This window comes from Triticum aestivum, chromosome 6D (assembly GCF_018294505.1).
Source record: "Triticum aestivum cultivar Chinese Spring chromosome 6D, IWGSC CS RefSeq v2.1, whole genome shotgun sequence".
In the NCBI taxonomy this organism is placed as follows: Eukaryota; Viridiplantae; Streptophyta; class Magnoliopsida; order Poales; family Poaceae; genus Triticum; species Triticum aestivum.
Genome location: NC_057811.1, coordinates 42,295,251 through 42,439,429, shown reverse-complemented (window position 1 = coordinate 42,439,429; position 144,179 = coordinate 42,295,251). Strand labels below are relative to the sequence as shown.

Below are 144,179 nucleotides of genomic sequence, written 5' to 3'. Positions count from 1 at the left end.
GGTATTCGAGGCGAATACGCGACAAGACTGCAGTTGAAACCGGGAATAGCTACATCACCGAGCTTATCAATAGGAGTATGGTCCGACCATTACAAGGAGATGGGATTGCAAGTGGGAGGAAAGGTTTCTTGGACGTCCATGATCTCATCCGTGACATTGCAATCTCAAAGGCAACAGAGGAAAGTCTTGTTTTTACACTGGATGAAGGATGTGACTTAAACACCCAAGGCAAAATCCGTCACCTTGCTGTAAGCAGCAGGTGGAAAAGAGATAAAGATGCATTTGAGCGTGCACTGGACTTGTCTCACTTAAGATCATTAACAGTCTTTGGAAGGTTGGAGGCATTTTTCATTTCTGATAAGATGAGATTACTCCGAGTACTGGACTTGGAAGACACAAAGGGTCTGACAGATCAACACCTCCATCAGATTGGGAAGCTTGTTCACCTAACCTACCTTTCTCTGCGAGGATGTGACGGACACTTGCGCCTGCCAGATTCAATGGGCAATCTGAGGCACCTACAGACACTGGATGTAAGAGATGTATGCATAATAAATCTGCCAACAACAATTATCAAGCTTGACAAGTTACGTTATCTCCATGTGGGCGTTGTACCATTGAATGATGACAAGTGGGGAAAAGCCCATAATACGGATTATCCGCAAGTGTAAAATCTTCTTTTCGCTGAGAAAATGCATCCCGTGCAAGTGCTGCTTCTGGCTGGCGTATTTACTACGTTTCCTCTGCATATTAGTACTTGCCTTACTATTTTACCTCTGGTACTTGTTGTTTCTACCTGTGCGTTTCTTACGCGTGCTAACAAGAGATGGTTGTGCCGGGGTGCCTGCTTACTTTATGGGGATAGATCCATCTGGTGTCAAATTCCCGAGAGGAACCAGGAAGCTCAAGTCCCTGCACACAGTGGGTATTGTCAATATCGATGGGGAAAATGCCATTCTTAAAGAGCTCCAAGATCTTACCGGGTTGCATAAGTTAAGAGTGACTGGTCTGAACAAGAAAAATCGCAAAAGCTTCTGTTCGGCCATTGCAAATCTCAAATTCCTGGAATCCTTGTTTGTGCGGTCAGAGAGGAAGCCTGGTCTATCTGGCTGCTTGGATGACCTGTCCGAACCTTCAAAGCCTCAAGTTGTACGGCAACTTGGTCAAACTGCCGGCATGGGTCGAAAAGCTCACAAATCTCGTGAAGATGGAGCTACGGAGCAGCTGCTTATCTGAGGAGGAGGTTGGTACCACGCTACAAGTCCTTGGCAAGCTACCAAACCTAGCAATCTTACGTCTGCTGAGCGGGTCGTTCGAGGGTCAAGAGCTGTGTTTCAGCTTCAAAGAGAATGCATTTCCAAGCCTCAAGGTGTTGTCGCTGGATGTCCCCAAGGACATCCAATTGGTCAAGTTTGAAGACGCGGCAGCGACCAGTAAGATTGAGCTGCTGCATATGGAATTTGGCTGGTACGCTGAGAACGAAGCTTCGATGTTTTCTGGGCTACCATCTCTGCCAAGCCTCAAGGAAGTCGTACTCAGCGGTGCCACGAAAGATTTTATGGATGGCTTGCGAGCCCAGTTTGCTGGGAAGACAAACCAACCCATTCTGAAGGTCAAGAGTCGACATGCCAGTATCCCGCACCTCGCACCTCGCCGACGGCCGCTCCGGCCCCGGCGACCACAGCCTCCCGTCGCTCGCCGATCCGGCGTTCGGCGGCCACCCTCCTGTCCCCTCCCCTCTCCCCCGCTCCCATGGACTCCCCGGCTGCCCCTGGTCGCGGGCGTGACCGGCGCTGGCTCGAGTCCAGCCCGTCCTCCGGCGACTCCGCGAGGCCCTCCTACCGTCAGGCGCTCTGTGGGTCGTCGACCGCCGCCACTTCACCGGCCTCGCCCCCGCCGCCTCCGCGTGTCATCCGCTCCGAGATCCACCGGCTCTCCGAGGAGGAGCCTGTCGAGGAGCGCGAGTGGCTCGTGGCTGGTCGTAAGCGAAGGCGGCCCCCGCAGCGGCGTCGCCCGCGGCGGCGTGCTCCCGCCGCGCGCTCGCCCGCACCCCCCGTCGCCCCGCTTGCTGGGCCTGGCCGGCGCCGGGCCTCGGAGGAGTTCTGCTCGCGCTGCCGCTACCACGGCCACCCCAGATCCGAGTGCCGCCGCGACATCCGCTACGCGCGCTGCGGTTTCTACGGCCATGTGGCGCGCATGTGCACCAACCCGCGCTCGCCGTCGTCCCCCTCGCGCTCCAGCCCGTCGCCCAAGCGTCTCCGAGGGCCTTCCCCGCCGCGGCCTTCGCCTTCGGCTTCGTCCCCGTCCGTCCAGGGGTCCTGGCAGCCTGCGTCCTCCGGGCTCGCCGTCCCCTCCCCCCGCGCCTCCCACGCTGCGCGGTACGTCCACCTCCCCCTCCGTCCCCCTCACCGGCCACCCCTCGCTGCGTCCGGCCGCTGCGCCCGCGTGTTTCCTACCTCTTTCCGCGGAGATCGACGACGCCGAGGAGGAGCTCCGGCGCGCGTTGCTTGCCACGGTCGCGGGGTGCAGGACCGGGGTCTCGTGTCAGAAGGTCTCCGACGTGATCTGCTCGCGTTTTGGCATCCCAGAGGCGCGCTTCTCGGTTCACCGCCACTTGCCGGAGGATTTCCTCATCCGCTTCCAGCGTGCGGAGGATCGGGCCCTGGTGGCCAATGATGATGGCGCTGGCCCAGGCCAGGGCTCTCCACCCTGCCCTGAGCCCTGGCCGCGCCGCTATGATCACCCTCCTGCGCCGCCACGACGTGATGCTGCCGGCCCCTCGCGCCAGTCCGGGCGCTCCAATCGCCGCCGTGGAGGTCGCGCCGCAACCGCCCGCTCGCCGTTTCGCGCATCTGGCATGGGGTTCTCGGGCCGTACCCGCCGGTCGTGGCTGGCGTCACGCGGGGCCCGGCAAAGCTGCGCCTGGGGGACAAGGCGGCTTTCCAGAAAGCCGCGGTGACAGCTGGTCATCCCACCCCGTCTGAGCCCGTTGGCGCGGCAAATTTGACAATTTTGACCTATAATCGAAATCAAAGCACAGAATGAACTGGTTGCGAAACTATTTCACTTTAGCGCCCGCCACGCCGGCGCCACACCCTACTGTGCAACACCTCCCAGATATGCGCTACACGGCCAGCGTCGCACCCATATGTGCCCAAGTCAGCGTGCAGCGCCTGAGAGCTAGGCGCCACACTACACAGTGCAGCGCCTAGCTCCTGGGCGTTGCACTAGTACAGCGCCTGAGAGTTAGGCGCCAAGGGTCAGCCGCGTGAAATAGTTTCACGGACAGTTCATTCTGTGATTTGATTTCGATTATAGGTTAAATTTATCAAATTTGCCCGTTGGCGCGGCCAGTTCAAATTCGGATTCTGTTGACCGGGTCACCGCTCCCGCGCTCACCACCCCGCTGCTTGCCAACGCGACATCGCCTGGCTCGCCCGAGCACCTTCTGAAGATCGGTGCACGCCCCCAGGTTGATCCCGCCCCCGTGGTCGCCCCAGGCCTGCTGTTGCTTTGCGCGGCCCCACCAGGATCCGCGACCATCCTGCCAGCCAATCCCAAGGAAGGCGACAACGGGCCATCCACCCCTCCCCCTGCTGGGCAGTTGGTTTTGTCCAGCCAGGGGCGGACCCACCAGGCCCCTCGCGCTGCCCCGCCATTGGGCCGCTCGCCATCCCCGCCTCGGATCCCGCCGCGCAGGATTCGCACGCTCTGATCCCGAGTGATCCCGCACCCTCGGTGACTGATCTTTCTCATGCAGCCGCTCCGGACTCACCACGTTGCGGGCATGCCGACGTGGAACCTGTGGACGCGTTTTTAGGCTCCATCCAAAGGCCGATCGCGCAGATTCTTCCTGCGCCCCCCTCCCGCTCCCGTAGGAAGGAGTTACCGCCGAACTTCACGCCCCGTCGGAGTGGCAGGATTGCCAAGGCAGATTGCGGCCTCAACTCTGAGCTCAAGGCCAAGAAGCTGCTCCTTCGTCGCCTCGGACTTGTCTCGGACGACGCCCCCATCTCCGCTGCAACTCTGGCGAAGTACGAGCGCCTCTTCCAGAGGCCGCTGGCGCATGACGTGCTGCAAGCATTCGCCGACCTCTTCGGCTGGCGCATACCCGAGCTTCTCGATCCGCCTGTCAACTCGCCTTCCCCCTGCCTCGCGCTGTCGAGGCCTAGTGGCTGCCTAGGCCACCGCGGGACTCCACCTTTCTCCATGGATCACAACCTTCGCATTGTATTCTGGAACGTGCGTGACCTTAATGCCCCGGCCAAGCGCACCGCCGTTCGCAGCGTGATCACCGCTGCCTCGCCTTGTATTGTTTGCATCCAAGAGACTAAGATGGTTTCTCTCTCGTCCTCGCTTGTCACTGAGACGCTCGGCTCGTCCTTCTCTGAGTTTTTCTTCCTTCCCGCGGATGGGACCTGTGGGGGTATCCTGCTTGCTTGGCGCCCGGACATGATCGCGCTTTCCGATCCATGCCGCGGCGAGCACCACATCACTGCGCTGGCCTCCTCTCTCGATGGTGCCCATTGTTAGACTTATAATATAAGTCATGTATACCCCTTTGTATTTATCCCGTTGTATAAGGGGTTTCCTGCATATGTACCACACCTGTACATGTATATATATCGGCCTATGGCCTCATGGGAATACAAGTTGCATATTTTCCTAACATGGTATTAGAGCTAGGTCAATTTTTTGCACGCTGCAACTCGTGCTAATTGATCCGCCCCGCGACGCCATTGTCCCTGTGGCCGCCGCTCTGTTTCCCCGTCGCCGCTGTCTCTCCTCCCCGATCGACTGGGCTGCCTCTTCTCGATCGAGTGCTGCGGCCGGCTCTTCCGGATCGCCAGCTCCTCCCCTCAAGATCGACTGGGCCGCCTCTTCCCGATCGCGTGCTGCGGCCGCCGTGTGATCGCCAGCTCCTCTCCTCAAGCTCGTCTGGGCCGTGTGCCGCTCCTCCCGCTTGGTCGCTGCCAGGCTCCTCTGGCCGATCGACTGGGCCGTGTGGCTTGTCCTCCTGCTGTGTGGATCGCCAGGTCCCTCTCCTCCCGATCGTCTACTGCTGTCGTCTGAGGTCTGCTGCGCCGGATCTCGCTCCCAGCCGCCGTCCTCGTCCGGCCTCTGCTATTTTCGGATCTTTGCCCCAAAAAAAATGTCTGCTGCATCAGGCTATGTTGCTGTCCCTCGCTGTCCGGTGATCTTCGATGGTACCAACTACACCGAGTTCGCTGGCTTCATGCGCATTCACATGCGTGGCATTCGTCTCTGGGGTGTTCTTTCTGGCGAGGTCTGCTGTCCGCCACGTCCGGTCCCTCCGGTGGCCCCTACTCCGCCGACTCCACTGGTTCTTCCTCCGGACGCTACTCAGGCCGCCAAGGATGCGGCTAAGATTGCTGATGAGGCTGCTGATCGTGCCTATGATGAGAGGGCTTTGGCTTATGAGGAGGCTCTTCAGACGTATCATGGTGCTTTGTCTGTTTACACCCAGTGGCTTGATGATGATGCTCTTGCTGCAGCTGTTCTCACTGCTAGTGTTCTGCCTCAGTTTGCTTCTGAGTTTCTGGGTCTTCCTACTGTCTTCCAGATGTGGACCTGTCTTCGTCAGCGCTATGAGCCCTCTGGTGATGCCTTATACCTTTCTATGGTTCGTCAGGAGCATGCTCTTCAGCAGGGTGACTCTACTGTTGATGACTTTTATGCACAGAGTTCTGCTATCTGGCGCCAGCTTGATTCTCTCCGCAGTGCTGGTTGTCGTACTTGCCCCTGCTGCCAGGCTGTCCAGGCCGATTTGGAGTTTCATCGCGTCTACGAGTTCCTGTCTCGGCTCCGTAAGGAGTTTGAGCCCCGGCGTGCTCAGTTGCTTGCTCGTGGCCGTATTTCTCTCATGGAGGCGCTTTCAGAGATTCGTGCTGAGGAGACTCGCCTACGTGGTGCTGGTTTGCTGGAGGTTCCCTCTGTGCTCGCTACTCGGGTTTCTTCCACTCCGCCGGCTGCACCGCCCCATTCTCGCTCGAGTGCTCCGCCGCTCTTGCCCACTCCTTCTGGAGGCTCAGGTCGCCCCCGTTCACATTGTGACTACTGCAACAATGATGGTCATATTGAGTCCCAGTGCTACACAAAGCGGAAACACCTGCGCAAGGCGCGATCATCCTCCTCAGGGACTTCGTCATCTCCCTCGCTAGCTTCAGCCATTGCTTTGACTGAACAGGATATTCTGAGACTTAAGCGTCTGCTCGTGGCTTCAGGTTCTTCCTCGACGGGTACTGCTGGTTCTGTGACTGATGCTTCCCGCACTGAGCACCCGCCCTCTACACAGTCAGGTACATTCCCATGGGTTCTGGACTCTGGAGTTTCTTTTCATATGTCTTCTCATTCTTCCGCTTTGTCCTCTCTTCGCTCGCTGGATTCTCCTGTTCATGTCTTCACTGCTGATGGTACTCCACTTTCTGTTGCTAGTAGAGGCCATCTTTCCACTCCTTATTCTGTTCCTGATGTTGCTCATGTTCCTCGACTTACCATGAATCTGTTTTCTGCCGGTCAACTTACTGATTCTGGTTATCGTGTCATCCTTGATGTTGATTCTTGTTCTGTCCAGGATCGTCGCACGCACACTCTGGTTGGGGCTGGCCCTCGCCGCCGTGATTCTCAGGGTCTTTGGGAGTTGGACTAGCTTCATGTTCCTTCCGCTGCCACCACCATCGCCAGTCCCTCCGCTGCTGTCGCCTCTGTACTGGTTCCTTCAAGCAGTGGCATCATCGACTTGGTCATCTGGGTGGTTCTCGATTATCGTCTTTAGTTCGTCGAGGTCTTCTGGGGTCTGTCTCAGGAGATGTCTCTTTAGAGTGTCAGGGTTGTCGTCTTGGCAAGCAGATTCAGTTACCATATTCCCATAGTGAGTCAGTGTCTAAGCGTCCTTTCGATTTAGTCCATTCTGATGTATGGGGTCCGGCTCCTTTCGCTTCGAAAGGTGGTCATAAATACTATATTATTTTCATCGATGATTTTTCTCGTTACACATGGCTTTATTTCATGACTTCACGTAGTGAGGTGTTGTCTATTTATAAGCGTTTTGCTGCCATGGTTCATACTCAGTTCTCTTCACCCATTCGTGTTTTTCGTGCTGACTCCGCTGGTGAGTATATCTCTAAGATGTTGCGTGGTGTCCTTGCTGAGCAGGGTACTCTTGCCCAGTTCTCTTGTCCTGGTGCTCATGCTCAGAATGGCGTGTCTGAGCGCAAGCATCGTCACCTTCTTGAGACGGCTCGTGCCATGATGATCGCCGCCTCTCTTCCGCCTCATTTTTGGGCCGAGGCTATCTCCACTTCCGTCTATCTCATCAACCTTCAGCCATCTGCTGCTTTGCAGGGTGGTGTTCCTTTTGAGCGTCTGTTTGATCGTTCTCCCGATTATTCGATGCTTCGCTTGTTTGGTTGTGTTTGCTATGTTCTTCTTGCCCCTCGCGAACGCACCAAACTGACCGCTCAGTCTGTTGAGTGTGTCTTCTTAGGCTACAGTGATGAGCATAAGGGCTATCGTTGTTGGGATCTCGTCGGATGCGTATCTCTCGACGTGACTTTTGATGAGTCTCGTCCTTTTTACCCACGCCCATCTTCCTCGTTTTTTTCAGTGGAGGATATCTCTTTCCTCACTTTTCCTGACTCCCCTATCACTCCCGTCGCGCCTGTGCCTATTCGTTCCACTCCCTCTGCTTCTCCACCCCTCGTCGATTCGCCGCCACCATCTTCCCCGGTCTCCTCACCTAGCATGCCACCGGATTCTACACCTTCATCTCCGGTGACTTCTTCGTCGCCACCCCCTGATTCTACCTTGGTGATTCCTCCTTCTCTTGTTCCATCTCTTCCTAAGCATTACACTCGTCGTTCACGACATGTGGATGCTTCCTTGGATGAGTCGTCCTCTTCCTCTCAGCCTACTTATGGCTTGCGTTCTCGTCCTCGTCCGCCTATTGATCGCTTTGGATTTCCCACCGCTGGTGCTGCTGTTCTTGAGCCGACTTCTTACCATCAGGCTGTTGTTCATCCTGAATGGCAGTTTGCGATGGCAGAGGAGATTGCTGCTCTTGAACGCACTGGTACCTGGGATCTTGTTTCTCTTCCTCCTGGAGTCCGTCCCATCACTTGTAAGTGGGTCTACAAGGTTAAGACTCGCTCCGATGGTTCTCTTGAGCGTCACAAAGCTCGTCTCGTGGCTCGTGGTTTTCAGCAGGAGCATGGTCGTGATTATGACGAGACTTTTGCTCCTGTGGCCCATATGACCACTATTCGTACACTTCTTGCCGTTGCCTCTGCACACCACTGGTCTATATCTCAGCTTGATGTTAAGAATGCCTTTCTTAATGGTGAGCTGCGTGAGGAGGTGTACATGCAGCCACCACCTGGGTATTCTGTTCCTGATGGCATGGTGTGTCGTCTTCGTCGCTCTCTCTATGGCCTTAAGCAAGCCCCTCGCGCCTGGTTTGAGCGTTTTGCTTCTGTGGTCACTACTGCTGGTTTTTCAGCAAGTGCTCATGATCCCGCATTGTTTATTCACCTTTCTCCTCGTGGCCGGACTCTTCTTCTTCTCTATGTTGATGATATGGTCATCACTGGGGATGACCCCGAGTATATTGCCTTTGTAAAGGCTCGTCTTAGTGAGCAGTTTCTTATGTCTGATCTTGGACCTCTTCGCTACTTTCTTGGGATTGAAGTCTCTTCTACCTCTGATGGCTTTTTTATATCCCAGGAAAAGTATATCCAGGATCTTCTTGCTCGTGCTGCTCTCTCCGACGAGCGCACTGTTGAGACTCCTATGGAGCTCAATGTTCACCTCCGTGCTACTGATGGTGATCCTCTCCCTGACCCGACGCGTTATCGTCATCTCGTTGGCAGTCTAGTCTATCTAGCTGTCACTCGTCCGGACATCTCTTATCCGGTTCATATTCTGAGTCAGTTTGTCTCTGCTCCCACATCGGTTCATTATAGTCATCTCCTTCGTGTTCTCCGATATCTTCGGGGCACGATCTCTCACCGTCTCTTCTTTCCTAGCTCCAGTTCTTTACAGCTTCAGGCCTATGCGGATGCTACGTGGGCTAGTGATCCTTCTGATCGCCGTTCGCTTTCTGCTTACTGTGTTTTTCTTGGCGGTTCTCTCATTGCCTGGAAGACGAAGAAACAGATTGCAGTTTCCCGTTCGAGTGCTGAGGCTGAGTTGCGAGCTATGGCTCTTTTGACGGCAGAGGTGACTTGGTTACGGTGGTTACTTCAGGATTTTGGTGTTTCTGTCACTACCCCGACTATGCTCTTATCTGACAGTACAGGTGCTATTAGCATTGCGCGCGATCCTGTGAAGCATGAGCTCACCAAGCATATTGGTGTTGATGCTTTCTATGTGCGCGCTGCTGTGCAGGATCAGGTCATTGCTCTTCTGTATGTGCCTTCCGAGTTACAGTTGGCGGATTTCCTGACGAAGGCCCAGACTAGAGCTCAACATGGCTTTTGTCTCTCCAAACTCAGTGTTGTTCCTCCACCATGAGTTTGAGGGGGGGTGTTAGAGTTATAATATAAGTCATGTATACCCCTTTGTATTTATCCCGTTGTATAAGGGGTTTCCTGCATATGTACCACACCTGTACATGTATATATATCGGCCTATGGCCTCATGGGAATACAAGTTGCATATTTTCCTAACACCCATCACTGGTGGCTCACTGGCGTTTATGGCCCGCAAGGAGATGATGACAAGATTGCTTTCCTCGGTGACCTTAGTGAGGTCCGATCGTTGCGTGCTGGCCCTTGGATCCTCGGGGGCGACTTTAACATGATCTCAGGGGCGCTCAATCACCGGGTCATGTCGTGGTTCCGCCGCTTCCTCGCTGATGAGGAACTGCGCGATATTTACCTGCACGGGCGGCGATATACTTGGTCAAGCGAACGTGGCACCCCAACCCTCACGCGCATTGACCGGGTGATCTGTAATTCTGCATGGGAGGCGCTCCACCCGCATTGCATGCTACGCTGCCTCTCCCACGCAGCGTCCGATCATGCGCCTCTCCTTCTCGACTGCACCGCGCGCTCGCCTGGCACGCGGAGATTCCACTTCGAAAGATTCTGGCCGCGCACTGACGGCTACACGCAGGTCGTGCTCGAGGCCTGGGCTATTGCGGCTGATGAGCCGGACCCCTTCCGCAGGTTGGTGGCATGCCTCAAGAACACAGCGCGGCGTCTCCAAAGCTGGAGCGCGAAGAAGATTGGGGACGTGTCTCGACAGCTCCTTGTCGCTCGTGAGCTGATTGCGCGCCTTGATGCGGCGCAGGACTTTCAGCCCCTCTCCCCGGCCGAGGCCTGGCTGCGTAGGCGCCTCAAAGGGGCGTATCTGGGGCTGGCGTCGCTCGAGCGCTCGATCTCACGCCAGCGTGTCAGACTCTCCTGGTTGTGGGACGGCGACGCGGGTCAGAAGTTCTTCAGGGTGCATGCAGCGCACCGCAAGCAAAAGAACCGGATCTTCGAGTTGCAGGTCGGAGACACATCCATCTCCGACCCGGCCGCTCTTGCTGAAGCTGCTTACCGTCACTTCTCCGGCATCCTTGGATCGGCGAAGCCGCGGCCTTTCTCCTTAGACCTCTCCGCGCTCCACGTTGGGCCATTCGACCTCTCCAGCCTCGACGCACCTTTCTCCGAGGGCGAGATTTGGGCTGCGATTAAAAGCTTGCCGCTTGGGAAGGCGCCTGGCCCCGATGGTTTCACCGCCGAATTCCTCCGGAGTGCGTGGGACGTGATCAAGCATGACATTTGCGCCGTCTTTGATAAGCTTTACGCACTCAACGGGCGCGGTTTCCAGAGGCTCAATGAGGCGCTCCTCACCCTCCTTCCGAAGAAGCAAGATGCGGCATCTCTCTTCGACTATCGCCCCATTAGTCTTATCCATCTCATTGCAAAGCTGTTCGCGAAGGCGCTCTCTCTTCGGCTGGCACCTCACCTGGGCAAGCTGGTCTCTACCAATCAAAGCGCATTCATCGCCGGCCGAAGCATCCACGACAACTTCCTCCTTGTTCAACAGACGGCTAGACTTCTTCATAACCTCAAGATGCCGCGGATGCTCCTCAAGCTCGACATCGCGAGGGCTTTCGACTCGGTGGCATGGCCCTTTCTGCTGGACACGCTGAGGCTTTGGGAACCGATGGTGCGAATGGATCTCCATCCTGCTATCTACCGCATCGACGCGTGTGCTTGTCAATGGCATCCCCGGGCCACCAATTCTTCACGCGTGCGGGCTGCGGCAAGGGGACCCCATTTCCCCAATGCTCTTCGTCATCGTTATCGACGTGCTCAACTCGCTCCTTCAGCGAGCCGTCGAGCGCGGCCTCCTCCAGCAGCTGACCGCTCGGCACCTGCCATCGAGCGTCTCCCTCTACGCTGACGACGTCGTCATCTTCAGCCACCCCGACACCCACGACATTCGCGCCATTCGCCGCATGTTGGACGTCTTCGGCAAGGCGTCCGGGCTCTGCACAAACCTCGCCAAGTGCTCGGCCTCCCCCATACGTTGCGACGAGGGGCACATTGCCACGATCACGGCTGAGATGGCCTGCCCGATTGCTTACTTCCCGGTGAAGTACCTTGGCCTCCCGCTCTCCCTCCGCAAGCCCTCGACAATTGACCTCATGCCGCTCGTCGACAAGCTCGAGAGGAAGCTCTCTACTTGGCTTGGATCCATGCTCTCCTTAGGGGATCGCCTCGCACTCTGTCGGCATGTCCTCTGCGCCATGCCCATCCACATCCTCGTCGCCATTGCCGTCAACAAGTCCATCCTTGCTCGAGTCAACCGGATCATTCGAGGCTTCCTTTGGGTTGGCCGCAAGGACGGACGTGGAGGGCAATGCCGAGTGAACTGGGATCGGGTGTGTCGCCCCACCTTCCTCAGCGGCATGGGGATCCGCGACCTGCAGCGCGCTGGCGTCGCCCTGCACACCCGATGGCTCTGGCTCCAGCGTACCGATACTTCGCGCCCCTGGAGTCAACTGCACCTCCCCCATGATCCTGCGGCCTCGCAGATTTCCAGGGCCTCCACCACCTGGGAGGTGCGTGATGGTCGCACCTGCAAGTTCTGGACTGACCCTTGGATTGATGGCAAGGCCATCCCCGAGCTTGCCCCTCTCGTGTTCTCCCTGGTCTCCAGACGGCATCGCCGTGATCGAACGGTGGCCGAGGGCCTACCTGAGCGTGCCTGGGTGCGCGACATTGCCGGCGCGCTCGGCCCAGCCGCCCTGCTTCAATATGTCGACCTTTGGCGTATGCTGCAAAATGCTACCCTCTCGGCTGGGCCTGATGTGCTGCGCTGGAAGTGGACGGAGTCCGGCGTCTACTCTGCCAAATCCTGCTACCTTGCGCTCTTTCATGGATCTACGACCGATGCGTCTTGGAAGCTCACCTGGAAGACTTGGGCCCCCTTACGCATCAGGGTTTTCATCTGGCTTGCCTTGCAGGACCGATGCTGGACGGCCGACCGCCTTGCCCGGCGAGGACTGCCCCACAATGACAGTTGTGTGCTGTGCGACCAGACCACTGAGGACATGCACCACTTGTTCACCTCCTACCCCTTGTCCCGCCAAATCTGGCATGATGTCCTTTCTTGGTGCCGATCGACTGCCACGATCCCAAACCCCGACACACCCTTCGCGGATTGGTGGATAGATACTTGCACTTCATCACCCACAGCTCTGCAGAAGGGACTCAGCTCCATCATCACTCTCACCGCATGGGCCATCTGGAAGCACCGGAATGGATGCGTGTTCGATCAGCGACAACCCTCGGTCGCAACTCTACTACAATCCATTCGAGAAGACGCTCACCTGTGGGCTAGTGCCGGCGCCAACGGCTTGGCGAACTTGATACTTGAGATATAGGCTTAGCTTTGAGTAATGAGGGATGAGCAGCCCCTCTCCTAGCTGCTCTGGCCACTTGTGCCCGCGCCGGCTTGTGTACGCGTGGCCAATGTCGGCATATCTCTCTGTACTTTCACCCCCTCCTATCAATGCAATGATACGTAATCTTTGCGTATTCGCGAAAAAAAGAAGGTCAAGAGTCAATGGTATTGATTCAAGCTGCTGGCTTTCCCCTGCGTGTACCATTCTCCTCCCATTATTAGGACCTCTCATCGCCCAGTCTGTAACACCTCAACAGTTTCCCTTGTTTATTTATGTGTCAAAAATAATTAGCCTGCTCTGTCCAGCACCGCCAGATATAGTGCGGCACGGCCCTAGTGTTTCTGGGTGAATTGAATGAGCACCATTTATGTTTTCTTTTGTAAGCATACCGATGACATTACATGCTTCCTACTTTATGGGAATAGCTAATAAATATCCAAGTGCTTTTCACCTCGGATTTTCATACAAGTATCAGGCATATGCTTCCTTACCTGATTGGACTTCAGTAGTTCAGTTCAACTAAGGTCTGCACTTGCTGTCGAGCCTTTCAACTTATCCGGCAACTCTGTCTGTTCCCCGCGAAGCCAAGCCAGCCACGAGATGGCGCTTGCCGCAATCAAGACTGTGGACTTGTCCAGGGAATTATCAAGACCAGAAGACTTCCTGAATCCGTAGCTTCAGTCGAAGTGAACTGAAGTACACACCTAAGAGTCAACAAATAATTATCAGTAACCAAATGTGTATGCAGTCATGCAAGTACAGGCGCGTATTTCCCTACCGGTGCCAACTAAGAGATGCATAAATCTAGAAGCAGTTGCAGAAGCACATCTTGAAAAGAGATGTAATGCGAACCAACAAAGTGTGGGTACGCCTAAGACCCGCAATTTCGAGACAGCATGGGTGAGAGATCCAGCGGCCGAACTCGGCCGGGCAGCACGCGTCGCGGTTCGCTACAAACCTCCAACATCGAAATGTCATCTAGCTCAAATAGATAGATGGGATCGAGGAATTTCTGAACGCGGCGTACCCATCGCATGATGTCGGGGAAGGGGCCGGAATCTGCTGGCGCACCCACGTGCCCGACCGGCGACCCATCGGCGCCCCGCCTTCGCGCGCTTCAGTTCCACCTAGGCGCCGCCGCCGCCGCCGCCGCCGGGAGGGGAGAACAGCGTTGTGAGGAAGAGCGGGCAAGGTTCGTTTTGGGTGGCGTCCATGGACGAAGCTCGAGGCGACGTCTTGCTGTTGTTCTGATGTCCGGCCCACTAAGAAGCCTGCAAGTTACCTACGTGTGTTTCGGGTACCCAGGGCTCCCGCAAAGGTCTTCTTCTTCTTTCTTTTTTTTCTTTTTTTTTTCTTTTGCCTGAAGCGTGGCAAGTGGTGCGACTGGCCGCTGCCACATGTCGCATCGGGGCATTTCTTTGGGAATTTTTTTTCTACACGTGTTTTTGGTTTTTATTTGTTTTTTTAGGAATTTTGGTTTTCGATGGTTTTTCTTAGGATTTGATAAAAAAATTGAGTTTTATTCGGAGTTTTTCCGGGAAGCGGCGCTTTTTTCCGTGAGAACCATAACATGTGCTTTTGCGAGAAGCACGGTTGCGCTTCGCAAAATAACAAAAAAAAAATGCACAACCGCGATAGCATAGCCTTGCTCCGGTGAGAAGCACATCTTTACTTCCACACCAAGCATGGCCTGCGCTTCCAAAAAGGAAAAAAGCACAACATGTGCTTCTGCGTGAAGCATAGTTGTGCTTCTAAGAAAAGCACACATGCTTCTCTAAAAAGGGAAAAGCACAGCTTCTGCTTTCCAAAAAAGTGAAAAACGCAATTGTATTTTTGGGCTCCGACTTTTTCTTTTATTTTTCTTTTTGGTTTGCTAGCTTTTTTGGTTTACCTTTTTTCTGTTTTTTTTCTGTTTTCTGGTTTTCCTCTACTACTTAAAAAGAACGTAAGGTTCCCATTTCACCTTTGTTCCCACCATCCCTTCATCCAACCTTTCATGTATATGATAAGCAATCATCTTAATTTACTTATCTTCTGAACCAATTCCACTTTAATTTACTTACCAAACTTATAATCAAAATATAAGTTAATTCACGATCAGAATTTGATGACCATTTATTTACACAATTGCATTATATTGACATGTAAATCACAAGCTAACGTACAAGAATATTTATATCTCATTCAATGCACGGGCATTGTTCCAGTTTCTTGAAAAAAAAAACTTTGTAACCTATTAACATGGGACATAGTTTCGAACTCGAAAAATTTAATGATGAAAACGGTTCGGGATTTAGACGGGCGGTTTAAGAGATAAAGCATTTTGAGAAAAAGAATTGACAAAAAAAGGGAAAACTCTCAACTTGCGACAAAGGTGAGCACCTAAGAAGGTGCGGAGTGACCTTGCAAGGGGTGCCCTTAACTAGTGATTTCAAAGTGGCTCTCCTTCACCGCACACCTCTTTGGGAAGGGGCTTTGTCTCTGGGTGATGTATGCTCTTGGGTAGGAGAGAACAACACTTTTGGGTAGGTCTCACGACGTCGCCCACAGAGTGTGGTCACCACTGCTCACAGCCTCTTGCTAATGAGATATAAATATATACATGAAAGGTTGGATGAAGGGATGGTGGGAACAAAGGTGAAATGGGAACCTTACGTTCTTTTTAAGTAGTAGAGGAAAACCAGAAAACAGAAAAAAAAACAGAAAAAAGGTAAACCAAAAAAGCTAGCAAACCAAAAAGAAAAATAAAAGAAAAAGTCGGAGCCCAAAAATACAATTGCGTTTTTCACTTTTTTGGAAAGCAGAAGCTGTGCTTTTCCCTTTTTAGAGAAGCATGTGTGCTTTTCTTAGAAGCACAACTATGCTTCACGCAGAAGCACATGTTGTGCTTTTTTCCTTTTTGGAAGCGCAGGCCATGCTTGGTGTGGAAGTAAAGATGTGCTTCTCACCGGAGCAAGGCTATGCTATCGCGGTTGTGCATTTTTTTTTGTTATTCTACGAAGCGCAACCGTGCTTCTCGCAAAAGCACATGTTATGGTTCTCACGGAAAAAAGCGCCGCTTCCCGGAAAAACTCCGAATAAAACTCAATTTTTTTATCAAATCCTAAGAAAAACCATCGAAAACCAAAATTCCTAAAAAAACAAATAAAAACCAAAAACACGTGTAGAAAAAAAAATCCCAAAGAAATGCCCCGATGCGACATGTATAGGCCGAACTTGTGGGCTTCTTAGTGGGCCGCACATCAGAACACGTAGGTAACTTGCGGGCTTCTTAGTGGGCCGGACATCAGAACAAGAGCGAGAATCGTCGCCTCAAGCTTCGGCCATGGACGCGACGCAGAACGAACCTTGCCCGCTCTTCCTCCCAAAGTTGTTCTCCCCTCCCGGCGGCGGCGGCGCCAACTGAAGCGCGCGAAGGCGGGGCGCCGATGGCTCGCCGGTCGGGCTTGATTTTTTAGTGCTTGATTTTCTAACGATTTTCTATCTCGTGAAGTGGCACCGCAATATGCGCCGGCCCAAGTGAGCCACGGCCTGTGCGAAACGACGGCTCTTTGACGCAGCGAGCGTCACATAGGAGCTCCCATATAGGCCGAACTTGCGGGTTTTTTAGTGGGCCGCACATCAGAACACGTAGGTAACTTGCGGGCTTCTTAGTGGGCCGGACATCAGAACAAGAGCGAGAATCGTCGCCTCGAGCTTCGGCCATGGACGCGACCCAAAACGAACCTTGCCCGCTCTTCCTCCCAAAGCTGTTCTCCCCTCCTACACCTCAAAAAAAAGAAAAAAACTGTTCTCCCCTCCCGTCGGCGCCGGCGCCTAGATGGAACTGGAGCGCGCGAAGGCGGGGCTCCTATGTGACGCTCTCTGCGTCAAAGAGCCGTCGTTTCGCACAAGGCGCGGCTCACTTGGGCCGGCCCATATTGCGGTACCACTTCACGAGATAGAAAATCGTCAAAAAATTAAGCACTAGAAATGGGATTCGAACTCTAGCCGACGCAGCGATGCGCCTGATAACCTAGCCACTCCGCCAGACAAGGTTCAATGCTTGGTATACAATGGGGATCTTAAATAAACAAATCACAGCGGCAAGATGTAAATGTTCAGAATTGTGAACAAAATTTTTGAATTGTGAAAAAATTTAGAAACATGAATAAATTTCAAATTCGTGAACAAAATTATAAAACCGCGAACATTTTTCGAATCTGCGAACAAATTTTGAAACTGCAAACATTTTTTTAATTGTGAACAAATTTCGAAACGTGAACAAATTTCAATATCGTGAACAATATTATAAAATTTTGACATTTTTCGAATTCAGAACAAATTTTGAAACCCTAATTTTTTTCTAATTGTGAACAAATTTTGAAACATGAATAAATTTCAACTTCGTGAACAAAGTTAGAACATTGTGAACATTTTTCGAATCTAAGAACAAATTTTGAAAACCATGAACATTTTTAATTGTGACAAAATTTTGGAACATGAACAAATTTCAAATTCATGAAGAAAACTATAAAATTGTGAACATTTTTCATTAAACCGCGAACATTTTTCAAATTGTGAACAAATTTTCAACCACTATACTTTTTGAATTGTGAACAAATTTTAAAACCATGAACAGTTTTTGAATTATGCACAAACTTTGAAACCGTGATTTTTTTTTGAATTGTGCACAAATTTTAAATTAATAAAAAACGAAATAGAAACAAAAGAAAAAACAGGAAAAGGAAAATGAGAGAAAAGAAAAGAAAAAAGAAAAAACAGAATAAAGAAACAAAAGAAAAAATAGAAATAGGAAAATGTGAGAAAGGAAAAGAAAATAGAAAATAGAAAAACAGAAGAAAGAGAAAACCGATTCAAGGAACCTTCTAAAAGTTTCCCAAAACTAAAAAACCCAGCTGGGAACCTCTAGATGGTTCCCAGAACCAGGGACGTTGGAACGGTTAAACGGGCCGGCCCGTTGCGTCGTTGCTCGGTCGCTCGCCTATGCGAAGCGCCCGCAGTTTGATGCAGTGAGCGGCAAATAGCATTTTCCCTCCTATACGCCGCTTGCTGCGGCAAAGTATCGGCGCTTCGTACAGGAGCGGCTAGCTTGGGCCGGCCCATTTACAGTACACCCAGCGGCATGTTCCCGATATGAAAAATCGCAAAAAGACAATAGCTCTAGCGCTGTAACTCCAACTGGCGACCACGTGCTGATTGGCCAAGCGTGCAAACCACTGGGACTTAGACATCCTCATGTTCAATTAGCAGCACGACAGTTAAAGATACATACGAAAGCGACCAAACTTAAACATCAATTTGCAAAATAAAAAACCAAAAATTACAGTCCATGTATTAGGTCTAACCGAAGACCTCCTACAACTGATTTTTTTGAAATTACGAATATTTTCCTGAAAACAAAAACATTTTCCGAATTTCGAACAAATTTAGTAAAATTTGAGCATTTTGATGATGTGAACAAATTTGGAAAGAGGGAATATTTCCTGAATTTGTGAACAAAAACTAAAAAATGTTTACATTTTTCAAACTACCAGAACATTTTTTGAATTTGTGAACAGAAGTTAAGAAAACATGAACTATTATTGAATTTGTGAACAAATTGGAAAAGCTGGAACATTTTTTGCAATTCCCAAACATTTTTTGAATTTATAAACAAAACTTTAAAATTTGACCAACATTGAATTTGTGAAAAAGAATGCAAAATATTTTTGATTATTCGAAGACATTTTCAAACCACAAACATTTGTTAATTTGTGAACACAATTTAAAAACAAGAACAATTTTTTAAATGACGAACATATTTTGAATTTTCAGAACAAAATTTGGAAAATTGAACAATTTTTTAATACCAAGACAAAAATTTGATAATAAGAACATTTTTCGAGAAAAAATTATCAATTTTTTAAAACGGGAACATTTTTTGAATTTATGAACAAGTTTTTAAAACACTTCCATTTTCTGAGAAATTGAACATTTTATAAAAGCACGAAATTTTTTTGGAAATTCGGAACAATTTTGAGAAATAACATTTTGAAAGAGGAAAAAACATGAAAAGTAGAAAAGAAATTAAAAAATGAATAAAAAAGAAACAGAAAAGGAAAAAGAACAGAAAAAGAAAGAAAGAATAACATTTAACAGAAAAACGAAAAATAGGAAAAAATCGTTAAAAATAAAAAACAAACAATAAAAACTGTAAAAGAAAAAAACTGTTAAGGGAACCTTCTAGAAGATTCTCAAAACCAGAAAAAAAATGGCTGGAACCTCCCAAAACCAGGAACGCTTAAACGGGTCGGCCCAATCGGAGCGATCGCTCGAGCTCCTGTGCGAAGTAGCGACTTCTTGACGCAGAATGCGTGAAATAGGAATTTCCCTACCGCAAAGGTCTTTTTTTGTCCTGAAGCGTGCCAAGTGGTGCGATCGGCCGCCGCCACATGTCGCGTTCGGGCATTTCTTTGGAATTTATATGTTTATTTCTGCACGTGTTTTTCGGGGTTTTTAGGCATTTTGGTTTTCCGATGGTTTTTCTTAGGTTTTGATGTAAAAAATTGGGTTTTATTTGGAGTTTTTCCAGGAAGCAGCGCCTTTTCCCGTGAGAAGCATAACATGTGCTTTTGTGAGAAGATGATGTGCGCTTCCCAAAATAAGAAAAAAAATGCATAACCGTGATAGCATAGCCTTGCTCCGGTGAGAAGCACATCTTTACTTCAACACGAAGCATAGCCTGCGCTTTCTAAAAGGAAAAAAGCACAACATGTACTTCTGCGTGAATCATAGTTGTGCTTCCGAGAAAAGCACATGTGCTTCTCTGAAAAAGGGAAAAGCAAAGCTTCTGCTTTACAAAAAAGTGAAAAACACAACTATATTTTTGGGCTTTGACTTTTTCTTTCGTTTTTCTTTTTGGTTTGCTAGCTTTTTTGGTTTACCTTTTTTTAGACCCAAAGGGTAACATGCTACCCAATGGTTGGGTTACATTCAGCTAGTAGCATTTCTCTATGCTTCTCTGGGGCGTCCGAGATCATTGTTCTGTCGCCCTCTGTCCTTGCCAAATAGGCAAGCTCATGAGGCAATTTGTTCCGGCTCCTCCCAATCACACTCACCTGATGGTCTGCAAATAGCCTGAGCGTTTGTTTGATATCCATCAGGAGATAGCACTCCGAGAGACTTGTCAGATTGCTTTTTAATTCCCTACCGACTGTCATGTTGTCCGTTTCTACTATGACCTTCCCTCTGTATCTTTTTGCTAGTTCCTGGAGGCCACATAGGACAGCTTCTGCCTCTGCCTCTTCCACGGATTTACAAATTTTCAAATTTTGGCAAACAGAGATATAGGAGAGACCTTGTGAATTCCATGCAATCGCTCCAGCCCAGCTATCTCTTGTGTTCACTAGGAAAGCAACATCAGAGTTCAGTTTCGCCCAGCCGGCAGGAGGGGGTGACCAGGCCGCGCCCTGGATATTTTCAGCTCTTGGTCTGGTTCTGGTCGGCTGTAGATACCTCCCAGCGCCCCCGTCAGTCAGAGTCTGGGCTTCTCTGATTTCTGCTTCATACCTGACAAGGGACCGCACAGCTTCGGTTACAGTTTCTCTCCCAGCAGCATGGATGACATCATTTCGAAGGTTCCACGCTTGCCATCCCATCAGTAGGATTCTGCCCTTGGTTATCTCGTTCTGCGTGCTTAACAACATTTGAAACCACAGATTGCCTGTATCTCTGAATATTTCCTCCTTTGGCAAATCCCAGAATGTCCTTAGCTCAGTTCTCGTTGCTCTGCTCCTCATACAAGCAATGATGGCATGAAACTCATTCTCTACGATATTGCCGCAGATATCACTAATGTTATCTGTAGCTATCGTGCGTCGGAAAGCGTTGTGCTTTGTGGCTAGGGACTAGGTTGCTATTCGCCACCCAAATATCTTGACCTTCTCAGGGACCTTAGATTTCCAGATGATGTCCCAGATGCATCTATCCCCTACCTCATTTGAGGATGTAGAAGCTCCAACAGAGGTGTTTCTCTTGATCATATAAGCAAGGTTGTATGCGCTTTTGACCGTGAATATGCCTGTTTTATCAAAGTGCCATGCCACCACGTCTTCCACATCCTAGATGGGATTCTTATTCTCTCAATTTCCTCAGCATCAAAGTGGTGGAAATTTTGGTTTATTAGGTCCATATTCCAAGTTTTTGCGTCCGAATTCATCAATTGATTGACCCATCTAAGCCTTGAGCGTCTTATGAACCCTGCTGCTTTGCATCCCTCTTTCCTGGGGATCCACTTATCTCTCTGGATTTGAATGTTCTTATCATTGCCCACCCGCCAAATCAAACCCTTCTTTAGTAGTTCAAGGCCAAATTCAATTCCTGTCCAGGATGGCGAGGCGTCAGAAGCGAACACCATGTCCAGTAGATTTCCATAAGGGAAGTTTTTTATTTTAGCACTCTTGCACACAAACTGTCCGGGTATTGAAGAAGTCTCCTACTCTACCGGGCTAGGAGAGCTTGGTTAAAACAATGCATGTCCCGGAAGCCTATGCCACCGTCCCTCTTGTGCTTGGTCATATTCTCCCATGACATCCAGTGAACTTTTCGGCGGTCAACCTTGTCTCCCCACCAAAAATCCCTATTCAATTTTTCATACTTGTCACAAAATCCTGCATTGAGTTTGAAAACTCCCATGACAAAGGTTGGCAGCGATTGAACTACTGATTTGACATTGACCTCCTTGGCCGCTTGAGACATAAACATCTCATTCCAATTATTGCATTTCTTCCCAAACCGATCCATTATGGGCTGAAACTTTTCATTCTTCATTCTACCTTCCGGAGTAGGGAGACCCAGATACTTACTCTCAAACGTGTCTGACTCCACTCCTAAGATGTTTTTAATGTCTTCTCTGACATGTGGGGGGCACACCTCGCTTACCAAGAGGGAGCATTTACTCTGGCTAAGCAGTTGCCCCATACACTGTTGGAAGAGGGATAGGGTCTCCTTAATTTTCCTTGCTTGATCGGTTGAAGCCTTAAAGAATAAGAGACTGTCATCTGCGAAGAGGAGATTGGATATACCTGGGCTGTTGCGGACCACTTTAATGGGATTCAGGTGACCTCCTTCTACTTCTTTTTTCAGCAAGCTTGCAAGGCCATCCGCCACAAACAGAAAGAGGTATGGGCTCAGGGGGTCTCCCTGTCTTAGTCAACGAGAGGGAGTAAAAAGCTTGAGGATCTCACCATTGCATATGACTGTGTACTTGACAGAAGTTACGCATGTCATCACCCATCTTATCTATATTTGGGCAAAGCCGAGCTTTTTCAAGGGCCCTCTCTGGGAAATCCCAGTCCACCTGGTCGTAAGCTTTAGCTAGATCAAGCTTGTAATTAAGCACAGTAGGAGTCCTCGGGTTTTTGCTGTGTTGGATTTTATGGAAGAATTCAAACGCGATGAGCGTGTTATCCGTGATCATCCTTCCAGGTATGAACGCACTCTGAGTTTCCGAGATGAGCTCGTCCAGGAAGGGTGGTAGTCGGTTCACCAATACTTTTGAGATCACCTTGTATATTACATTGCATAGACTGATGGTTTTAGGGTCATTTCCTTTTGGTATTAGCACGATTACTGTCTCATTGACACCTTCCGGCATCACTCCATCATCAAAGAATTGTATCACTGCCTTTGTTATCTCTTCCTTCATTACCCCCCAATTCCTTTGGAAGAAGCGGGCCGGGAATCCGTCCGGGCCTGGGGCTTTGAGTGGGCCAATTTGGAAAAGAGCATCCCCGACTTTCCTTTGGAGTGATCGGTTTGGTTAATGCCGTATTCATTGTGTCATCTACTCTGGGGGTGAAGAGGTCCAGTATCTCCTGTGGTTCGACCCTATCATCCTTGCTATATAGATCCCTGAAAAAATCATTTATTTCTGCACGAATCTCTTCGACCTTTTCCACCCAAGATCCATCTATCCTCCGGGGGGTTTACCTTTTTTGTTTTTATTTTTCTCGGTTTCTGGTTTTTCCATTAAAAAAACTTTGAAACCTATTAACATGGGATATAGTTTCGAACTAAAAAAATGTAATGGTGAAAACGGTTCGGGATTTGGACGCACGGTATAAGAGATAAAACATTTTAAGAAAACGAATTGACAAAAAAAAGGAAACTCTCAACTTGCGACAAAGGTGAGCACCAGAGAAGGTGTGGGTTGACCTTGCAAGGGGCGCCCTTAACTAGTGATTTTAAAGTATTTCTCCTTCACCACGCACCTCTTTGGGAAGGGGCTTTGTCTCTTGGTGATGTATGCTCTTTGGAAGGAGAGAATAACACTTTTGGGTAGGTCTCACTACGTTGCCCACAGAGCGTGGTCACCGCTGCTCACAACCTCCCGCTAATGGGCCAGCCCAGGAGCATGGACTCTGTTTTACTTCTATTTTTTTCTTGGTCGGTTTTCTACCTAGGTTTTTTTCTAATCAATTTCTATCTAAAACAATCCTGCAAAATTCAACCAAAATGTTTGCAAATTAAAAAAATCATGCATTAAAAAATGATCACTATATGCAAAAAATAATCATGAAAGCACACAACATTCGCAAATTCCAAATAATTTAACGAATTCAAAAAACTCTGTGATTTAGAAAATTATTCGTGAATTTTAAAATAATTCATGGGTTTGAAAAATGTATGCAATTGAAAAAATGTTAATGAAAAATTTGATTGTAAATTCCAAGCATTTTATGAAAAACACACACGAACTTGTAAAATGTGAATTTTTATGTTTTATCAACAATTGTTGAAATTCCGACCATATTCTAGAAAAAGCGAGCATATTTTGAAACTATGAACTTTCTAAAACCTGAACAGTTTTTCAAAAAGCAAACAATTTCGAAAACTTCAAAAGTTATTTAAAGATTTTGAAACATGTGAATTTCAAAAAATATAAATATTAAAATGAAACAGGAAACAAAAGAAACATGAAAATTAAAAAGAATAAAAAAAGTTCTTGCTGCTTACCTGAGTCTTAGCCCACGTCAGTCAACGAGTGGGCGAGCGCTAGGCGCCCCTTACTGTGCATTTTACAAATGGGCGGCTGAAGACCTCCAACCTGGGCCGGCCCCTTTAGCTACTTTTTTGCTAGGCGCTCGTTAATGTGCATTTTGTAAACGGGCGGCTGAAGACCTCCAACCTGGCCCAGCCTATTTAGCTAATTTTTTCTGTTTAAAAAAGGAAATACAAACGCGTGTGTGGAGAGTCGAAACAGGGATCTTTTGTCCGCAATAAACTGTACTAACCGCCCAACCACAACGCTTTGTTATAATATCACTTCTCCCTTTTCTTCTTTTTCTTCTTTTTCTCTTTTTTTTTCTACTTCAATTTCATGAACTTTTTCCACAATCAGTGGAGGTTTTTAGAAAACGATGAACTTTTTCAAATATATGACCCTTTTACAGAATTTGATGGACCTTTTTCAAAATCCATGAATTTTAGAGAAAGTACTAGAAAATGGATGAACTTTTTTCAAAGTAAATGAAACTTCTTTCAAAAAACGTTGAAATTTTTTAAGTTTGATGAAATTTTCAAAATCGATAAAAAATTTACAACACTTGATGATTTTTTTCAAATTGATGAACTGTTTTCAGATACATTGATATTTTTTAGAAACTTTTTGATAAGGGGTGGATTTTATTGACTCAAAATGACGCATCAAGAGAATACAAACATAACGAGCACACACCCGGCCTCTGCATAGTTAAGATGCACACAGCCAACACCAACACACATAAAAACTCGCCGACGGATAGCAAAGTCTTATAAGACCAAAGCTATGCATGGGCAATGAAATAAAAGAAAAAGAACCCCAATGCGATCGGATCCGTGATTGACAAACTACAACAATGACCATATCCGCACCAATCATCTCATGACACCACACAAACAGCAAGATTCTTCAACAGCAACGCCTTCAGGAAGGAAGCGGTGCTCAATCGTCGCCCTCACCGGATACAACCATTAAAGGCCAGAATCTAGGTTTTCACCCTGAAGACTCAATCCGAGCAATGCCTTCAACAATATAACAACGTAAAAACCTCACCATTGCTAGGTATAACTGACGTAGGTCAGACATAGGCTTTCGCCCCAGAGCTCAAGACCGGATGCTCGAATAGCACCGCCATCGACGTCACTTTTGTGTTGTCGCCACCACTTTTTCACGATCCCAGCAGCTACATGCGAGTGCCACCGCCGCCGTTGCTCAACCATTCCACTGCGTCAAGTCGTTGCATGTAGTTTGCAACTCCCCGCCGAAGACAACCACCGGATCTACAGAGAGGACCCTCACAAAGACCTTTCGATGGCCGCCACAATCCCAAGAGAGTCCGTCGTCACATTCTGGAGTGGCGAGATGATGGAGCCACAAGATCTGCCATGGCGGCGCCACCATCACGTCGGAGCCCCACTTGAGCAGCACCCCGACGGCCCAACCGCCTCCTATCACAGCAGACACATAGCGACGACGGCCAGATCGAGCATACTGCAACGGATCAAAATCCAGCCACACCACACAACACGCAGCTCTGGCACCGCCTCCACCGCGCCTTCCATTCCCCTCGCACTCCAGCGGGCCTAGCCCACGGCTGCACGTGTCGCCGCTAGCCACCATAACAGCAACGGCGCCGCATGACCTTGACTTCGCCCTTTTGCATGACTCGATCTGAGCGGGGAGCACATCAGAGCTGACAACCACCGTGGATCTTGAGAGGACGTGCAGGCGGCTGAGAGCCGTGCAGATCAAGTCCATGGAGATCAGGTCGAGGACCTTCTTTTTCAACTTCGATGAACATCTTTTTCAAGTTCATGATGTTTTTTTTTTCAAAATCCATCAAATTTTTTGAATTAATGAATTTTTTCCTTTTTGCAATTTTCTCCTGCATTTTTTGGTTTTTGTTCTCAAAGGTGAACGTTTACATGGGGTGGCCCACCAGGCCAGCGCGTGAACAGCAGGCAGCTTCCCTGACGCCTGATGCGCCCAATAGAAGCTCGCCAACTCCTATTTAGCGCGAATAGCGCCGTTTAAAGGCCTATGCATACACGGCAAACACCCGCTCAAAATATTGTGCCGGCCCATGTAAATTACATAGCACCGGGTACTTTCCGGTTTCGGAAAGATTTTTGAAGCTTTTCGGTCGTTTCTTTGTGGGCTTTTTTTATTTCCTTTATTGTTTCTCTTTTGTAATTTATTTTTCTTTATTATTCGCACTCATATTTTAATACATTTTTTATATTATTAAAAAATCTCTAACTTTTTCAAAATGAGAAATGGTTTTCAAGATTCGTGAACATATTTTAAATTTATGAACATTCTGTATAAGTTCGAGAATCTTTTTAAGCGCACGGAGTTTTTCCATAATAAACCAACGTTTTTAAATTGCGTGAACTCTTAGTTCAACTCCGCGAACTTTCTAGAATAGTGAACAGTTTTTAAATGATGAAATTTTTCTAAAAACTGTGAACTTTTTTCAAATTCTTGAATGGTTTCCATATACACGAACATTTTATTCAAGTTCGTGAACTTTAATAAAAATTGCGAAAATTTTCAAATTCAGCATTTTTTCCCAATTCATGAAGGTTCTTCAAATGCGCGAACTTTTATTCAAGTTTGTAACCTTTTTTCTGTTGTGATTTTTTTTCAAATTCATGAAATATTTTCATATTTGAAAACATTTTGTTTAAATTCAAGAACTTTTTTTCTAATTCATGACCCATTTTCAACCCCAAAATATTTTAAATTTCAGCAAATTTTCAAATAGCAAAAAAGTCCCTCTTAACCATACACAGTGTTTGTGTTTGCGTTTGCGTAGCCCCCCCACCCCTCCCTTGTATATGAACGATCCATATCATTTGCGTTTACCATGTAGTCCGCTTGTGTTTCGGCTAGTATTAAGACAAAACAGCCCATCGACTCTGGCGCCCCATTGGACCTGCCCATCAAGGGATGGAGCGTTGAGTCAAGTGCACGTATTTCTATTATTATTTTTGTTTTTACTTTAATATCTACATTTTCGTAATGTAAATATTTTTTATTAAATTTTTAATGAGAATTAATGGCTCGTTTAAAAATGATTCATTTAGTGTAAAAAATATTTCTGCACAATTTTAAAGAAATGCCAACAACATTTTAAAAACTATTCGTGACATTTTGAAAAAAGTTTATAGAATATGAAAAAATGTTTTCATAATTCAAAACCAATGTTTGACATCATTCAAAGAAATGTTCATGTGTTCCAAACATATATATGTGACATTTAAAAAAATGTTTGTGTGGTATACAAAAATGTTTTATTCCATTGGAAAAACATTATGTGAAATTGAAAATAAATAAGTGTAGAAATACAAAATTCGTCATATTATAATTTTTAAGTAGTTTAAAAAATGCTTAGTTCTATTAAAAAGTGTTAAACATGTATTTGAAAAATGTTTACATGCATTTAAAAATGTTAGTAAAAAATGTATTTGAATGTATTGTGTGTCGTATACTTCAAAAAAGTGCAACGTATATGAAAACAATGATCAACATGTAGACTAATAATGTACAATGCCTATTGAAAAAAAAGAAAGTGTTGATAAAAAAGCAAAAGGGGGAAATGAAAAAGTAAAGTCGGTGAATAAACACAGGAAAACAAAAGAGAGCAATTGACAATGCGAATACAAATGAAAAAAAACTGAAGAAAACCTTCACAAACAGCAAAAGGAATAAAAAAAGGAAGAAGAAGAACAAAAAGCCTGCTCAGACGAGCTACAGTTGGGCCCAACCAGTTATCTGTTCGCGAGATGCAAGGCCAGGCTATATCTCGTAATAAGTGGGATATAGACCTGGCGGCCTTTTTACTTGAGCTCTTGAGAGTTGTATATTTTTTTTGCCTGTAATTAACCTGGCAAACTAGCCTATTGTGGTATACCGCAGTGAACCATACTGGGACTTGTTTTCGTTTTGGAAATTTTCTCAGGCCTTGTATGACGCAATTTGCGTCAAACAGACCACAAACGCACAACGCATGAGCTCAAAGTCTTTTTGGTTATTTAAACAATAGTTTTAAAAACACAAAGATTTTCATAATTTTGAACAATATTTTGAAAACATGGAAATTGTGAAAAATATTCTAAAAATAAAAAGTTCAACATTTTTCTGTAAAAGGTAAACATTTTTCCGGAATTGTGAACAGTGTTTGAAAATGCAAATATTTTTAAATTGCAACCATTTGTCAAAAAACAGTGATTTTTTAAAAAAATTAAGAATATTTTTTAAAATCAGGGATAATATTTGAAACACGAACTTATTAAAAAATCCAAATATATTTTTGTAATTCCAAATATTAAAAAAACTTGAAATATCCAAAAATGTTTGAAAAGAAAAGAAAAAATTGGAAGGAAAATAAAATAGAAAACCATATTAAAAGATTCTAGAAGGATCCCAAAACCGGTAAAAACTAGACAAGAACCTTCCCAAAACTGGTTTTACACCGGTTTTGGGAACATACCCTTGACCTTTTTTCCTTCTTGATTTTATTGGTTTTTTTCTGGGTACTTTTTCTTTTTCTTTTTCCTTTTTATTACATTTTAAAATTCATGATTTTTTTAAATTTGTGAACTTTTTTACAAAGTTTAACATATTTAATATTCATAAACTTTTACAAAATTGAAAACATTGACTCAGGATACAGTCGAACTGGAAACAGTGACTCAGTGAAACATTGTGTCTAGGGTTTCTTAGCTAAATATTTTTTATTCTTGGACAATGGATGATTTGTTAGTTGTGCAAATTTTTTGATGTGAAATGCAATCTTGGGTATGTCGATTTTTTGAACATGAAGAGGACCACCTTGTGTGGCATTATGACAAGAAGGGACAATTCTTGATAACGTAAGCATATGTAGTGTGCAACTTTTGTCAGTTTTTGATCGGCAAACTAGGTCACTCGGACGTGCGCTTGAGAGACAGAGAGGGGGGGGGGGGTGTGAAAGGAACTCCTAAAGATCGAATGCCAACAAATTTGCAACATTTATGTGACATTCGATGCAAGATGTGCAGTCTGCAACACATTGTTTGAAGATTGTGACCATTAGTTCCCAAGGGGAAACGAAGTGAAGAAGCTACGGTGTGCTTTTGCTAACTGATGATGTTCGGTGTGAGCTCCTGGGCCGACAATCAGAAGTTAGATGTGCTCCATTTGGTGCTCTCATTGGCGTATGATAAAATGGTGAACACTATGTTAGGGAACGTAGCATGCAGTTTCAAAAAATTTCCTACGAGCACGCAGGATCTATCTAGGAGATGCATAGCAACGAGAGGGGAGAGTGTGTCCACGTACCCTCGTAGACTGAAAGCAGAAGCGTTAGGTTAACACAGTTGATGTAGTCAAACGTCTTCACGATCCAACCGATCAAGTACCGAACGTACGACACCTCCGAGTTCAGCACACGTTCAGCTCGATGACGTCCCTCGAACTCTTGATCCAGTAGAGGGTCAAGGGAGAGTTTCGTCAGCACGACGGTGTTATGACAGTGACGGTGATGTGATCCGCGCAGGGCTTCGCCTAAGCACTACGTGAATATGACCGGAGGAGTAAACCGTGGAGAGAGACGCCGCACACGGCTTGGAACAGTTGGTGTGTCTCCAAGGGGTGCCCTGCCCACGTATATAAAGGAGGGAGAGGGAGGAGGCCGGCCCAAGGGGACGTGCCATAAGGGGTTAGTCCTACTAGGACTCCTTGTCCTAGTAGGATTCGACCCCCCTTCTTTTCCTTCTCATGGAGGTGGAAAGGGGGAAGGAGAGGGAGTAGGAGAAGGAAAGGGGGGTAGCGCCCCCTTCCCTAGTCCAATTCAGCCTCCTCCCAAGGGGCTGGTTAGCCACCCTCCTATGGCCCATATGGCCCATATCTTTCCCCGAGGGGTTTCGGTAACCCCTCCGGTACTCCGGTATGTACCCGATACACTCCGGAACCCTTACAGTGTCCGAATACTACCTTCCAATATATTAATATTTACCTCTCGACCATTTCGAGACTCCTCGTCATGTCTGTGATCTCATCCGGGACTCCGAACAAACTTCGGTCACCAAAACACATAACTCATAATACAAATCGTCATCGAACGTTAAGTGTGCGGACCCTACAGGTTCGAGAACTATGTAGACATGACCGAGACACATCTCCGGTCAATAACCAATAGGAACCTCGATGCTCATATTGGTTCCTACATATTCTACGAAGATCTTTATCGGTCAAACCGCAATGACAACATACGCCATTCCCTTTGTCATCGGTATGTTACTTGCCCGAGATTCGATCGTCGGTATCTTCATACCTAGTTCAATCTCGTTACCGGCAAGTCTCTTTACTCGTTCCGTAATGCATCATCCCGTAACTAACTCATTAGTCACATTGCTTGCAAGGATTATAGTGATGTGCATTACCGAGAGGGCCCAGAGATACTTCTCTGATACTCGGAGTGACAAATCCTAGTCTTGATCTGTGCCAACCCAACAAACACCTTCGGAGACACCTGTAGAGCATCTTTATAATCACCTAGTTACGTTGTGACGTTTGATATCACACAAAGTGTTCCTCCGGTATTCGGGAGTTGCATAATCTCATAGTCAGAGGAATATGTATAAGTCATGAAGAAAGTAATAGCAATAAAACTTAACGATCATTATGCTAAGCTAACGGATGGGTCTTGTCCATCACATCATTCTCCTAATGATGTGATCCCATTCATCAAATGACAACACATGTCTATGGTTAGGAAACTTAACCATCTTTGATTGACGAGCTAGTCAAGTAGAGGCATACTAGGGAAACTTTGTTTTGTCTATGTATTCACACATGTATCAAGTTTTCGGTTAATACAATTCTAGCATGAATAATAAACATTTATCATGATATAAGGAAATATAAATAACAACTTTATTATTGCCTCTAGGGCATATTTCCTTCAGTCTCCCACTTGCACTAGAGTCAATAATCTAGTTCACATCATCATGTGATTTACACCCATAGTTCACATCGCCATGTGACCAATACACAAAGGGTTTACTAGAGTCAATAATCTAGTTCACATCGCCATGTGATTAACACCAAAAGAGTACTAAGGTGTGATCATGTTTTGCTTGTGAGAGAAGCTTAGTCAACGGGTCTGCCACATTCAGATCCGTATGTATTTCGCAAATTTCTATGTCTACAATGCTCTGCATTGCTCCCACTTTCAATATGTATCCAAATTGAGATTCCGAGTCATCTGGATTAGTGTTAAAGCTTGCATCGACGTAACTCTTTACGATGAACTCTTTATCAACTCGATAACCGAGAAACATTTCCTTAGTCCTCTTAGGTAACTAAGGATAATTTTGACCGCTGTCCCGTGATCTACTCCTGGATCACTATCGTACCCCCTTGTCAAACTCATGGCAAGGTACGTAATAGGTCTGGTACACAGCATGGCATACTTTATAGAACCTATGACTGAGGCATAGGGAATGACTTTCATTGTCTTTCTATTTTCTACCATGGTCGGGTTTTGAGTCTTACTCAACTTCACTCCTTGCAACACAGGCAAGAACTCCTTCTTTGACTGTTTCATTTTGAACTACTTCAACATCTTGTCAAGGTATGTACTCATTGAAAAATCTTATCAAGCGTCTTGATCTATCTCTATAGATCTTGATGCTCAATATGTAAGCAGATTCACCGAGGTCTTTCTTTGAAAAACTCCTTTCAAACACTCCTTTATGCTTTCCGGAAAATTCTATATCATTTCCGATCAACAATATGTCGTACACATATACTTATCAGAAAGGCTATAGTGCTCCCACTCACTTTCTTGTAAATATAGGCTTCACCACACGTCTGTATAAAACTATATGCTTTGATCAACTCATCAAAGCGTATATTCCAACTCCGAGATGCTTGCACGAGTCCATGGATGGATCGCCGAAGCTTGCACATTTTGTTAGCACCTTTAGGATTGACAAAACCTGCTGGTTGCATCATATACACCTCTTCTTTAAGAAACCCATTAAGGAATGCAGTTTTGACATCCATTTGCCAGAATTCAAAAAATGTGGCAATTGCTAACATGATTCGTACAGACTTAAGCATCGCTATGAGTGAGAAAATCTCAGTGTAGTCAACACCTTGAACTTGTCGAAAACCTTTTGCGACAAGTCGACCTTTGTAGATAGTAACACTATCATCAGCGTCCGTCTTCCTCTTGAAAATCCATTTATTCTCTATGGCTTGCTGATCGTCGGGCAAGTCAACCAAAGTCCATACTTTGTTGTCATACATGGATCCCATCTCAGATTTCATGGCCTCAAGCCATTTTGCGGAATCTGGGCTCATCATCGCTTCCTCATAGTTCGTAGGTTCGTCATGGTCTAGTAACATGACTTCCAGAATAGGATTACCGTACCACTCTGGTGCGAAACGTGCTCTGGTTGACCTACGAGGTTCAGTAGTAACTTGATCTGAAGTTTCATGATCATTATCATTAGCTTCCTCTCTTGTTGGTGTAGGTATCACGGAAACGATTTTCTGTGATGAACCATTTTGCAATTCGAGAGAAGGTACAACTACCTCATCAAGTTCTACTCTCCTCCCACTCACTTCTTTCGAGAGAAACTCCTTCTCTAGAAAGGATCCATTCTTAGTAACGAAAATCTTGCCTTTCGGATCTGTGATAGAAGGTGTACCCAACAGTTTCCTTTGGGTATCCTATGAAGACGAATTTCTCCGATTTGGGTTCGAGCTTATCAGGTTGAAGCTTTTTCACATAAGCATCGCAGCCACAAACTTTAAGAAACGACAGCTTAGGTTTCTTGCCAAACCACAGTTCATATGGTGTCGTCTCAATGGATTTAGATGGTGCCCTATTTAACGTGAATGCAGCCGTCTCAAATGCATGACCCCAAAATGATAGAGGTAAATCGGTAAGAGACATCATATATAGATCGCACCATATCTAATAAAGTATGGTTACGACGTTCGGACACACCATCACGCTGTGGTGTTCCAGGTGGCATGAGTTGTGAAACTATTCCACATTGTTTCAAATGAAGACCAAACTCGTAACTCAAATATTCGCCTCCGCGATCAGATCGTAGAAACTTTATTTTCTTGTTACGATGATTTTCCACTTCACTATGAAATTCTTTGAACTTTTCAAATGTTTCAGACTTATGTTTCATTAAGTAGATATACCCATATCTGCTCAAATCATCTGTGAAGGTCAGAAAATAACGATATCCGCCGCGAGCTTCAACACTTATCGGACCGCATACATCCGTATGTATTATTTCCAATAAGTCAGTGGTTCGCTCCATTGTTCCGGAGAATGGAGTCTTAGTCATCTTGCCCATGAGGCATGGTTCGCAAGCATCAAATGATTCATAATCAAGTGATTCCAAAAATCCATCCCATGGAGTTTCTTCATGCGCTTTACACCAATATGACCTAAACGGCAGTGCCACAAATATGTTGCACTATCATTATCAACTTTGCATCTTTTGGTATCAATATTATGAATATGTGTATCACTTCGATCGAGATTCAACAAACCATTTACATTGGGTGTATGACCATAAAAGGTTTTATTCATGTAAATAGAACAACAATTATTCTCTTACTTAAATGAATAACCGTATTGCAATAAACATGATCCAATCATATTCATGCTCAACGCAAACACCAAATAACATTTATTTAGGTTCAACACTAATCCCGAAGGTAGAGGGAGTGTGCGATGGTGATCTTATCAACCTTGGAATCACTTCCAACACACATCGTCACTTCGCCCTTAACTAGTCTTTGTTCATTCTGTAACTCATGTTTCGAGTTACTAATCTTAGCAACTGAACTAGTATCAAATACCCAGGGGCTACTACAAAAACTAGTAAGGTAAACAATAATCTATATATCAAATATACCTTTGTTCACTTTGCCATCCTTCTTATCCGCCAAATGTTTGGGGCAGTTCCACTTCTAGTGACCATTTCCTTTGCAGTATAAGCACTCAGTTTCAGGCTTGGGTCTAGCTTTGGGCTTCTTCACTGGAGTGGCAACTTGCTTGCCATTCTTCTTGAAGTTCCCATTTCTTTCCCTTGCCCTTTTACTTGAAACTAGTGGACTTGTCAACCATCAACACTTGATGCTCTTTCTTGATTTCTACCTTCGCCGATTTCAGCATCGCGAAGAGCTCGGGAATCATTTTCGTCATCCCTTGTATATTATAGTTCATCACGAAGTTCTAGTAACTTGGTGATAGTGACTAGAGAACTCTGTCAATCACTATCTTTTCTGGAAGATTTACTCCCACTTGATTCAAGCGATTGTAGTACCCAGACATTCTGAGCACATGCTCCCTAGATGAGCTACTCTCCTCCATCTTGTAGGAAAAGTACTTGTCAGAGGTCTCATACCTCTTAACACGGGCATGAGTCTGAAATACCAATTTCAACTCTTGGAACATCTCATATGCTCCGTGGCGTTCAAAACGTTTTTGAAGTCCCGGTTCTAAGCCGTAAAGCATGATGCACTAAACTATCAAGTAGTCATCATACCGAGCTTGTCAAACGTTCATAACGTTGGCATCTGCTCCTGCAATAGGTCTGTCACCTAGCGGTGCATCAAGGACATAATTCTTCTGTGCAGCAATGAGGATAATCCTCAGATCACGGACCCAGTCCGCATCATTGCTACTATCAACTTTCAACTTAGTTTTCTCTAGGAACATATCAAAAAATAAAACAGGGAGCTAAATGCGAACTATTGATCTACATCATAGATATGAAAATACTATTAGGACTAAGTTCATGATAAATTAAGTTCAATTAATCATATTACTTAAGAACTCCCACTTAGATAGACATCCCTCGACTCATCTAAATGATCACGTGATCCATATCAACTAAACCATGTCCGATCATCACGTGAGATGGAGTAGTTTTCAATGGTGAACATCTCTATGTTGATCATATCTACTATATGATTCACGTTCGACCTTTCGGTCTCAGTGTCCTGAGGCCATATCTGCATATGCTAGGCTCGTCAAGTTTAACCCGAGTATTCTGCATGTGCAAAATGTTCTGCACCCGTTGCATGTGAACGTAGAGCTTATCACACCCGATCATCACGTGGTGTCTCGGCACGACGAACTGTCACAACGGTGCATACTCAGGGAGAACACTTATACCTTGAAATTTAGTGAGGGATCATCTTATAGTGCTACCGTCGTACTATGCAAAATAAGATGCATAAAGGATAAACATCACATGCAATCAAAATATGTGACATGATATGGCCATCATCATCTTGTGCCTTTGATCTCCATCTCCAAAGCACCATCATGATCTCCATCGTCACCGGCTTGACAACTTGATCTCCATCATCGCGTCGTTGTTGTCTCGCCAACTATTTCTTCTACAACTATCGCTACCGCATAGTGATAAAGTAAAGCAATTACATGGCGATTGCATTTCATACAAGAAAGCGACAACCATAAGGCCCCTGTCAGTTGCCGATAACTTTTACAAAACATGATCATCTCATACAATAACTTAAATCACATCATGTCTTGACCATATCATATCACAACATGCCCCGCAAAAACAAGTTAGACGTCCTCTACTTTGTTGTTGCAAGTTTTACGTGGCTGCTATGGGCTTCTAGCAAGAACCGTTCTTGTAAGGGCATACTTATCCCTAAGATATTTTGGTGATTGATGACAATGCTTTTGTGGACTAATCATGTGCATTGAGTGTTTTTAGAGATTCATCCTTTGGCACGAGACGATTCCCTCCCCTCAGAGTTTGAAGCAAAGACGGTGTAGTCCTTTCGAATTAGTTTGGTAGACTAGTTTCATAGGGATCACCGTACTATCAAGAGGGGGTCCGCTATGGCAAGGCTAGGGTGGAATCAACACGTACACATCCTCTTTACACCCTCTGCGCCTTTTCGCTTCATTGGAGCTTTGCTTCCTCTCTCTCCTTGGGCTGAGTCTGGTCCTAGCGGTAGTACCGCGGTACCCGGTGGTAGTACCGCTTGGGGGTCACAAGCGGCAGTACCGCTCCGCAGCGGTAGTACCGCTGGTGGGTCCTCAGCAGTAGTACCGCTACGGTACCAGGCCCCTACCGCCTCGATTCGAGGGGTCTTTTTTCGTGTCGGATAGTGCGGTACTTCGCAGCGGCAGTAGGGCGGCAGTACCGCTCACGAGCGGTAGTACCGCCCAACCGCCGCGGCAGTACCGCTCAGATCTGTCCTCTCCTGCCCTCCAGGCTCCACGGTAGTACCGCCCTGGGGAGTGGTAGTACCGCTGTAACCAGCGGTAGTACCGCTGCCTCCTGCGGTAGTACCACCCTCTGCGGGGCTGTTGTGGGAGGTAACGGTTGGATTGTTCCCCCCACTATATAAGGAGGTCTTCTTCCCCAAAGTTGACCTACCTCTTCCCCCAAAAGCTCCATTGTTGCTCCAAGCTCCATTTTCGCCCGATCTCTCTCCCTAGCCAATCAAACTTGTTGATTTGCTCGGGATTGGTCGAGAAGGCCCCGATCTACACTTCCACAAAGAGAAATTTGATTCCCCCACTTATCCCTAGCGGATCTTGTTACTCTTGGGTGTTTGAGCACCCTAGACGGTTGAGGTCACCGCGGAGCCATAGTCCATTGTGGTGAAGCCTTGTAGTGTCGTTGGGAGCCTCCAATTAAGTTGTGGAGATTGCCCCAACCTTGTTTGTAAAGGTCCGGTCGCCGCCTTCAAGGGCACCAATAGTGGAATCACGGCATCTTGCATTGTGTGAGGGCGTGAGGAGAATACGGTGGCCCTAGTGGCTTCTTAGGGAGCATTGTGCCTCCACACCGCTCCAACGGAGACGTACTTCCCCTCAAAAGGAAGGAACTTCGGTAACACATCCTCGTCTTCACTGGCTCCACTCTTGGTTATCTCGTCCCTTTACTTTCGCAAGTTTACTTGTGTTATATCTCTTACTTGCTTGCGTGCTTGTTGTTATTGCATCATATAGGTTGCTCACTTAGTTGCATATCTAGACAACCTATTTTGATGCAAAGTTTAATTTGGTAAAGAAAAGCTAAAAATTGTTAGTTGCCTATTCACCCCCCTCTAGTCAACTATATCGATCCTTTCAATTGGTATCAGAGCCTCGTCTCTTTTTAAGGACTTTACCGTCCGAAGAGTATGGTCGACATCGTAGATGGTGTGGAGGAGCACTCCGGTGTGAATCCGGTCTTGTCTACGGGAGATGGGGGAACCGCGATCTCTCGTGAGGAATTAAATGTGGCATTGGACACATTGAAAACCTCCATGACTACCGAGGTCGAAAGCATGTTTAATAAATACTTAGAAGGGCTTAAGCTTTCCACCGCACCGTTGAAAGTGGGTGATCCCGCCAACAAGGTGACGGATGCTACCTCCGACAAAGGGGAAGCTACTAGCGAGAAAGCTCCTTCTTCTAGTGGTAAAAAGGGCACCGGCATCTTTGCCCATGTGGAACCTCCACCTATCTATGGTGGACCGCTCCCTTCCACTCATTTAAATCATGCCGGCCCGGCTCCTAAGATTGAGAAGAATGTAGATTTTGATTCTTGGGTCTATCGTTTTAAGCGTCATTTAAATCATGTGAACACTAACCTTTGGAGAATCATTGAAGAAGGTTTTTATCCGCATGACCGAAGTAACTTCACTCCTAGAGAAGTTGTGGATCATCAATTCAATGAGAATGCTCTCTTCATCATCCAAGAAGCAATTCCACCCGAAGATCTTCCTCATCTCCGGCCCTACACCGTGGCCAAAGATGCTTGGCTCCAAGTTGTTTCCCTCTATGGGGGAAGCGCAAGCATTCAACGCTCCAACTATGAAGTGGTTCAAGATGAAGCCGACGAGTTTGCAATGAAAGAAGATGAAGAACCTCGTGAGCTTTTTCGGAGAGTAACCAAACTCGCGGTCTCTCTCCGAGATCATGGAAGTAAGGACACGGATGACAATTGGATCAAGCGCAAATTCCTCAAGGCAATGATGCCCTACCACAAAGCCATGTCCTCCGTAATTCATCAAAGGCCGGACTTCCACACCTTGTCCTCAAGTGAAGTGTTGGATGAGTTTGTTGCTATGAGCATCTTGGACAAGACCGCCGACAGTGCGGTTCTTCGCTCTCAAAGAGTAAAGAAGCCCAACCTTGCTCTAAAGGCCAAGGTTAGTATGGAGGAAGAGGATGAAGAGGAAGAAGAGGAGGGCAACCTCGAAGATACGAAGTATGCCTATCATGAACACATGGCTCTTGCTTCAAGGCAATTTTGGAGCAAGGAGAACACAAGGCCAAACTTCAACAAGAACAATTCAAGTAGCGCAAAGGGCAAGCAACGAGTGAGGACTTGCTTCAATTGTGGCAATGTGAGCCATTTTGTTGTGGAGTGCCCTTACGAGAAGAGGGAAGACAATGGTGGCAAGCTCATTAGAAAGGACAAGGCCAAGTCGTTCCCCAACAAGAGCAACTTCACCAAGAAGACTCCTCCCAAGGCATTGGTGGTACAAGAAGAGTACAATGAGGATGATGACGATGATGAAGATGGTGAGTCGGTTGCCATGGCCTCCGTTGCCATTGCGAGGACTCCACGGATGTCTCTCTTCGACTCACCCAATGAAAACATCACCGCCAAGTGCCTCATGGCTAAAGCCACCAACAAGGTAACCCCCAACATCAAAACTACCATCATTAATCATCCTTCTTCGACGGATAGCATTGATGAACATGAGGGGACAAATGTGGAGGAAAATGAGTTTGAGACCTTTATGGGTAAACTCAAGGGTAAATCCAAGAAGCACTTCGTTGCTCTCTTGGAACAACTTGGTGAAGCCAATGACATGATCGAGGCTCACGAAGATACCATCTCTAAGATGGAGGGGCATAGTCGTGACTATGCCGATGAGATTTCGGATCTTTCCAATGCTCTTGACGAAGAGCGTGGTCTTCGTTTGGCTCTTGAGGAGTCATACAACGATGATCATGCTAAGTTAAAGAAAGATCTTGATCATGCTCTTGTTGTGTCTCGTGTGCTAAACTCCGAGAAGGCAAAACTTGGGGTTGATCTTGCTAGACTTAAAGAGGAGTTTGACATTCTCGACAAGGCTCACAAAGTCTTGAAGGGTGTTCATGCTAGCCTCAAGGAGTCTCATGGTCAACTCCAAGTAAAGCTAACTAAGGAGAAAGCCACCTTTCCTCATATGGTGTTAATTGATAATGCAAATGCTACTAACCCTTGTTGTGAGCATGTGCATCTTGTTGAGGAGAATGCTAAGTTGAAGGAGCAACTTGAGAAAGGCCTTGTGTCATGCATACAAGGTGAGAAGAACCTCAACGACCTTTTGAGAAACCAAAAGGAAGTTGTGGCCAAGGAGGGGATTGGGTTCGCACCCAAGCCCAAGAACAAGAAGAAGAATGACAAGACCAAACGACCTCCTCCTCTCAAGAAAACTTTTGTGAAGGAGGGAGAGGGTGCTTCCAAGGAGAAGAAGAACAATGCGAAGGTGGCGGTGTCAAGAAGGGCAATACCACCCCATCCAACAAAGCCGGCGACTTTAATCCTTCTTATGTGTTATGCCGTGCTAGTGATGGGCATGTTTATGCTAAATTTGTTGGTTCTCCTCATGAGTACATTGAATGGTCTATTTGGGTTCCTAAGACCCTTGTTACTAACATCAAAGGACCCATTACAAAATGGGTACCTAAAAACAAGCATTGATCTCTTGTAGGTGTTTGCTTCCGGTGGGGGATCATGGTTGCTCGATAGTGGAGCTACAAATCATATGACCGGAAGCAAGGACTTGGTGGTGGATGTGCACAAGATTCCATATATGCCCACCAATGTTGAGTGGGGTGATGCCTCGTCCTCTAAGGTATTGGGACTCGGCAAAGTAGTCATTTCTCATGATCTCACGATCGAGAAAGTCATGCTTGTTGAGTCCCTTGCATACAATTTACTTTCCGTTCGTCAACTTGCTATCATGGGCTTTGCCACCTTCTTTGATATTGATACCGTGGCCCTCTTGTGGAGCAAGACTCTTAAAGTAGCCTTTGTTGGGCATGTCGAGAACGGTCTCTATGTGATTAACTTTTCAGAGCGACCCACTAAGACCGCGACATGCCTAATGGCTAAAGTTGACGTGGGATGGCTTTGGCATCGCCGTTTAGCCCATGTCAATATGAGATCTTTGCAAAGTCTTCTCAAGGGGGACCATGTCCGTGGACTAACGAACGTTAGTTTTGCTAAAGATCGTGCTTGCAGTGCTTGTATCGAAGGAAAGCTTCATGAGAAGGCTCACCCTCCCACGACTCTCATTTACTCGAAGAGGCCTTTGGAGCTCCTTCATTTGGATCTCTTTGGGCCTGCATCCTTTGATAGTCTCGGGGGTAGAAAGTATTGCTTGGTAATTGTGGATGACTATTCAAGATACACTTGGGTGTATTTCTTCAAGAGGAAGAGTGAGACCCAACAAACCGTCATTGACTTTGCAAATGAAGCCCAACGTCAACACAATGCAAAGATCTTGACAATAAGAAGTGACAACGGCACCGAGTTCAAGAACTACACCTTGGATGAGTTTCTTAGTGATGAGGGGATCAAGCATCAATATTCCGCACCTTACACCCTCAACAAAACGGTGTTGCGGAGAGGAAGAACCGGACGTTGATGGATGCCGCAAGGCCCATGATGGCGGAGTTCAAGTCTCCATACAACTTTTGGGCCGAAGCCATCAACACCGCGTGTCATGCATCCAATCGGCTCTACCTCCGCAAGGGCTTGAACAAGACTCCATATGAGATACTCACCGGTAACAAGCCCAACCTCAAGTACTTTCGGGTGTTCGGGTGTAAGTGTTTCATTCTCAAGAAAGGTGTTCGGTTGTCTAAATTTGAGGCTAGAGCATATGAGGGCATATTTGTTGGTTATGCTACAAACTCTCATGCTTACCGTGTCCTCAATAAATCCACGGGACTTATTGAGGAGACGTGTAACGTGGAGTTTGATGAGAATAACGGCTCCCAAGTGGAGCAAAGTGGCACTTGTGATGCAGGTGATGAAATTCCTCCTCAAGCCATAAGAAGAATGGGTGTTGGTTTTATCCTACCCATTGAGGAACCCCTTGTGGCCGAAGGAGAAGGACAATGCTCCACTCAAGTGGAGCCATCACCAACCCAAGGCCCACACGCTTCCGAAGAACAAAGTGAAGGCCCTCAACCTCATGAACAAGACCAAGGGCAAAATCATGATCAAGACGGTGGAGACACACCAAGTGATGCCCAAGGTCAAGTTCTCTCCTCCGAGCAAGTTCAAGATCAAGAACAAGCTCAAGATGATCAAGTGACCGCTCCTCAACTCACCTCCGAGGAGGAATTGGAGCGTCGTGCCACCAAGATTGCTTCCAAGCTCTCCACCAAGGGTCATCTCATGAAGAATGTGCTTGGAAGCATTCAAAAGGGGGTAAGCACTCACAGACAATTGGCAAACTATTGTGAACATCACGCGTTTATCTCTTGTGTGGGACCCCAAAAGGTATATGAAGCTCTCGAAGATCCGGATTGGCTCAATGCCATGCATGAAGAACTCAACAACTTTGAGTACAACAAGGTGTGGAGATTAGTCCCAAGGCCAATGGGGAACCACAATGTCATTGGAACGAAGTGGATATTCAAGAACAAGCAAGATGCTGATGGGACCATCATCCGCAACAAGGCACGATTGGTGGCACAAGGCTACTCCCAAGTCGAGGGTATCGACTATGGTGAAACCTTTGCTCCCGTTGCTCGCCTTGAATCTATTCGTTTGTTGATTGCTTATGCTTCTCATCACAACTTTAAGTTGCAACAAATGGATGTGAAGAGTGATTTTCTTAATGGACCTATTAATGAGTTGGTGTATGTCAAGCAACCCCCCGGGTTCGAGGATCCCTACTTTCCCGATCATGTGTATCAACTCGATAAGGCACTCTATGGCCTTAAACAAGCCCCACGTGCGTGGTATGACCACCTTACCGAGTTGTCACGAGATCGTGGGTTTGAAGTTGGGCTAATCGACCCCACTCTTTTTACTAAGAAGGTCAAAGGGGAGTTGTTTGTGTGCCAACTATATGTTGATGACATTATCTTTGGTTCCCCTAACAAAGCTTTCAATGAGGAATTTGCCGCACTCATGACCTCAAAGTTCAAGATGTCTTCCATGGGAGAGTTGAAGTTCTTTCTCGGTTTCAAAGTAAAGCAAAGAAGAGAAGGAACCTTCATCAACCAAGCCAAATACACTCAAGACATGCTCAAGAGATTCAAGCTAAGTGATGTCAAGCCGGCTTCCACTCCAATGCCCACCAAGTGCCAACTTGACATCGATCCCAATGGTAAAGCGGTGGATCTAAAGGTATATCGCTCCATGATTGGATCCTTGCTTTACCTTTGTGCATCTAGACCGGATATCATGTTGAGTGTGGGAATTTGTGCACGGTTTCAAGCCGCACCTAAGGAAAGCCACTTTGTGGCGGTCAAGCGAATCTTTCGATATTTGGCTCATACCCCAAACTTTGGCTTATGGTACCCAAGAGGAGCAAACTTCAAGCTTGTAGGTTATTCGGACTCCGATTGGGCGGGAGACAAAGTGGATAGGAAGTCCACTTCCGGAGGGTGCCAATTTCTTGGTTGCTCGTTGGTAAGTTGGTCTTCTAAAAAGCAAAGTTGTGTGTCTCTCTCGTCCACCGAAGCGGAGTATGTGGCGGCCGGGAGTTGTTGTGCACAACTCTTATGGATGAGGCAAACTTTAAAGGATTACGGTGTCATTTGTGACAAAGTGCCTCTTTGGTGTGACAATGAAAGTGCCATCAAGATTTCTCTCAACCCGGTGCAACACTTCAAGACGAAGCATATTGAGATTCGGTATCACTTCATCCGGGATCATATTAGGCGAGGGGAGATCGAGCTCAACTATGTCAACACTCATGATAACCTTGCAGATATTTTCACGAAGCCGTTGGATGAAGCAATATTTCACGAGTTAAGGCATGAGCTAAATATCATTGATTCGAGCAATGTTGCTTGAGCACTTGCACTCCCCACCATACTTGACTTGTTATCTTGTTTAGGTGTAGGCATGGACATAGGGGGAGTGTTGTTCTCTTAATGAACTCTCCCTCCCCTTATTATGCATAAATTGATCAACTCTTTCACATTAGCCTTTTTTGATGGTACTTGTGCTTTAAAGACGAGTTTTGGTCATGGGCCCAAGGATAATTCTTCGCGGTGCCATACCAATTGACTCAAACATAGGTGGCTTCGGCCACCGCCCTCTCTTATAGAGGTGTGTGGTTCTTGTCCTCGTGCTGATGTGTTTGTTGCTATGTGTTTGCTCTCTTTTCTTGCCGTTTGTTTCCCTTTTCTTTTGAGCTAAGCCTTTGTGTCTAGTCTTTGGAGTATTGGCTGGGTGGTACTACCGCTGGTGGTGCGCGATACTACCGCTTATGTTGACAAGCGGTACTACCGCCCACCCGAGCGGTACTACCGCTGGGGGGCGGGATCAGGGGGTTATGTCGGGGCAGGGGGAGGGTTCTCCTCCCCCATACCCATTCGCACCACCCCTTCGTCCCTCTCCCTCTCTCCAGCGACTCCTCGCCGCGGGAGGGCTCCGGCGGGCCGCCGTCTCCGGGCCATCCCTCTCCATTCCCTTCGGTGGAGTCGATCCCCACCTCGTCCTCCTGCCATGGATGCCGGTATTGCCCTCGTTCCTTCTCTCTTTTTGTCTAGTTCTCAGATCTAGCGTGTTTGAGGCAATAGTGGTTGCATCTCTAGATTTTTGGCTAAATCTCGGCTTGAGTAGTTTGGAGAAGGCGTCTAGACTATGTGGATTAAGTTTTGGTAGGATTATTTTTGAATTTGGCAGTCCGGTAGTGCCGAATCTGACCACGGCAGTAGGAACCGCCGGTTCCCCGTCTTGCGCGGTACTACCGCTCCCGCCGGGGCGGTACTACCGCTTGGGCGGTACTGCCGCCTATGGCCAGCGGTACTACCGCTGTCTGCCAGATTCCATCATTCCCCTACCTCTGTTTGATCCATGTTGTTTTGTTTGGAGGCTTATGCTTTTTCTTTCGTGTTGGTTTTTCTGTTCGTGTGTTTGGTTCCAGGTGATGAACATCCTGAGCAGCAAGTCCGCCGTATCAACCCCGGGCGTTCAACGTCAAAGCGGTACCGCACATCTGGGTCTGCTGGTGGTTCCTCCAGTGCTCCACCGCCGCCAGTGGGTGCTTCCTCAAGTGCTAATCCTCAACGTCAGAAGAAACTTGCCAACAGGCCGAAGCCAAGGGCCAAGACTGTGACTGAGATGTCTGCTAAGGAGTTCTGGGCAAAGCGTCGCCGCAACCCCTATGCAGAAGACCAAGAACCCAGTTTGGTCAACCGCCCGTTCTGGAACCGCTTTCAGTTTGCCATCTACTTTGATGTGATCAAGGCCAAGAAGAATCTCTTTGTTAATGTTCGCTCCATCGACACGGATGCCATGGAGAAGGATCCCGAATACTTTGTGAAGCTCTTCAGATGTGTACTCAGCTCAACATTCTCAGAATCATGTAGTTCAACAAGGACTTTGATGCAGATTTGGTGGCTCAGTTCTTTGCTACTGTCCATCGTGGAATTGATGAAGAAAGGACTCTGACATGGATGACAAATGGCAAGTTACTGTCTGTCAAGTGGAAGGCCTTCATGGAGTTACTTCATGTGGAAGATCGCGGGCTTGAGACTCCTGTCGGCTTTCGCCCTCACCACAACATCAACTCCACTCACAAGCAAGCCCTCTGGCCCTACTGCACTGTGAAGGTTCACCCTGTGACTAAGAAGGAAACCTATGAGTTGTTTGCCTACCTGGACATCCTTCATCGTGTCTTTCGAGAGACCCTCTTTCCTCGCATCGGGAATCTGGATATGGTTCACTCCTATCTCGTGGATATGCTTCTCTTCTGCCAGCATGAGAAGGAAGCAAACACTGGCGAGTCCCTGGACATCTCTCATGTTATGTGGTCTGAACTTCTCACTGCCATTTCTGAGCGCAAGTGCCTGATCTATGGTCCTTTCATCATGTTGCTCATTGAGAAGGCCTGGAGACGTTCCTTTCCCGAGGAGCAGCTGGAAACTGGAGAGTTGGTTTCTAATGAGATCAAGCGTCTGAGGAAGAAGGATAATTGGGGCACCTCCGTTCCTACATCTGGGGTTCCGTCTTCTGCTGATGCCATGGAGACCGAGGGCGAGGTTGAGGCCGATGATGATGATGAGGATTATGTGCCTTCTGGGACAGAGCCTTCTGCGGCAGAGCCCTCTTGGGCAAAGAAGCTCAAACACAAGATGAAGAAGCTGTTCTGCATGGAGTCTCACGGTCAGTACATGACTCATGTGGCTGAGAAGAAGGCAAGGGGACGTCACAAGGAGATTATGCGTCAGTTGGGTGCGACAGTCACTAGCGACTCTGAGGGTCAGATCACTGAGGAGGAGGAGTGGATCCAGCAGCACTGTCCGTGGACCGATTCAGATGCCGAGCAGTTTCCGGCCGAGGACGGTGGTGCAGATGATCACGCAGAGTCCTGATGTTCGAGATCCTCAGCATGCTCTCACCTGGAGCCGTAGGTTAGCTCTTTGCCCCTTTTGGTGTGTCGATGCCAAAGGGGGAGAGAGTTTAGGGATTTGCGTCGTTGTGTTGCGACCGTGTCTTTGTCTTTGTGCTTTCGTTGTGTTTGCTACCTTGTGCTTTGTTTGGTTTTGTGTTCCGTGAGACCTAAGTTCCAGTCATATGGTGTGAGACATATGCTACCTTATCCTTATCATATCTTTATCTATGTCTCTAGTCTTTTGGTATCTCATGAGTTGCATGCTTATTATGTTATATATCCTGCTCTCTTGAATCACGCTTAGGTTGTTGGTCTCTAAAATACAGGGGGAGTGTTGATCCTAGTATGTGTGTCGTGCAGTCCAAAGCACTTATCTTGATGGCACACATCTAGGGGGAGCCCGTCTATATTTTAGAGACTTGGGGGTTTGCTTATGTCCTTTGTCTTTTCCCGTTTGTGCAAATCCCGTATTGTCATCAATCCACCAAAAAGGGGGAGATTGTAAGGGCATACTTATCCCTAAGATATTTTGGTGATTGATGACAATGCTTTTGCGGACTAATCGTGTGCAGTGAGTGTTTTCAGAGATTCATCCTTTGGCATGAGACGATTCCCTCCCCTCAGAGTTTGAAGCGAAGACGGTGTAGTCCTTTCGAATTAGTTTGGTAGACTAGTTTCATAGGGATCACCGTACTATCAAGAGGGGTTCCGCTATGGCAAGGCTAGGGTGGAATCAACACGTACACATCCTCTTTACACCCTCTGCGCCTTTTCGCTTCATTGGAGCTTTGCTTCCTCTCTCCTTGGGCTGAGTCTGGTCCTAGCGGTAGTACCGCGGTACCCAGTGGTAGTACCGCTTGGGGGTCACAAGCGGCAGTACCGCTCCGCAGCGGTAGTACCGCTGGTGGGTCCTTAGCAGTAGTACCGCTACGGTACCAGGCCCCTACCGCCTCGATTCGAGGGGCCTTTTTTCGTGTCGGATAGTGCGGTACTTCGCAGCGGCAGTAGGGCGGCAGTACCGCTCATGAGCGGTAGTACCGCCCAACCGCCGCGGTAGTACCGCTCAGATCTGTCCTCTCCTGCCCTCCAGGCTCCACGGTAGTACCGCCCTGGGGAGCGGTAGTACCGCTGTAACCAGCGGTAGTACCGCTGCCTCCTGCGGTAGTACCGCCCTCTGCGGGGCTGTTGTGGGAGGTAACGGTTGGATTGTTCCCCCCACTATATAAGGAGGTCTTCTTCCCCAAAGTTGACCTACCTCTTCCCCCAAAAGCTCCATTGTTGCTCCAATCTCCATTTTCGCCCGATCTCTCTCCCTAGCCAATCAAACTTGTTGATTTGCTCGGGATTGGTTGAGAAGGCCCCGATCTACACTTCCACCAAGAGAAATTTGATTCCCCCACTTATCCCTAGCGGATCTTGTTACTCTTGGGTGTTTGAGCACCCTAGATGGTTGACGTCACCGCGGAGCCATAGTCCATTGTGGTGAAGCCTCGTGGTGTCGTTGGGAGCCTCCAATTAAGTTGTGGAGATTGCCCCAACCTTGTTTGTAAAGGTCCGGTCGCCACCTTCAAGGGCTCCAATAGTGGAATCACGGCATCTCGCATTGTGTGAGGGCGTGAGGAGAATACGGTGGCCCTAGTGGCTTCTTGGGGAGCATTGTGCCTCCTCACCGCTCCAACGGAGACGTACTTCCCCTCAAAAGGAAGGAACTTCGGTAACACATCCTCGTCTTCACCGGCTCCACTCTTGGTTATCTCGTCCCTTTACTTTCACAAGTTTACTTGTGTTATATCTCTTACTTGCTTGCGTGCTTGTTGTCATTGCATCATATAGGTTGCTCACTTAGTTGCATATCTAGACAACCTATTTTGATGCAAAGTTTAATTTGGTAAAGAAAAGCTAAAAATTGTTAGTTGCCTATTCACCCCCCCTCTAGTCAACTATATCGATCCTTTCAGTTCTTACCTACGCATCAAAACCACAACGACTTTTCATCAAGTGTGCCATTTTAACCTTCAACAAGGACCGACCGTAGTCAAATTCGATTCAACTAAAGTTGGAGAAACAAACACCCGCCACCCACCTTTATGCAAAACAAGTTGCATGTCTGTCGGTGGAACCGGTCTCATGAACATGGTCGTGTAAGGTTGGTCCAGGCCGCTTCATCCAAGAATACCGCCGAATCAAAATAATACGTTGGTGGTAAGCAGTATGACTATTATCGCCCACAACTCTTTGTGTTCTACTCGTGCATATCATCTACGCTTAGACCTGGCTCGGATGCCACTGTTGGGGAACGTAGCATGCAATTTCAAAAAATTCCTACGATCATGCAGGATCTATCTAGGAGATGCATAGAACCGAGAGGGGGAGAGTGTGTCCACGTACCCTCGCAGACCGAAAGCGGAAGCGTTAGGTTAACACGGTTGATGTAGTCGAACGTCTTCACGATCCAACCGATCAAGTACAGAACGTACGGCACCTCCGAGTTCAGCACACGTTCAGCTCGATGACGTCCCTCGAACTCTTGATCCAGCAGAGGGTCGAGGGAGAGTTTCGTCAGCACGAGGTGTGATGATAGTGGCGGGGATGTGATTCGTGCAGGGCTTCGCCTAAGCACTACGTGAATATGACCGGAGGAGTAAACCGTGGAGAGAGACGCCGCACACGGCTTGGAACAATTGGTGTGTCTCCAAGGGGTGCCCTTCCCACATATATAAAGGAGGGAGAGGGAGGAGGCCGGCCCTAGGGGGTGCGCCATAAGGGGGGAGTCCTATTAGGACTCCTAGTCCTAGTAGGATTCAGCCCCCCTTCTTTTCCTTCTCATGGAGGTGGAAAGGGGAAGAGAGGGAGTAGGAGAAGGAAAGGGGGGTGGCGCCCCCTTCCCTAGTCCAATTCGGCCTCCTCCCTTGTGGGGGGCGCACCAGCCCCTTGTGGGCTGGTTAGCTTCCCTCCTATGGCCCATATCTTTTCCCGGGGGGTTCCGGTAACCCCTCCAGTACTCCGGTATGTACCTGATACACTCCGGAACCCTTCTGGTGTCTGAATACTACCTTCCAACATATCAATCTTTACCTCTCGAACATTTAGAGACTCCTCGTCATGTCCGTGATCTCATACGGGACTCCGAAAAAACTTTGGTCACCAAAACACATAACTGTTAATACAAATCTTCATCGAACGTTAAGCGTGCGAACCCTACGGGTTCGAGAACTATGTAGACATGACCGAGACACATCTCCGGTCAATAACCAACAGTGGAACCTAGATGCTCATATTGGTTCCTACATATTCTACGAAGATCTTTATTGGTCAAACCGCAATGGCAACATACGTCATTGCTGCACAGAAGAATTACGTCCTGGAAGATGGCATTTGTTCTACATGTACCGTAACTTGAGGATTATCCTCATTGCTGCACAGAAGAATTACGTCCTGGAAGCACCGCTAGGTGCCAAACCCGCTGCAGGAGCAACACCAGATGTTATGAACGTCTGGCAGAGCAAAGCTGATGACTACTTGATAGTTCAGTGTGCCATGCTTTACGACTTAGAACCGGGACTTCAATGACGTTTTGAACGTCATGGAGCATATGAGATGTTCCAGGAGTTGAAGTTAATATTTCAAGCAAATGCCCAGATTGAGAGATATGAAGTCGCCAATAAGTTCTACAGCTGCAAGATGGAGGAGAATAGTTCTGTCAGTGAACATATACTCAAAATGTCTGGGTATAATAATCACTTGATTCAACTGGGAGTTAATCTTCCTGATGATAGTGTCATTGACAGAATTCTTCAATCACTGCCACCAAGCTACAAGAGCTTCGTGATGAACTATAATATGCAAGGTATGGATAAGACAATTCCCAAGCTCTTCGCAATGCTAAAGGCTGCGGAGGTAGAAATCAAGTAGGAGCATCAAGTGTTGATGGTCAACAAGACCACCAGTTTCAAGAAAAAGGGTAAAGGGAAGAAGGGGAACTTCAAGAAGAATGGCAAGCAAGTTGCTGCTCAAGTGAGGAAGCCCAAGTCTGGACCTAAGCCTGAGACTGAGTGCTTCTACTGCAAAGGGACTGGTCACTAGAAGCAGAACTGCCCCAAGTATTTGGCGGATAAGAAGGATGGCAAGGTGAACAAAGGTATATGTGATATACATGTTATTGATGTGTACCTTACTAATGCTCGCAGTAGTGCCTGGGTATTTGATACTGGTTCTGTTGCTAATATTTTCAACTCGAAACAGGGACTACGGATTAAGCTAATATTGGCTAAGGACGAGGTGACGATGTGCGTGGGAAATGGTTCCAAAGTCGATGTGATCGCGGTCGGCACGCTACCTCTACATCTACCTTCAGGATTAGTTTTAGACCTGAATAATTGTTATTTGGTGCCAGCGTTGAGCATGAACATTATATTTGGATCTTGTTTGATGTGAGACGGTTATTCATTTAAATCTGAGAATAATGGTTGTTCTATTTATATGAGTAATATCTTTTATGGTCATGCACCCTTGAAGAGTGGTCTATTTTTATTGAATCTCGATAATAGTGATACACATATTCATAATATTGAAGCCAAAAGATGCAAAGTTGATAATGATAGTGCAAATTATTTGTGGCATTGCCATTTGGGTCATATTGGTGTAAAGCGCATGAAGAAACTCCATTCTGATGGACTTTTGGAATCACTTGATTATGAATCACTTGGTACTTGCGAACCATGCCTCATGGGCAAGATGACTAAAACTCCGTTCTCCGGAACAATGGAGCGAGCAACAGATTTGTTGGAAATCATACATACTGATGTATGTGGTCCAATGAATACTGAGGCTCGCGGCGGGTATCGTTATTTTCTCACCTTTACAGATGATTTGAGTAGATATGGGTATATCTACTTGATGAAGCATAAGTCTGAAACATTTGAGAAGTTCAAAGAATTTCAGAGTGAAGTGGAAAATCATCGTAACAAGAAAATAAAGTTTCTACGATTTGATCATGGAGGAGAATATTTGAGTTACGAGTTTGGTCTTCATTTGAAACAATGCGGAATAGTTTCACAACTCACACCACCCGGAACACCACAGCGTAATGGTGTGTCTGAACGTCGTAATCGTACTTTACTGGATATGGTGTGATCTATGATGTCTCTTACTGATTTACCGCTATCGTTTTGGGGTTATGCCTTAGAGACGGCTGCATTCACGCTAAATAGGGCATCATCTAAATCCGTTGAGATGACACCTTATGAACTATGGTTTGGCAAGAAACCAAAGTTGTCGTTTCTTAAAGTTTGAGGTTGCGATGCTTATGTGAAAAAGCTTCAACCTGATAAGCTCGAACCCGAATCGGAGAAATGTGTCTTCATAGGATACCCAAAGGAGACTGTTGGGTACACCTTCTATCACAGATCCGAAGGCAAGACCTTCGTTGCTAAGAATGGATCCTTTCTAGAGAAGGAGTTTCTCTCGAAAGAAGTGAGTGGGAGGAAAGTAGAACTTGATGAGGTAACTATACCTGCTCCCTTATTGGAAAGTAGCTCATCACAGAAATCTGTTCCTGTGACTCCTACACCAATTAGTGAGAAAGCTAATGATGATGATCATGTAACTTCAGATCAAGTTACTACTGAACCTCGTAGGTCAACCAGAGTAAGATCCGCACCAGAGTGGTACGGTAATCCTGTTTTGGAGGTCATGTTGCTTGACCATGACGAACCTACGAACTATGAGGAAGCGATGATGAGCCCAGATTCCGCGAAATGGCTTGAGGCCATGAAATCTGAGATGGGATCCATGTATGAGAACAAAGTGTGGACTTTGGTTCACTTGACTGATGATCGGCAAGCCATCGAGAATAAATGGATCTTCAAGAAGAAGACTGATGCGGACGGTAATGTTACTGTCTACAAAGCTCGACTTGTTGCAAAAGGTTTTCGACAAGTTCAAGGAGTTGACTACGATGAGACCTTCTCACCCGTAGCAATGCTTAAGTCCGTCCGAATCATGTTAGCAATTGCTGCATTTTATGATTATGAAATTTGGCAAATGGATGTAAAGACTGCATTCCTGAATGGATTTCTGGAAGAAGAGTTGTATATGATGCAACCTGAAGGTTTTATCGATCCAAAGGATGCTAACAAAGTGTGCAAGCTCTAGCGATCCATTTATGGACTAGTGCAAGCATCTCGGAGTTGGAATAAACGTTTAGATAGTGTGATCAAAGCATATGGTTTTATACAGACTTTTGGAGAAGCCTGTATTTACAAGAAAGTGAGTGGGAGCTCTGTAGCATTTCTAATATTATATGTGGATGACATATTATTGATTGGAAATGATATAGAATTTCTGGATAGCATAAAAGGATACTTGAATAAGAGTTTTTCAATGAAAGACCTCGGTGAAGCTGCTTATATATTGGGCATCAAGATCTATAGAGATAGATCAAGATGCTTAATTGGACTTTCACAAAGCACATACCTTGATAAAGTTTTGAAGAAGTTCAAAATGGATCAAGCAAATAAAGGGTTCTTGCCTGTGTTACAAGGTGTGAAGTTGAGTCAGACTCAATGCCCGACCACTGTAGAAGATAGAGAGAAAATGAAAGGTGTTCCCTATTCTTTAGCCATAGGCTCTATCATGTATGCAATGCTATGTACCAGACCTGATGTGTGCCTTGCTATTAGTTTAGCAGGGAGGTACCAAAGTAATCCAGGAGTGGATCACTGGACAGCGGTCAAGAACATCCTGAAAATACCTGAAAGGACTAAGGATATGTTTCTCGTTTATGGAGGTTACAAAGAGCTCGTCGTAAATGGTTACGTCGATGCAAGCTTTGACACTAATCCAGATAACTCTAAGTCACAAACCGGATACGTGTTTATATTGAACAGTGGAGCTGTCAGTTGGTGCAGTTGTAAGCAAAGCGTCGTGGCGGGATCTACGTGTGAAGCGGAATACATAGCTGCTTCGGAAGCAGCAAATGAAGGAGTCTGGATGAAGGAGTTCATATGCGATCTAGGTGTCATACCTAGTGCATCGGGTCCAATGAAAATCTTTTGTGACAATACTGGTGCAATTGCCTTGGCAAAGGAATCCATATTTCACAAGAGAACCAAGCACATCAAGAGACGCTTCAATTCCATCCGCGATCAAGTCAAGGAGGGAGACATAGAGATTTGCAAGATACATACGGATCTGAATGTTGCAGACCCATTGACTAAGCCTCTCTCACGAGCAAAACATGATCATCACCAAGACTCCATGGGTCTTAGAATCATTACTATGTAATCTAGATTATTGACTCCAGTGCAAGTGGGAGACTAAAGGAAATATGCCCTAGAGGCAATAATAAAGTTGTTATTTATATTTCCTTATATCATGATAAATGTGTATTATTCATGCTAGAATTGTATTAACCCGAAACTTAGTACATGTGTGAATACATAGACAAACAGAGTGTCACTAGTATGCCTCTACTTAACTAGCTCGTTGAATCAAAGATGTTTAAGTTTCCTAGCCATTGACATGAGTTGTCATTTGATTAACGGGATCACATCATTAGAGAATGATGTGATTGACTTGACCCATTCCGTTAGCTTAGCATTTGATCGTTTAGTATATTGCTATTGCTTTCTTCATGACTTATACATGTTCCTATGATTATGAGATTATGCAACTCCCGAATACCGGAGGAACACTTTGTGTGCTACCAAACGTCACAACATAACTGGGTGATTATAAAGGTGCTCTATAGGTGTCTCCGATGGTACTTGTTGAGTTGGCATAGATCGAGATTAGGATTTGTCCCTCCGATTGTCGGAGAGGTATCTCTGGGCCCTCTCGGTAATGCACATCACTATAAGCCTTGCAAGCAATGTGACTAATGAGTTAGTTGCGGGATGATGCATTACGGAATGAGTAAAGAGACTTGCCGGTAACGAGATTGAACTAGGTATTGAGATACCGACGATCGAATCTCGGGCAAGTAACATACCGATGACAAAGGGAACAACGTATGTTGTTATGCGGTTTGACCGATAAAGATCTTCGTAGAATATGTGGGAGCCAATATGAGCATCCAGGTTCCGCTATTGGTTATTGACCGGAGACATGTCTCGGTCATCTCTACATAGTTCTCGAACCCGTAGGGTCCGCACGCTTAGCGTTCGGTGACGATCGGTAATATGAGTTTATGTGTTTTGATGTACCGAAGGTAGTTCAGAGTCCCGAATATGATCACGAACATGACGAGTAGTCTCAAAATGGTCGAGACATAAAGATCGATATATTGGATGACTATGTTTGGACATCGGAAGGGTTCCGAGTAAGTTTGGACGAATACCGGAGTACCGGGGGGTTACCGGAACCCCCCGGGGAGTGTAATGGGCCTCATGGGCCTTGGTGGAGAGAGGAAGGGGCGGCCAGGGCAGGCCGCGCGCCCCCTCCCCCTCTAGTCCGAATTGGACTAGGAAGGGGGGGGGGGCGGCGCCCCCCTTTTCCTTCCCCCTCTCTCCTCCTTCCTTCCCTCCTACTCCTACTCATGGAAGGGGTGGAATCCTACTCCCGGTGAGATAAGGACCCCCCTTGGGGCACGCCTAGGAGGCCGGCCTCCTCCCCCTCCCCTACTCGTTTATATACGGGGGAGGGGGCACCCCATAGACACACAAGTTGATCATTGATCTCTTTGCCATGTGCGGTGCCCCCCTCCACCATAATCCACCTCGGTCATATCGTCGTAGTTCTTAGGCGAAGCCCTGCGCCGGTAGATTCATCATCACCGTCATCACGCCATCGTGCTGACGAAACTCTCCCTCGAAGCTCTACTGGATCGTGAGTTCGTGGGACGTCACCGAGCTGGACGTGTGCAGATCGCGGTGGTGCCGTACGTTTGGTACTAGGATCGGTCGATCATGAAGACGTACGACTACATCAACCGCGTTGTCATAACACTTCCGCTTTCGGTCTACGAGGGTACGTGGACAACACTCTCCCCTCTCGTTGCTATGCATCACCATGATCTTGCGTGTGCGTAGGAATTTTTTTGAAATTATTACGTTTCCTAACAACTCCTTCGGAGTAGACCGATTCAGTAGGAGCAACCAAGTGGCAACAACTTCCCTAGGGTTGGATTAGATGAACCTGGCAAGTGCTTTTGGTAGCACATCAATGGAAGAAGGTTGGAAATCGACAGAGAGAGTTCATGAAGGTGTCACCTTTTTTGAGGTATTGCGCTTACATGTGCACGTGAGGGCCTACATGTTGAAGTGAACTCTTTGAACCGGTCAATTCACATTGTAGAACAAATGGGAATCGAGCGACCCCTTCTACCCCTGACTATCTTGTCCTCCTCTACGTAATCCCCGATGATGGCTAGAACCAAGCGCCGCTTGAGGGAGGCTTCGGGGATGCTAAATAGTTACTAACACTATAATCACATATTACCATATGGTGTATATGCCTCATGCTTGTAATAAGTCAGCTTATAGTCCGATGGCGAAAACGAAACCCCTAGGCTCTCGTGCCGCCCCTCACGGGAGGTGAGGGAGTCCTGGATTATGGGGTCCTCGGGTGTCCGGGCTGTATGATATGGGCTAGACTGATGGGCCGTGAAGATACAAGGTAGAAGGCTTTCCCCCGTGTCTGGATGGGACTCTCCTTTGCGTGGATGGCAAGCTTGGCGTTCAGATGTATGATTTCCTTTCTCTGTAAACCGACTCTATACAACCCTAGGCCTCTCCGGTGTCTATACAAACCGGAGGGTTTAGTCCGCAGAGGCTATCAGAATTCGCATAGGCTAGACAGCTAGGGTTTAGCCATTACGATCTCGAGGTAGATCGACTCTTGTAACCCCTATACTCATCAAAGTCAATCAAGCAGGAAGTAAGGTATTACCTCCATTAAGAGGGCCCGAACCTGGGTAAACATCATGTCCCCTTTGTCTCCTGTTACCTTCGATCCTCAAACGCACAGTTCGGGACCCCCTACCCGAGATCGGCCAGTTTTGACACCGACATTGGTGCTTTCATTGAGAGTTCCACTTTGTCGTCGACAGGAGGTTTGATGGCTCGTTCAATCATCAACAATGATGCTTTTCCGGGGAAACCTTCCCCGGTCAACTTTTTGTGTTCGGCGGTTTCGCTCTGCGTGCCAATTCAATTGGTCACCTCGAACAGATTGACAGCTACGCCCCTGGTCATCAGATCAGATTCGGGAGCCTGACTTACGTCACCGACATCCGAGGTGACTTGATCTTCGAAGGATTCACGGCCTCGACCACCAAAGGAAACCCCTCGGATCCGTCATCAGGCACCGTTCAAGGACCAACTATTATCTCTCTGCCCTGGCTTTAGATCCGGGGCAGACTACTTCATGTGAAGATGGGTATCTGAAACCCATCGGACTCTCTCCTATTATGGAACTCTTCTCCGAAGACCCGGAGGAAACTATGTCTTCGGCGAGCCTGGAATCAAGCAGGACTCTCCCTATTATCGAAGAGCCGAACCCGCCTCAGGATGCAAACTCCAAACTCTCAAGGCCAGCATCTAGTAAGCACAGCCTGGCAGAATCTGCTGTGCCTAGCCCTGCAGGTCCTTGGTTCCCTGTCCGACCTTTGCTCTTAAATGAGGCCTTGGACTTAATGCGATCCCTCGCCATTACGAAAGTATCGTCTCCGAACTACACCCAGACCGGACTAGGGGCTGAGAGCGGGGAATTTTACGTCCCACCCACCACCCACTTAATAGCCACCGTCGAGGATTTGACCGACATGCTAGATTAGGCCTCCGAAGACATCGACGGTATGGACGACGATGCCGGAGACAAACAAAGCGAAAACCCGCCATTCACCGGGCGCTGGAGGGCTACCTCCTCATATGATGTGTATATGGTGGATACACCCAAAGAGGAGGACGACGAAGGCAGGAAAGATCCGAGTGAGGACAAGCCCGCGGACGCACCACCGAAACGTCGATGTCAGCGACGTCCCTCAAAATCACGTCGCGAAAAGGACAGTAATACCGGCATCGGAGATAATAACACTTCGGACAATGCTGAAGATCCCGAAGACCCCGACGAGCCGGTCGAGAATGAGGATTCGGAAGATAGTAACTATCTACCGATCCCCGAGGATGATGTCAGCCTCGGCAACGAAGATTTCATCATGCCAGAGGAACCCCTCGAGCAAGAACGCTTTAAGCGTCAGCTAATTGCAACTGCGAGAAGCCTAAATAAGAAGCAGCAACAACTCCAAGCCGAACAGGATACCCTCAACGACAGATGGACCCAGGTCCTAGCTGCCAAAGAATACGGCCTCGAGCGCCAAACAAAGAGTTATCCAAAGCGTCAGCTACTACCACTATTCGACCACGAGGCCCTTGAGCCAATACCGTCAAGATATGACCGCGCTGATGAACCAGACCGACCACCACGTGGGCGAGATAAAGCGGCTACTTACGTCGAACACCAACCCGCACCACCTCGCTGTAGAGGCAAAGAGGTAGCGGCCCCAGGATACACCTAGGACCTACAACAAGACCTGGACAATAGAGCCGGCCAAGCTAGATCAATCTATGGATCAAGGGGGCGTGCCCCAACGCGAGAAGACGGCCATCAAGCCTGGCGCGATAGGCATAACCTCACCCGGGCTGAAAACCAAGCACGGATGTCATCCGAACTCCGTCGTGACGTTGCCCGATACAGAGGCGCCGCACACCCCTTATGCTTTACCGATGAGGTAATGCAGCACCAGTTTCCAGAAGGGTTTAAACCCGTAAACATTGAATCATATGACGGCACGACAGATCCCGCGGTATGGATTGAGGTTTTCCTCCTCCATATTCACATGGCTCGCGGTGACGATCTCCATGCCATCAAATACCTCCCCTTAAAGCTGAAAGGACTAGCACACATTGGTTAAACAGCCTTCCAAAGAACTCCATTGGTAGCTGGGAAGATTTGGAAGATGCCTTTTGAGACAACTTCCAAGGCACCTACGTCCGGCCTCCGGATGCCGATGACCTTAGTCACATAGTCCAGCAACCCGGAGAGTCAGCCCGCGAACTCTGGACTAGGTTCTTAATTAAAAAGAACCAAATCATCGACTGTCCGGACACCGAAGCCCTCGCGGCCTTTAAACATAGCGTCCGTGACGAATGGCTCGCTCGACACCTCGGCCAAGAAAAGCCGAAGTCCATGGAAGCTCTTACCGCACTCATGACCCGCTTTTGCGCGGGAGAAGACAACTGGTTGGCTTGTAGAAGCAATAGTACCAACGACCCTGGCACCTCCGAAGCCAGAGATGGCAACGGTAGGCCACGATGCAACAAACACAAGGTCGAAGCAACAATGAAGATATCGAAGACACAACGGTCAACGCCGGATTCAGTGGCTCCAAATCCGGTCAGCGGAAGAAGCCATTCAAAGGAAATAAAGATGGTCCATCCAGTTTGGACAAAATACTTGACCGGCCTTGCCAGATTCACGGCACTTGTGGCACCCCGGCTCAGAGTAACCAGATTACCTTGCATTTCCAGCCCAGAGACCATGTCTTCTGGCAACACAAAACATCTTGGTACAGAAAACAACCGCTTTATTGATACTAGCGGAACATAGTTTGACATTACATCAAGTTGCGAGGCCGAGTGGCACACACGGTGCGGCTGAACAATATGTACATTATTTAGTGAACATAAGGGGGCCTCGATCACGACAACTACGCGGCAGCGGAAGACGACGAAGCGGGACTCCATAGCACAGGGACACCAATGTGGACACAATCTAGACTCGGACAGCACTCCGATCCAACGAGACCTTCCTGAAATCTGGCATGACACGTCAGGTCAGTACATTGAATGTACTTGCAAGCTCACAACAAGCTTAAACATAATGACAAACAATATCATGATATCAATCAAATTATGATCAATGCAAAATCATACTAGAGATGCAATGAACATGATCTCGTGCCTCAAGTCCCTCGGACTTGCTTACCATACGAGTTACCTCGTAACCAAACAGTGATCTTTCTCGGATCACAAATGGACCAACACTTTGGTCTCCATCATCAACATAGTTTCTCAACCATCATCTTTCCAACAGTGCCATGTTATTAGCATTAGTGTTCATGATTATTTAAACGTTGACCCATGGTGTGATGTACTTCCGGGTTGTGTTGTAACCGAGGACGTGGCTATCGATAGATTAAATACACTCTACAGAGGTAGCGCACTGTATCCACACCACGGAATCCATGGCCTCACACTCCCATTCGGGTGGACCAACGGCATTCCGATGGAACCCCTCCATTGCCATGACACTCTCCCGGCCACTCCGACTTACTCCCCACTGGGCTAAGTCCTGGGTGGCCCTGTGCCTACCAAAGGCATCAACGGCCACCGTCATGGCAAAACGGCCACCGTCGTGGCAAAACATAAACAGTCCCAAACGGGGACAAGGTACCATAACAACTGCGGTCACACAAGGTTATGTCTGCTTACCGGGCCAGGGTAACGCACGCCCATAACCTTCCCTCGTTGGAGGCACCGACCAGAGGCATGACAACGGATCGAATAAAGGCCTTCCCATAAAGGCAAATGTGGTTGCACTGGGAAAAACACGATTCAGTGGCACCATGAACCGATCAACGATATGTTCAAGTTGAGTTATTATCAGGTTTAACTCAAAGTAAGAAAAAAATAACCGGTGTCATGATATGCCATGAAAATGCAACCTTACAATATGCATCACATATCATCCGAAATAAATGGGTCAACCTCATCAAGTACTAACCATAATCATTAACAACCCATACCACTTGTCTGGTTATTATTATTCAGCAAACTTAACCATGATATTAACTTAAGATAATTCATTTTCTTACTTAAGAAAATATTAACCAACTAACTTTTTCCATAGTCATTTTATTTCTACATAACCAAATATTACTTCTACTGACATAAACTAACTTGGTTAGTCTCAAACTACTGTAAACTAAACATACGAAGCAAATCGAGCATTCAACAGAATTAAATATTTAATTGAGTGATTTAAATGCATGAACTAAATCATTATTCAAGTTGGAGAATCCACAAATATTGAAATGGCACCCTAAAAATGTTGCTGTGGCTTGCCTTAGTGCAGATGAGGTTCACACTCCTCCTAGTGATCCTCAAGACAAGCTTCACCTTCTGAAAATAATTAAAAGTATAGAAAGAAAATATCAAGAAACACCCTGAAAATCACCAGAAAATCTAGACAGCAGAGAAAAATCTCATTTTTGGTGTGCTGCTAGATCTTTTCATAAAGAACACAATGCAAAAAGAACCACTTCATTTGGACTTAAGGTTAAAAAGTTGTGGCTGTTTGAAGTTCTCTGAATATTTGAATTAAATTTAAATAAAACAGAACTGGGGAGGGGGTGACGTCGAAGACGTAAACCCGCGAGGCGCCACCACTCATACCACTTCGGGTGCGGACTGGGAGAGAGAGAAACAGAGCACGGCGAGGCTTCGCCGGAGCTCACGCCGGCGAGGAAGGTTCCTTGGCCAGATCCAGAGGGATAGGATTGGAGAGGAGATCGAGACACACCTGCCCGTACCCGTAGCATGGCTAGGGGTGGCCGGACGGGGTCGAAGCGAGGCTTTCCAGCGGTGGCAGCGGGCGGGGCTCGTCAAAGATGGCGATTCCGGCGAGGTAGGGCCGGTCCAGCAGCTCCAATGGCACCAGCACGCACCAGTGGACCACCACGGACACGCCGGAGAAGTCAATGGAGCTCGAGCGGCTCTAGAGAGGGAGGGGCAGAGGACGGGGATAGCCGGCGAGCTCGGGGCGTGGGCGGAGGCAGCGGCCAGAGGCCTGCCCGGTCGGGATGCGGCTTCCTATGGTGGTGTGGAGGTGTGATGAGTGTGTGAATGGAGAGAAATGAGCTCGGGAGGGCTCTATTTATAGGCGAGGCTGAGGCGGGGATCGAGAGCTCGCCGGAGCTCTCTGGAGTAGCGCCTGGCGATGAATGGCGTTAGTGAGAGGGGAAGAAGGCGCCGGGGATCACGCGGGAACTGTGGGCGGGCAGCAACGAGCACAGGGGCACGGGCACACTGTTGGCTTGGCCGCACCGTGCCCGTGCTCGATGTGGCGACCTCCGGCATCGGTGAGCGCCAGGGCGGAGTTAAGGAGGTGGAGACGAGGATGGGGGCGCGGTTCGGCAAGGTGCGGCAGCCGGGGCAGCGAGCACACGCTGCACAGAGCGCGCAACGGTAGCCAGAGCGCGTCGACTAGCGCGTTGGCATCGTGCACACGCGTGGTCACCGCGTGAACTCTGGCATATAGCCACGGCTTGCCATAAATTCATGTCTGGCGTTTTGTTCTTGATGAGCTGAGTCACTCCATGGGTTCGAGTTGATCACAGGTGCACTGTGGTAGTCGGTTTCTTCCTGTTAAGTTTCTGGTCAGAAACTTGTGGAGTTGACTGTGATCAAACCAGAGAGAGATTGGGGCTGATTTTTGGTGGTTAGCAGTTTCTTAGGAGGGTAATGATGCTCAAGAAAAATCAGCCTCATTGGATAAATGAAAATGGCACTTGCTGTAGAAACTGGCTTTTCTGATCAGAACAGAAAAGATTTTCTGTAGCAAAAATATTACAAAAAGTGATGCAATATTTTTGCTCAGGGAGGTGCCCTAGGGTTCCAATAATATTTGGGAGTTTTCTCAGATTTTTGTGGGCAAGAAAAATGGGGGTTGCTTTGGAGCACATGTTGTTGATTAGGGTTTTAGAGGAGGAAATGAATATTTTTCATTTAAGAAAAATATTCCTAAGATTATTTTGGGATTAACCAGAGAAGAAATGATGGCTTCGGAAGAGGTGAGCCACTTGGGAGAAAATCAAGGTTATCCCCAAGTGTTTAAGTCCAACTGAAATGATCCTAAAAAACCCCAAATTCAAATAAAAGACAAATAAAAAATCAGAAAAAGAAGAGGGGCAAAAACCAGGCTATCACAAACCTCCCCCACTTAGGATGAATCTCTTCCTCGAGGTTCGGTTGCTCGGGAAAACAATTCTGGATAGGTTGCCTTTAGAAATTCCTCTCGTTCCCAAGTTGTCTCTTCCTCTGTGTGATGCTCCCACTAAACCTTATAAAATTTTCTTGTTTTACTGCGAGTGATCCTTTCCATCTCATCCAAGATTCTGAACGGTCTCTCCTCATATGTTAAATCCTTAGCCAACTCTAACTCTGCATATCAGTATTTTTCTCTGGAGGGGACATATATCGTCTTAGCTGTGAGACATGGAACACATTGTGCACTTCTGACAATTCCAGGGGCAATTCCAACTGATATGCAACAGTACCCACTCTGGACATAACTGCGAATGGACCAATATACCTGGGTGCTAATTTTCCACGAGTCTGAAACCTTTTGACTCCTTTCATAGGAGTGACTCGGACGTACACATGCTCTCCGGGTTCAAAACTGATCTGTCGGTGCTTTGCATCATAATAACTCTTCTGTCGGGATTTAGCCAATTGCAATCTGTCTCGGATTTCCTTGACTTGCTTTTCAGCTTCCATCATGAGATCAGTTCCGAAAATACGACTGTCTCCGGTTTGAGTCCAATTTAGTGGAGTGCGGCACTTAAGGCCATACAAAGCTTCATAAGGTGACATCTTTAGGCTGGTCTGGAAGCTATTGTTGTAGGAGAACTCGGCATATGGCAGATAAGCATATCTTCGAGTATTTGATTTACCCTTTCAGTCTGTCCATCTGTCTAAGGGTGATAAGTTGTACTGTACTTTAGCGCGGTCCCCAGAGCTTGATGAAGCTGTGACCAGAAAGCTGAGGTACAAAGTGACCCTCTGTCGGAAGTGATCGTTCTGGGTACTCCATGTAGACTGACTATTCTGGACACATACAATTGTGCGAGCTGATCGGCTCGGTAGGCGGTTCTGATGGGAATAAAGTGAGCTACCTTGCTCATTGTGTCCACCATGACCCATACTGCATCATTGCCTCGATGAGCCTTTGGTAGTCCCGTGATAAAATCCATACAGACATCATCCCACTTCCATTGTGGAACGGGCAAAGGTTGGACGAGTCCGACTGGTTTCTGGTGTTCTACCTTCACTTTGTTGCATATGTCGCAACAAGACACAAAACAGGCGATGTCTTTCTTCAATCCATCCCACCAGAATATCCGCTGAAGGTCTTCGTACATTTTGGTACCTCCGGGGTGAATGGAATACGAAGATTCGTGTGCCTCTACCAATATTTTCTTTCTTAAGTCTGCTTGATTCGGTACACAAATCCTTTCGCGGAACCTTAGTGTACCTTGCTGATCCTTAGAGAAATCTTGTGTTTGGCCTTCTGACATACACTTGATATATTTTTGTAGTACTGGGTCATCTGACTGGACCTTGCGGATCTCATCCTCGAGGGTAGGAGTAACTTCCAGCATATTAGCAAGACCAGTATCAATAATGACCAAATTGAGCTGAATGATCTCTTCCTGAAGTTCGGGAGGCAAGGATTCCATCATGGTATTCAGACTGGCAGGCTTGTGGCTGAGTGCATCGGTGACCACGTTGGCCTTACCCGGATGATAATTAATTCCAAGATCATAATCCTTGACCAATTCAAGCCATCTTCGTTGGCGGAGGTTTAAGTTTGGCTGAGTAAATATATACTTGAGACTTTTGTGGTCGGTAAATATTTGACACCTTTTTCCAATGAGGTAGTGTCTCCAAATTTTTAGAGCATGAACAACCGCGGCCAATTCCAAATCATGAGTAGGATAATTCCCTTCGTGGGGTCGTAGCTGCCGAGATGCATATGCTACAACCTTGACATGTTGCATGAGTACACATCCAAGACCTTGCTTGCAGGCGTCGCAGTACACATCAAAGCTGCGGTAGATGTCCGGAAGAGTCAACACAGGTGCTGTTGTCAGTCTGATTTTTAGCTCATTGAAACTTTTCTCACAGGCCTCAGTCCATTCAAATTTCTTATCTTTCTTGAGAAGCTCTATCATTGGCTTGGCAATCTTAGATAAACCTTCAATGAAACGACGGTAGTACCCGGCTAATCCAAGAAAACTTCGGATTTGGGATACTGTCGTGGGTGACATCCAATCAAGCACGTCCTTCACCTTACTTGGATCCACGACTATACCTTCTGCTGACAACACATGTCCAAGGAATCCAACTTGCTTGAGCCAAAACTCGCATTTACTGAATTTGGCATAGAGCTGATGGTCACGGAGTCTTTGTAAGACAGCTCCGAGGTGTTCCTTGTGCTCTTCTTCACTTTTGGAGTATATGAGGATATCATCGACGAAGACCACCACAAATTTATCCAGGAAATCCATGGATACTTTGTTCATCATGTGCATGAAGAAAGCAGGGGCATTGGTGAGGCCGAAGGACATAACGGTATATTCATAAAGACCGTATCGGGTAGTGAACGCGGTCTTAGGAATATCTTCCTTTTTGATCTTGAGTTGATGGTATCCAGTCCTTAAATCAATTTTGGAGAACACTTTTGCCCCACTGAGTTGATCAAATAAATCATCAATCCTGGGCAGTGGATATTTGTTCTTAATGGTGACATCATTCAGCTGACGGTAATCCACACACATACGGAGATTACCATCTTTCTTGTCCACGAATATAGCGGGTGTTCCCCATGGTGAAGAGCTTGGACGGATATAACCTTTCTGGAGCATCTCATCAAGCTATTTCTTTAACTCCACTAATTCTGACGAAGGCATCTGATAATACTTCTTGTATAACGCTGCGGTCCCGGGCACAAGATCAATTGCAAACTCAAGCTCTCGGTCTGGCGGCATTCCTGGCAATTATTCGGGGAATACATCGGGAAACTCACTGACCACAGGAATTAATACCAATTCTTCAGCCGCAACGGTGAAGACCATTTCTTTCTTGGGTATGCTTCTGCAGGCATAGAATTGTGTAGTCTGCCCTTCCTGACTTGTCAAGGTGACTTCTCGGGTCACACAGTTAATGCATACTTGGTATTGGGTTAACCAATTCATCCCCAAAATAATGTCCAACTTGGCAGATTCGATGACTACCAAGGAAGTTGGAAAACGGACTCCGTTGATATCAATTTCCAAATTACGGCAGACCAGATTGCTTCTGAGCAAAGATCCCGGGGATTGTACCAGTATATTCTTTCTCAAAATCGAACAAGGAAATTTGTTTTGGGCAGAAAAACTCCGCCAAATAAAAGAATGGGAAGCCCCAGAGTCAAATAAAATTATTGCAGGTATGTTATTAACAGGAAACATACCAATGACGACTTCGGGGTTCTCTTGGTCTTTGTCTGCGGAGAGGTGATGAAATTGCCCTGTGATGGTTTTCTGGACAGGGTATGGCCCCATATGGTTGACATGTGGCCTGAGTAGAGCATTTGCCTTGCCGTTCTTGGGACACTGTCTGGCATAATGTCCGGTTTGCCCACAACTGAAACAGAAATTGTTGCGCTGACATTCTTCTCGCACCGGGTTGGTTACGACATTCTTGACTTGGGTAGTGGTTTTGTTAACATTCTGCTGCCAATTGGGCTTGTACTCTACTTGAGTGTGCTGCCAAGTACGAGCCTTTTGCACTGGCTGACCATCCTTCCTAGGCTCAAACTTGCGCTTGTGATCATTATTGGTAGACTTGTTGTCATGTACAAGCTTGTGCTCTCTTTCAGCAATGAGGGCCTTGTTTACCAGAGTTTGGAAGTCTGGGAAATCAAACATACTGAGTGTGCACCGGAGGTGCTGGTTTAATCCTCCAAGAAATCTGTCAATCTTTCTCTCTTCTATTGTCACATCATAGAGGGAATAGCGGGCCAAATGATTGAACTTATGCAGATACTCACTAACAGACTGGCTTCCCTGGATGAGCGCGAGTAATTCACGCTGCTTGACCTTCATAATACCAGCAGGAATATGGTATTTGCGGAAATGATTCTTGAATTTTGAGTGATTTCTTCATCAGCAGGCCACATGGCTTTCGCATTATCCCACCATATAGCGGCAGCCCCTTCGAGATAATGCGTAGCAAACGGAACCTTTTTATCTTCTTCAGTACGAGCAATCTCGAGCTTTTTCTCAATAGTTCCTAACCAATCGTCTGCCTCCAAGGGATCAATAACTTGACTGAAACTGGGAGGCTTGGTTCTCTGAAAATCTGACAGTCTGGAGTGGTGACCGTTCTGATTTCCATTCTGCCCAACCATAGCTTGTACACTTCTTAATAATTCAATCATATCATTATTCCTTCTTTCCTTAAACATGCGTAAAATTTGCTCGGTGGAGGGCGGATGTGGCAGTGGAGGCGGTGCTGGATCGTACGGCTCGGGGGAATGCCCTACCTGTCGTGCTGAACGGTGAACAGGGACATCCTCACAAGCGTTACTGCTGCTGCTGATGTCTACTACACAACCTTCTTCTTGTAGACGTTGTTGGGCCTCCAAGTGCAGAGGTTTGTACGACAGTAGCAAATTTCCCTCAAGTGGATGACCTAAGGTTTATCAATCCGTGGGAGGCATAGGGTGAAGATGGTCTCTCTCAAGCAACCCTGCAACCAAATAACAAAGAGTCTCTTGTGTCCCCAACACACCCAATACAATGGTAAATTGTATAGGTGCACTAGTTCGGCGAAGAGATGGTGATACAAGTGCAATATGGATCGTAGATATAGGTTTTTGTAAGCTAAAAATATAAAAACAGCAAGGTAACTAATGATAAAAGTGAGCGTAAACGGTATTGCAATGCGTTGAAACAAGGCCTAGGGTTCATACTTTCACTAGTGCAAGTTCTCTCAATAATAATAACATAATTGGATCATATAACTATCCCTCAACATGCAACAAAGAGTCAATCCAAAGTCACTAATAGCGGAGAACAAACGAAGAGATTATGGTAGGGTACAAAACCACCTCAAAGTTATTCTTTCGGATCAATCTATTCAAGAGTCCGTACTAGAATAACACCTTAAGACACAAATCAACCAAAACCCTAATGTCACCTAGATACTCCAATGTCACCTCAAGTATCCGTGGGTATGATTATACGATATGCATCACACAATCTCAGATTCATCTATTCAACCAACACAAAGAACTTCAAAGAGTGCCCCAAAGTTTCTACCGGAGAGTCAAGACGAAAACGTGTGCCAACCAATATGCATAGGTTCATGGGCGGAACCCGCAAGTTGATCATCAAAACATACATCAAGTGGATCACGTGATATCCCATTGTCACCACAGATAAGCACGGCAAGACATACATCAAGTGTTGTCAAATCCTTAAAGACTCAATCCGATAAGATAACTTCAAAGGGAAAACTCAATCCATTACAAGAGAGTAGAGGGGGAGAAATATCATAAGATCCAACTATAATAGCAAAGCTCGCGATACATCAAGATCGTATCACCTCAAGAACACGAGAGAGAGAGAGAGATCAAACACATAGCTACTGGTACATACCCTCACCCCGAGGGTGAACTACTCCCTCCTTGTCATGGAGAGCGCCAGGATGATGAAGATGGCCACCGGTGATGGATCCCCCCTCCGGCAGGGTGCCGGAACAGGGTCCCGATTGGTTTTTGGTGGCTACAGAGGCTTGGGGCGGCGGAACTCCCGATCTATTCTGTTCTCCGAAGTTTTTAGGGTATATGGATATATATAGGCGAAAGAAGTCGGTCAGGGGAGCCACGAGGGGCCCACGAGGGTGGACGGCGCACCCAGGGGGGTGGGCGCGCCCCCTGCCTCGTGCCTTCCTTGTTGCTTCCCTTACGTATACTCCAAGTCTTCTGGATTGCTTCTGTTCCAAAAATAACTCTCCCGAAGGTTCCATTCCGTTTGGACTCCGTTTGATATTCCTTTTCTGCAAAACACTGAAACAAGGGAAAAAGCAGGAACTGGCACTGGGCTCTGGGTTAATAGGTTAGTCCCAAAAATCATATAAAATAGCATATAAAACATCCTAGAAGGATAATATAATAGCATGAATACTTCATAAATTATAGATACGTTGGAGACGTATCAGCACCCCCAAGCTTAATTCCTGCTCGTCCTTGAGTAGGTAAATGCTAAAAGAAATAATTTATGAAGTGCGAATGCTAGCAGGTGCACAAGCTTGATCAATGATAATTTCAATCACCTTTTGTAGCATCATTATATGTCATAACAGTAGCTCAACTCATAAAACTTTTCATGATCAAGTAACAAGCTATTCACATGTTAAAGTATAGATCATAAACTTTCTTGAAAACTAACAAACAGTTCTCAGTCATCAAACAATTGCAATTCATCTTATTTTTAGGAAGGGTCTATGTAAGAGCTTTGATTTAGCAAATCCCACATACTCAACTATCATATAGTCTTCCATGATTGCTACCACTCAAAGCATATTTTTAGAACAAATAGCATCCATCGAACACAGAGAAAGATAGGGGCTTAATGTTTCGCCTCCCAACTTATTTATCATATAGATAATTGTCAACAATAATAATTCATGATCAAATATATTTGAATGGCCATATATGCTTACATCTTTCCAACACATGATGCTTGCCAACTAAAGAGTAGGTTGGAATGAGAAGGAATACTGCTGACTCTTGCATAAAAGTAAAAGATAGGCCCTTCGCAGAGGGAAGCAGGGATTTGCAGAGGTGCCAGAGCTCGAAGCAAAAGTAGAGATGAAAATAATTTTGAGAGGTATGCTTTCATTGTTAACATAACAACCAAGAGTTCCAATATCTTCCATACTAGATACATTATAGGCGGTTCCCACGCAGAAAGGTAAAGTTTTTACTCCCCCTCCACCAACATTCACACTCCACGGCTTGTCCGAAACAACGGGTGCCGTCCAACTATCAACATTCCTGGGGGAGTTTTGTTTAAATTATTTGCGAATTTGTTTTTGATCTTTTGATCATAGGACTGGGCATCCCAGTTACCAGCCATTTTCTTGTGAATGATGAGCGGAGTCCACTCATCGTGAGAATAACCCACCTAGCATGGAAGATACTGACAGCCCCTAGTCGCTACATGAGCGATTCGGGCATACAAAACAGATTATTATTTGAAGGTTTAGAGTTTGGCACATGCAAATTTACTTGGAACGGCAGGTAAATACCGCATATAGGTAGATATGGTGGACACTCATGGAAGAAACTTGGTTCAAGGAATTTGGATGCACAAGCAGTATTCCCGCTTAGTACAGATATTTTGGCTAGCAAAGGATTCTAAATAGCAAGCACCACATGTTAGAGGATCCATAACAATATAACTTCTATACAAATATACCCAAGCATAACTCATTATGTTGTCTTCCTTGTCCAACTTCAACTAATTTGCTCAGGTTTGAAAATAATTAATGGGGCTCACAATCATAGAAGATGTCCAAGATAGTATATTTATATGTGAAATCTCTCTTCCTTCAATATTCTTTCATGAATTGTTCAAGTGACCAATACAATGTTTGCTAACCTTCAATAAATTTACCACCTCTACTTCTTATATGTGAAGGCATTACTCCCCATGGGAAAGGCATATGAAACATATATAATTTCAGATTTATGACATTCAAATCATTCAACCATTTACTCATAGGATATAAGTGAAGCACATGAGTAAATGACAAACTACTCCAAAAAGATATAAGTGAAGATCAATGAGTAGTTAAATAATTATGTAGCTATGTGAAGACTCTCTCTCATTTAAGAATTTCAGATCTTGGTATTTTATTCAAACAGCAAGCAAAGCAAAGAAAATAAAATGACGCTCCAAGCAAAACACATATCATGTGGTGAATAAAAATATAGCTCCAAGTAAAGTTACCGATGAACGAAGACGAAAGAGGGGATGCCATCCGGGGCATCCCCAAGCTTAGACGCTTGGTTATCCTTGAATATTACCTTGGGGTGCCTTGGGCATCCCCAAGCTTAGGCTCTTGCCACTCCTTATTCCATAGTCCATCGAATCTTTACCCAAAACTTGAAAACTTCACAACACAAAACTTAACAGAAAACTCGTAAGCTCCGTTAGTATAAGAAAATAAATCACCACTTAGGTACTGTTGTGAACTCATTCTAAATTCATGTTGGTGTAATATCTACTGTATTCCAACTTATCTATGGTTCATACCCTCCGATACTACTCATAGATTCATCAAAATAAGCAAACAACACATAGAAAACAGAATCTGTCAAAAACAGAACAGTCTGTAGTAATCTGTATCAAACGTATACTTCTGGAACTCCAAAAATTCTAAAATAAATTGGTGGACCTGAGGAATTTGTCTAGTAATCATCTTCAAAAAGAATCAACTAAATAGCACTCTCCAGTAAAAAGTTTTAGCTAATCTCGTGAGCGCTAAAGTTTCTGTTTTTTACAGCATGATCATAAAGACTTCACCCAAGTCTTCCCAAAGGTTCTACTTGGCACAAACACTAATTAAAACACAAAACCACATCTAAACAGAAGCTAGATGGATTATTTATTCCTAAACAGAACCAAAAAGCAAGAAACTAAAATAAAATTGGGTTGCCTCCCAACAAGCGCTAACGTTTAACGCCCCTAGCTAGGCATGATGATTTCAATGATGCTCACATAAAAGTTAAGAATTGAAACATAAAGAGAGCATCATGAAGAATATGACTAGCACATTTAAGTCTAACCCACTTCCTATGCATAGGGATTTTGTGAGCAAACAACTTATGGGAACAATAATCAACTAGCATAGGAAGGCAAAACAAGCATAACTTTAAAACTTTAAGCATATAGAGAGGAAACTTGATATTATTGCAATTCTTACAAGCATATGTTCCTCCCTCATAATAATTTTCAGTAGCATCATGAATGAATTCAACAATATAACCATCACCTAAAGCATTATTTTCATGATCTACTTGCGTAGAAATTTTACTACTCTCCACATAAGCAAAATTCTTCTCATTCGGAATAGTGGGAGTATAATAAGAGACTCGAATACTATAAATTGTTTCCACATTAAATGAGTAATGTTCAGAAAAAGGGTAATCATAATCATGACAAGTTTATAAATATAATCATCACTACTCTTTATAGCATAAGTTTCATCACAATAATCATCATAAGTAGCAACTTTGTTCTCATCATAATCAATTGAAACCTCTTCCGAAATAGTGGATTCATCACTAAATAAAGTCATGACCTCTCCAAATCCACTTTCGTAATTATCACAATAAGATTCAACATCCTCCAAAATAGTGGGATCACTACTTCCTAAAGTTGACACTCTTCCAAACCCACTTTCATCAATATAATCATCATAAGTAGGAGGCATGCTATCATCATTATAAATTTGCATATCAAAACTTGGGAGACTAAAAATATCATCTTCATTAAACGTAGCATCCCCAAGCTTGGGACAAACATTAATTGCAGCAAATATATTCTCAAAAACATCATCTTCATCAAACATAGCATCCCCAAGCTTGGGCCTTTTCATATCATAAGCATAATCACTCTCATCATTAATAGTATGAATAGGACCAATAGTATAGCAATTATCATCATCACGATGAGTAATAGGAGCAACATCATTTGGGGGAGATACCTTTCTACCTTTGCTTCTCCGTCTTTTCTTTTTCTTCTTCACATCATGTGTGGGTTCAATCCTCTTTTTGGAGCTCCTTATTAATGAGATTGGTTGAATAGAAAGCTCCTCCTCGTTACCTGATTCATCATAAGAAATAATAGGAGGATATTGGGAAGTCTCTTCCCTTTCATTAGTATTCTCTTCATCTTCTATTTGTTTCTTTTCTTTATGTAATTGGCAATATAAGGATTTTCAATGCAATTCACCGCACAATACATATAAATTTCTTCTAGATCAATATCGAGGAATTTCTCGAGGTTATATTCTGGAATAAACTTAGTTTGACGTTTCAATTCTTCATAACCCAAAAGCAGACTAAGTTCATTATGATGTGCAAGGGAAATCAAGTCATCACAATTTTTGGACACGATTCGATCATGAAACAATTTTCATTTGATATTTAAATGACCATGTTCATTGCAAAGTTCACAAGTATGGCTAAGATATTTTAAATTTTCAGCACTAACATTTAGCCTCTCTTGCAACCATTTAGTTTCTAAGTACTTGTGCCTCTTACAAAATCTATCTTCCCTTTTTGGTATGTATTTGCAAACTCTATGCACTCCACAAAAATCGACATGCTTATAAGAGATATTTTCATCATGACTAGTGCAATCATCATTAGTACTATGGATATTCAAGGAGTTCATACTAACAACATTGCAATCATGCTCATCATTCAAAGATTTAGTGCCAAACATTTTAATGCATTCTTCTTCTAACACTTTGGCACAATTTACCTTTCCATCATACTCACGAAAGATATTAAAAAGATGAAGCGTATGAGGACAAACTCAATTCCATTTTTTTGTAGTTTTCTTTTATAGACTAAACTAGTGATAAAACAAGAAACAAAAAGATTCGATTGCAAGATCTAAAGATATACCTTCAAGCACTCACCTCCCCGGCAACGGCGCCAGAAAAGAGCTTGATGTCTACTACACAACCTTCTTCTTGTAGACGTTGTTGGGCCTCCAAGTGCAGAGGTTTGTACGACAGTAGAAAATTTCCCTCAAGTGGATGACCTAAGGTTTATCAATCCGTGGGAGGCGTAGGATGAAGATGGTCTCTCTCAAGCAACCCTGCAACCAAATAACAAAGAGTCTCTTGTGTCCCCAACACACCCAATACAATGGTAAATTGTATAGGTGCACTAGTTCGGCGAAGAGATGGTGATACAAGTGCAATATGGATGGTAGATGTAGGTTTTTGTAATCTGAAAATATAAAAACAGCAAGGTAACTAATGATAAAAGTGAGCGTAAACGGTATTGCAATGCGTTGAAACAAGGCCTAGGGTTCATACTTGCACTAGTGCAAGTTCTCTCAACAGTAATAACATAATTGGATCATATAACTATCCCTCAACATGCAACAAAGAGTCACTCCAAAGTCACTAATAGCGGAGAACAAACGAAGAGATTATGGTAGGGTACAAAACCACCTCAAAGTTATTCTTTCGGATCAATCTATTCAAGAGTTCGTACTAGAATAACACCTTAAGACACAAATCAACCAAAACCCTAATGTCACCTAGATACTCCAATGTCACCTCAAGTATCCATGGGTATGATTATACGATATGCATCACACAATCTCAGATTCATCTATTCAACCAACACAAAGAACTTCAAAGAGTGCCCCAAAGTTTCTACCGGAGAGTCAAGACGAAAACGTGTGCCAACCCCTATGCATAGGTTCATGGGCGGAACCCGCAAGTTGATCATCAAAACATACATCAAGTGGATCACGTGATATCCCATTGTCACCGCAAATAAGCACGGCAAGACATACATCAAGTGTTCTCAAATCCTTAAAGACTCAATCCGATAAGATAACTTCAAAGGGAAAACTCAATCCATTACAAGAGAGTAGAGGGGGAGAAACATCATAAGATCCAACTATAATAGCAAAGCTCGCGATACATCAAGATCGTATCACCTCAAGAACACGAGAGAGAGAGATCAAACACATAGCTACTGGTACATACCCTCAGCCCCGAGGGTAAACTACTCCCTCCTCATCATGGAGAGCGCCGGGATGATGAAGATGGCCACCGGTGATGGATCCCCCCTCCGGCAGGGTGCTGGAACAGGGCCCCGATTGGTTTTTGGTGGCTACAGAGGCTTGCGGCGGCAGAACTCCCGATCTATTCTGTTCTCCGAAGTTTTTAGGGTATATGGATATATATAGGCGAAAGAAGTCAGTCAGGGGAGCCACGAGGGGCCCACGAGGGTGGAGGGCACGCCCAGGGGGGTGGGCGCGCCCCCCTGCCTCGTGCCTTCCTCCTTGCTTCCCTTACGTATACTCCAAGTCTTCTGGATTGCTTCCATTCCAAAAATAACTCTCTCGAAGGTTTCATTCCGTTTGGACTCCGTTTGATATTCCTTTTCTACAAAACACTGAAACAAGGGAAAAAGCAGGAACTGGCACTGGGCTCTGGGTTAGTAGGTTAGTCCCAAAAATCATATAAAATAGCATATAAATGCATATAAAACATCCTAGAAGGATAATATAATAGCATGAATACTTCATAAATTATAGATACGTTGGAGAAGTATCACTGCCTCCCCGCGTCATCCTATTATTTGTTTTTTCCAAGGTAACGCAACCGCGATGAGCAACTTCCAAAATAGTGGGGAAAAGCCAGCGACAAAACCCGAAAAATGGAATATCGAATAAAAACACGGCGAACAATAAAAAGTTCCAACATAATTATACATAGATTCATACATGAAAGATAAACACCATGATAAGTTCGACTACTCTCATACATGAAATGGAACATCATAACTCGTACGACTACATTCGTACATCAACATGACAACTGCGGATGCTCGAACGCTCTAGTGCTCTGTGGGTCCTGCTGGGTCCTCTCCTTAAGCGGACACGGATCCTAAACTGACGACGCCAACCGAGACCTCCGGGTTAAAGGTAACACGAGGACGCTGCCTTGAGGGCTCTCCCTCAGTGGTAGGCGCGGGATGAGAAGGGATCATGGGAGCTGCGGGGGTAGCAAGAAGAGACGCCCACTCAGCAGGAGCACTGTGTGGGTTCACAGTCGATGTGCCCGAGCTACTCGGAGGAGTAACCGGGGAAATAGGCGAGCTAGAACTGGGCACAATATAGGGAGTAAATCCCATAGAAGGTGGAGTGGGGTAGGATCTAGCGGCGGCTAAAGCAGAACGAGCACGATTTAGCTCTCGAGCTAACTCGTGAATCAGAAGATAACTAGCAGTGATATATCGAGAAAGATGGCTAGTGTCACTATCAGATGCCGGATCAACGGAATGAAAGCAAACACGACCATCGTCGTGCAAAGATGGGTAGAAGCGAAAACCTGGGTGGTTCTGCATCTGAGCCTCTGTATAACGTAAGTCAACAAGAATCTCGAATGCAGTATACTGGACGGCCTGAGCGGCGGTGGATGCATAACTGCTCCGACAGGTACGAGTGTAAGAGCCTGCGGACGAACTGGTGCGCAGAGTAACCACAGTGTGATACTCATACACGGAGTCGGCTAGACGCTCCAGGTACACCCGATATGCTGGGTCGTCACCATGAGGGTATAGTTGAGGCCATACGCTACGAAGAAGATGCGGCGACGTGTACCGCATCTGCTGCAACTGACACGGATATGCCACCGGAGCCATCTACACTCACAACCATTAGTTGGTTAGAATAAAAATAGAACAAGTACATGCAATGCAACAATCAGCTGAAAACACTACCGACACTCAGTTTCTACTCTACTAACGTCCAGTTAACACGTCAGTAGACTAGCGTGTCCCAAAGTCAGCGCGGCTCTGATACCAAGCGTTGTGGCACCCCGGCTCAGAGCAACCGGTTTACCTTGCATTGCCAGCCCAGATACCATGTCTTCTCGCAACACACAACATCTTGGTATAGAAAACAACCACTTTATTGATACTAGCGGAACATAGTTCGACATTACATCAAGTTGCGAGGCCAAGCGGCACACACGGTGCGGCTGAACAATATGTACATTATTTAGTGAACATAAGGGGGCCTCGATCACGACAACTACGCGGCAGCAGAACGATGACGAAGCGGGACTCCATAGCACAGGGACACCGATGTGGACACGATCTAGACTCGGACAACACTCCGATCCAACGAGACCTTCCTGAAATCTGGCATGACACGCCAGGTCTTTACATTGAATGTACTTGCAAGCTCACAACAAACATAAACATAATGACAAAAAAATCATGATATCAATCAAATTATCATCAATGCAAAATCATACTAGAGATGCAGTGAACATGATCTCGTGCCTCAAGTCCCTTGGACTTGCTTACCAAACGGGTTACATCGTAACCAAACGGCGATCTTTCTCGGATCACAAACGGACCAACACTTTGGTCTCCATCATCAACATAGTTCCTCAACCATCATCTTTCCAACAGTGCCATGTTATTAACATTAGTGTGCATGATTATTTAAACGTTGACCCATGGTGTGACCTACTTCCGAGTTGTCTTCATAACCGAGGACGCGGCTATTGATAGATTAAATACACTCTGCAGAGGTAGCGCACTATACCCACACCACGGAATCCATGGCCTCGCACTCCCATTCGGGTGGACCAACGGCATCCCGACGGAACCCCTCCATTGCCATGACACTCTCCCGGTCACTCCGACTTACTCCCCACTGGGCTAAGTCCTGGGTGGCCCTGTGCCTACCAAAGGCATCAACGGCCACCGTCGTGGCAAAACATAAACAGTCCCAAACGGGGACAAGGTACCATAACAACTGCGGGCACACAAGGTTATGTCTACTTACCGGTCCAGGGTAACACACGCCCATAACCTTCCCTCGTTGGAGGCACCGACCAGAGGCATGACAACGGATCGAATAAAGGCCTTCCCAGATACGCAAATGTGGTTGCACTGGGAAAAACACGATTCAGTGGCACCATGACCCGATCAACGATATGTTCAAGTTGAGTTATTATCAGGTTTAACTCAAAGTAAGAAAAAAAATAACCGGTGTCATGATATGCCATGAAAATGCAACCTTACAATATGCATCACATATCATCGGAAATAAATCGGTCAACCTCATCAAGTACTAACCATAATCATCAACAACCCATACCACTTCTCTGGTTATTATTATTCAGCAAACTTAACCATGATATTAACTTAAGATAATTCATTTTCTTACTTAAGAAAATATTAACCAACTAACTTTTTCCATAGTCATTTTATTTCTACATAACCAAATATTACTTCTACTGACTTAAACTAACTTGGTTAGTCTCAAACTACTGTAACTAAACATACGAAGCAAATCGAGCATTCAACAGAATTAAATATTTAATTGAGTGATTTAAATGCATGAACTAAATCATTATTCAAGTTGGAAAAATCACAAATATTAAAATGGCACCATGAAAATGTTGTTGTGGCTTGCCTTAGTGCAGATGAGGTTCACACTCCTCCTAGTGATCCTCAAGACAAGCTTCACCTTCTGAAAATAATTAGAAGTATAGAAAGAAAATATCAAGAAACACTCTGAAAATCACCAGAAAATCTAGGCCAAGAAAAATCTCATTTTTGGTGAGCTCCTAGATCTTTTCATAAAGAACACAAAGCAAAAAGAATCACTTCATTTGGACTTAAGGTTAAAAAGTTGTGGCTGTTTGAAGTTCTCTGGATAGTTGAATTAAATTTAAATAAAACAGAACTGGGGAGGGGGTGACGTCGAAGACGTAAACCCGTGGGGCGCCACCACTCATACCGCTTCGGGTGCGGACTGAGTGGCTCACAGCGGGCCCCAGTGGTCAGATCGGAGGGGGGGGAGAGAGAAACAGAGCACAGCGAGGCTTCGCCGGAGCTCACGCCGGCGAGGAAGGTTTCTTGGCCAGATCCAGAGGGATAGGATTGGAGAGGAGATCGAGATGCACCTGCCCGTACCCGTAGCGTGGCTAGGGGTGGCCGGACGGGGTCGGAGCGAGGCTCTCCAGCGGTGGCGGCGGGCGGGGCTCATTGGAGATGGCGATTCCGGCGAGGCAGGGCCGGTCCAGCAGCTCCAACGGCACCAGCACGCACCAGTGGACCACCACGGACACGCCGGAGAAGTCACTAGAGCTCGAGCGGCTCTGGAGAGGGAGGGGGCAGAGGACGGGGATCGCCGACGAGCTCGGGGCAGGGGCAGTGGCCAGAGGCCTGCCCGGCCGGGCTGTGGCTTCCTACGATGGTGTGGAGGTGTGATGAGTGTGTGAGTTGAGAGAAATGAGCTCTATTTATAGCGAGGCTGAGGCGGGGATTGAGAGCTCGCCGAAGCTCTCTAGAGTGGCGCCCGGCGATGAATGGCGTGAGTGAGAGGGGAAGAAGGCGCCGGGGATCACGTGAGAACTGTGGGCGGGCAGCGACGAGCACAGGGGTACAGGCGCACTGTTGGCTTGGCCGCGCCGTGCCCGTGCTCGCTGCGGCGAGCTCCGGCGTCGGCGAGCGCCAGGGCAGAGTTAAGGAGGTGGAGACGAGGATGGGGGCGCGGTTTGGCAAGGTGCGGCAGCCGGGGCAGCGAGCATGCGCTCAACAGAGCGCGCGGCGGTAGCTAGAGCGCATCGACTAGCGCGTTGGCATCGTGCACACGTGTGGTCACCGCGCGAACTCTGGCATAGAGCTACGGCTTGCCATAAATTCATGTCTGGCGTTTTGTTCTTGATGAGCTGAGTCACTCCATGGGTTCGAGTTGATCACAGGTGCACTATGGTAGTCGGTTTCTTCCTGTTAAGTTTCTGGTCAGAAACTTGTGGTGTTGACTGTGATCAAACTAGAGAGAGTTTGGGGCTGATTTTTGGTGGTTAGCAGTTTCTTAGGAAGGTAATGATGCTCAAGAAAATCAGCCTCATTGGATCAAGGAAAATGGTACTTGCTGTAGAAACTGGTTTTTCTGAGGAGAACAGATAAGATTTTCTGTAGCAAAAATGTTACAAAAAGTGATGCAATATTTTTGCTCAGGGAGGTGCCCTAGGGTTCCAAGAATATTTGAGAATTTTCTCAGATTTTTTTGGGCAAGAAAAATGGGGGTTGCTTTGGAGCACATGTTGCTGATTGGGGTTTTAGAGGAGGAAATGAATATTTTTCATTTAAGAAAAATATTCCTAAGATTATTTTGGGATTAACCAGAGAAGAAATGATGGCTTTGGAAGAGGTGAGCCGTTTGGGTGAAAATCAAGCTTATGCCCAAGTGTTTAAGTCCAACTGAAATGATAAAAAAACCCAAATTCGAGTAAAAGACAAATAAAAAATCAGAAAAAGAAGAGGGGCAAAAACCAAGCTGTCACAACACTCCTGACAAGCGTGCCAATCATTCCAACAGAAATTGTTGGGTCTTTAAACAGGCTGGTAAGTTAAATACCAAACATAAGGGGAAAGGTCCGCCAAGCGAGGACGATGAAGAGCCTCGCCCACCGAACACAGGGGGACAAAAGAAATTTCCCCCTGAGGTGAAAATAGTGAACATGATATATGCCACGTGTCACATCCCTAGCTTCTGGTGCTGCCTAGTGTTTGCATCTTGCTTGCATCATGTTTAAATTTTTGAAACTTGAATTGAGGAAATGTGGAAGCCTCAAATTTTAATTCAAGAAGGGCAAAGAACCCTGGAAAATTGCATTCAATGTTTCTCAAATTGTTCTTATTAACTGTTTGATATTTTTGACAAGGATTTTGCACAAAAACAAAAATAATGAACATTTGTAGGAATATTTTGGGCACTGAATTTAAATCATTATTGTATTTGAATTTGGAATTATATTCATAATATATAGAATATATTTTCAAATAACTTTGAAATGTTTTATGTGCTTTTGGAAAAGTCCATCTAGCAACATAAAAATGTTCAGAGGATTTTTGGCACTGGTTTGAAACTGTTGGAATTTCAAACAGTGGCAAGATTCAAATCAAAACAGAAAACCGAATAGAAATTAAAACAGAACAACAAAACTCACCTGGGCTTCTTACCTGTAGCAGCAGGCCACCTGGCGGCTCAGTCCACCAGCGCCCCCCTTGTCATCTTCCTCCTCTGCCAGAAGGACTGGGCGCGTGGTCGCCCCGCACGCGCACGCTCTCCGCCAGCTCCTGCTTGCCGCTTCCCCGGGACGCCCTGGAGACGCCACGCACGTCCCCGAACCAAACCGCTCACTCCCATCCTCTCTCCCCTGGCTCTCTCTCCCTCGCCCAGCCGAACGAGCTCGTCGCCGCCGCTTGCCGATGTCGCGCCCACCAGCGTCCCTGGGCCCACCCACCGTGCTCGGAAGGTCCGCCGTCGAGCACTTCATCTCTGAGCTGAAGCCGGGGACCGTGGATGCCCTGCAGCCTCGTCACTGTCGCCATCTTCCTCGTCTGCCCCGACGGCCGCCGTCGATCGATTCGCGGCAACCAGCGCGTCCCCGAGCCCGCTGACCTACTGTGCTACTTCCTCGTGAGCTCCTGATCTTCTCCCTTTGCTCGCCCCCTCCGTTTCCGTGCCCAGCTGCCTCCCGCCATGGCCGCAAGCTTCTGCCGCCGGCCATGACACCGCCGTGGCTACCGCTAGCAGAGCTCGTGCCCGAGCACCTCAACGTGTTCCTGGAACTCCCAGGAAGCTAACCCACCCACCGACATGTCCTGCAGTGCACCACAACGCCGACCCTGAGCTTGACCGAAATCCGGCCGCCGCGCTTCTCGTCGTCGGCGTCGTTTCCGTGCACCCCAGCCACCGCTGCTTGCTGCGTTGGAAGCGCGTGAGCGTGCGCTTCGCGTAGAGCCAAACCCCGCTGCAAACCACCGCCTGTAGCGCGAGCCCGAGCATCTTCGGTGTGCCACCGCCGTCGGCTGCGGTCACCGGCGGTTAACCCCGGATTAGGTGACGTGGCTTCATTAGTTTAGGGTTAATCACATGCTTAACTAACCCCTAGTCACTGATAGGTAGGCCCCACGGGTTAGTTTTGACTTTGGTCAATGCTGACGTCGCCGTGACATAGTGCTGACGCAGAAATGTTTCTGGAGTTTAAATAAATCAGAAATGATTTATTTATTTCAGAAATTACTCAAAACTTCTAAAATTCATAGTAATTCAACCGTAACTCCAAATGAAATAATTTATATATATGAAAAATGATCAGAAAAATCCAATCTATCCATCTGTACCATTTTCATGCATGTTTGAGCAACTTATGCCTGCTGATCAGGTCAAATCAATTAAATGGCATTTGAATAATCACATATGGAGTTTGAATTTGAATCTTGTATTCAAACGAACTTCCTTTAAATCGCTGTTAGCTGCATTAGCTCAAATCACAGCATATTGCCATGTCACATTCATGCATCATATTGTTGCATTGCATTGATTGTGTTTCATCTCTGTTGCCGGTAATTGTCCCCCTTCACTAGATGTTGTTCCGGCGATGAGATCGATGACACCGATGAAGAACTATACTATCTTCAAAAGTGCCAGGCAAGCAAAAACCACTTGTTCATTCTGATACAATCCCACTCTCTCGCTCCTGCTCTCTTTTACTGCATTAGGACAACAACGATTCAACTGTTACATGCTGCGGTAGTTGAACCCCTTTCCTCTGCATGACCTGTCATTGCCACAGTAAATAGAAGAAACCCACTAGCATGAGTAGGAGTTGTTTGAGCCCTGATGTGCCTACTCATTCATGCTTGCTTGTCACGCCTGCTACTGCTTAGAGTTGAGTCAAGTCCGATTCATCGCGGATGAATCGGAGGTGTGTGAACATGTCCTACTGTTGAGAGCTAAGTGTGTCAACACGATTTGGTAAAGGTAGCGGTGAGAGGCCATGTAGGAGTACACGGTGGGTTGTCTCATTGCAGCCGTCCTCAGGAATTGAGTTCTGTGTTTGTGATCCATGAACAGCTACTACCACACATTGGGTTCCGGTAACTCGGTCCCTCTCAACTTATTAATCAACCTGATCTCTGTCCATGAGTTGCAACTAGTTTCTGGTGTTTGTAGGTAGTGTTAGTAGTCTACCAAGTGGCACCCGGTACAGGTGGGCTTGGGACAGACTAGGCACAGTGGCACGGTGTACCAAGTGGCACCTGGATGGTGGGCTTGGGAACCCTGCTCACATCGTTTGGGGCCGTGAGCGACAGCGCGGTCGGATCTCCTTGCGGATGGAACCCGAATATGCGATAAACCTGGACTAGAGAGTTGTGTGGTTAGTCAGGTCGTGGCCGACTCCCTCGCCAGGATTCCGCCTGAAGGTTGCCGATATACACGACGTGTACATGGTGGTAAGTGGCGAGAGCGTGTGTGAAGAAGTACACCCCTGCAGGGTTAACATCATCTATTCGAATAGCCGTGTCCACGGTAAAGGACTTCTGGTTTGCCTGTACAGTTCATAGACAAGTGAAAGTGGATACTCTAAAATGCGCAAGATAAGCGTGAGTGCTATGGATTGCGTTCTCGTAGGGAGACGGGAGCGGATCCATAGTGGTGTATTGATATGGTGAATATGCGGACTCATGTGCGCCACCTCAAAAGAGTTACTTGCAGTCATAGTTCAGGATAGCTACTGAGTCAAAGCTGGCTTGCTGCAGTCAAACTCCACCACCCCTTTGTTGATACCGATGCATATGTAGCTAGTTCTAATGTAAGTCTTGCTGGGTACATTTGTACTCACGTTTGCTTATTTTATGTTTTTGCAGAGAGACTTTAGTCTCGCTAGTAGTTCCGCGTGGACTTCGACGTTTAGCTTGTTACCTCAGCTACGATCTTGTACCCTTGGGAGGGTCTTGTAGATAGTCAGGCTTCTCAGCCTTTTTCATTTGTAGTTGTCTGTACTCAGACAAGTTAAGCTTCCGCATGTGCTTGATGCTTGTATGCTCTGTATGTTGGGTCATGAGACCCATGTTTGTATTACTTGACTCCTCGGAGCCTAATGAATAAATACTTGAGTTGTAGAGTCACGTTGTGATGCCATGTTGTATTTGCACATATCGAGCATATTGCGTGTATGTTGTCGAAATGCTTGGTATGTGTGGGATCCGACAACCTAGTTGTCTATCCTTGGTAGCCTCTCTTATGGGGAAATGTAGTCTAGTGCTTCCACTAAGCCATGGTAGTCTGCTACAGCCCGGTTTACCGGAGTCCTGCTAGCCCAGTTACTACTGCTCCGGAACACTTAGACTGGCCGGCATGTGTCCTTCTTCGATCCTGTGTCTGTCCCTTCGGGGAAATGTCACGCGGTGTCTTTCGTAGTCCTGTTAGCCTGCTACAGCCCGGATTCCCGGAGTCCTGCTAGCCCAGTTGCTACAGCCCGAATTTACTCGCTGATGACCGACACGTTCGTTGCTGGGTCATGTATGCCTGTCCCTATAAGTTAGTGCCACTTTGGGTTTACGACTAGTCATGTCGGCCCGGGTTCTTTGTCATATGGATGCTAGCGACACTATCATATACGTGAGCCAAAAGGCGCAAACGGTCCCGGGCCAGGTAAGGTGGCACCCGTGGGAATGCCGTGCGTGAGGCCGCAAAGTGATATGATGTGTTACATGCTAGATCGATGTGGCTTAGGATCGGGGTCCTGACACCACGCATATCCCCAAGAGGGAACGCAAGCGTGCACTAAGGGACGTCTACGCCGTAGAGCCTGTCGCCCCCAAATTCAATTCGTGGTCGGCTTGTACGATCACCTTCGATCGCAGGGACCACCCGACCAGTATCCGCCATGGAGGTTCGACAGCCTTGGTCCTCGATCGAATTATCGACGGATAATACCTCACTCGAGTCCTTATGGACGGCGGCAGCAGTCTTAACTTGATTTATCAAAACAATATCCGTAAAATGGGTATTGACCCATCAAGAATTAGGCCTAGCAACACTACCTTTAAAGGAGTGATACTCGGCGTCGAGGCCCGCTGCACGGGCTCATTAACATTGGAAGTAGTCTTCGGTTCGCCAGACAACTTCTGAAGCGAGGACTTGCTCTTCGACATCGTCCCTTTCCATAGTGGTTATCACGCATTGCTCGGACGAACCGCCTTCGCTCGCTTCAATTCGGTCCCGCATTATGCTTACCTAAAGCTTAAAATGCCTAAACCCAGCGGCGTTATCACAGTCAATGGAAACATGGAGCGCTCCCTCCGTACTGAGGAGCACATCGCGGCCCTTGCATCCGAGGTACAGAGCGGCATTATCAAGCCGAACACTTCATCAACCATCAAACCGCTGGACACTATCAAACGAGTCCGGTCTACCCTGCAGAACGACAGCTCAAAGCTGGATTAGCAATTCCGCCTCTGTTATTCGCCCCATCCACTCGTGGCATATGTACTGCGCATTCATAACTACACACTCAAAATACCTTGGGCGATGACGGAGGCATACGGAGGACGAGGTCCATAGTATGGCTCAACCCTATTCAGACCTTAATCTTTTTCTTCTTTTCCTCCTTCTTTTCCTATTTCTCTCATATTACAGGTTCTTTAAAACCTAAATCACTTTACGGTGGTACAAGGGCCCTTTTCCAGGCCCCTTTGATATACACGATCATCGATCCTCTCAAAGGATCCTCCACCAAGGCGAAAAGCGGCGCAGACGTGCGGCAGGGTGTCCAAAGGATCTTCAAGACCACCTTTTCTTTTTCTAGGACCTGTATACAACTTTCCCTTGTTTACAAATTCTCGGCATGTAAAATAGCCTTGATGCTTATGACATTCTCTGTAAGAGCATGTTTTGACGTATCAATCAGACTATAATGGAAACAGTTTTGTCCAACCCTATTCGGTATTGGTTTATTTCATAATCTGTATTCCCTCTTCACGTCAGATTGGCATATACACCTCGGCATGATTTTAAATGCCAGGGGCTCTATTTGTCGGCATATATTTTCAAAAAAAATTCTGAACACTTCCAGAGTACACCTCGGCGTCCCGAATACTGCATTATATGCATCAGCTCCGAATCATGTCTTTGGTCAATAGTTGGGTTGCCCGGCTCCTATGGTTACTACCTTACGTTCTACTCGTTCGGCTAAGGTAGTAAAGGGAGAACTACTGCGATTGTGTTTCTGGTTCATCCGGTCAAACGCCTTAGTAGAGAAAGCCGAAAACTGAGTGTCATGATGTGGCGAGAGCAGGTCAGCAGTTCGGTGACTTGATACAAATCTCTTGCGATTTTTTCCGTCTTATACGAAGGACTGGCTTTAGTCCAGTCACGTGTCGATGGCATCCCAGTTTGGATTGCCGCTTACGCACTAGGGGCTAGTTCTTAGTCCCATCGTCAAACTCCTATGGCTAAGTGAGAGTGATAAAGCCTCATAGTCTGATTGCCTGGTTCACTGCGCAGACACCTCCTTCACGGACCAAGACGTTGGGTCAAGTGTGAGCATGTGCTATTCCGAACACCCCTGTAGCATATGCGTGGGGGCTGAAGCCGACGACTGGTAAAATCTCAGAATTAAAAACGGCCGCACAAGATGAAAATAATCTCAGATAAAGGCATAAATATATTACACAGCCTTGGTTCATAACACAACAACTGGACAGCTCGGATACATTCATACAAACATGATATCCTTCGAGCATTGACCCTCTACTATCGGGGCATCCTCCAGGACGTCGTCAAAATACCGCTCCGGCTTGCGGTGGTCCTTGCCTTCGGGCGGGCCCTTGGTCGCCACGACGGTGGCCTTCATCTTCGCCCATTGCATCTTGACACGGACGAAGGCCATCCATGCACCCTCGATGCATGCCGAGTGCTTGACAGCTTCAATTCGGGGTAGCGCATCGGTAAGTCGCTTCACCAGGCCGAAGTAACTGCTCGGAATGGGTTCGGTTGGCCAGAGCCGGACTATGACGTCCTTCATGGCCAAACCGGACATCCTATGCAGCTCCGCCAGCTGCATCATCTGGTTATTCAACAATGCCGGACGCTCTGGCACCAGGTACTATGACCAGAAGAGCTTCTCCGTGGTGTTCCCCTCTTGGGCCCGAAAGAATTGCGCGGCGTCGGCCGCACTCCTCGGAAGATCCGCAAAGGTGTCTGGAGAACTCCATAGTCGATTAAGCAAGGCATATCTCCGACCACCAAATATACTCTGCAAAAGAAAGGGCTGACCAGCCGCTATCTGTTCGGCCTGCTTGATCTCCTCGCGAGCCGCCCGGGACTCGGTCCGCGCCTTCTTGGCCTCCTGGAGAGCCTTGGCAAGATCGACCACTTGGCCTTATTCTTCTCCTCCAAGGCCTCGCATTTGCTGGCAGCATCTTCGAGCTCTTGCTCCACTTTGCTCACCCGCTCCTCATACTGGTGGCGGGTGACCTATGATGACCCACAAGTATAGGGGATCTATCATAGTCCTTTCGATAAATAAGTGGTTTTCAGCAAGGTATTCTGTGCAAGCACTGAAATTATAGGTAACAGATAGTTTTGTGATAGGATAATTTGTAACGAGCAACGAGTAACAAAAGAAAATAAAGTGCAGCAAGGTGGCCCAATCCTTTTTGTAGCAAAGGACAAGCCTGGACAAACTCTTATATAGAGAAAAGTGCTCCCGAGGACACATGGGAATTATCATCAAGCTAGTTTTCATCACGTTCATATGATTCACGTTCGGTACTTTGATAATTTGATATGTGGGTGGACCGGTGCTTGGGTGCTGTCCTTACTTGGACAAGCATCCCACTTATGATTACCCCTATTGCAAGCATCCGCAACTACAAAAGAAGTATTAAGGTAAACCTAACCATAGCATGAAACATATGGATCCAAATCAGCCCCTTACGAAGCAACGCATAAACTAGGGTTTAAGCTTCTGTCACTCTAGCAACCCATCATCTACTTATTACTTCCCAATGCCTTCCTCTAGGCCCAAATAATGGTGAAGTGTCATGTAGTCGACGTTCACATAACACCACTTGAGGAGAAACAACATACATCTCATCAAAATATCGAACGAATACCAAATTCACATGACTACTAATAGCAAGACTTCTCCCATGTCCTCAGGAACAAACGTAACTACTCACAAAGCATATTCATGTTCATAATCAGAGGAGTATTAATATGCATATAGGATATGAACATATGATCTTCCACCAAATAAACCAACTAGCATCAACTACAAGGAGTAATCAACACTACTAGCAACCTACAAGTACCAACCCCGGACCTAGAGACAAGAATTGGAGACAAGAGATGAACTAGGGTTTGAGAGGAGATGGTGCTGGTGAAGATGTTGATGGAGATTGACCCCCTCCTGATGAGATGATCGTTGGTGATGACGATGGCGATGGCGATGATTTCCCCCTCCTGGAGGGAAGTGTCTCCGGCAGAACAGCTCTGCCGGAGCCCTAGATTGGTTCCGCCAAGGTTCCGCCTCGTGGCGGCGGAGTCTCGTCCCGAAAGGTTGCTTATGATTTTTCTTCGGACGAAAGACTTCATATAGCAGAAGATGGGCACCGGAGGGCCAACAGGGGGCCCACGAGGCAGGGGCGCGCGCCCAGGGGGGTAGGGCGCACCCCCCACCCTCGTGGCCAGGCTGTGGGCCCCCTCTGGTATTTCTTCCGCTCAGTATTTTTTATTATTTCCAAAAATTACTTTTGTGGAGTTTCAGGACTTTTGGAGTTGTGCAGAATAGGTCTCTAATATTTGCTCCTTTTCCAGCCCAGAATTCCAGCTGCCGGCATTCTCCCTCCTTATGTAAACCTTGTAAAATAAGAGAGAATAGGCATAAGTATTGTGACATAATGTGTAATAACAGCCCATAATGCAATAAATATTGATATAAAAGCATGATGCAAAATGGACGTATCAACTCCCCCAAGCTTAGACCTCGCTTGTCCTCAAGCGGAAGCCAATAACGATAAATATGTCCACATGTTTAGAGGTAGAGGTATCGATAAAATAAAATACGGACATGAGGGCATCATGATTATTCTCATAACAACAACATATCTGGATAATGTCATATGATTTCTTATGCTCAAGTAATAATCTATTCACAATGCAAAGTATGAATCAGAAACTTCATTGAGAACTAACAAACTATAATCTCAGTCATTGAAGCAATTGCAATTTATCATAACATCAGAAAGAGTCTATGTCAGAGCTTTTCAGCAAGTCCACATACTCAACTATCATTTAGTCTTTCACAATTGCTAACACTCACACAATACTTGTGGTTACGGAATTTTAATCGGACACAGAGAAAGATAGGGGCTTATAGTTTCGCCTCCCAACCTTTTACCTCAAGGGTAATGTCAACACATGCTAACTTACATCCAATTAGATATATATGTCTGGATCTTTCCAACACACTGTGCTTGCCAAAGGATAAAATATAAAAAGGAAAGGTGAAGATCACTATGACTCTTGCATCAGGGTAAGAGATAAAAGTAAAAGATAGGCCCTTCGCAAAGGGAAGCAGAGGTTGCCATGCGCTTTCAAGGATGGATGCACAAAATCTTAATGCGAAAGAACGTCACTTTATATTGCCACTTGTGATATGGACCTTTATTATGCAGTCCGTCGCTTTTATTTCTTCCACATCACAAGATCGTATAAAGCTTATTTCCTCCACACTAATCAATCATACATATTTAGAGAGCAATTTTTTATTGCTTGCACCGATGACAACTTACTTGAAGGATCTTACTCAATCCATAGGTAGATATGGTGGACTCTCATGGCAAAACTGGTTTAAGGGTTTTTGGAAGCACAAGTAGTATCTCTACTTGGTGCAAAGAATTTGGCTTGCATGAAGGGGAAAGGCAAGCTCAACATGTTGGATGATCCATGACAATATACTTTATTTCAGTATAAGAAAACATAACCCATTACGTTGTCTTCCTTGTCCAACATCAACTCTTTAGCATGTCATATTTTAATGAGTGCTCACAATCATAAAAGGTGTCCAAGATAGTATATTTATATGTTAAACCCCTCTTTCTTTATTACTTCCTATTAATTGCAACGATGACCAAAACTAAATTTGTCAACTCTCAACAACTTTTAATCATCATTCTCTTTCTATGTGAAGTCATTACTCTTCATAAGATCAATATGATCTCTTTTTATTTCTTTTTATTCTTTTCTCTTTTATTTTATTCACTCAAGATCATAGCAAAACAATCAAGCCCTCGACTTAACACTAATCTTTATTATATAGCTCACGGACTCGATTACATAGAGGGATCATAAAGCAAAACTCAAAACTGGATCATACCAAAACTTTATTCTACTAGATCAAGATACTACTAAAAGGATCGAACTAAGAAAAATAGTAAAGATAGGAGATGTGGTGGTGATACGATACCGGGGCACCTCCCCCAAGCTTGGCAGTTGCCAAGGGGAGTGCCAATACCCATATGATTATGTCTCCTTTGCTGGTGAAGAAGATGATGGTTTAGTTGATGGCGTAGGCTTCTTCCTTAATTTGCGCTTGAGGACAGAATTTTGATCCCTCAGGTCATCAATCTCCTGCTCCAGGCTTAATATATTTTTGCATAATTCCTGCTTGTTTTCCTGCAAGAGGCGAAAAGGGATAAACTCGATCTTAAATTTCTTTGCTCTATCAGGGAGGCTTGACTTTTTGAACTCCACATGCATGTCCCCAGGTTGAGGTAATGGGACTTCATCTTCATCTGAGCTCGTCTCCTCCTTTCTCTTGGGTTCATAGTCCTCTTCTTCTTCCGTAGTCCAACCACAATGCTCCACATCCCCATAGACCTTAGGATCTGCAAGGTAATCAGCCACATAGCTTTCTCCTTCCGAATCCTGGGACGACATGTTGCTCTAATCTGCACCAAGACAGCTCGAAACAAAGACAGGAAATATTTGCATGATACGGAGGTCAAAACCTTCGGGAGATTATATAATGAATTTTTACCGACCAAAATATGCATCATGCAAGAAAACGGAGTCCGGAGAGCGCACAGGGTGCCCACGAGGCAGTGGGGCGACCAGGGGGGTAGGGCGCGCCCTCCACCCTCGTGGAGCCCTCGTGTCCTTCCCGGACTGCTTCTTATTTTTCTATTTTTCTAAATATTCGAAAACGGAGAAAAATTGCCATTAGAACTGTTTTGGAGTCGGTTTACTTACCGTACCACATACATATTCCTTTTCCGATTCTGAAACGTTCCGGAAAGTGTCCCTTATGTATTCCTCCGGGGTCACGGTTTCAATAACATTGGTTTCAACATTTATGGGATTACCTGAGATATAGTGTTTGATTCTTTGACCGTTCACCACCTTTGGATTTGTGCCTTCGAAGTTGTTGATTTTTATGGCACCGGAACGATAGACCTCCTCGATAACGTAAGGACCTTCCCATTTAGAGAGAAGTTTTCCTGCAAAAAATCTTAAACGAGAGTTGTATAGCAATACATAATCACCTATATTAAACTCACGCTTTTGTAACCTTTTGTCATGCCATCTTTTAACTTTTTCTTTAAACAATTTGGCATTCTCATAAGCTTGGGTTCTCCATTCATCAAGTGAGCTAATGTCAAATAACCTCTTCTCACCGGCAAGTTTGAAATCATAATTGAGCTCTTTAATAGCCCAATACGCCTTATGTTCTAGTTCGAGAGGTAAGTGACATGCTTTTCCATAAACCATTTTATACGGAGACATACCCATAGGATTTTTATATGCAGTTCTATAGGCCCATAATGCATCATCAAGTTTCTTGGACCAATTGTTTCTAGATCTATTAACGGTCTTTTGCAAAATTAATTTAAGTTCTCTATTACTCAATTCTACTTGACCACTGGACTGTGGGTGATAAGCAGATGCAATTCTATGATTAACTTCATACTTAGCAAGCATTTTACGGAAAGCACCATGAATAAAATGTGAACCACCATCAGTCATTAAATATCCGGGGACTCCAAACCTCGGAAAAATAACTTCCTTAAGCATTTTAATAGAAGTGTTATGATCAACACTACCAGTTGGAATAGCTTCTACCCACTTAGTAACGTAATCAATAGCAACTAATATATGTGTATATCCATTAGAGGCAGCAAACGGTCCCATATAATCAAAGCCCCAAACATCAAATGGTTCAATAACAAATGAATAATTCATAGGCATTTCTTGACTTCTACTAATATTACCAATTGTTTGACATTCATCGCAAGATAAGACAAACTTACGTGCATCCTTGAAGAGAGTAGGCCAATAAAAACCGGATTGCAATACCTTATGTGCAGTTCTATCTCCAGCGTGGTGTCCTCCATAAGCCTCAGAGTGACACTTGCGTAGGATCTATTCCTGTTCATGCTCAGGTACACAACGTCTAATAACACCATCTACTCCTTCTTTATAAATATGTGGGTCACCCCAAAAGTAAGGTCTCAAATCATAGAAGAATTTTTTCTTTTGCTGGTATGTGAAACTAGGTGGTATAAATTTGGCAACACTGTAATTAGCATAATCAGCATACCATGGAGCAGTACGAGAAGCGTTTATGACATTTAATTTTTCATCAGGAAAGCTATCATCAATAGGTAGTGGGTCATCAAGAACATTGTCCAACCTAGACAAGTTGTCTGCAACGGGGTTCTCAGCTCCCTTTCTATCAATAATATGTAAATCAAATTCTTGTAGCAGGAGAACCCATCTAATAAGTCTAGGTTTAGCATCTTTCTTTTCCATAAGATATTTAATAGCAACATGATCCGTGTGAATAGTTACTTTAGAATCAACAATATAAGGTCTAAACTTATCACACGCAAATACAACTGCTAAGAATTCTTTTTCAGTAGTAGCATAATTTCTTTGAGCATTGTCTAGAGTTTTACTAGCATATTGGATAACATTTAATTTCTTATCAACTCTTTGCCCTAGAACAACACCTACAGCATAATCACTAGCATCACACATAATTTCAAAAGGTAAATTCCAATCAGGTGGCTGAACAATAGGTGCAGAGATCAATGCTTTCTTAAATATTTCAAATGCTTCTACACAATCATCATCAAAGACAAATGGTATATCTTTTTGTAATAAATTAGTCAGAGGCCGAGAAATTTTTGAGAAGTCCTTAATGAACCTCCTATAAAAACAGGCATGACCAAGGAAACTTCTTATACCTTTGATGTCCTTGGGACATGGCATCTTTTCAATAGCATCAACTTTAGCTTTATCAACTTCAATGCCCCTTTAATTTCAGAAATTTTGTGCCCCAAGACAATACCTTCATTAACCATAAAGTGGCACTTCTCCCAATTCAAGTCAAGGTTAGTTTCTTCACATCTCTGCAAAACTCGATCAAGGTTGCTTAAGCAATCATCAAAAGAGGATCCATAAACGGAGAAATCATCCATGATAACCTCACATATCTTTTCACAAAAGTCAGAGAATATAGCCATCATGCATCTTTGAAAGGTAGCAGGTGCATTACATAAACCAAAAGGCATACGTCTATAAGCAAAAGTACCGAAAGGGCAAGTAAAAGTGGTCTTTGATTGATCATCAGCTGACACAGGTATTTGAGAGAAACCAGAGTAACCATCTAGAAAGAAAAAATGTGTATGTTTGGATAATCTTTCTAGCATTTGATCAATAAAAGGTAAGGGTTAATGATCTTTTTTAGTAGCTTTATTTAATTTGCAGAAATCAATTACCATCCTATAACCTGTAATAATTTTTTGCGGGATCAATTCATCTTTATCATTAGGAACGACGGTAATACCTCCCTTTTTAGGGACACAATGGACATGACTTACCCACTGACTATCAGCAATGGGATAAATAATACCTGCCTCAAGAAGCTTTAGTATTACCTTTCTTACCACTTCTTTCATCTTAGGATTCAGCCGTCGTTGCTGATCACGAACTGGTTTGGCATCTTTCTCCAAATTTATTTTCTGTTGGCATAGAGTGGGACTAATGCCCTTAAGATCATCAAGATTATATCCAATAGCAGCGCGGTGCTTCTTTAGAGTTTTCAATAATCTCTCTTCTTCATGCTCTGAAAGGTTAACACTAATAATAACAGGATATATCTTTTTCTCATCAAGATAAACATATTTAAGAGTATCAGGTAACGGTTTAAGCTCAAACACGGGATGACCCTTGGGTGGAGGAGGATCCCCTAAGATTTCAACAGGCAAATTGTGTTTCAGGATAGGTTCCTATTTAAAGAATACTTCATCAATTTCCCTTCTTTCACTCATAAACATATCATTTTCATGGTCTAGCAAATATTGTTCTAAAGGATACTAGGAGGTACGGCAATAGAAGCAAGACCAATAATTTCATCATTACTAGGCAATTCCTCTTCACGTTGTTGTCTATGAAATTTAGAAAAGTTAAACTCATGAGACATATCACCTAAACCAATAGTAACAACATCCTTTTCGCAGTCTATCCTAGCATTAACAGTGTTCAAGAAGGGTCTACCAAATATAATGGGACAAAAGCTATCTTGTGGGGAACCAACAACAAGAAAATCAGCAGGATATTTAGTTTTCCCACACAAGACTTCAACATCTCTAACAATTCCCATGGGTGAAATAGTATCTCTATTGGCAAGTTTTATTGTGACATCAATATCTTCTAACTCAGTAGGTGCAATATCATGCATAATTTCTTTGTATAAGTCAATCAGTATTGCACTAGCACTAGCACCCATATCACATAAGCCATGATAACAATGATCTCCTATTTTAACAGAAATAAGAGGCATGCCTACCACAGGTCTATGTTTATCTTTAGCACAAAGTATGGCAATTCTAGCAGTTTCATTACAGACATGAATAACATGCTCATCAATATTATCAGCCAAGAGATCTTTAACAATAGCAATATTAGGTTCAACTTTAACTTTCTCAGGAGGTGTATAAGTTCTAATATTGGTTTTAAGAACCATAGTTGAAGCTTTAGCATGATCTTTTATCCTAACAGGGAAAGGTGGTTTTTCAACATAAGCAGTAGGAACAATAGGATCATTATAAGTGATAGTCTTTTCTTCAACTTTAATAGGTGCAGCTACTTTTACTTATATGGGAGGATGATATTTAAACCACTTCTCCTTAGGGAGATCAACATGAGTAGCAAAAGATTCACAGAAAGAAGCTACTATCTCAGAGTCAAGTCCATATTTAGTGCTAAATTTACGGAAAACATCGGTATCCATAAAAGATTTAACACTATCAAACTTAGGTGTCATACCTGACTCCTTACCTTCGTCGAGATCCCAATCTTCAGAGTTGCATTTAATTCTTTCCAATAAATACCATTTGAATTCAATAGTCTTCATCATAAAAGAGCCAACACAAGAAGTATCGAGCATGGTGCGATTGTTGTCAGAAAGCCGAGCATAAAAATTTTGAATAATCATTTCTCTTGAGAGCTCATGATTGGGGCATGAATATAACATTGATTTAAGCCTCCCCCAAGCTTGAGCGATGCTTTCTCCTTCGCGAGGCCAAAATATATATATATATATATATATATATATATATATATATAATTGCGATCACGATGAACAAGATGCATAGGATAAAACTTCTGATGAAATTCCAATTTCAATCGTTTGTAGTTCAATGATCCCATATCATCACATAGCCTATACCATGTCAATGCATCTCCCTTCAAAGACAAAGGGAAGACCTTCTTCTTAATAACATCATCGGGCATACCTGCAAGCTTAAATAATCCACAAACTTCATCCACATATACTAGGTGCTCATCAGGATGTAATGTTCCATCTCCTGCAAAAGGATTAGCTAGCAGTTTTTCTAACATACCCGAAGGAATTTCAAAGTAGACATTTTCATTTTTAGTAGGTTCCGTAGGTTAAGGAGCAACTCTTTGCTCTACTGGTTGGGGTGAAGATACCCCGAACAAGCCCCTCAGAGGATTACTTTCCATAGTGACAAGTGACAGTAAATTTTAGCACACTATATTTTTTTTACCAAATTCCACCTACCAAAGGCGCTTCACTCCCCGGCAACGGCACCAGAAAAGATTCTTGATGACCCACAAGTATAGGGGATCTATCGTAGTCCTTTTGATAAGTAAGAGTGTCGAACCCAACGAGGAGCAGAAGGAAATAATAAGCGGTTTTCAGCAAGGTATTCTCTGCAAGCATTGAAATTATAGGTAACAAATAGTTTTGTGATAGGATAATTTGTAACGAGCAACGAGTAACAAAAGAAAATAAAGTGCAGCAAGGTGGCCCAATCCTTTTTGTAGCAAAGGACAAGCCTGGAACAACTCTTATATAGAGAAAAGTGCTCCCGAGGACACATGGGAATTATCGTCAAGCTAGTTTTCATCACGTTCATATGATTCGCGTTCGGTACTTTGATAATTTGATATGTGGGTGGACCGGTGCTTGGGTGCTGTCCTTACATGGACAAGCATCCCACTTCTAATTAACCCCTATTGCAAGCATCCGCAACTACAAAAGAAGTATTAAGGTAAACCTAACCATAGCATGAAACATATGGATCCAAATCAGCCCCTTACGAAGCAACGCATAAACTAGGGTTTACGCTTCTGTCACTCTAGCAACCCATCATCTACTTATTACTTCCCAATGCCTTCCTCTAGGCCCAAATAATGGTGAAGTGTCATGTAGTCGACGTTCACATAACACCACTAGAGGAGAAACAACATACATCTCATCAAAATAACGAATACCAAATTCACATGACTACTAATAGCAAGACTTCTCCCATGTCGTCAGGAACAAACGTAACTACTCACAAAGCATATTCATGTTCATAATCAGAGGAGTATTAATATGCATATAGGATCTGAACATATGATCTTCCACCAAATAAACCAACTAGCATCAACTACAAGGAGTAATCAACACCACTAGCAACCTACAAGTACCAACCCCGGACTTAGAGACAAGAATTGGATACAAGAGATGAACTAGGGTTTGAGAGGAGATAGTGCTGGTGAAGATGTTGATGGAGATTGACCCCCTCCCGATGAGAGGATCGTTGGTGATGACGATGGCGATGATTTCCTCCTCCTGGAGGGAAGTGTCTCCGGCAGAACAGCTCTACCGGAGCCCTAGATTGGTTCCGCCAAGGTTACGCCTCGTGGCGGCGGAGTCTCGTCCCGAAAGCTTGCTTATGATTTTTCTTCGAACGAAAGACTTCATATAGCAGAAGATGGGCACCGGAGGGCCAACAGGGGGCCCACGAGGCAGGGGCGCGCGCCCAGGGGGGTAGGGCGCACCCCCACCCTCGTGGCCAGGCTGTGGGCCCCCTCTATTTCTTCCGCTCAGTATTTTTTATTATTTCCAAAAATAACTTTTGTGGAGTTTCAGGACTTTTGGAGTTGTGCAGAATAGGTCTCTAATATTTGCTCCTTTTCCAGCCCAGAATTCCAGCTGCCGGCATTCTCCCTCCTTATGTAAACCTTGTAAAATAATAGAGAATAAGCATAAGTATTGTGACATAATGTGTAATAACAGCCCATAATGCAATAAATATAGATATAAAAGCATGATGCAAAATGGGTGTATCAACCTACTCGGCCTTTAAATCTGCAACCGCTTTGTCGGCGGCAGCTTTGCTCACCCGTGCCTGCTCCTTGGCTTGGGTGAGGGCGCTCTTCAGGGTCTCGACCTCGGCCGCACTACCTGTAGTAATGATCAGGGCAACACACGAGCTTAGACTCCACATTGGCATATCACTTCAGGTGTGTAAATAATTTTTCTAAACATACCTTGCGCCTCGTCGAACCGCTTGTTAATGCGAATGATATCATCATCGGCCAGCTGCAGCTTCCGCTTGAGTTCAGAAACCTCAGCGACCTGGGCGGTCACCGCTAATAGGGAAGCCTGTTTATCAATAGACCAATACGTTACCTCCTACGCTTATTATTCGATCCTCTGTTCGGCCGTTTTTCATGGCCGAACAGAGTCTCAAGGGCTACTATCTATACATAGTCATATTATTCATATGAAAAGCGGCTAAGAATATTATGTCGCATACCTCGAAGCCTGTTAACAGGCTGGTGAAGGCGTCATTCAGCCCGCTCTTGGCGGACTGAACCTTTTCAACCACCACACCCATCAGGGTGCGGTGTTCCTCCATGATGGAAGCACGTCGCAGTACCTCCATCAAAGTGTTTGGCACCTCCGGATTAGTGGAGGTCACCGTCGGAGTTGGCGCCCCCCCTCCTTCGAAGGGGGTTGTTTGCTCGATTCCGGAGCCACTTGGGTCTCCAATATGGTGTTCGGCTGGGGGCCGGAATGGTCAGGGCCCCCGTCGTCGGTCTCCATGGGGGTTGTGCCCATGTTCTCGGCAGCCGAGGCATTACCCTCTGGTGCCGGCTTGGCGGCCTCCCGAACCTCTCCATAGCCCGGATAGGTCCTTTGGGATAACACCTCGGTGTCATCCACGGTGGGTGGCGGAGAGGCTCGCGGAGGCGTCTCGCTCTCCACCATCTCCGGCGCCAGAGAGTTTCCCGAAGATGATGATAGTTGGGGGAGGTCGCGGGCTGGACTGAAACACATAATATAAATATGTTATCCTGCAATCGTAAAAGACCGGATATATGTAAAGCATCCTCGGATACTTACTATTCGGCCTGGGGCTTTGTCCTGGGGCGCCTCTTGGGGATGGCTTCGGCATCCGAATCTGAGCCATCTGAGAGGGATATATTCCCCCTCTTGGACGCCTCCGCCTCCGGATCTACGGAGGTCGTCCTTTTCTTCTTCCTCCCCTTAAGGGGAGAGTCGCTTTCTGCCTCCTCCTCCTCTTCATCTTCGTCTCCCTCGTGGGAGGAGGGAGCTTCGGTCTCTCCGGACACAGCGTCCGAAGTACCTTTACGGCGAAGGCACCTTTGGCCTCCTTGCTCTTCTTCTTGGCCTTCTTCTCTGGCGCCTGATACGGCGCCGGGACCAGCATCCTCGTTAGCAGAGGAATGGTTGGGTCTTCGGGTAGCGAAGCCGGACACTTGATCCGCTCCGCCTTCTTTGTCCAGCCCTGATTTTAAAGATGGAAGGCTCAGTATACCATTTGATTTGTCAAGTGAAGTTATGTTTGGAAGCTGAATACTTACCGGGGTGACCAGATGCACGCTGTCGAGGCCGATGTCGTCGGTTGTTTCCGGCCACGTCTTCTGGGCCTTGAAGAGCAGCTTCCAGATCTCTTCGTGTGTTGTGCTGAAGAATCACTGCAGGGTCCTTGGCCCTTCCGTATTGAACTCCCACATATGGAGAGGCCAGCGCTGATAGGGGAGGATCCGGCAGAAAATCATCACCTAAATCACATCAGTGAGACTGGTGTCCTTTCCTATAATATTTTTGATGCGCTTTTGCAGCATCATCACTTCATCGGTTGACCCCCAGTCCAGACCCTTGTTGGTCCACGACGCGAACCGCATTGGGGGTCTAGATCTAAACTCAGGAGTGGCCGCCCACACTACAAAAAAAAGACACATCCGTGACATTTTGGGCCGAACAAATTTTTTCTGTCATACATATGACACTTCTATGATGATAATTGTGACAAAACCCGGTATCATCATAGATGTGGTGGGCTCCTACTTCTATGACAAAAAATCATGACAGAATGGGCTTTTCGTCCTGGGCGGGCCGGAGACGCAGCTGCATAACATTCTTTGGGCCGTCCATGACGGAAAAAACCATGGTAGAAGCGAGGGCGAGGAAAATTTTGGGGAGTTCCCGGTTACGGTGGGAGGTCGGGGGCCGAGCGATGCGCGTTTCTCTCCTACACGTAAGCGCGTGTGTGCGAGGCGTTGGCTCTAACTGAACCCGAGCGAGGCGTTGGGCTCTAACTGAACCCGAGCGATTGCACTGCAGGCTACGCGTTACTAAACCCGAGCGATCGATCGATGGCTGTTAACTAAACCCGATCGAGCGATTCCTTCGCTATTGCTGCTAACTGAAGCCGATCGATGCTGCCTCTGGGATGAACAGTGAGCGTTGCGGGGGGGGGGGGTTGGATGAACAGTGAGCGGTGGCGTTGCCTCTGGATGAATAGGACCCCGTGGTGTGGTGGAGGGTTGGATGAACAGTAGATGGTGGAGGGGTGCCCGTGGAGGGGTGGTTGAACAGGACCCCGTGGTGTGGAGGGCTGGATGAACAGTAGACGGTGGAGGGGTTCCCGTGGAGGGGTGGTTGAACAGTAGCCGGTGGAGTAGCGCGCGGTGGAGGCTAGATGAACAGGAGCCCGTGGAGGCTGGAGGAGGTCGACGGTGGAGATGAACAGTATCCCGTGGAGTCCCGTTTTGCGGTACGCCACACCCCTCCCGATGAACAGGACCCCCGTTTCGACCGTAGGAGGTCCGTTTCGTCCGTTTTGCGGTACGCCACACCCCTCCCGATCAACAGGACCCCCGTTTCGACCGTAGGAGGTCCGTTTCGTCCGTTTTGCGGTACGCCACACCCCTCCCGATCAACAGGACCCCCGTTTCGACCGTAGGAGGTCCGTTTCCTCCGTTTTGCGGTACGCCACACCCCTCCCGATCAACAGGACCCCCGTTTCGACCGTAGGAGGTCCGTTTCCTCCGTTTTGCGGTACGCCACACTCCTCCCGATCAACAGGACCCCCGTTCCGACCGTAGGAGGTCCGTTTCCTCCGTTTTGCGGTACGCCACACCCCTCCCCATGAACACGACGCATTCCGTTGCCTCCCCATGAACACGACGCATTCCGTTGCCTCCCCATGAACACGACGACGACGCTGTTTCTCCGTTTCGACCCAGCCATGTACACGAGCCCTGGCCGTACGTATGCGCGAGTAGGCGTTCGAGACCCCGCCCGTATGTCCACATATGTTGCCGTATTTTCTTTCTTGCACCCTGGCCGCTGTACGTACGTGCACATGCTACGTGCGCGCCTCTACTACGACACTTACGCGCCTCTACTACGACACGTGCGCGCCTCTACATCCACCAGTATATATGTACTGTACGTACACGTTCGCGACCAGAATGACAAGGCTACGTACGCTTCGACCAGGTGGGTCCCGACTATCAGGCACTTCCTTGCCTGCGAAGATGTAGCTGGTGGGTCCCAGCAGTCAGGGGGACGAATCATTTTTTTTGCCCGGACGCACTTCCTTGCGTGCGAACATGTAGCTGGTGGGTGCCAGCAGTCAGGGGCAAACGTTTTTTTCGCGAAATACGGTGGCCCGTTCGGTGGGTCCCCGCTGTCAGGTGGAGCAATAATTATTTTAGACGTAATAAGGAGGCACTTCCTTGCTGCGGCCGTGGACCCAGCTATCAGCCTCTCCATGTACAGTCCACGTCCGATGGAAGCCGTTCCTTGACCACGTTGACCACGCCGCGCCGAGAGCACCAGGGCGGTGGACGACGGTGAGGCCTAGGAAGGGGATGACACGCAGCCGGGGAAGACGCGGCAGTGGATGCCCACGCGTAGAGGAGTACGAGGGTTCACTGGTTCGCTGTGGTGTGAGGCTGTCGTTGCCGCAGAATAACAGGGGGTGTGGGTGAGTAGAGGGATGGCCTGGCCAGCGGTGGGAGTAGTAGGGGGCGGTGAGGCCTCCGCCGCATCACAGCCGGCCACGGGAGGCAGGAGCACGAGGCACGACCGGCGCTGGTTTGGGCGGCTGGAGCAAGAAGACCAGAGGTCACTATGGCCGTTGGATGGACATCGTACGGTCACTGGAGCTAGAGTCGTGCATATTGACTAAGTTGACAAAGCCCTCCGTCCCCGTCAACTTAGTAGGCCCACAAGTCAGCCTGCCACTATACTGGGTCCCAGCTAACAGGGGGAGTATTCATTTTTTTTGTGCGTAATAAGGAGGCACTTCCTTGCGTGCGAAGATATAGCTGGTGGGTCCGAGCTGTCAGCGGCGGTAACTTTTTTTTGCGAAATACAGAGGCCCTTTCGGTGGGTCCCTGATGTCAGGTGGAGGAATCATTATTTTGCGCGTAATAAGGAGGCATTTCCTTGCGTGCGGCCATGGACCCAGCTGTCGGCCTCTCCATGTACAGTCCACTTCAGATGCATGTTGGTCGTTGACCACGTTGACCAGGCCGCGCTGAGAGCACCAGGGCGGTGGACGACGGCGAGGCCTTGGAAGGGAACGACACGGAGGCAGGGAAGACTCGGCAGTTGTTTCCCACGCGGAGGGGAGTACGACTGTACGAGGGTTTACTGGTTCGTCTGCCGTCGCCGGAGAATAACAGCAGGTGTGGGTCAGTAGAGGGATGGCTAGGCCAGCGATGGGAGTACGGTGGGGCGGTGAGGCCCGCGCGGCAGCAGAGCCGGCCGCGGGGAGGAGGGAGCACGCAGTCCCGCCGGCGCTTGTTTGAGCGGCTGGAGCAGGAAGAGCAGAGATTGAAGAAGCACGACGGCCGTTGGATGGCCATCCAACAGTCACTGCTTGTGCGTCAACCTTTTTTGTAGGAAAGCCTCAAATATGTGGAAAACAGCATAAAGCCCATCTGCCACTATTTCTAATAATTTACAGCCCATTTGCTAATTATTAAGGTTTTTTTGGAGCCCATATTCTTTTTGTTAGCATTACAGCCCATATTGTGGCCACGGTTAAAAAATTATACGAAATTTTGCATATTTCGGTGCGGTCCGAACTGTTTTTAATCCTGAAATTTCGACTCATATTCAAACTGGTTTTAAAAATAAATGTATATCAATATAAAATCCAACAAATTCTCCACGTGTAAAAATTAATGTAATTTAAAATCTCGAAATGAAAAAAAAAAGATATTTGAAACTAATTGCCGGTTTGATGTGTTTTAAAAATGTACAGCCCATTTCTCATTACTGATGGGCCATTTTCGCGGCCAGCCGAATGAAAGCTCTCCTCATCTTGAAAGATTTGCAGCCCAACATGCCTGACAAAGCGACTTACTTGGCAAATCACAAAAAAACTGGGTTGTGGCCGTGGACCCAGCTGTCAGCCTCTCGACGTACAGTACTCTTCCGATGGAAGTCGTTCCTCGACCACGTTGACCACGCCGCGCAGAGAGCACCACGGCAGTGGACGACGGCGAGGCCTAGGAAGGGGACGACGCGGAGCCGGGGAAGACGCGGCAGTGGAAGCCCGCGTGGAGAGGAGTACGAGGGTTCACTGGTTCGGCTGCGGTGTGAGGTTGCCGTCGCCGCAGGGCCTGGCCAGCGGTGGGAATAGTAGGGGGTGGTGAGGCCTCCGCGGCAGCACAGCCAGCCATGGGAGGCAGGAGCATGCGGCACGACCGGCGCTGCTTTGGGCGGCTGGAGCAAGAAGACCAGAGGTTGAAGAAGCACTACGGCCGTTGGATGGACATCGTACGGTCACTGGAGCTAGAATCGTTCATATTGACTAAGTTGACAAAGCCCTTCGTCCCCGTCAACTTAGTAGGCCCACAAGTCTGCCTCCCACCAAGGTGGGTCCCAGCAAGCCGGGGGAGTATTCATTTTTTTGTGCGTAATGAGGAGGCACTTTCGGTGGGTCCGAGCTGACAGCGGGGGGAACTTTTTTCGCGAAATACGGTGGCCCGTCAGGTGGATCCCAGCAGTCAGGGGGCAAACGTTTTTTTCGCAAAATACGGTGTCCCTTCCAGTGGGTCCCTGCTGTCAGTTGGAGGAATCATTATTTTACGCGTAATAAGGAGGCACTTACGTGCTGCGGCCGTGGACCCAGCTGAGACTCTCCACGTATAGTATACTTCCGATGGAAGTCGTTCCTTGACCACGTTGACCTCGCCGCATTCCGTTGCATGCATGCGTCCATGGGCTTGGTGCGTCCCCACTGTCAGCCTCTCACGTACAGTCATCTTCCGATGACTCTCGATTGTTGACCACGTTGACTACACCGTGCCGAGCGCACCTAGACTGGAACGACCCGGAGATGGGGAAGACGGGGCAGTGGAGTCGCAGATGGAGAGGAGTGGGAAACTTCACTGGTTCGGGTGCACGGCAGCACAGCCGCGGTGCCGCCCACGGGAGACAGGAGCAAGAACAGAGGTTGAAGAAGGAGCATGGCTGTTGGATTAACATCCAACGGTCCAGCTGCTAGAATCATTTGTTGATTAAGTAGACAAAGCCATGCATACACGTCCGCTTAGTAGGCCCACAAGTCAGTCACCAAATCTGACGGGTCCCAGCTGTCAACGGGATGAATAATTTTTTTTGCAAAACAAGGAGGCACTTCCTTCCGTGCAAAGATACAGCCGGTGGGTCCCAGCTGTAAGGTGGAGAAATAATTTTTTTCGCAAAACAAGGAGGTCCCTCCTGTAGCTGGTTCGAATCCAAACCTAGACTATGACTATATATGGTGCTATGCTACTCTGCAAGTAATGAAACTGACATATCCAACGTTCGCTTCTCCTCTTCTCTACTTACTCTGCCTAGCATCAGAAGCTCTGGCCGCAGCAACCATGTCCGCGGGCTGCTCGTCCACCTGCTCTTCAGCAGGCAACAACCAGATATGCGCCAAGTCGCCACCCGTACCATCGCCTGTGGGTCTCCTCACACCCCCGCCGGCACGCGCACCGCGGCCGATTGCTCATCGCAACCCGCTGCCGTTGGTGTGGTGCCACTTCTGCAAATCACGGAGAGTCATCCGTCGCGTCTCAACCACAATCCGCAACCCTGGCCGAGTCTTCTACAAATGCCCGAATCATGGGGTAATAATATGTTTAAGTGTTGTTCTGCTGCTTTCAGTTGCTGATTTTTTTAATAGTTTGGTTGATGATCTTCCAATTTGATTCGTGCAGAAAAGGGAAGATTCGTGTGATTTGTATTTCTAGGAAGTTGCTGATGTGGGGGAATGCAACTACGCTGATTATTTGGTTAGCCGAGGAATCCCAATACCAGCAGGTTGGGGTGTTGGACAAGTAACTGAAGGAATGGCAGAAGAGGAAGATGCAGAGCAGAAGGTTAAAGATGCAGTTCCTCTGATCATGGCCAAGCAACAGCTGCTGAACGGCCTTGACAGCAATGAGGAGATGAAAGAGCTTGTGAAGATAATGGGCAAAATCGATGTGCTCTGTAGGATGATTGTCTCTTTATTTGCAGTGTATGTAGCACTCGTGATGTATTCAGTGGCTACGACATGAGAACTTTGCTGAAACTAGTAATGAATGAAACCTGTGTAGCAGGCTGGGCGTAGTGTTGTGAACATCTAATGATTTCTATTAACGGAAATCAGGGGGTATCCCCTTTTGCTCATATAAATAAATAAATAGCAGAGGCCCTGTCGGGTCAGCTTTGTTCTCATTCGAAGACGTCGAGCAAATTGCAGTCCAACAGCAAACTATGTCATCAAATTCAAGTTTCACAGCCAAATATGAGTACGACTAAACAACAATGTCATCATGTTTTAGTTGTCATACAATCACCAAACACAAATCAGCATACATAACAAGTGATGTTCTCACAGCAAAATACTAAACAACATGTTCATCACGTTTCACTTGTCATAGCAAACACAATTTCACATAGTAGATAAAAAACGTCTTCTGATAGGCAAATACGACAAAAGCAATGTAATCATCATCCGCGGCAGCAGCGTCAACATCTTCGCCATGTGTATCAGTCTGAATTGTAATTCCCCACGGTGTCATCTTCTTCTTCGTCCTCAACGTCCTCGAACGGTGGCTTCTTCTTGATCAACTCTTGTATGTCCACAGCACGACAGGCAGTCTTTTCGCCGGCATCATTGACGTGATGGTTCTCAAAGATATTAGGAACATCTGTGTTATCTTGTACATCTGGAGCAGTGTAAGCATCATCTTGTTGTGCAACTTCATTAAACGAATTCCTCTGCTCAAACCTTTGCAATACTCTCCAGTCATCGCTACGTGCAAATGTGTCTTCCAAGAAAAATATCTGTGTTGCTTGATTTGCCAAAATAAAAGGCTCGTTGGTCTGGTACGCCGCCTTGACATTGATGGATTTGAAATACTCATCAGCTCTGGGTTTTGCGATCCTGGAAAACAGGTTATACCAACGACAACACAACAGAACCACACACATTTCAACGAAACTGGAGATATACTGCAACTGAACAATGTCTGTTATGTTAGCATACATTTCAGTTGTCTCTTTGTCATACGTATCCATGCTCATGATGGCATTGTTTTGTGTCTTCCTGCCTTCGTCTCGTGCAAGGGTGTTGTAGCGCACATCTCCAACAACGCAAGATTCATAATGTCTTACCCGAGTATCAGGACCCATTGCTAGTGAGTAAAGGGCATCATCAACTGCCTGACCATCCTCCCGCATCTTCCTAACCTATGGTTAGAAAATAGACAAGCTGATCATCTTATGTACTCAATATATTAAAAAAACTGACAGTGCACTTCAAAAGCTTACATGGTTCTTGAACCATTTCGCAAATTCTACCATAACCAGTTTGTCAATGTTTCTTGGATTTTGCGGCAGTAACTCCTCTTTGTAGATGCTGCACAACATCATGATCGTGTCAAACATCTAAATATATAAGAATGTGATGCAAGTTTAGTAGATTACGATGTATAAGCTGCAGTACTGCACTTACTTGATATAAGGTAGTATCTCAGGACAGTTATTCAACACATACCAAACCATTTTGTCCAAATCTTTAGGTTTGTCCTCTTGTCGACTCTTCCCTGTAACTCGAACAGAATAATCAAAAACATTGAGCCTGGGATTGTCTTCACCCACCTCTTTGCTAAGCTGATCAGCTGTTTCAATGTATTTTGAGCAGAATGTCAATGCTTCTGTAGCAATGTAGGCCTTTGCAATGGAACCCTCGGGTCTAGCTCTGTTCCTAACATAGCCCTTGAAAGTGCCTAGCTGCCTTTCAATAGGGTACATCCAGCCATACTGTACTGGACCTCTAAGTAGTGCCTCATCAGGTAGATGAACAGCCAAATGCACCATCACATCAAAGAAGGCTGGAGGATATATCTTCACAAGGTCGCATAGGATAGTTGGTATCTTGTCTCTAAGACGCTCCAAAGCATCTATCCTGATATTCCTACTGCATAGTTCCCTGAAGAATTGTCCCAACTCTGCAACTGCTCTGTATAAGTCAGGGCGGCCCAATCCTCTAAGGATAATAGGTAAAACCCTTTGAAGTAGGACGTGGCAGTCATGAGTTTTCAACCCTTGTACCTTGTTTCCATCTGCATTGACTCTCCTTTCAGGGTTGGAAGCAAATCCATGTGGGAATCTCGCACGTGACAGGACCTCGCAGAATTCTTTTCTTTTTACCTTGTCCAAGACGTACACAGCTGGTGCAATATCCCGTGGTTTACCTTCATCTTGCACCTGCAAATCCTTTCTGATACCCAGGTGTGTCAAATCAATCCTAGATTTTAAGGTATCTTTCGTCTTGCCTTCAATATTAAGAAGTGTGCCGATAATGTTGTCACATATACTTTTATCGATGTGCATCACATAAAGATTATGCCGCAGATCCAAATATTTGCAATACTCCAAGTCCCACAAAGTGGACCTGCGGGTAAACAATAATCTCTCTTCTACCCTGCCACGCTTCCTTTTCCCGCTACCATTACCAGGATGGTTTCCTGGTGTAATATGCCTGATCTTCTCTAATTCCACTTGCAACTCATCGGCGCTGAGCCTCTTTGGCGCATCACGGTTTTCATGCTTTGCATTGAACACATGTCTTCGGTATTTTCTAGGATGCGGCTTGTCCTTGGCAAGGAAACGACGGTGTCCAATGTAACAGATCTTGCTAAGTATTGCGTATGACAGCGGATTCCTGTCACCGCGAACACATGCATTGTAACCATGTGTCGTTCGCCCTGACATAGTGCCCAAAGCCGGATAATCATGGATGCACCAAATTATAACAACACGCAGAAAGAAATTAGCTGGTGGGCTGCTATATAGGTCTCGGGTGAGAACACCCTTCCATAGCTGTTGAAGTTCCTCCACAAGAGGCTCCATGAACAAATCAAAATCCTTTCCATGACTTTTTGGACCTAGGATGAGCAAGGCCATCATGTAGTTTGATTCTTTGGTGCAGACATTTGGAGGCATGTTGTAAGGGATAACAAGCACTGGCCACATGCTATATGTGGCGCTCTGGTGGCCAAATGGGTTAAACCCATCTGAAGCTAAGCCAAGTCTAATGTGTCTCGGGTCAGCAGCAAACTCTTTGTGTTTATCATTGAAGCTTTTCCACTCACTACCATGAGATGGATGGCTCATTACATTCTGATCTCTGTACTCCTGGTTCCTAGAATGCCACAGTACATCCTCTCTTGTTTCACCATCATGAAACAACCTCTGCAATCTTGGTATAATTGGAAAATGTCTCAGAACATTATGAGGAATCCTCTTCACAGCATCGCCATCTTTCCATCTTGATGATTTGAATTTTAGGCATTCACTTAAGTTGGCATAATCCTTCCAGAACAGAACACAATTATTCTTACAAACATGGATCATATCATATCCAATTCCAACTGCACGAAGGAAATTCTTCATTTTACTGTAGATGTGTGACAGCTCAGACGCATCTGGGAAAGATTCGCGGAAAGCAGCCAACATCGCATCGAATGATTTGTTGGTCATCCGCTCAGATGTCTTCACCTGAAGAAAGGTGACCATAGCTGAGAATACTGACAGCTTATTTCCTGGGGTGATAGCAACGTTGCATTGTTCCAACATGCGGGCCCACCATTTTTCTTCTGCAGGTGAAAGTTCACGGAATGCACGAGCATTTCGTAGCATTGTTTCAATGTTGGTCAAACTCACTGGCTCCGCCACCACCACCTCCTACTCCTCTTCCACCTGAGCATCAGGCAGATCAAGATGGTGATCTGTTGCTTCCACGTAGTCAATAACATTGACGTTCACAGCTTCACCATGATGAACCCACCTAGTATATGTGACCGACATCCCATACAAGTGTAGATGATTTTGCACAGTTGACTGGGGTCTTGTAACTGAATTCATACAACTGCTACACGGGCAGAGCACATCTGATTTCGGACCACCGTACTCAGCTCTGATAAAGTTCATGAAGTTTTCAACCCCCTCGACATATGCAGCGGAGAATCTTCGAGCAGAAGTTATCCAAGTCCTGTCCATCTGTTAGACATACAAATTAGTTCTTCTACTAGATATTACAGGAAAAATATATATGCTTTTTATGAAGTCCAAAAAAATACCTAGGTCGATGTCTAAAGCTATGGCAAGATATTTGGACGAGCAGATCTAAGTAATGAAATATATGTAAAGCTAATTCAGCAAACAGATTTGAGTGCCAAATTATGGCAGGCTATTTCAGCAGTCAATGAGGCCGAGCACACAGCCATCAAACTATCGAAGGCCGTCGCAGCAACAAAGATCGAGTATAAAACGGTGTAGAGCTATTTCACCTAACAGATTGGCTACTAGACCATGGCAATCTACGTCACAATAAATATATGGCAGGATATTTTAGCAACTAATCGGCCTTGGCATGCCATCTCAGCTAAGCAGATTGACAGTAAACTACTTCGGCAAACAGTGAGATTAACAGCGTCTATCAGCTAACATTCAGCGCTACACCGACATGAACGGGGCCTCAGTCTAGAATGCGCGTACCGTGGGAGAAGCTGACCACCGTGCGTCTCCACACGAACGTCGCCAGCGGTGGCGGCGCTGACCGCCGTGCGCCTCCACAAGAACGTAGCTAGAGGTGGCGGCGCTGCTAGAGAACGGCAGTCTACGAGAGCGTACTGTGGGAGCGAGAGGATCGCCGAACCGCGGCGCCGACGTATCGGCGCGGCGGGGAGGGCGGCTTTGGCGGAGCGAATGGAGTGGAGGGGGACAGGGGGAGGGGGGTTTGGGGAATATTATTGGCTAGTTGGCCGAAGGGCGGTTGAATCGGATTTGGGGGGATTTTTTGGGTGTGGGGGGGAGGATTTTCGCGCGGTGGGCGGGGGGAGTTTGGCGCATGGTCGGTTTCTCCAAGTGCAGTCCCACGTGTCAGTGAAGAGGCAAGCCGAAGCGCGTTCTGTTTGCGTGAGCCGTGTGCAGGACCGAACGTGTGTGGGGTGCAATGCAACCGCGACAGGAGTGCTGTGAGTGTACCGCCTTTTTCCTTTTAAACTAGGTGCTTCGCCCCCTCAAAAAAAATTGTTGCTTCGCGCGATCCATCGATACTACTACTAGTAATCCGGTAATCCCGACTAAAACGGCGCGGCTGGGTCTTTTCACGCGCGATATGCTGGGAGGTTGGCTTAGTTGGGTTTTTTACGACGAGTAATGCTACACCTACGTAATCCCAGTTACGTAATTAACGTAATGTGAAATGTGTGAGCTGTTGATTGTAGATTGGGGGGACGGAGGGGCCCACCACCATGAAAATCAGGGGAGGAGAGAGACAGAGGCAATTTACGTTAACCCTTTTGTAGGTTCCCGTAGATGTAGAAAGATGTGAAATGCGTGAATGTGTAGTGGACGTACTATTGGAGTGCCTAAGATAATTTGTGTATGTATAGACCCTATGTGTTTATTTTACTTCGCATGTTAGATTTGTCTCGGTTCAATAAAAAGCAGAGTTGGTGATGATGGTGTGCCTGTCATCCTGCAATATAGGTCGTCCGATCTATATCTAACGGATAGGAAGGAAACTATGACAATTTACCCGCACTCCTCTCCACATTTGTAGATAAGGCTTTCCCTCGTTCATCCTTTTCTCCCACAAGATCTTGATCTTCCGTGCAATGCACGGGCATCTTGCTAGTACTCCTACAATATGTATATTATTGTGAAAGTTCATATACACCGGCCGAGATTAATGCAAACACGGCAGATTTTCATTACATTTCGAACTTTTATAGGACAGAAAAATAAAAGAAACCCGACCCTAAACCTATTCTACGGCGGCGACCGACGTCCTCCATCTGCGATCTCTATGTACGGGAGCGGGGTTCAAGACCCGTGAAGTGAAGGTGCGGTCTCCGGAGAGGAAGAGTAGAACACGGGATCCGGACCGGCCAGTTGGCACACCATGCCCTGCCGCCTCCCATGCCCTACTCATCCTCGGAGGAGTCCCCGACCTCGGCGATGCCGGACGTTGGACGGCGGCAAGTAGGACGCGTGGCTGACGGTGCTCCCGTCGTCGGCCGCCAGCGTGGCCACTGCTTGTGCGGTCGCGTCCGCGTCCGGCTACGCCGCTATTGCGTCGCTAGAGGCGACTTGAGCGAGGGTGGCGACCTCGAGCTTCATCCCCGAAGACAAGCTCTCCTGCAGAGCGTTCGCACTTGCGGTCATGGCGGATGTGGTGCCAGGTAGGACGACGATGCGCTATGGTGTGGAGGTTAGCTGGGCGTTGCCGCTTTCAGTAGCGCATTCCGGTGAGGCCAAGCGTCCGGGTGCGTCATTAAGTCGCCGGTGTTGGTTCCTCGGGCACCGAGCCTCTTAACGACGACATACGAACGGACGACATAAATGCGGGCAGCTGGCGCCGACTGGGAATGCACCGCGCGACGGCGCGAGGGACGAGGGTTTTGGTGTGCCAGGGTAGTCAGCTGCGGTCGTGGCAACGTTGGAGATGCCCTTTGCTCACATGCGATCCCCGCATGTCATTGAAAAAGCAAGACGACCCGGCATGGTCTTAGGTCCAGAGGATGCAGTTGGCCGTGCTACACCACTCCGCGGACGCGTCGCGGCGCCCCGTGCATCCTCAACGAGCCGGGTGTTGGGGTCTGTTTGGATTGTGGCCAAAGTGCACCTTACCAAAATTTTGGTCATGACCCAAAGATTGGTCTTTGTTTGGATGGTTGCCATTTTTTTGGCATGCTAATGAACTCTAGCCAACTCTAGTTCATTTTTCTTGCCAATGTCGGCCAAATCATGGGCAACCAATACCTCAACCAAAATTTTGGTCATGACCCAAAGATTGGTTTTTGTTTGGATGGTTGCCATTTCTTTGGCATGCCAATGAACTCTAGCCAACTCTAGTTCATTTTTCTTGCCAATGTCGGCCAAATCATGGGCAACCAATACCTCAACCAAAATTTTGGCTACCCAATGCTTTGATGGGGCAACCTTGGGCACAAACCAAACATACCGTTGGTCGTGCCACAGCACTAACGCCACCCTCGGCACACTGAAACCGACCGTGTCTAGCGACGATATGAGCGTGTCGCTCACCGCGGTCGCCGTGTCCAGAGGCGGTGCTGGAGCTGCGCCCCGTTGTTGGCCCCAACAACCCACATGAACGGTTGCCGGTGGCGAGGACACTACAAGAAATATGTCAACTTGTGACCTTCTCTTAGTGACCCCCAGCTGAATTGGTCATAAATCCATGGCCATTTCGCTTGGAAGGGCTCAAACCCTGAAATTGCTTACACCAAATGGTCACAAAGCAGACAAGAGTGGCCAATGACCTTATTTCTACCTGATTACGACCAATATAAATGGTCATGAGGTTGTGAACGTGGATGCATTGGTACTTATTGCTATGACTAGGCGCCACCTCATCAGTTTTGCCTATGTGTCATGTCCATGTGTCAATTTTTGCCCTAGGTTGTGAAGAAACCTATATTTCTGTCATTCCCAAAATTCCCAAAAAAATTGGGCATTCTTTACTATCCAAACCATTGCCTCATGACAATATTCAACTCCATTTGCCTGGTAAATCTTCCTCGGCAAATTTCTAAAGTTTTTGTTCAACTTGAACTGTTGTGAAGGAAGTACTAGCTAGGCATATCCTAATGAACTGAATTTTTGCCACATCTTCTATATTCCCAAATTATTGCTCTCCACAAAATTTGAGCCCCATCTAACAATACATGTGAGTGTGGCTTCAACATTCATATTTCTGTCCAGTGTGGTATGTTGCAAAGCAAGTGACACCTAGGCTCCTCCATTTGAGCTGCAAATTTTCCAAGATAGTGTCCTTAGTAGATGATCATCCTCGGCCAAAACTCAGGCCCATTGGCCATGCACATTTCCCGTACCACTAATCAAACACTTGGGTGCTAATTCATGTTTGAGCTCAGTTCAGTCTCCTCGTGAGATTCTTATATTGCCTTCTTCTTACTGACACCTATCAGGGGAGTGCCCAACCTACTTGACATGCCTAGGCTACCCAGAACGCATGGCAACGCCACGGTCACGCGGTGACCACGCGGCGGGCATGCGAGTCTACGCGCTTTGGAGTTGGGGCCCTAGGCCACCGTCCAAACATCGACGTATCACCACCAAACCATGTATTTCTGGTTAAATAGATACTTATGTAACTAGATATGATTTTTGGAAAAAGTAAAGAGCAAACTATAAGGCAGCTGCAGTTCAAATTTGACCCGCTTCCTACTGAATCGGCGGAAATTTGTCTTTTTCACGAGAGGTGGATCAAAACTTTTGAAACCCAACCATTATGTCAATTGTGCATTAAATATGTCCTAGTATTTTATAAAATTGATTTGGTCCAAATTTGCAACAAATATATGGTAGGTCATTCACAAAAAAACTCATTTTGGGCACTCGAAAAATGGAAAATTGATTTTTCGTACAAAGAAAATGAAAACTCCCTTAGGCAACATTGTTTGCCATTCCAATATGCACCCTTGTGCACAATATGAGATCATTTGAACAAACTAGGCAATGAATGTGGCCATAAGATTGATCATTTGTCTTGAAAGCCATGAATCTTCACACATGATAGCTCGTTTCTGAGAACCCTTTTTAAAAAGAATTGCCGTATTACAAGTTTATTATTTTTCCTGGTAAATTGGTCACATATGATGACACAATGCGAAGGTTTTCCAATTTTTTGATTTTTTGTGAATTTTTTATGCCCGTTTCAAAATGCGGTCAAAACGGCGGGAATGACAGTTCCTAGCTAGTGGTTGAATCTTGGAATTTTTTTGGTGCTTCTCTGATTAAATAGATACATTTGTACCTAGAAATGATTTTTGGAAAAAATAAATAGCAAACTATGAGGCAGCCGCAGTTCAAATTTGACCCGCTTCCAACTAAAACGGCGGAAATTTGTCTTTTTCACCAGAGGTGGATCAAAACTTTTTACACCCAACCATTATGTCAATTGTGCATTAAATATGTCCTAGTATTTTAGAAAAATGATTTGGTCCAATTTTGCAACAATTATTTGGTAGGTTCTTCACAAAAAACCTCATTTCGGGCACTCGAAAAATGGAAAATGACTTTTTCGTCCAAAGAAAATGAAAATTTCCTTAGGCAACATTGTTTGCCATTCCAATATGCACCCTTATGCACAATATGAGATCATTTGAACAGACTAGGCAATGAATGTGGCCATAAGATTGATCATTAGACTTGAAAGTCATTGATCTCCACAGATGATAGCTCGTTTCTGAGAACACTTTTTTAAAAGAATTGTCGTATTACAAGTTTATTAATTTTCCTGGTAACTTGGTCACATATGATGACACAATGCGAAGGTTTTCCATTTTTTGATTTTTTTGAATTTTTTATGCCCGTTTCAAAATGCGGTCATAACGGCGGGAATGACTGTTCCTAGCCAGTGGTTGAATCTTGGAATTTTTTGGTGTTTCTCTGATTAAATAGATACATTTGTACCTAGAAATGATTTTTGTAAAAAAATAAATAGCAAACTATGAGGCAGCCGCGGTTCAAATTTGACCCGCTTCCTACTGAATCGACGGAACTTTGTCTTTTTCACTAGAGGTGGATCAAAACTTTTTACACCCAATAATTTGGTCAATTGTGCATTAAATATGGCCTAGTATTTTAGAAAAATGATTTGGTCCAATTTTGCAATAATTATTTGGTAGGTTATTCACAAAAAACCTCATTTGGGGCACTCGAAAAATGGAAAATGACTCTTTTGTGCAATGAAAGTGAAAACTCCCCAAATCAACATTGTTTGTTATCCCAAGATACACATATGTGCACACTATTGGTTCATTTTAGCAAGCTATAAGTGGTTAATATGTTGAATGTTTACCCTGAATTAGATGGTGAAAATCATAAGAGAAACAAAAAAAACTACCTAAGCTTAATTCTGATTGGTGGAGTCACTAGTGGCTTGGATCGATGACCTGGCAAACATCAATCCATCCATTCGTCCATCGATCCATCCCATCCGACGGCTGCAAATCCCCACCCAACCCTTCTCTCTCGCGCGAACCCCACCCAGCCCTCCTCTCTCTCATGCAAACCCTAGCGCTGCACTCCTCCCTTGCCGCCGCCACCTCCGGCACCAGATCCTGGCTGCCGCGTCTCCCTCCGACCTCGCCGCTGGCGCTCCCCCTCTCCCCCTCCCTCACCTCCCCTCACCTCACCGAAAGAGAAGAGGGAGATCGTGCGCGCGAGCAGGTCAGGCGGTGGCGGTGGCTCCCAGATCCGCAAGGGCTTGGACCTGGAGCTCCATCCCCATGGCACCGGCTAGGGTTCCTCCCGCCACGCCGGCGGCCAGCAGCAGCAGCAGATGCCGCCCGCCGCCATGGCGCCGCCGCAGGCCCCTCCGCAGGTACGCAGCCTTCCGGATCTGGCCAGCGCGGCCGCAATCCTCCTCCTCGTTGGTCGCTGACGTTTACCGGCGCTGGTTTTCCGAGCAGGGGATCCGCTCTACGACGAGCTCTGGCACGCCTGCGCCGGCCCGCTCGTCACCGTCCCGCGAGTCGGGGACCTCGTCTTCTACTTCCCGCAGGGCCACATCGAGCAGGACGGCCAAGCCCCGCCTCCCTCCCCTCCTCGCTTAATTCTACCCCTGCCTTGCGGTTTCGCGCAGGGAGGCTCTTCTGCTTCGATTCACGCGCTGAATTTACTTGCTCTTTTGGGTTTCCAGGTCGGATCTGTCGAGTTCTCCCGGTGCTCCCACCCCGGCCCGCCACCACCACCGGTCGCCGGTCGCCGGAGAGGACGCCACCACCACCACCACCATGGCACCCCCGCGCTGTCTAGAGTCGTCAAGCACCAGAGCGACGCCGTTTGTGAAATGTCAATACTTGCGTAATCTGACTAGAACTGGATTTTGGTGGTTCTCTTTTGGTAGAACTTTTTAGATGTATTATTTCTTTCGTAGCAAGTTGGTGGTATGTCAGTACTCGGTAGTATGTCTCTTGATATAGTTGGCTCTTGCAGATTGTGCTACTAGTCCAGATACTGGAATCTTAGGTGCTACGTTGACTTGCTGGTTCATGGGTGACAGCTATTTTTAGGATTTGGGAATCATTAGTGAGATCAGACGGCGTGGTTTCGCTTGTATGCCATATTCTCGCACCAAGTCTTGGTATATATATGCTGATCCCATGTTGAACCCGAGCTCAATTATTTTGGGAAATACTAAGACATCATATGGCCTATCATCATCTATACGTAGCGGTTAGTTGATTTATCGTTATGTATGAGCAGCTCATCTGGGGGCAGTACTATTGGTTATTATTTATAAGAAGTCATACTATTTGTTATCTGGAGTATAGATATGCCCCAAGCCAAACGTGTGCGCTTGGACTGTCAGACTATTTTAGGCTCAACTGAAACTGAATCTCGGTGGGAATCATTATGTACCCATGGTGTATTGGATGGCTTGGAGTGGCCATTTTCTGTCAGAATCTTGTGCTGATAGCTTTTCTTTAACTAGTAAGTTCAGTTTGGGGAAAGCCAGGATGTGTTTGAAAAAACCATTTAGTATGCTTGATCGTGAGTCAATGACTTACATTTTTTGGGGGCTGTGGTTACAAAATATGTAATCAAGGCAGTGCACAGTTGCAATACTTAACCTTGCAGCACTAGGGGCATAAGTGGCATCATCATATGGTTGGTAAAAACAACTAAATCTCATAATGTGAAACGTTTTTCACTTTTATCATATTGGTGGATGAGATGAATCTAATGAGTAACTTATCTATGAACATAATGTCAGACGATGTTCATCTGTAGTCTGCACCATGTACTGATGTGATTCTGATATAATAATTGTAAACATAGATGGAGGTTAGCAAGCTCCATTGAAGCTTCGAGAGGACATCGCGTGTTTAATGCTTTCAAACTGCCTACTTGAGTGCCTTTTCTTTTTTCCTGCAAAAAAAGGCCATTTGGTGTGCATGTGATCAGTATCATTTGCATAGTATTTCAAAGGCCATTTTTATTTAATTTCATCTCAATTATGTTATTGATTACTGGTCCTTCATGCACTTAAGCAATATATTTTCATATTTTGCTCCACAACCATTATACAGCATGTCTCTTTTTCATGCAGATTTGGACTGCGGCCCCATCCCCTCGCTCACTGCTTCGATCTCTTCGTATGCAGCCGTCGGCGCCGCGCATTGGACTGCGCCGGCACTGGGGACCATTGGATGAATTTTTCTTTTTGTCTACAACACTCACGGAACCATTGCTTAATTTTGTGCGTGTGTATAGATTTTTTTTATTTTGTTGGCTGTTGCAACCCAGCAGCGGTGCTTCCATTTTAACGCATGTACTAGTGTGCTAAAACTTGCAAAAGACACAAATCTTGAGCTTTCTTTATCGGCTTGCTGCTGCTGCTCCTTGTGTACTATGATTGATGTTGATGTAGTTAGTGTTGTAGAGGAAGAAAGCGGATGTATTTATATTACTTGCTTCTGCTGCTTATATATAGACATGTATGTATGTTTACTTCATTTCTTCCTTGTCTCTCCTATCTCCTCCTAATGAATTTTTTTGTTCGATTTGGATTAGCAAGCTTGTCCCTTGACCAGATGTTCAAGTATAGTCCCATCCATCGCATCAACCTGGAGTCAGGCATGTACTCGTCTTGTTGAACAAATGGGACAGATGCTTCATCGCCTAATGTTTGATGCTTGATGCATGTATCATGTTTGTTCATTGGTAAATATGTAAATCATGGCTGGCCTGATGCTTCATGGCCTCATGTTTGCTTCAGTGGTAGCACATTCAGATGTATTAATTAATTTTATACATGTTCGTGAATTTGGACGATGATAACAAACTGTAATCATGAATACTTGTCTAAAAACTTGAAAACCCATCTTGTTTAATTTGGTGATGTTCCTCCATGCTAAGAGCCAATCTGCTGCACTATTATTTAGTTTTCATCACCGGTTTTGATTTTGCGGAAATTATTTTCTTTTGTATGCTTATAGTATATTAGTTCTCATTCTAGCTCTAAATGTTGTTTGCGGCATCACCATCAAGTACGCCATCAAAGTAATTCACCACTCCACCATCAACTATGCTTTGCTCTACTTGCTCTCCTTAGTTTTGCTCTTTGCTGTAAAGCACAAAGAAAATTGATGTTATGTAGATGATTTGATCTGAAGAGGGTCAAAGAGAAAATGCCCACGTGTTTACTGCCTTATTATGTTCTGCTTGAGTTGACACTATTTATGTCCAAACCTAGGTTTACTCTTTGCTTGTCGTCATCACTCATCGGTTGGGCTGTTTACTTAATGTATTTGTTTTCAGATTTGCTCCATCATATTTCCTGATGTACATATATATGTTGGTTGTAATCTGCTTGAACGATCCAAGTACTTGATATTCCATTCTTTTCTTGTAGGTGAATGGAGCTTGTGTTGTTGGTAGAACTCCGTTGATGACTTCCTCCTATGTTGAAGAGCATGTTCCGTGGTATCCAAGAGTAGCTAGCTTTACATTGGCAGAGTGTTTTATTTGTCGATCGCAATATTTGTGATTGTGTGGAATATTGTATGGTTATCTAGGTGAAGTTTGAAGTTCCTGGGCATGCAATATTTGACGGTTAAACTGGTTGTTGTGATGTGAACAAGTGTATGGAGATCCATATGTTCTGTTCTGTATAGAATGTATTGTAATAAACCTATTTTGGTTGTTATTTGAAGATTTTCATATGCTTCTCTCTTCTTTCTATTTGATATATACTGCTTATTAATAAGCTATGAAAAAGCAATGTGGAACCATTGCCATGAAAAATCTGACAATTGGGACCCATTACTGGAGCTGAAAAAAACTGGAAATTAAAAAGAAATGGACCGCAAATGCCCTAGAAAATAAAAATGCCAAATTGTTGGGCCAGGCCCATGTAGCTAGAGAAAATTAACAGAAAAATATACAATAAAAAGGCTGTATTAGTGGGCTTGGCCCATGTAAAACGTCGAATTGGACCGGGCTGATTCTTATCCACGTTAGCTTGCCACGCTGGATCCCTACGTGGCATGGGGAGGTTGCTAGTGACCAAAAATTTGGTTAAAGAACCAACGACCTTTTACAGAAGGTCGTTAATTTCAGTTTACGACCGCCAGCTTTTGACCTTCTGTTTTTGGTCAAAAAAGGTCGCAAATGAAAAACTATGACCTTTCAGCGGCCAATAGTGAGGGTCGCAAGTTGACATATTTCTTGTAGTGGGAGGTCGTGGGCCAGCTCCTCCATTGGACTAGTCTGCGCTACGTCGTCCCGACGGGTGTGCCCCACATGTCGGTTTCCCTGTTTTCCCGGCCATATTCGAGCGTCAGTGCTCCGCGTTGCGCATTAGGCCTTTCACTATGTAGGCAAAGCGAGACAACTTATTGTTTATTTGAGCCGTTCAAGTATAATCATGTGGTGTTTGCTTATTTCTCATTCCTCTCCAACCCTCCTCTCCATCGATCATGTCGCCCTCCAGTCGAGTCCATCCTCCCACATGCCTCATTTGAACATTCCGCCGAGTATCATTCGCATGTACCCACCCTAGTCCTCTTTCAATAGATCTCCGGACCCCGAGATGAAATCGAGAGGGAACGAGTGGGGGCACGTGATACCTAAGGCGGATTCAAAATTTTGAACCGGTTAGCATCCGCAAATCATATATAAAGGGTATTCAATGTTCGTTTCGTTTTTGAACGTACAATATACTCCCCCTATCCTTTCTAGTTTACATATAAGTTTTATGTGTAGTCAAAGTATCTCTACTTTGATCAAAAAGGTATCAACATGTTGGGAATCGTAGCATAATTTTAAAATTGTCCTACGCTCACCAAGATGCATCTATGGAGTATACTAGCAACGAGGGAAAGGAGTGCATCTACATACCCTTGTAGATCACGAGCGGAAGCGTTCCAATGAACGTGGATGACGGAGTCGTACTCGCCGTGATCCAAATCACCGATGACCGAGTGCCGAACGGACGGCACCTCCGCGTTCAACACACGTACGGTGCAGCGACGTCTCCTCCTTCTTGATCCAGCAAGGGGGAAGGAGAGGTTGATGGAGATCCAGCAGCACGACGGCGTGGAGGTGGATGTAGCGGGTCTCGGCAGGGCTTCGCCGAGCTTCTGCGAGACGGAGAGGTGTAGCAGGGGAGGAGGGAGGCGCCCAAGGCTGTGTTCTAGCTGCCCTCCCTCCCCCCTTTATATAGGCCCCCTGGGAGGGGGGGCGCCGGCCACAACCCATCTAGGGCAAGGGGCGGCGGCCAAGGGGGGGAACTTGCCCCCCAAGGCAAGTGGGGCGCCCCCCCACCCTAGGGTTTCCAACCCTAGGCGCAGGGGGGAGGCCCATGGGGGGCGCCCCAGCCCACTAGGGGCTGGTTACCCTCCCACTTCAGCCCATGGGGCCCTCCGGGATAGGTGGCCCCACCCGGTGGACCCCCGGGACCCTTCCGGTGGTCCCGGTACAATACCGGTAACCCCCAAAACTTTCCCGGTGGCCGAAACTTTACTTCCTATATATAATTCTTCACCTCCGGACCATTCCGGAACCTCTCGTGACGTCTGGGATCTCATTCGGGACTCCGAACAACTTTCGGGTTTCCGCATACACATATCTCTACAACCCTAGCGTCACCGAACCTTAAGTGTGTAGACCCTACGGGTTCGGGAGACATGCAGACATGACCGAGACGCCTCTCCGGTCAATAACCAACAGCGGGATCTGGATACCCATGTTGGCTCCCACATGTTCCACGATGATCTCATCGGATGAACCACGGTGTCGAGGATTCAATCAATCTCGTATGCAATTCCCTTTGTCAATCGGTATGTTACTTGCCCGAGATTCGATCGTCGGTATCCCAATACCTTGTTCAATCTCGTTACCGGCAAGTCTCTTTACTCGTACTGCAATGCATGATCCCGTGACTAACGCCTTAGTCACATAGAGCTCATTATGATGATGCATTACTGAGTGGACCCAGAGATACCTCTCCGTCACACGGAGTGACAAATCCCAGTCTCGATCCGTGCCAACCCAACAGACACTTTCGGAGATACCCGTAGTGCACCTTTATAGTCACCCAGTTACATTGTGACGTTTGGCACACCCAAAGCACTCCTACGGTATCCGGGAGTTGCACGATCTCATGGTCTAAGGAAAAGATACTTGACATTGGAAAAGCTCTAGCAAACGAAAACTACACGATCTTTTCTGCTATGCTTAGGATTGGGTCTTGTCCATCATATCATTCTCCTAATGATGTGATCCCGTTATCAATGACATCCAATGTCCATAGTCAGGAAACCATGACTATCTGTTGATCAACGAGCTAGTCAACTAGAGGCTTACTAGGGACACGTTGTGGTCCATGTATTCACACATGTATTACGATTTCCGGACAATACAATTAGAGCATGAATAATAGACAATTACCATGAACAAAGAAATATAATAATAACCATTTATTATTGCCTCTAGGGCATATTTCCAACAGTCTCCCACTTGCACTAGAGTCAATAATCTAGTTACATTGTGATGAATCGAACACCCATTGCGTCCTGGTGTTGATCATGTTTTGCTCTAGGGAGAGATTTAGTCAACGGATCTGCTACATTCAGGTCCGTATGTACTTTACAAATATCTATGTCTCCATTTTGAACACTTTCACGAATGGAGTTGAAGCGACGCTTGATATGCCTGGTCTTCCTGTGAAACCTGGGCTCCTTCGCAAGGGCAATGGCTCCAGTGTTGTCACAGAAGAGAGTCATCGGGCCCGACGCATTGGGAATCACCCCTAGGTTGGTAATGAACTCCTTCATCCAGACTGCTTCCTGTGCTACCTCCGAGGCTGCCATGTACTCCGCTTCACATGTAGATCCTGCCATGACGCTTTGCTTGCAACTGCACCAGCTTACTGCTCCTCCATTCAAAATATACACGTATCCGGTTTGTGACTTCGAGTCATCCAGATCTGTGTCGAAGCTAGCGTCGACGTAACCCTTTACGACGAGCTCTTCGTCACCTCCATAAACGAGAAACATATCCTTAGTCCTCTTCAGGTACTTCAGGATATTCTTGACCGCTGTCCAGTGTTCCATGCCGGGATTACTTTGGTACCTTCCTACCAAACTTACGGCAAGGTTTACATCAGGTCTGGTACACAGCATGGCATACATAATAGACCCTATGGGCGAGGCATAGGGGATGACACTCATCTTTTCTATATCTTCTGCCGTGGTCGGGCATTGAGCCGTGCTCAATTGCACACCTTGCAATACAGGCAAGAACCCCTTCTTGGACTGATCCATATTGAACTTCTTCAATATCTTGTCAAGGTATGTACTCTGTGAAAGACCAATGAGGCGTCTTGATCTATCTCTATAGATCTTGATGCCTAATATATAAGCAGCTTCTCCAAGGTCCTTCATTGAAAAACACTTATTCAAATAGGCCTTTATACTTTCCAAGAATTCTATATCATTTCCCATCAATAATATGTCATCCACATATAATATGAGAAATGCTACAGAGCTCCCACTCACTTTCTTGTAAACACAGGCTTCTCCATAAGTCTGTGTAAACCCAAACGCTTTGATCATCTCATCAAAGCGAATGTTCCAACTCCGAGATGCTTGCACCAGCCCATAGATTGAGCGCTGGAGCTTGCATACTTTGTTAGCATTCTTAGGATCGACAAAACCTTCCGGCTGCATCATATACAACTCTTCCTTAAGGAAGCCGTTAAGGAATGCCGTTTTGACGTCCATCTGCCATATCTCATAATCATAGTATGCGGCAATTGCTAACATGATTCGGACGGACTTCAGCTTCGCTACGGGTGAGAAAGTCTCATCGTAGTCAACCCCTTGAACTTGTCGATAATCCTTAGCGACAAGTCGAGCCTTATAGATGGTCACATTACCATCCGCGTCCGTCTTCTTCTTAAAGATCCATTTGTTTTCTATGGCTCGCCGATCATCGGGCAAGTCAGTCAAAGTCCATACTTCGTTTTCATACATGGATCCTATCTCGGATTTCATGGCTTCTAGCCATTTGTCGGAATCCGGGCCCGCCATCGCTTCTTCATAGTTCGAAGGTTCACCGTTGTCTAACAACATGATTTCCAGGACAGGGTTGCCGTACCACTCTGGTGCGGAACGTGTCCTTGTGGACCTACGAAGTTCAGTAACTTGATCTGAAGCTTCATGATCATCATCATTAACTTCCTCCCCAGTCGGTGTAGGCACCACAGGAACATTTTCCCGCGCTGCGCTACTTTCCGGTTCGAAAGGGGTGACTATCACCTCATCAAGTTCCACTTTCCTCCCACTCAATTCTTTCGAGAGAAACTCCTTCTCCAAAAAGGACCCGTTCTTGGCAATGAAGATCTTGCCTTCGGATCTGAGGTAGAAGGTATACCCAATAGTTTCCTTAGGGTATCCTATGAAGACGCATTTTTCCGACTTGGGTTCGAGCTTTTCAGGTTGAAGTTTCTTGACAAAAGCATCGCATCCCCAAACTTTTAGAAACGACAGCTTAGGTTTCTTCCCAAACCATAATTCATACGGTGTCGTCTCAACGGATTTCGACGGAGCCCTATTTAAAGTGAATGCGGCAGTCTCTAAAGCATAGCCCCAAAATGAGAGCGGTAAATCGGTAAGAGACATCATAGATCGCACCATATCCAATAGAGTGCGATTACGACGTTCGGACACACCATTTCTCTGAGGTGTTCCAGGCGGCGTGAGTTGTGAAACTATTCCACATTTCCTTAAGTGTGTACCAAATTCGTGACTTAAATATTCTCCACCACGATCTGATCGTAAGAATTTTATTTTCCTGTCACGTTGATTCTCAACTTCACTCTGAAATTCCTTGAACTTTTCAAAGGTTTCAGACTTGTGTTTCATTAGGTAGACATACCCATATCTACTTAAATCATCAGTGAGAGTGAGAACATAACGATATCCTCCACGAGCCTCAACACTCATTGGACCACACACATCGGTATGTATGATTTCCAATAAGTTGGTTGCTCGCTCCATTGTTCCGGAGAACGGAGTCTTGGTCATCTTACCCATGAGGCATGGTTCGCACGTGTCAAATGATTCGTAATCAAGAGACTCCAAAAGTCCATCTGCATGGAGCTTCTTCATGCGCTTGACACCAATGTGACCAAGGCGGCAGTGCCACAAGTATGTGGGACTATCGGTATCAACTTTACATCTTTTGGTATTCACACTATGAACATGTGTAACATCACGTTCGAGATTCATCAAAAATAAACCATTGACCAGCGGGGCATGAACATAAAACATATCTCTCAAATAAATAGAACAACCATTATTCTCGGATTTAAATGAGTAGCCATCTCAAATTAAACGAGATCCAGATACAATGTTCATGCTCAAAGCTGGCACTAAATAACAATTATTGAGGTTTAAAACTAATCCCGTGGGTAGATGCAGAGGTAGCGTGCCGACGGCGATCACATCGACCTTGGAACCATTCCCGACGCGCATCGTCACCTTGTCCTTCGCCAGTCTTCGTTTATTCCGTAGTTCCTGTTTTGAGTTACAAATATGAGCAACCGCACCGGTATCAAATACCCAGGAGCTACTACGAGTACTGGTAAGGTACACATCAATTACATGTATATCACATATACCTTTGGTGTTGCCGGCCTTCTTCTTGTCCGCTAAGTATTTGGGGCAGTTCCGCTTCCAGTGACCACTTCCCTTGCAATAAAAGCACTCAGTCTCGGGCTTGGGTCCATTCTTTGACTTCTTCCCAGTAACTGGTTTACCGGGCGCGGCAACTCCCTTGCCGTCCTTATTGAAGTTCTTCTTACCCTTGCCCTTCTTGAACTTAGTGGTTTTATTCACCATCAACACTTGATGTTCTTTTCTGATCTCTACCTCAGCTGATTTCAGCATTGAATATACCTCAGGAATGGTCTTTTCCATCCCCTGCATATTGAAGTTCATCACAAAGCTCTTGTAGCTTGGTGGAAGCGACTGGAGGATTCTGTCAATGACCGCGTCATCCGGGAGATTAACTCCCAGCTGAGACAAGCGGTTGTGCAACCCAGACATTCTGAGTATGTGCTCACTAACAGAACTATTCTCCTCCATTTTACAGCTGAAGAACTTGTCGGAGACATCATATCTCTCGACCCGGGCATGAGCTTGGAAAACCAATTTCAGCTCCTCGAACATCTCATATGCTCCATGTTTCTCAAAATGCTTTGGGAGACCCGGTTCTAAGCTGTAAAGCATGCCGCACTGAACGAGGGAGTAATCATCAGCACGCTGCTGCCAAGCGTTCATAACGTCTTGGTTCTCAGGGATTGGTGCTTCACCTAGCGGTGCTTCTAAGACATAATCTTTCTTGGCTCCTATGAGGATGATCCTCAGGTTCCGGACCCAGTCCGTATAGTTGCTGCCATCATCTTTCAGCTTGGTTTTCTCTAGGAACGTGTTGAAATTGAGGACAACGTTGGCCGTTTGATCTACAAGACATAGTGTAAAGATTTTAGACTAAGTTCATGATAATTAAGTTCATCTAATCAAATTATTTAATGAACTCCCACTCAGATAGACATCCCTCTAGTCATCTAAGTGATACATGATCCGAATTTAACTAGGCCGTGTCCGATCATCACGTGAGACGGACTAGTCAAGATCGGTGAACATCTCCATGTTGATCGTATCTTCTATACGACTCATGCTCGACCTTTCGGTCCTCCGTGTTCCGAGGCCATGTCTGTACATGCTAGGCTCGTCAAGTCAACCTAAGTGTATTGCGTGTGTTCCGAGGCCATGTCTGTACATGCTAGGCTCGTCAACACCCGTTGTATTCGAACGTTAGAATCTATCACACCCGATCATCACGTGGTGCTTCGAAACAACGAACCTTCGCAACGGTGCACAGTTAGGGGGAACACTTTTCTTGAAATTATCATAAGGGATCATCTTACTTACTACCGTCGTTCTAAGCAAATAAGATGCAAAAACATGATAAACATCACATGCAATCAAATAGTGACATGATATGGCCAATATCATTATGCTCCTTTGATCTCCATCTTCGGGGCACCATGATCATCTTCGTCACCGGCATGACACCATGATCTCCATCATCATGATCTCCATCATTGTGTCTTCATGAAGTCGTCACGCCAACGATTACTTCTACTTCTATGGCTAACGCGATTAGCAACAAAGTAAAGTAAATTACATGGCGTTATTCAATGACACGCAGGTCATACAAAATAATAAAGACAACTCCTATGGCTCCTGCCGGTTGTCATACTCATCGACATGCAAGTCGTGATTCCTATTACAAGAATATGATCAATCTCATACATCACATATATCATTCATCACATCTTCTGGCCATATCACATCACATAGCACTTGCTGCAAAAACAAGTTAGACGTCCTCTAATTGTTGTTTGCAAGTTTTTACGTGGTTGGAAGGTTTCTAGCAAGAATGTTTTCTTACCTACGTATGACCACAACGTGATTTGCCAATTTCTATTTACCCTTCATAAGGACCCTTTTCATCGAATCCGTTCCGACTAAAGTAGGAGAGACAGACACCCGCTAGCCACCTTATGCAACTAGTGCATGTCAATCGGTGGAACCTATCTCACGTAAGCGTACGTGTAAGGTCGGTCCGGGCCGCTTCATCCTACAATGCCGCCGAAACAAGAAACGACTAGTAGCGGCAAGAAGAATTGGCAAACTCAATGCCCACAACTGCTTTGTGTTCTACTCGTGCATAGTAACTACGCATAGGCCTGGCTCATGATGCCATTGTTGGGAATCGTAGCATAATTTTAAAATTGTCCTACGCTCACCAAGATGCATCTATGGTGTATACTAGCAACGAGGGAAAGGAGTGCATCTACATACCCTTGTAGATCGCGAGCGGAAGCGTTCCAATGAACGTGGATGACGGAGTCGTACTCGCCGTGATCCAAATCACCGATGACCGAGTGCCGAACGGACGGCACCTCCGCATTCAACACACGTACGGTGCAGTGACGTCTCCTCCTTCTTGATCCAGCAAGGGGGAAGGAGAGGTTGATGGAGATCCAGCAGCACGACGGCCTGGTGGTGGATGTAGCGGGTCTCGGCAGGGCTTCGCCGAGCTTCTGCGAGACGGAGAGGTGTAGCAGGGGAGGAGGGAGGCGCCCAAGGCTGTGTTCTTGCTGCCCTCCCTCCCCCCCTTTTTATAGGCCCCTGGGAGGGGGGCGCCGGCCACAACCCATCTAGGGCAAGGGCGGCGGCCAAGGGGGGGAACTTGCCCCCCAAGGCAAGTGGGGCGCCCCCCCCCCCACCCTAGGGTTTCCAACCCTAGGCGCAGAGGGGAGGCCCATGGGGGGCGCCCCAGCCCACTAGGGGCTGGATACCCTCCCACTTCAGCCCATGGGGCCCTCCGGGATAGGTGGCCCCACCCGGTGGACCCCCGGGACCCTTCCGGTGGTCCCGGTAAAATACCTGTAACCCCTGAAACTTTCCCGGTGGCCGAAACTTGACTTCCTATATATAATTCTTCACCTCCGGACCATTCCGGAACCTCTCGTGACGTACGGGATCTCATCCGGGACTCCGAACAACTTTCGGGTTTCCGCATACACATATCTCTACAACCCTAGCGTCACCGAACCTTAAGTGTGTAGACCCTACGGGTTCGGGAGACATGCAGACATGACCGAGATGCCTCTCCGGTCAATAACCAACAGCGGGATCTGGATACCCATGTTGGCTCCCACATGTTCCACGATGATCTCATCGGATGAACCACGGTGTCGAGGATTCAATCAATCCCGTATGCAATTCCCTTTGTCAATCGGTATGTTACTTGCCCGAGATTCGATCGTCGGTATCCCAATACCTTGTTCAATCTCGTTACCGGCAAGTCTCTTTACTCGTACCGCAATGCATGATCCCGTGACTAACGCCTTAGTCACATAGAGCTCATTATGATGATGCATTACCGAGTGGGCCCAGAGATACCTCTCCGTCACACGGAGTGACAAATCCCAGTCTCGATCCGTGCCAACCCAACAGACACTTTCGGAGATACCCGTAGTGCACCTTTATAGTCACCCAGTTACGTTGTGACGTTTGGCACACCCAAAGCACTCCTACGGTATCCGGGAGTTGCACGATCTCATGGTCTAAGGAAAAGATACTTAACATTGGAAAAGCTCTAGCAAACGAAAACTACACGATCTTTTATGCTATGCTTAGGATTGGGTCTTGTCCATCACATCATTCTCCTAATGATGTGATCCCGTTATCAATGACATCCAATGTCCATAGTCAGGAAACCATGACTATCTGTTGATCAACGAGCTAGTCAACTAGAGGCTTACTAGGGACACGTTGTGGTCCATGTATTCACACATGTATTACGATTTCCGAACAATACAATTATAGCATGAATAATAGACAATTACCATGAACAAAGAAATATAATAATAACCATTTATTATTGCCTCTAGGGCATATTTCCAACACAACATTCAACAACGCCCAATCAATATTGTTATATTCGTACATACTCCTAAATTTGTACTCGAGATGGTTTCCAATTTGACTATTGACAAGATTAATAGTACATGAGATGTATAATGTGAAAATTATATCATTGGAAACTCCTTTCACATACGAATTTGACCGTATGCTTTGTGTAAGTTGCATGTCATATATTATTACTCTAACATTTGGTCAAAGTTAGCCTCGAAAAATGCATTAGACCCTGTATGCTTTGTGTAAGTTGCATGTCATATATTATTACTCTAACATTTGTGTAAGTTGCATGTCATATATTATTACTCTAACATTTGGTCAAAGTAGTATAGTGGAAGTGGATCCTCCGACGTAGGTATCCCTGCCTTACCCTCCCTTTCGGTCACTTACTGGCGGACCCCATGCTTGCTAGGCCCCGCATGTCAGTTACTCAATGGGTTTGGCCACGTCAGGGGATCCTCATCCGTAGTATACTCCCTCTGTTTTTATTTACTCCGCATAAAACGGAGGGAGTGGTGGTATAATAAATGACGCGGGCGGGGGAGGGGGAGGGACGTCGGTTTGCTCTCAACTGCGGTCCCACAAGCGAGCGAAAACGCAAGACGAAGCGCGTTCCATTCGGTGAGCGATGTGGAGGGTCCAGCGTGTTGGGCTGCAACGCGAATGCGACAAGAGCGATGTACAGTCGAAACCGATAGACCGGTCGTCACCGGAACCACTATTCACACCAGAACCTTCGCTGCTCGGCCTACGCCAGCCACTGCCCTAAAACCACACCAAATCTCCAGCCCATTCCCCCACCTTTCGATCCCCTAGCCCGCATCAAGCGTCCCCTAGTTCGCCGGAAAGCCATGGTGCGCCGCAAGATCACTTACTACAAGATGCTGACGCCGGAGCGCCGCGCAGAAATCACGGCGGCGGTCGGCGCCACAGACCTCCGTTCCCAAGCTCGCTTTGCGGCGGGCCTATCCCCGAGTTCTCTGGAGCCAAGCTACGAGGAGGAGGAAGCCGATCCAATGTTCATGGCGGAGGTCGCGGCGCAGAAGGCCCCCGATGGGTATGAGATGATGGACGTCGACTTCGTCCCGGCGTCCGAGTCCCCCATGGTGTAGGCGGACCAGCAGTTCAACATGGCGATACTAAAGGAGGACCGGGAGGCAGAGGCTCAACTCGACGCGGAGCGCGCGCATGCCGCTGCCATCGAGGCTCTCCTGCAGGCGGAACCGGATGTCGTGGATGTGAACCAGGTGGCGGAGGCTCAACTTGAGGCGGAGCGCGCGGATGCCGCTGCCATCGAGGCCCTCCTGCAGGCGGAACCGGACGTCCTGGACTTGAACCGGGCGGCAGAGGCTCGACTCGACGCAGAGCGCGCGGATGCCACTCTCATCGACGCCCTCCTGCAGGCGGAACCGGACGTCCTGGACTTGAACCGGGCGGCGGAGCCTCGACTCGACGCAGAGCGCGCGGATGCCGCTGCCATCGAGGCCCTCCTGCAGGCGAAACTGGACGTCCTCGACTTGAACCGGGCTGTGCTCTTGTCCGTGTAGAGCGCCCGCACGCTCCGCTTCAACGAGTAGCTGGAGGCCGAGGACAACCACGGTGCGGAGACACACGTCGGCAGCGACGGCTGGTTCGCGCCGGCAGCCAAAGACGACGAGGCCGTCTCTTTCCGCGAGCAGTGATAGTTTTTCTTTATGTTGTTGTTTTTATGGATCTTTTGCTGTGTAAAAACATATATTTGTTATGCAAGTTGCCTGACTGGGGTCAGTCTACCATTTCAGGCGGTTGGATGAATATCCTACGTCTCCTAACCCTTCTTTCCTTCTTCCTCACCTCTTCTTCTTCCCCAACAGACCACCGCACGAGCCGTACGGATACTCCCCAACATGCGGTTGGATAAACATACTCTATGAACGAAAATTATGTGTCAGCGATAGGATGGCTGAGTTTGGTTTGTTCACATGCGACAGCACGTGTCAGTGAGGGTGCGTTCCCTTGGTTGGGTTTGCGGCGTGCAGGAGCGACTGTGTGAGGGTGCGGTGCGACCGCGGCGTGCAGGAGCGACCGTGTGAGGGTGCGGTGCGACCACGACAGCCGTGCGCAAGTGTGCCTCCTTCTCATTTTGAAAACTTTAGGCAAGCTTCGCAAAAATGTGTGGCGAAGTTTGGCAATGCAAGGCCTAGACCCAAACAGGATAAGTACGTACGTACTAGGAGTACTAGTGTTAAAAAAGAAAGGCGGGGTTTTCCTTCGCGGGATTTAATCGATACAAATCCTCGTTTCACGTGTCAATTAATGCGTATTTTTTTCTCCAAAGACCAAAGAGCTAACCATCTCACTCCTCATCGCTTGATTAATGCAGCGCCATGCAAACCAACCTTCTCACTTCCGCATGCATCCAGGGGATATTAATGTCCTTGGTTGCTAACCCCATCAATTTTGCCTTGATTAGTGTTAGTGGCCCTTTGCAAATTGCAATTTTGATATACTGGCCTTGTGTACAAAAAATGGAGGTAGTGACTATATTTGAGTTCCTTCCGCATTGCGGTGACGTCGACGATATCTTCTTTTTGGTGGTTTGCCGAAGTGCGTTCGACGGAGAACACCTTTGAGGGAGACCACGGTAAGTCGTTCGCAAGTGCCGCCTGCAAGCCGAGACAACCGCCTTATTTGCATCCAGGAAGTCCTTTACTAGTATTACTAGGAGTACTAGTGCGGTGAGATGGTTTCTCGAAGAAGACGATGGAGAAGCGGAGTCAGCGAAGTGTGAAATGATGGTTGCTTCGTCCGTGCTTTTGTGATTTGATGCCTCACTGCTTTGTGATTTGTGATAGAAGGGACAGGGGAGTAGACTCTGTGCTCTATACTGTACTACATGCGTCCAAGCATGGGAGAAAGAGGAGAGACGTTGCATTTTTCTATTCCTTCAATCAATCAATCAGGGAGCTTCGGTTCCATCTTTTTGGCTTTGGCAACACTGTCCACAATGGTTCCCACGATGCCAAAAGCTATTTTCACATTTGGCTACACATTGTGGATGCCCTTAACCGTACCACTTGGTTTTGCTCCTGTGTGCTATCTATACAAATCTCAATTATATTGATCTAAAAAATTATAGAATCAAGATTAGTAAAAAGGAGGTGATTTTGCCGCGCGGATGGCGGGGGAGGTTTCTTATTTGAGCAATGCTACATCCACGTAATGGTTTACGTAAAGTTACGAACTGATGTGATGTGGGACTATTTGATTGGATTAAAGGAGAGGATTAGGCCCACCCCACCTGAAAATCAGGGGAGCATATATAGATTAGATGGAAAGTATATGTAGCAGCTACGTAACCCTTTGTATGTCTAGGATTAGGCTTCTTATTTTCGGAGGACGTTGTCCTGGCGGTTTGCTAACATGTGGTCCCACGTGTCAGTGCTTTACCAAGCCGATCCGCATCCCACATGAGGCAGAACAACGGCAGAAGCAACACGTGGTTAAGTTGAAGAAGATGAGGGAGAAGCGGATTCAGCAACGAGTGAAATGATGGTTGCTTCGTCCCTCCAACTTAACTGCGGGAAAGGTGCAGCTTGTGATTTGATGCCTCATTGCTCATTACTACGCCGGCGCCATGACTGGGGTGCTTCACCCCGGCTGCTCTGCACTGTATTCCAGTATGGCACGTGGACCCGGTAGCTTGATGTCCCACATGTCGGCGAAAGGGACTAGAAGATTTATGAAAGCGAGCGCTCCACTCTTACGACGGAGGAGTAGACGACACGACGGCCCAGTGAACTGTCACTTGTAGTACTGTATAGTACTATAGTTTTGCTGTTTCGCATGATCCATCGATACAAACCCGATTAAACAGGAAAGGGCGGGATTTTTCCCGCGCGGTAGATGATACTGGCCATACATTTCAAAGGCAATTTTAATGTATGCAAACTGAATAATTATAAGTAACATATGATATCTAGTAAAACTAAAAACACATATGATTTATTGTGTTAGAGTGTAGTAGTAGTGTTGTATTGCATAGTTGTTAGATGTAACATGCGAGAACGTGTAGAGATGTAGTTTTGGAGGGCCTACAGAGAAAAAAGCGTAATACGGTCACCGAACTTCAGAATAAGCTGATTACGATCACTATATACGTTTTGCGGTGATTATACGGTCACTTGCTCACAGTTCAGCATCGGATTGCAATCTGTTGACCGGACAAATAGTCTGTGTGGCACCATGTTGACTAGTTAAATTGACCATGTTCCTTGTGGGTCCCACCTGTCAGTTCGCGTAGGCAAAAGGTCAGATAAACACAAATTTACGCAGACGCGACAAGGCTCCAACCCGTGCGCGGGAATCACCTGGTTGTGTATGTGTCTGGCAGGGCCTGATGTGTGCGCATGCACGTGTAGGTTGAGCACTTGAGCGTGAGAGTGTGTGTTGGTTGTGTGGTGTACTGGTGTGTGCATGCATGCGTGCGTGTGTGCGTGTGAGTGTTGCGTGCGTGCGTGTGAGTGTTGCGTGCGTGCGTGTGAGTGTTGCGTGCGTGCGTGGCTGCGTGTGTACGTGTGAGTGTTGCGTGCGTGCGTGGGTGCATGTGTTTGTGTGTGTTGCGTGGATGCAGTTCGTGTGCATGCGTGCGTGTGTGTATAATCACCACACCAGCTCATGTGTGTTAAAACAGACGGCTCGGCATACCAATACAAGGCCACCTTGTCCGCTGTGCCCGCGGTCATGACTTCGAACCACCGTCCAAATATATTTTTTGTCGTTTGTTTTCATTCTTACTAGCAAGATGCTCGTGCGTTGCACGTAACATCAAGATGCATTTGTATGACTTGTTTATCTTGTGAGAGAAAAGGATGAATGAGGGAAGGCCTTATTTGCAAATGTGGAGAGGTGTGTGGGTACCTTTTTGCAAAATTGCCATAGTTTCTTTCCTATCCGTCAGATATAAATCGGACGGCCTATATTGCAGGATGGCAGGCACACCATCATCACCAACTCTGTTTTTTATAAGAGTGTATTTTATGTATTTTATAAGAGTGTAGATGTAGAGTAGATACAAGTCGACAGGTGGGCACGATGGTAGTGAGATAATGTGATGCAACACTATAGGTGCCACGTGGAGCGTTTAACTGGTCAACTAGTCATGTCATGAGGAAATACAGAGTTGTACGGTGAGCCCGTGACTGTATAATAACCACTCAAAACCCAGGAAAAATAGTAATCCGTGAGAATGTAGTACTTGATGAAGAACTCATAAGAAGTTATGCGGTTCCGTGATAATCTCGAGATACCAGGGGTAATGCTCGACGACAGATCAAAGTAGAGGTTGGACTAGAGTATTGCTCTGCAGAAGACAAGTGCTTAAACTTGCACGAGAAATGGTATTTAAAGGAGAACATGGTCGGAACCACGATTGCAAAAGGCCAGATCCCAGATATAAGATGAACTTATACCAAGGGAATCATTAATTTAAGAGAAGCTTTTAATGATAAGATCTACATCGTGTCCATGGGCATGAACACAAAGTTCAAGGTCGACTCCCACTACTCCAATGCATATCCTTTCATTTACTTCTCGCGTTCGATGAAGTTGTAGTGTTGAAATTTTATATGGCAAAATACCAGGAGAGTATGACTCGTGAAAAATTTCGAGTTCACACATATTAAGGAAGGCATAGGTTCAACCCATCAGGGCTTCTTAGAACATATACCACGAACTTCGGAGTAAATAATACAAGCTCGAAAGTAGAGTATGGTTCACAAGGCAGAGGATACAATTTACCAAAGGCATCATGTATCCGAGGAAAAGCTCACCAGCTTATTTAATATGGAGGACATTGTCGGATAAAATCCGACAAAAGGGTCTGGTGGTCCCCAAGGGAACTGATGTGAGCATCAGTACTCAACCAGAGGAAGAAAGAATGCAAGGAGATCAGACTATAGAAACAACTGACTAACTCAAAAGCTCAAATGCAAAGGAATTATGAATTCCAAGACAAGGGATCAGAAGCAATGCTCTGATTAGGGATGGATAAGTTGAATAGCCTTAGGTGACGATTTGATTGGTCGAGATCCAGCTCATGTTAAAGATGTCTGAGCCGGAAGGATGAATTCTAGGATCTGATTGAGGATTGCGAGCATTCGCATCATATTGAATCAATGGACTCAAAAAGATAATGACAAAGGGTGCCAATAAGATTTCGAGGTTTATGGGATTAATCATAATGCTAGTAAGCAAGAATTTCAAGAGCAACAGGATCCTGAAGATTTTCGGAAGATCGAATGATATTTTGAACACTTTTGTGAAATACTTGAATCAACTGGGGATGAGCGGATACTCGGTAAGTGCGAGGATTATCCGTAGGGGTATTCAGGTGACAAAGAACAGCAGGGTAGTAAGCTCAAGGGATTCTCGGAACAACAGAGAGAATTTCGGGGTATCTTGTAGTAACAAGATCATCTGGGAAACATTGTATGAATGGCGAGTATACGTGGTTATCCATAGGAGGTTTATCGATGAAAGGGAATTGTAAAAGCGATGAACACAAGTTCTCGGGTTGTCAACGGAGAGTATCTTCAGGGTCTTCACGTGCAATAGACGATCATCAGTAATAAGGGGCTCTCCGGGTGAAAGTGATAACGAGATCCTAATGTTAGATTTAGTAAAATCATTTAACCCGAATAGAAGAGAGATCAGAGTCCCAGAGTATAGGCAAGGAGTAAAAGATCCTAATACCACCCAATGGCGTCGTGGGCCCGTAAGACACACAGCCATGTTAGTAAAAGTTTTTGAAATGTCTAGACTCGACTTCGGCCAAAGAGTTGAAAAGGGGGATTCCTACAGGCAGTTGGCTCTGATACCAACTTGTGACGCCCCCGGTTTGACCGTACACTAATCATGCACGCAAATGTGTACGATCAAGATCAGGGACTCACGGGAAGATATCACAACACAACTCTAAAACATAAATAAGTCATACAAGCATTATAATACAAGCCAGGGGCCTCGAGGGCTCGAATACAAGTGCTCGATCATAGACGAGTCAGCGGAAGCAACAATATCTGAGTACAGACATAAGTTAAACAAGTTTGCCTCAAGAAGGCTAGCACAAAAGTAGCAACGATCGAAAAGGCAAGGCCTCCTGCCTGGGACCTCCTAACTACTCCTCGAAGCCGAACTCCTTGTAGAATCATCCTCGGGATCTCTAGCTCCTGGACTCCAGCATCTGGTTGCGACAAACAGGTACAGAAAGGGGAAAAGAGGGAGAAAAGCAACCGTGAGTACTCATCCAAAGTACTCGCAAGCAAGGAGCTACACTACATATGCATGGATATATGTGTAAAGGGGCATATCAATGGACTGAACTGCAGAATGCCAGAATGAGAGGGGGATAGCTAATCCTGTCGAAGACTACGCTTCTGGCAGCCTCCATCTTGCAGCATGTAGAAGAGAGTAGATTGAAGTCCTCCAAGTAGCATCGCATAGCATAATCCTACCCGGCGATCCCCTCCTCGTCGCCCTGTTAGAGAGCGATCACCGGGTTGTATCTGGCACTTGGAAGGGTGTATTTTATTCAGTATCCAGTTCTAGTTGTCATAAGGTCAAGGTACAACTCCGGGTCGTCCTTTTACCGAGGGACACGGCTATTCGAATAGATAAACTTCCCTGCAGGGGTGCACCACATAACCCAACACGCTCGATCCCATTTGGCCGGACACACTTTTCTGGGTCATGCCCGGCCTCGTAAGATCAACACGTCGCAGCCCCACCTAGGCTCAACAGAGAGGTCAGCACGCCGGTCTAAACCTATGCGCGCAGGGGTCTGGGCCCATCGCCCTATGCACACCTGCACGTTGCGTACGCGGCCGGAAGCAGACCTAGCCTCCTTAATACAAGCGCGAGCTTACGGTCCAATGCGGCGCGCGCCACTCAGTCGCTGACGTCAAAAGAGCTTCGGCTGATACCACGACGTCGGGATACCCATAACTACTCCCGCGTAGATGGTTAGTGCGTATAGACCAAATGGCCAGACTCAGATCAAATACCAAGATCTCGTTAAGCGTGTTAAGTATCCGCGAACGCCGACCAGGGCCAGGCCCACCTCTCTCCTAGGTGGTCTCAACCTGCCCTGTCGCTCCGCCACAAAGTAACAGTCGGGGGCCGTCAGGAACCCAGGCCCACCTCTACCGGGATGGAGCCACCTGTCCTTTCAGCCCCCTCATCAGAATCACTTGCGGGTACTCAACGAGCCGACCCGACTTTAGTCACCACATGTGTCATGTATATAATGTATATAGTAAATACCCGTGATCACCTCCCGAAGTGATCACGGCCCAGTAGTATAGCATGGAAGACGGACAAGAGTGTAGGGCCACTGATGGAACACTAGCATCCTATACTAAGCAGTAGGATAGCAGGTAAGGGTAACAATTGTAGTAACAAAGACAGGCTATGCATCAGGATAGGATTAACGGAAAGCAGTAACATGCTACACTACTCTAATGCAAGCAGTATAGAGAAGAATAGGCGATATCTGGTGATCAAGGGGGGGCTTGCCTGGTTGCTCTGGCAAGTAGGAGGGGTCGTCAACTCCGTAGTCGAACTGGGCAGCAGCAGTGTCGGTCTCGTAGTCTACCGGAGAGAAGAGGGGGAGGAAACAGTAAATATAATGCAAACATAAGCATGACGATGCGTGACATGACAATGAGCAGTGCTAGGGGTGTCCTAACGCAACTGTAGGTGGTACCGGCGAAGGGGGGAAACATCCGGGAAAGTATTCCCGATGTTTTGCGTTTTCGGACAGATGGACCAGAGGGGGAAAGTTGCGATTTCGATAGGTTAGGGAGGTGTGGTGGATGAATGGACTGCGTATCCGGATTCGTCTCGTCGTTCTGGGCAACTTTCATGTAGAAAGTATTTTCATCTGAGCTACGGTTTATTTTATATGATTTTCTAAAGTTTTAAATCATTTTAGAATTTATTTAATTAATTTAATTCAACACTATCCAGAATAGTATTTGCTGACGTCATCATGGCACGACATCAGCAGTCAACAGAGGTGTTGACTGGGTCGCTGACGTGTGGGTCCCACTGGTCATTGACTTAGTTAACTAAACAGGTTTAGTTAAATTAATTAAAGTGATTAGGTTAATTAATTGATCTTATTTAGATTAATTAACAGGATTAATTAATTAATTAATTCAATTACTTTAATTATTATTATTATATATTTTTCTTATTTTTTTATTCATTTCATTTTTTTAACGTTCTGGGCTGCGGGCCCCGGCTGTCATTGGCCAATGGGCCACTGGAACGAGCGCGCTGGTTCGGGCAGAACCGGGTGACGGGTGCCAGCCCATCGGGGCTCTTGCCCAGGCCAGCAGCAGGGCGCCGGCGGCCAAGGGCGGCGCTAGGCGAGGCCGCGGCCGGTGCGAGGAGTAGGGCAGGCGCGGCGGTTGCCGAGGTCGGGCGCGGGTGGAGGGGGCCGCGGACGGCCGTGGCGGAGCGGCGAGCACGCATCGGGGCGGCGGGGGTCGCGCAGGCGCAGGTGGGCGCACGCGGGGTGCAGCGGGACGATGGTGGTCGTGTGCGAGCGGCGTAGAGGCTGGGGCGCGAGGCACCCGTGGGCGCGGCCTGCGGTGCGGGTGGCCGCGGAGGGGTCTGCGCGGGCGAGGACTTGGCGCGGGCGGGGCGCGGGTGAGCGCGCACCAGCGCGGTGTACGACGAAGCGCGACCGGAGCGAGGTGACCGGACGGGGCGGCAGGGGCGCGTGTGCAAGGGAGGCACAGAGGAGGAGAGGGGGAGGTTTGCTCACCCCCCGTTGCAGGGGTACTCTGGCGAGGCTCGATGCAGCCGACGAGGTAGCGGTGGGGAGGCGAGGCGACGGCGGCGGGCCACGTCGGGGATGTGCGCCGGCGCCGGGGGGAGGGGGGCAGGGCGTCGATTGCCCTCGGCCGGATCCACGCAGAAGGGAGGGTTGAGGAGGCGGGCGATGCGGGGCAGCACCGAGCGTTATCGGCGAAGTGGCAACGGGGTCAGCGCGGCGGCAGTCGAGGCGGTTGCCGGGGGCGCCTGCCCCCGATCCAGATCGTGCAGAGGGGGCGAGGAGCGAGGGGAATGGGGGGGGTTCGCCTCGATCCAGATTGGATCGGGAGGGGGAGAGGGAGTGGCGTCGTGGGGGAAGAGTGGGAGTGGTTGCCCTAGGGTTTCGGCCGACAGGGGAGGATATGGGGAGTGGGGTGGGCCGGCCTGGTGGCCCAGAGGCTAGTTAGGCCGAAGCCCAGTGGGGGGAAAGGGAGGCTCCTTGTCTCTGTCCTTTTTTTAGTTATTCTTTTGTGTTTCATTTCTAGTTTCCTTTTATTTTAGTTTTGTAAAATTTATCACTAGCACCTAACTTAGTATTTGTAAATATACTACTGCCACAATAACTTTGGCACCTAGCTAAAATAGTTTAGTATTTTGTAAAATATAATAGGAGTATAATTAATTGTTTTTGCTGTTGTTTTAATCACTTTGGGGTATTTAATTATTTTATAAAGATGTTGTTTCTCCACCAATAATATCCATGATTTATTTGTCACATTGAGAACATTTTAGTTTTGACTTTTGAAACCTTTAATTGTTTGACTTGAATTTGAATTTGAATTTTGAATCGGTTTTTGAACTAACCCGAGATTAACTAAAGTGATCATGGTGACGTGGCATCGTTAACAGAGGTTTACTGTAGCTTAATTATCCGGGCGTCACATTTCTCCTCCACTACAAGAAATCTCGTCCCGAGATTTTAGCGGTGGGGTAAGGGGGAAAAACTAGGTTACGAAATTCTAGGGAGCGTTCTTGGTCTTGGTTGTTCTTCTCGAAGAGGTTGATCCATTACATTGATGTCTTCATTCTGCTGTTTCAGGTCATCATGATAAAGTTGTCGTCCTTTCTTCGGGAACTCCATCGTACTTACGACAGAGTAAGGGGGTATTCTGGAAGAACGGACTTCTGCAGGGTTTACTATCTGGTCAATATCATCGGGGAAGGTGGCGGAAAGTATCTCTCGAACTAAACCTTAAGAAAAGCCGAGAGCAAGTAAGAAAGTACCATGAGAAGTTTCAAACGGGTAGGCAATCGTTCGAAGCCTGAAACAAAGTGTGAAAGGGGTTCAAAGCAATCGGAATAAGTATTATGTCTGATGCCAGTATAGATCAGTAGGACGATGGTCCGTGCATTACATACGAGGCCACGCGCGATGAATAAATTTGGGAACAGGGGGTGTACAGGAGAGTCAGGTTTCGATCCTGTGGAACTGTGGGTTATGGGCCCACCATGTGGGTTAAAAGTAGGAAGGGCGGTGACATCTTGCACGATCATGATAGCAAGGCATGTCAGAGGGTAGCCTGTCAGTTATATGTCAGCAACATCGTCGGTACCAAGGGCGAGGGACGAAGAGAACCATTTTCCTGCTCGTTTGAAACGAGGCGGACCATTAGGCAAAGTTCTCGTCCATCGGTGGTTACCGAAATGTCACCAACAATAATAACAGGGTCTTACTGACAGAGTTGTACACCGAGGTGTTTACATAAGCAGGAGAATATTACTGCTTAGATCATATAGATCACCAGAAAGGTTAAACCAAACAATGGAAAGGAAAATATGATTATTAGATTAAACAGAAGAATGGAAAGGAAAATGTGTTTAAACACATATTTCAAGGGTATATCCTTCCCAAGGACAAGCAGAGCATGATATCCATGACGTGATATAATGTAGAAAACTCTTTAGGTACGGGAGAGAAATTTCATGACATTACCCATACAACGGTGTGTGGATAATTGAGCAGGAAACAATTAGCTTTGGGCTTCAAATGTTCCTGTTTAAAATCAGAGTACCATAGACATGCTTCGAGATAGCATTGACATGGTCAACAGGTGAAGATCAGACTTTGGAAACAAAAAAGATCCATCAGGAACAACTTATAGAGTAAGTCTTACAATTTCCTCATGGAAGAATAGCTAGCCTTGCTAAAAAGTAAAACTTATAACAATAGGTCCTCCCGCCAGGTGTGTTAGGCATGACATCACCTTACCGGGTCATAAATAGGCCAATGTTATAACTCTTGGAAATATGTTCCAACCATCATATCTGACCGAGATTCAGATCTGATTGATGTCAGGATAACTCAGACTCAGGATCCCCGAGAAGAAAAGGTGCAACACAAATTGTCGAAACGACATCGAAGATTCTCGTGAGATGAACTATGGAAGCGAGTTCCGAACAAGGGTTCATAATTAAATCAAGGAGAGGTGAGGAGGTGACTGCTTGACTCAGCGACAATCCATTGAGATTTCCAAAAGATGGATTTCCACCACTATGTGAACAAGGAGATAACATTAGCTAGATCGAATGACTTAATGATGTATGCTCGAGGAAAACATACACAGTTAAACATTGGTTGAAATGTGCACCCGAAATATGGGCTAGGTAGCATGATCAATGTTCGAATGATGATTCATTAAGCCATAGACGTAGAATGAAACTATAGACTAATAACTTCAAAGCAATAGGGTTGCTAGAAGTTTAGAATCTACACATCACAGACCATTTGTCGGTATTTCGTTTAGAAACTACACGGGGACCAAGAAAGAATGGTGATGGTGAGAAGTATCACTGTACCAAGAATTTCTTAAGAGGTGGAGTAATGTTCACGACATTCTTAACATCAAAAATGGTAATACTCCACGGTAGAACATAACATAAGTTGGATAGCAGGGGAAATCAAGATACATCACAAAATATGAACAAGTTCGTGTTGGGGGGGAGGTAAGGATGTTGTCGATGATAACATAATTCATCCAGGGGCAAGGATGGTATTTCTCATCCTGAATTTCGACACACAACTTGGAAGAAGTCAAATTTGTTGACAATTATCACGACAAATTTGTCGAGAGGTTTTCAAGAAGATGTAATTGATCGACGATGACATTAAGTCAAAGGAATGATGAAAGCGAAAGGTTATTGGAACCACGGGTAGCACACAAACTCGGGGTCAAGTTTGTTGTTCGAGGTGAAACGATATGACGAGGAAAATCGACATAAGCTTAGCATCATCGTCGAAAGTGGTGCTCCGGGAATAAGGACCAGGTAGCACAGTTAAAATCATCAAGATAATGATATAGCCAAACAGGCTAGGAATGACGCGATCGGGTACAAACTCGTAAGTAAGGAACATTACTAAAAGTTGTTGAACCGTAGTGCGGACTCGATTCAATTATCGGGGTACTCGAGTGATTAACCACTCAAAACCCAGGAAAAATAGTAATCCGTGAGAATGTAGTACTTGATGAAGAACTCATAAGAAGTTATGCGGTTCCGTGATAATCTCGAGATACCAGGGGGTAATGCTCGACGACAGATCAAAGTAGAGGTTGGACTAGGGTATTGCTCTTCAGAAGACAAGTGCTTAAAATTGCACGAGAAATGGTATTTAAAGGAGAACATGGTCGGAACCACGATTGCAAAAGGCCAGATCCCAGATATAAGATGAACTTATACCAAGGGAATAATTAATTTAAGAGAAGCTTTTAATGATAAGATCTACATCGTGTCCATGGGCATGAACACAAAGTTCAAGGTCGACTCCCACTACTCCAATGCATATCCTTTCATTTACTTCTCGCGTTCGATGAAGTTGTAGTGTTGAAATTTTATATGGCAAAATACCAGGAGAGTATGACTCGTGAAAACTTTCGAGTTCACACATATTAAGGAAGGCATAGGTTCAACCCATCAGGGCTTCTTAGAACATATACCACGAACTTCGGAGTAAATAATACAAGCTCGAAAGTAGAGTATGGTTCACAAGGCAGAGGATACAATTTACCAAAGGCATCATGTATCCGAGGAAAAGCTCACCAGCTTATTTAATATGGAGGACATTGTCGGATAAAATCCGACAAAAGGGTCTGGTGGTCCCCAAGGGAACTGATGTGAGCATCAGTACTCAACCAGAGGAAGAAAGAATGCAAGGAGATCAGACTATAGAAACAACTGACTAACTCAAAAGCTCAAATGCAAAGGAATTATGAATTCCAAGACAAGGGATCAGAAGCAATGCTCTGATTAGGGATGGATAAGTTGAATAGCCTTAGGGGTACAATCGATGACGATTTGATTGGTCGAGATCCAGCTCATGTTAAAGATGTCTGAGCCGGAAGGATGAATTCTAGGATCTGATTGAGGATTGCGAGCATTCGCATCATATTGAATCAATGGACTCAAAAAGATAATGACAAAGGGTGCCAATAAGATTTCGAGGTTTATGGGATTAATCATAATGCTAGTAAGCAAGAATTTCAAGAGCAACAGGCTCCTGAAGATTTTCGGAAGATCGAATGATATTTTGAACACTTTTGTGAAATACTTGAATCAACTGGGGATGAGCGGATACTCGGTAAGTGCGAGGATTATCCGTAGGGGTATTCAAGTGACAAAGAACAGCAGGGTAGTAAGCTCAAGGGATTCTCGGAACAACAGAGAGAATTTCGGGGTATCTTGTAATAACAAGATCATCTGGGAAACATTGTATGAATGGCGAGTATACGTGGTTATCCATAGGAGTTTATCGATGAAAGGGAATTGTAAAAGCGATGAACACAAGTTCTCGGGTTGTCAGCGGAGAGTATCTTCGGGGTCTTCACGTGCAATAGACGATCATCAGTAATAAGGGGCTCTCCGGGTGAAAGTGATAACGAGATCCTAATGTTAGATTTAGTAAAATCATTTAACCCGAATAGAAGAGAGATCAGAGTCCCAGAGTATAGGCAAGGAGTAAAAGATCCTAATACCACCCAATGGCGTCGTGGGCCCGTAAGACACACAACCATGTTAGTAAAAGTTTTTGAAATGTCTAGACTCGACTTCGGCCAAAGAGTTGAAAAGGGGGATTCCTACAGGCAGTTGGCTCTGATACCAACTTGTGACGCCCCCGGTTTGACCGTACACTAATCATGCACGCAAATGTGTACGATCAAGATCAGGGACTCACGGGAAGATATCACAACACAACTCTAAAACATAAATAAGTCATACAAGCATTATAATACAAGCCAGGGGCGTCGAGGGCTCGAATACAAGTGCTCGATCATAGACGAGTCAGCGGAAGCAACAATATCTGAGTACAGACATAAGTTAAACAAGTTTGCCTCAAGAAGGCTAGCACAAAAGTAGCAACGATCGAAAAGGCAAGGCCTCCTGCCTGGGACCTCCTAACTACTCCTCGAAGCCGAACTCCTTGTAGAATCATCCTCGGGATCTCTAGCTCCTGGACTCCAGCATCTGGTTGTGACAAACAGGTACAGAAAGGGGAAAAGAGGGAGAAAAGCAACCGTGAGTACTCATCCAAAGTACTCTCAAGCAAGGAGCTACACTACATATGCATGGATATATGTGTAAAGGGGCATATCAATGGACTGAACTGCAGAATGCCAGAATAAGAGGGGGATAGCTAATCCTGTCGAAGACTACGCTTCTGGCAGCCTCCATCTTGCAGCATGTAGAAGAGAGTAGATTGAAGTCCTCCAAGTAGCATCACATAGCATAATCCTACCCGGCGATCCCCTCCTCGTCGCCCTGTTAGAGAGCGATCACCGGGTTGTATCTGGCACTTGGAAGGGTGTATTTTATTCAGTATCCAGTTCTAGTTGTCATAAGGTCAAGGTACAACTCCGGGTCGTCCTTTTACCGAGGGACACAGCTATTGGAATAGATAAACTTCCCTGCAGGGGTGCACCACATAACCCAACACGCTCGATCCCATTTGGCCGGACACACTTTTCTGGGTCATGCCCGGCCTCGTAAGATCAACACGTCGCAGCCCCACCTAGGCTCAACAGAGAGGTCAGCACGCCGGTCTAAACCTATGCGCGCAGGGGTCTGGGCCCATCGCCCTATGCACACCTGCACGTTGCGTACGCGGCCGGAAGCAGACCTAGCCCCCTTAATACAAGTGCGAGCTTACGGTCCAATGCGGCGCGCGCCACTCAGTCGCTGACGTCAAAAGAGCTTCGGCTGATACCACGACGTCGGGATACCCATAACTACTCCCGCGTAGATGGTTAGTGCGTATAGACCAAATGGCCAGACTCAGATCAAATACCAAGATCTCGTTAAGCGTGTTAAGTATTCGCGAACGCCGACCAGGGCCAGGCCCACCTCTCTCCTAGGTGGTCTCAACCTGCCCTGTCGCTCCACCACAAAGTAACAGTCGGGGGCCGTCAGGAACCCAGGCCCACCTCTACCGGGATGGAGCCACCTGTCCTTTCAGCCCCCTCATCAGAATCACTTGCGGGTACTCAACGAGCCGACCCGACTTTAGTCACCACATGTGTCATGTATATAATGTATATAGTAAATAGCCGTGATCACTTGTATATAGTAAATACCCGTGATCACCTCCCGAAGTGATCACGGCTCAGTAGTATAGCATGGCAGATGGACAAGAGTGTAGGGGCACTGATGGAACACTAGCGTCCTATACTAAGCAGTAGGATAGCAGGTAAGGGTAACAATTGTAGTAACAAAGACAGGCTATGCATCAGGATAGGATTAACGGAAAGCAGTAACATGCTACACTACTCTAATGCAAGCAGTATAGATAAGAATAGGCGATATCTGGAGATCAAGGGGGGGCTTGCCTGGTTGCTCTGGCAAGTAGGAGGGGTCGTCAACTCCGTAGTCGAACTGGGCAGCAGCAGTGTCGGTCTCGTAGTCTACCGGAGAGAAGAGGGGGAGGAAACAATAAATATAATGCAAACATAAGCATGACGATGCGTGACATGACAATGAGCAGTGCTAGGGGGTGTCCTAACGCAACAGTAGGTGGTACCGGCGAAGGGGGGAAACATCCGGGAAAGTATTCCCGATGTTTTGCATTTTCGGACAGATGGACCGGAGGGGGAAAGTTGCGATTTTGATAGGTTAGGGAGGTGTGGTGGACGAATGGACTGCGTATCCGGATTCGTCTCGTCGTTCTGGGCAACTTTCATGTAGAAAGTATTTTCATCTGAGCTGCGGTTTATTTTATATGATTTTCTAAAGTTTTAAATCATTTTAGAATTTATTTAATAAATTTAATTCAACATTATCCAGAATAGTATTTGACGTCAGCACGACATCAGCAATCAACAGAGGTGTTGACTGGGTCGCTGACGTGTGGGTCCCACTGGTCATTGACTTAGTTAACTAAACAGGTTTAGTTAAATTAATTAAAGTGATTAGGTTAATTAATTAATCTTATTTAGATTAATTAATAGGATTAATTAATTAATTAATTCAATTATTTTAATTATTATTATTATGTATTTTTTTATTTTTTTATTCATTTCATT

General features: G+C 46.4%; 1 pseudogene; it reads left to right on the top strand.

Moving 5' to 3' along the window:
• Nucleotides 1-3,480, top strand: part of LOC123143389 (disease resistance protein RPM1-like) — an 8,440-nt pseudogene extending 4,960 nt beyond the window's left edge.
• Nucleotides 3,481-144,179: the final 140,699 nt, after the last annotated feature.